Below are 144,179 nucleotides of genomic sequence, written 5' to 3'. Positions count from 1 at the left end.
TATGGTATATGACTTTTGTTTCCAAGATGTTCTTCGAAGTCTGTTCTTAGAGTGGTGTTTTTGTGCCCTTTTTTTAAAATAAAATCTTTAAAAGTATATATGTATAGCTTTTTTAATATTAATATATTGCGAGTTTGATCCTTACTCTATTTTGATCTGTTATGTCACTAATTCTGTGTGTGAATTAAGATAGTTTAATATATAACACCTGCTTCAAAGCTAACAGTAAAGTTAATTTTGTTTATTTGTCATTTAAAATTACCTACTTATTGTCTTTCGGTGCCATCTTTCTACCATCGCTGAAATTAACTATTCTTCTCCAGATTACCAGAGCTGAAATTATTTACTCTTCTCGAAGATCATTATCCCTTTTATTCTGTGTATCCGTAATAACTGTCTAAATTTTTTTTCTTTCGTTATTCATGTTGTACCCATACATTAAAAACCCCTTTCGCTTACTGTACTTCTGTCGTATTAGGAAAATCATTTGCTTTTCTATCGACTGCAGTCATGATTTTAGTAACAATGTAGCACATAGCTCGAGTTTAAAACAAAAAAGGCTACTTTTGAACTTTTATGTATTAAGAAACAATTTTAGATATTTCTCTTTGTGTATAATTATTCTTTAATATCAAAGTAGTTAAAATCTAATGACTCCTTTTTTCCCTTTTTGGCCTCTTCTAGTGTAATTTGTCATCATTCTTGTGCACTCTTGGAATGCAGAACATGAGATCGTGACACAAGAAGAACGGAGAAATAATGCAGAGCAAAAGGACATCTGTGGCTGGTAATTCTTGTTTTATATCAACTTTATTTCCACTAGAAATGCTTGAATGTTATAATTTGTACGTCTCTTTTCACATGTTGCTTTATATTGGAGCTTTACTAGTTATTTATTTTACATGAACGCATCAAATTATGTTTTAATGTTTAGGGTAGCATTTATGCGTTAATTTCGTAGGTTTTGAATTCCATTTTGAATTGTCTGAATTGGTGTTTTCTTTTGTAATATTCGAAGTGCGGTTGAACTGTTAATCACATTATAATTATCAGAAGTCTGAGATTTGTTAGAGTTCTGTTGCTTCGTAGTGGTTTCAAAATTACTGCTGTGGTGTAACATTTTCCCAAGTGGCCTCCTTTCGCATTACGAGAAGGAGGCTAAACATTTTCTTCTCTGTGTGGCCTAATATTTTCCCTGTCCGACGGGGTTTTCTCTTCCCAACAGGCCAATTTAATTGCACTGCCTGTGTATAAAACAATTTTGTTTCAGTTTTTTCTGAATTTAGGGTGTCTCTCTCAAGTGCTATTTCTGTTAAAACCATTGAAAGTTAAGTGTCGAACAAAAAATAAATGTAAATAAAAATTTAATGTGTACTTGTAAAGAAAGTTAGTGGAGCCAAATTATCTTCTGTTAAGGATGCTCAAAATGGGCTTTTTCTTAGTTGTTTTAAGCATACTTTATTATATTTTTTCCTTAATCTGAACAATTTTGGCATATTGTGAAGTTTTTTGAACCAATTTGCGAAGATCTATTCAAAATTGATTCGATAAATAAAAATTCATTTTGAAATCAGATCACAGATTTTTTATTATTATCGAAGTAAAATTCTGCAGATTAACTTTCAACTTTGTTTTGAAAAGCACTCTGAAAGTTTCTTTTGGACTTCTTTCCGTTCTCTTGGCAAATACATGACAGAATTATTTTTTGAAAAAGCTGATGTCTTTTGCTTATAATAACGACTGATCAAACTGTAGCCGTTCGCTGTAAAGAGCACATGTTTCCCAGTATTACTTTTAAAGTGTCCTATTTTTTCTTTAATTGGGTCAATCTCCGCTAGAAGATCAGACATTGCTTTTCTGTTATTTAACAATTCCTTCATCTTATCTTTAGTTAAAAGCTCTTCTTCGTAATGAGCGCTTTTATTATCAAGGGTTTTATAAGAACCCAATTCTTCTTTTGTAATTTTCTGATTCATTGTTTGACTTCTCTATCTTCCGTATGTGAAAATTCTTCGGCATCCTTTGCTTTTGAGGTTTGTAAGATTTTTATTTGGGCTTCATTTTCAGTCGATGTAAATTGTTTAAAGTAGCAGATAAATTCTTTTCGGTGTTGATGGCGGAATGTTGAACCACGTATGAATGAAATACTAGCAGTGGACAAATTAAATGGAATCCTTTAAGGTACTGCTATACACGAAATCATGCTTTAGAAGTCTGCGCTCAGAAAGTACCTGCTGTATTAAAAATTATAGGCTACGAAACGTGACTTGAAGAATCATATGAGGTATGTAGAATGCAGATTGAGAGTTTAGTCCTGATAAATAAACAGTCTATACAGATGATTGGAAATCATAAAAATTTAGGTGGATTTACTCTAAAGTATTTTATTCCTGGACCTTGGATTAGTTATAAACAGTACTTGTGTCAAAACACATTAAAGTATATGGATTCCCTGTTTAAGAAAGGAATTTCTCTCTGACAGTATGCAGTCTGTATCATAGCTGGAATAGCGAGGTGTTGCGTCTTCAGGAAGACAAAATCTGTTATTCTGCAATTTTTACTGAAAATGTGTGTTTAAATTTTGTTACTTAGATAACCCTATTTTTAACTCTTTTTATATGAAAATGAAACCAAATACAGACAAAGAAATAAAATTGCATTCCTTACCTTAGTGCAGTTATGCGCAACTTTAACTTACTGGGAGTCAATTTTGAGTTTATAAAATTTTGGCTAGCTACAATTACCTAGTGCACTTTTAATATTTCTGTTATAAATGCGTTACACAAAGTATAAAAATGTGTGGTATAATATGTTAAGGAAAAGGTATTCACCTTGTATTATTTACAAAAAATTCAGCAAGGTGGAAGTTAAATACAGGGAAATCATATTTTAATCTGAAATTTAACACTGCATTTCTTCTGCGAGTTTTTTCCCCTCTGGTACATGCGATGTTATGGCTAAATCCTTGCAGTCGTTGTGATGTTGATTTGTTATCTTCTATCTAAACATTGATTTTAACAAGTTCATTGTTGAAAATCCTCTTTCACATTTTTAAGTGGATCGAAAGCAGGAATTTATCTTTTTAAAAGTTTAACAGTTCATGATTTTTCTGATCTAGGACTATTCAAATGGCTTTTTGTGATATTCTTGATCTTAATTAGGATGAAAATCAGTTTTTTCCATTTCTAGATCAATAGAATTGTTATTTAACATATTCGCAATCATTTACCATTTTTCTTAAATACTAGTATTATGTAATGGGTTTGAAGTGAATGAAGTAGTTGGCCTAATTTTAAATACACTCAAAACATGTAATTTAGAAACTAATTTAAGCTCGATGAGATTTTCCAAATGATTGTTTCAGTTTTCTTATATTTCATGCTTTAGTTCTCCAGATTTTCAAAGTGGCGAAACGTGCATTACATTATGGTAAAAATGTATATTCCTTATATTTGTGTAATATTTTCACAAAATTAATTTTGATTTAAAATGAATTTATAATACCCTTTAATTCAAAGACTTTAGTTCTCCCCCCCTCCCTCAAGTTTAAGATTTAGCTATTATGTCTGTAAGAATGGCTAAATCATAGAACCAGGTATGTTCAATAATTTCTTCATAAGTTTCGTTTCTGGATTTTTAAAATTCTTCTATGAAACTTTTGTAACCGAAGCTGGGATGGAACCCTGGCAGCCAGACAGAATGTCCCTTCCGTGAGTGAAAATTTCTATCATTTCTTTGAAAGTGACCTTATAATATTTCAGAATAAACCCTCGTAACACTAATAAATGTATATAGAATTTTTAATGTTTATATAATGCGTATTTGGTTCATACAATATTTTGAGCTTTTATATTACTAATTCTGTATGTGAATTAACACAGTTTTATATACAACACCTGCTTCAAGGCTAAAAGTAAAGCATTTGAATTATGTTTTACCTTTCGTCTGTTTTCAGACGCAGATTCTATTCTACAATTTACGGAATTTCTCGGTATTGGACATCTCGCATAGCTGACAAAATTTCATTCCTATGTTTAGGTTTTATAGTACAATAAGTCGAGCATCCCTACATTAGTATATGACTTTGATTCCTTCGAAAGAAAAAGGAGTATCTTAGTTTTCTTGAATTTTTGGTCATAATTTTAGTTTGTAGGTAACTGCAATAGCTCTTCCACGAAATTGCATTTAAATTTTTTGCTACATCTCAAAATGCTGTATCTTTCAATGGCATTTGATGTGTTTTGGTTACCTATTAAAGCTGGGCTCAAACCCGGGCAGTTAGACAATGTGTTCTTTCCCTGAGTGAAATATTGCTATAATTTCATTAAAGTGACCTGGTAATATTTCATTATTATTTCTTGTACATTGGACTAAGCTGTCCTCTCTCTTGGATGAGAGTACCTAAGTAAAGAACTCAAAATTAGAAACGGTTCTTACGCTAAAATTCGGAATGAAATATTTCTTTTATGGTATATGACTTTTGTTTCCAAGATGTTCTTCGAAGTCTGTTTTTAGAGTGGTGTTTTTGTGCCCTTTTTTTTAAAAATAAAATCTTTAAAAGTATATATGTATAGCTTTTTTAATGTTAATATATTGCGAGTTTGATTCTTACTCTATTTTGATCTGTTATGTCACTAATTCTGTGTGTGAATTAAGATAGTTTAATATATAACACCTGCTTCAAAGCTAACAGTAAAGTTTATTTTGTTTATTTGTGATTTAAAATTACCGACTTATTGTCTTTTGGTGCCATCTTTCTACCAGTGCTGAAATTATTTACTCTTCTCGAAGATCATTATCCCTTTTATTCTGTGTATCTGTAATAACTGTCTAAATTTTTTTTCTTTCGTTATTCATGTTGTACCCATACATTAAAAACCCCTTTCGCTTACTGTACTTCTGTCATATTAGGAAAATCATTTGCTTTTCTATCGACTGCAGTCATGATTTTAGTAACAATGTAGCACATTGCTGGAGTTTAAAACAAAAAAGGCTACTTTTGAACTTTTATGTATTAAGAAACAATATTACATATTTCTCTTTGTGTATAATTATTCTTTAATATCAAAGTAGTTAAAATCTAATGATTCCTTTTTGGCCTCTTGTAGTGTAATTTGTCATCACTTTTGTGCACTCTTGGAATGCAGAACATGAGATCGTGACAGAAAAAGAACGGAGAAATAATGCAGAGCAAAAGGACATCTGTGGCTTTACTGAAAATGTGTGTTTAAATTTTGTTACTTAGATAACTCTATTTTTAACTCTTTTTATATGAAAATGAAACCAAATACAGACAAAGAAATAAAATTGCATTCCTTTACCTTAGTGCAGTTATGCGCAACTTTAACTTACTGGGAGTCAATTTTGAGTTTATAAAATTTTGGCTAGCTACAATTACCTAGTGCACTTTTAATATTTTAGTTATAAATGCGTTACACAAAGTATAAAAATGTGTGGTATAACATGTTAAGGAAAAGGTATACTCCTTGTATTATTTACAAAAAATTCAGCAAGATGGAAGTTAAATACAGGGAAATCATATTTTAATCTGAAATTTAACACTGCATTTCTTCTGCGAGGTTTTTGTCCCTCTTGTACATGTTATGGCTAAATCCATGCAGTCGTTGGGATGTTGATTTGTTATCCTGTATCTAAACATATATATTAACAAGTTCATTGTTGAAAATCCTCTTTCACATTTTTAAGCAGATCGGAATCAGAAATTTATCTTTTTAAAAGTTTAACAGTTCATGATTTTTCTGATCTAGGACTATTCAAATGGCTTTTTGTGATATTCTTGATCTTAATTGGGATGAAAATCAGTTTTTTCCATTTCTAGATCAATAGAATTGTTATTTAACATATTCGCAATCATTTACCATTTTTCTTAAATACTAGTATTATGTAATGGGTTTGAAGTGAATGAAGTAGTTGGCCTAATTTTAAATACACTCAAAACATCTAATTTAGAAACTAATTTAAGTTCGATGAGATTTTCCAAATGATTGTTTCAGTTTTCTTATATTTCATGCTTTAGTTCTCCAGATTTTCAAAGTGGCGAAACGTGCATTACATTATGGTAAAAATGTATATTCCTTATATTTGTGTAATATTTTCACAAAATTAATTTTGATTTAAAATGAATTTATAATACCCTTTAATTCAGAGACTTTAGTTCTCCCCCCCTCCCTCAAGTTTAAGATTTAGCTATTATGTCTGTAAGAATGGCTAAATCATAGAACCAGGTATGTTCAATAATTTCTTCATAAGTTTCGTTTCTGGATTTTTAAAATTCTTCTATGAAACTTTTGTAACAGAAGCTGGGATTCGAACCCTGGCAGCCAGACAGAATATCCCTTCCCTGAGTGAAAATTTCTATCATTTCTTTGAAAGTGACCTTATAATATTTCAGAATAAACCCTCGTAACACTAATAAATGTATATAGAATTTTTAATGTTTATATAATGCGTGTTTGGTTCATACAATATTTTGAGCTTTTATATTACTATTTCTGTATGTGAATTAACACACTTTAATATAGAACACCTGCTTCAAGGCTAAAAGTAAAGCATTTGAATTATGTTTTACCTTTCGTCTGTTTTTGAGACGCAGATTCTTTTCTACAATTTACGGAATTTCTCGGTATTGGACATCTCGCATAGCTGACAAAATTTCATTCCTATGTTTAGGTTTTATAGTACAATAAGTCGAGCATCCCTACATTAGTATATGACTTTGATTCCTTCGAAAGAAAAAGGAGTATCTTAGTTTTCTTGAATTTTTGGTCATAATTTTAGTTTGTAGGTAATTGCAATAGCTCTTCCACGAAATTGCATTTAAATTTTTTGCTACATCTCTAAATGCTGTGTCTTTCAATGGCATATATGTGTTTTGGTTACCTGTATTAAAGCTGGGCTCGAACCCGGGCTGTTAGACAATGTGTTCTTTCCCTGAGTGAAATATTGCTATAATTTCATTCAAGTGACCTGGTAATATTTCATTATAATTTCTTGTACATTGGACTAAGCTGTCCTCTCTCTTGGATGAGAGTACCTAAGTAAAGAACTCAAAATTAGAAACGGTTCTTACGTTAAAATTCGGAATGAAGTATTTCTTTTATGGTATATGACTTTTGTTTCCAAGATGTTCTTTGAAGTCTGTTCTTAGAGTGGTGTTTTTGTGCCCTTTTTTTAAAATAAAATCTTTAAAAGTATATATGTATAGCTTTTTTAATATTAATATATTGCGAGTTTGATCCTTACTCTATTTTGATCTGTTATGTCACTAATTCTGTGTGTGAATTAAGATAGTTTAATATATAACACCTGCTTCAAAGCTAACAGTAAAGTTAATTTTGTTTATTTGTCATTTAAAATTACCTACTTATTGTCTTTCGGTGCCATCTTTCTACCATCGCTGAAATTAACTATTCTTCTCCAGATTACCAGAGCTGAAATTATTTACTCTTCTCGAAGATCATTATCCCTTTTATTCTGTGTATCCGTAATAACTGTCTAAATTTTTTTTCTTTCGTTATTCATGTTGTACCCATACATTAAAAACCCCTTTCGCTTACTGTACTTCTGTCGTATTAGGAAAATCATTTGCTTTTCTATCGACTGCAGTCATGATTTTAGTAACAATGTAGCACATAGCTCGAGTTTAAAACAAAAAAGGCTACTTTTGAACTTTTATGTATTAAGAAACAATTTTAGATATTTCTCTTTGTGTATAATTATTCTTTAATATCAAAGTAGTTAAAATCTAATGACTCCTTTTTTCCCTTTTTGGCCTCTTCTAGTGTAATTTGTCATCATTCTTGTGCACTCTTGGAATGCAGAACATGAGATCGTGACACAAGAAGAACGGAGAAATAATGCAGAGCAAAAGGACATCTGTGGCTGGTAATTCTTGTTTTATATCAACTTTATTTCCACTAGAAATGCTTGAATGTTATAATTTGTACGTCTCTTTTCACATGTTGCTTTATATTGGAGCTTTACTAGTTATTTATTTTACATGAACGCATCAAATTATGTTTTAATGTTTAGGGTAGCATTTATGCGTTAATTTCGTAGGTTTTGAATTCCATTTTGAATTGTCTGAATTGGTGTTTTCTTTTGTAATATTCGAAGTGCGGTTGAACTGTTAATCACATTATAATTATCAGAAGTCTGAGATTTGTTAGAGTTCTGTTGCTTCGTAGTGGTTTCAAAATTACTGCTGTGGTGTAACATTTTCCCAAGTGGCCTCCTTTCGCATTACGAGAAGGAGGCTAAACATTTTCTTCTCTGTGTGGCCTAATATTTTCCCTGTCCGACGGGGTTTTCTCTTCCCAACAGGCCAATTTAATTGCACTGCCTGTGTATAAAACAATTTTGTTTCAGTTTTTTCTGAATTTAGGGTGTCTCTCTCAAGTGCTATTTCTGTTAAAACCATTGAAAGTTAAGTGTCGAACAAAAAATAAATGTAAATAAAAATTTAATGTGTACTTGTAAAGAAAGTTAGTGGAGCCAAATTATCTTCTGTTAAGGATGCTCAAAATGGGCTTTTTCTTAGTTGTTTTAAGCATACTTTATTATATTTTTTCCTTAATCTGAACAATTTTGGCATATTGTGAAGTTTTTTGAACCAATTTGCGAAGATCTATTCAAAATTGATTCGATAAATAAAAATTCATTTTGAAATCAGATCACAGATTTTTTATTATTATCGAAGTAAAATTCTGCAGATTAACTTTCAACTTTGTTTTGAAAAGCACTCTGAAAGTTTCTTTTGGACTTCTTTCCGTTCTCTTGGCAAATACATGACAGAATTATTTTTTGAAAAAGCTGATGTCTTTTGCTTATAATAACGACTGATCAAACTGTAGCCGTTCGCTGTAAAGAGCACATGTTTCCCAGTATTACTTTTAAAGTGTCCTATTTTTTCTTTAATTGGGTCAATCTCCGCTAGAAGATCAGACATTGCTTTTCTGTTATTTAACAATTCCTTCATCTTATCTTTAGTTAAAAGCTCTTCTTCGTAATGAGCGCTTTTATTATCAAGGGTTTTATAAGAACCCAATTCTTCTTTTGTAATTTTCTGATTCATTGTTTGACTTCTCTATCTTCCGTATGTGAAAATTCTTCGGCATCCTTTGCTTTTGAGGTTTGTAAGATTTTTATTTGGGCTTCATTTTCAGTCGATGTAAATTGTTTAAAGTAGCAGATAAATTCTTTTCGGTGTTGATGGCTGAATGTTGAACCACGTATGAATGAAATACTAGCAGTGGACAAATTAAATGGAATCCTTTAAGGTACTGCTATACACGAAATCATGCTTTAGAAGTCTGCGCTCAGAAAGTACCTGCTGTATTAAAAATTATAGGCTACGAAACGTGACTTGAAGAATCATATGAGGTATGTAGAATGCAGATTGAGAGTTTAGTCCTGATAAATAAACAGTCTATACAGATGATTGGAAATCATAAAAATTTAGGTGGATTTACTCTAAAGTATTTTATTCCTGGACCTTGGATTAGTTATAAACAGTACTTGTGTCAAAACACATTAAAGTATATGGATTCCCTGTTTAAGAAAGGAATTTCTCTCTGACAGTATGCAGTCTGTATCATAGCTGGAATAGCGAGGTGTTGCGTCTTCAGGAAGACAAAATCTGTTATTCTGCAATTTTTACTGAAAATGTGTGTTTAAATTTTGTTACTTAGATAACCCTATTTTTAACTCTTTTTATATGAAAATGAAACCAAATACAGACAAAGAAATAAAATTGCATTCCTTACCTTAGTGCAGTTATGCGCAACTTTAACTTACTGGGAGTCAATTTTGAGTTTATAAAATTTTGGCTAGCTACAATTACCTAGTGCACTTTTAATATTTCTGTTATAAATGCGTTACACAAAGTATAAAAATGTGTGGTATAATATGTTAAGGAAAAGGTATACACCTTGTATTATTTACAAAAAATTCAGCAAGGTGGAAGTTAAATACAGGGAAATCATATTTTAATCTGAAATTTAACACTGCATTTCTTCTGCGAGTTTTTTCCCCTCTGGTACATGCGATGTTATGGCTAAATCCTTGCAGTCGTTGTGATGTTGATTTGTTATCTTCTATCTAAACATTGATTTTAACAAGTTCATTGTTGAAAATCCTCTTTCACATTTTTAAGTGGATCGAAAGCAGGAATTTATCTTTTTAAAAGTTTAACAGTTCATGATTTTTCTGATCTAGGACTATTCAAATGGCTTTTTGTGATATTCTTGATCTTAATTAGGATGAAAATCAGTTTTTTCCATTTCTAGATCAATAGAATTGTTATTTAACATATTCGCAATCATTTACCATTTTTCTTAAATACTAGTATTATGTAATGGGTTTGAAGTGAATGAAGTAGTTGGCCTAATTTTAAATACACTCAAAACATGTAATTTAGAAACTAATTTAAGCTCGATGAGATTTTCCAAATGATTGTTTCAGTTTTCTTATATTTCATGCTTTAGTTCTCCAGATTTTCAAAGTGGCGAAACGTGCATTACATTATGGTAAAAATGTATATTCCTTATATTTGTGTAATATTTTCACAAAATTAATTTTGATTTAAAATGAATTTATAATACCCTTTAATTCAAAGACTTTAGTTCTCCCCCCCTCCCTCAAGTTTAAGATTTAGCTATTATGTCTGTAAGAATGGCTAAATCATAGAACCAGGTATGTTCAATAATTTCTTCATAAGTTTCGTTTCTGGATTTTTAAAATTCTTCTATGAAACTTTTGTAACCGAAGCTGGGATGGAACCCTGGCAGCCAGACAGAATGTCCCTTCCGTGAGTGAAAATTTCTATCATTTCTTTGAAAGTGACCTTATAATATTTCAGAATAAACCCTCGTAACACTAATAAATGTATATAGAATTTTTAATGTTTATATAATGCGTATTTGGTTCATACAATATTTTGAGCTTTTATATTACTAATTCTGTATGTGAATTAACACAGTTTTATATACAACACCTGCTTCAAGGCTAAAAGTAAAGCATTTGAATTATGTTTTACCTTTCGTCTGTTTTCAGACGCAGATTCTATTCTACAATTTACGGAATTTCTCGGTATTGGACATCTCGCATAGCTGACAAAATTTCATTCCTATGTTTAGGTTTTATAGTACAATAAGTCGAGCATCCCTACATTAGTATATGACTTTGATTCCTTCGAAAGAAAAAGGAGTATCTTAGTTTTCTTGAATTTTTGGTCATAATTTTAGTTTGTAGGTAACTGCAATAGCTCTTCCACGAAATTGCATTTAAATTTTTTGCTACATCTCAAAATGCTGTATCTTTCAATGGCATTTGATGTGTTTTGGTTACCTATTAAAGCTGGGCTCAAACCCGGGCAGTTAGACAATGTGTTCTTTCCCTGAGTGAAATATTGCTATAATTTCATTAAAGTGACCTGGTAATATTTCATTATTATTTCTTGTACATTGGACTAAGCTGTCCTCTCTCTTGGATGAGAGTACCTAAGTAAAGAACTCAAAATTAGAAACGGTTCTTACGCTAAAATTCGGAATGAAATATTTCTTTTATGGTATATGACTTTTGTTTCCAAGATGTTCTTCGAAGTCTGTTTTTAGAGTGGTGTTTTTGTGCCCTTTTTTTTAAAAATAAAATCTTTAAAAGTATATATGTATAGCTTTTTTAATGTTAATATATTGCGAGTTTGATTCTTACTCTATTTTGATCTGTTATGTCACTAATTCTGTGTGTGAATTAAGATAGTTTAATATATAACACCTGCTTCAAAGCTAACAGTAAAGTTTATTTTGTTTATTTGTGATTTAAAATTACCGACTTATTGTCTTTTGGTGCCATCTTTCTACCAGTGCTGAAATTATTTACTCTTCTCGAAGATCATTATCCCTTTTATTCTGTGTATCTGTAATAACTGTCTAAATTTTTTTTCTTTCGTTATTCATGTTGTACCCATACATTAAAAACCCCTTTCGCTTACTGTACTTCTGTCATATTAGGAAAATCATTTGCTTTTCTATCGACTGCAGTCATGATTTTAGTAACAATGTAGCACATTGCTGGAGTTTAAAACAAAAAAGGCTACTTTTGAACTTTTATGTATTAAGAAACAATATTACATATTTCTCTTTGTGTATAATTATTCTTTAATATCAAAGTAGTTAAAATCTAATGATTCCTTTTTGGCCTCTTGTAGTGTAATTTGTCATCACTTTTGTGCACTCTTGGAATGCAGAACATGAGATCGTGACAGAAAAAGAACGGAGAAATAATGCAGAGCAAAAGGACATCTGTGGCTTTACTGAAAATGTGTGTTTAAATTTTGTTACTTAGATAACTCTATTTTTAACTCTTTTTATATGAAAATGAAACCAAATACAGACAAAGAAATAAAATTGCATTCCTTTACCTTAGTGCAGTTATGCGCAACTTTAACTTACTGGGAGTCAATTTTGAGTTTATAAAATTTTGGCTAGCTACAATTACCTAGTGCACTTTTAATATTTTAGTTATAAATGCGTTACACAAAGTATAAAAATGTGTGGTATAACATGTTAAGGAAAAGGTATACTCCTTGTATTATTTACAAAAAATTCAGCAAGATGGAAGTTAAATACAGGGAAATCATATTTTAATCTGAAATTTAACACTGCATTTCTTCTGCGAGGTTTTTGTCCCTCTTGTACATGTTATGGCTAAATCCATGCAGTCGTTGGGATGTTGATTTGTTATCCTGTATCTAAACATATATATTAACAAGTTCATCGTTGAAAATCCTCTTTCACATTTTTAAGCAGATCGGAATCAGAAATTTATCCTTTTAAAAGTTTAACAGTTCATGATTTTTCTGATCTAGGACTATTCAAATGGCTTTTTGTGATATTCTTGATCTTAATTGGGATGAAAATCAGTTTTTTCCATTTCTAGATCAATAGAATTGTTATTTAACATATTCGCAATCATTTACCATTTTTCTTAAATACTAGTATTATGTAATGGGTTTGAAGTGAATGAAGTAGTTGGCCTAATTTTAAATACACTCAAAACATCTAATTTAGAAACTAATTTAAGTTCGATGAGATTTTCCAAATGATTGTTTCAGTTTTCTTATATTTCATGCTTTAGTTCTCCAGATTTTCAAAGGGGCGAAACGTGCATTACATTATGGTAAAAATGTATATTCCTTATATTTGTGTAATATTTTCACAAAATTAATTTTGATTTAAAATGAATTTATAATACCCTTTAATTCAGAGACTTTAGTTCTCCCGTCCTCCCTCAAGTTTAAGATTTAGCTATTATGTCTGTAAGAATGGCTAAATCATAGAACCAGGTATGTTCAATAATTTCTTCATAAGTTTCGTTTCTGGATTTTTAAAATTCTTCTATGAAACTTTTGTAACAGAAGCTGGGATTCGAACCCTGGCAGCCAGACAGAATATCCCTTCCCTGAGTGAAAATTTCTATCATTTCTTTGAAAGTGACCTTATAATATTTCAGAATAAACCCTCGTAACACTAATAAATGTATATAGAATTTTTAATGTTTATATAATGCGTGTTTGGTTCATACAATATTTTGAGCTTTTATATTACTATTTCTGTATGTGAATTAACACACTTTAATATAGAACACCTGCTTCAAGGCTAAAAGTAAAGCATTTGAATTATGTTTTACCTTTCGTCTGTTTTTGAGACGCAGATTCTTTTCTACAATTTACGGAATTTCTCGGTATTGGACATCTCGCATAGCTGACAAAATTTCATTCCTATGTTTAGGTTTTATAGTACAATAAGTCGAGCATCCCTACATTAGTATATGACTTTGATTCCTTCGAAAGAAAAAGGAGTATCTTAGTTTTCTTGAATTTTTGGTCATAATTTTAGTTTGTAGGTAATTGCAATAGCTCTTCCACGAAATTGCATTTAAATTTTTTGCTACATCTCTAAATGCTGTGTCTTTCAATGGCATATATGTGTTTTGGTTACCTGTATTAAAGCTGGGCTCGAACCCGGGCTGTTAGACAATGTGTTCTTTCCCTGAGTGAAATATTGCTATAATTTCATTCAAGTGACCTGGTAATATTTCATTATAATTTCTTGTACATTGGACTAAGCTGTCCTCTCTCTTGGATGAGAGTACCTAAGTAAAGAACTCAAAATTAGAAACGGTTCTTACGTTAAAATTCGGAATGAAGTATTTCTTTTATGGTATATGACTTTTGTTTCCAAGATGTTCTTTGAAGTCTGTTCTTAGAGTGGTGTTTTTGTGCCCTTTTTTTAAAATAAAATCTTTAAAAGTATATATGTATAGCTTTTTTAATATTAATATATTGCGAGTTTGATCCTTACTCTATTTTGATCTGTTATGTCACTAATTCTGTGTGTGAATTAAGATAGTTTAATATATAACACCTGCTTCAAAGCTAACAGTAAAGTTAATTTTGTTTATTTGTCATTTAAAATTACCTACTTATTGTCTTTCGGTGCCATCTTTCTACCATCGCTGAAATTAACTATTCTTCTCCAGATTACCAGAGCTGAAATTATTTACTCTTCTCGAAGATCATTATCCCTTTTATTCTGTGTATCCGTAATAACTGTCTAAATTTTTTTTCTTTCGTTATTCATGTTGTACCCATACATTAAAAACCCCTTTCGCTTACTGTACTTCTGTCGTATTAGGAAAATCATTTGCTTTTCTATCGACTGCAGTCATGATTTTAGTAACAATGTAGCACATAGCTCGAGTTTAAAACAAAAAAGGCTACTTTTGAACTTTTATGTATTAAGAAACAATTTTAGATATTTCTCTTTGTGTATAATTATTCTTTAATATCAAAGTAGTTAAAATCTAATGACTCCTTTTTTCCCTTTTTGGCCTCTTCTAGTGTAATTTGTCATCATTCTTGTGCACTCTTGGAATGCAGAACATGAGATCGTGACACAAGAAGAACGGAGAAATAATGCAGAGCAAAAGGACATCTGTGGCTGGTAATTCTTGTTTTATATCAACTTTATTTCCACTAGAAATGCTTGAATGTTATAATTTGTACGTCTCTTTTCACATGTTGCTTTATATTGGAGCTTTACTAGTTATTTATTTTACATGAACGCATCAAATTATGTTTTAATGTTTAGGGTAGCATTTATGCGTTAATTTCGTAGGTTTTGAATTCCATTTTGAATTGTCTGAATTGGTGTTTTCTTTTGTAATATTCGAAGTGCGGTTGAACTGTTAATCACATTATAATTATCAGAAGTCTGAGATTTGTTAGAGTTCTGTTGCTTCGTAGTGGTTTCAAAATTACTGCTGTGGTGTAACATTTTCCCAAGTGGCCTCCTTTCGCATTACGAGAAGGAGGCTAAACATTTTCTTCTCTGTGTGGCCTAATATTTTCCCTGTCCGACGGGGTTTTCTCTTCCCAACAGGCCAATTTAATTGCACTGCCTGTGTATAAAACAATTTTGTTTCAGTTTTTTCTGAATTTAGGGTGTCTCTCTCAAGTGCTATTTCTGTTAAAACCATTGAAAGTTAAGTGTCGAACAAAAAATAAATGTAAATAAAAATTTAATGTGTACTTGTAAAGAAAGTTAGTGGAGCCAAATTATCTTCTGTTAAGGATGCTCAAAATGGGCTTTTTCTTAGTTGTTTTAAGCATACTTTATTATATTTTTTCCTTAATCTGAACAATTTTGGCATATTGTGAAGTTTTTTGAACCAATTTGCGAAGATCTATTCAAAATTGATTCGATAAATAAAAATTCATTTTGAAATCAGATCACAGATTTTTTATTATTATCGAAGTAAAATTCTGCAGATTAACTTTCAACTTTGTTTTGAAAAGCACTCTGAAAGTTTCTTTTGGACTTCTTTCCGTTCTCTTGGCAAATACATGACAGAATTATTTTTTGAAAAAGCTGATGTCTTTTGCTTATAATAACGACTGATCAAACTGTAGCCGTTCGCTGTAAAGAGCACATGTTTCCCAGTATTACTTTTAAAGTGTCCTATTTTTTCTTTAATTGGGTCAATCTCCGCTAGAAGATCAGACATTGCTTTTCTGTTATTTAACAATTCCTTCATCTTATCTTTAGTTAAAAGCTCTTCTTCGTAATGAGCGCTTTTATTATCAAGGGTTTTATAAGAACCCAATTCTTCTTTTGTAATTTTCTGATTCATTGTTTGACTTCTCTATCTTCCGTATGTGAAAATTCTTCGGCATCCTTTGCTTTTGAGGTTTGTAAGATTTTTATTTGGGCTTCATTTTCAGTCGATGTAAATTGTTTAAAGTAGCAGATAAATTCTTTTCGGTGTTGATGGCGGAATGTTGAACCACGTATGAATGAAATACTAGCAGTGGACAAATTAAATGGAATCCTTTAAGGTACTGCTATACACGAAATCATGCTTTAGAAGTCTGCGCTCAGAAAGTACCTGCTGTATTAAAAATTATAGGCTACGAAACGTGACTTGAAGAATCATATGAGGTATGTAGAATGCAGATTGAGAGTTTAGTCCTGATAAATAAACAGTCTATACAGATGATTGGAAATCATAAAAATTTAGGTGGATTTACTCTAAAGTATTTTATTCCTGGACCTTGGATTAGTTATAAACAGTACTTGTGTCAAAACACATTAAAGTATATGGATTCCCTGTTTAAGAAAGGAATTTCTCTCTGACAGTATGCAGTCTGTATCATAGCTGGAATAGCGAGGTGTTGCGTCTTCAGGAAGACAAAATCTGTTATTCTGCAATTTTTACTGAAAATGTGTGTTTAAATTTTGTTACTTAGATAACCCTATTTTTAACTCTTTTTATATGAAAATGAAACCAAATACAGACAAAGAAATAAAATTGCATTCCTTACCTTAGTGCAGTTATGCGCAACTTTAACTTACTGGGAGTCAATTTTGAGTTTATAAAATTTTGGCTAGCTACAATTACCTAGTGCACTTTTAATATTTCTGTTATAAATGCGTTACACAAAGTATAAAAATGTGTGGTATAATATGTTAAGGAAAAGGTATACACCTTGTATTATTTACAAAAAATTCAGCAAGGTGGAAGTTAAATACAGGGAAATCATATTTTAATCTGAAATTTAACACTGCATTTCTTCTGCGAGTTTTTTCCCCTCTGGTACATGCGATGTTATGGCTAAATCCTTGCAGTCGTTGTGATGTTGATTTGTTATCTTCTATCTAAACATTGATTTTAACAAGTTCATTGTTGAAAATCCTCTTTCACATTTTTAAGTGGATCGAAAGCAGGAATTTATCTTTTTAAAAGTTTAACAGTTCATGATTTTTCTGATCTAGGACTATTCAAATGGCTTTTTGTGATATTCTTGATCTTAATTAGGATGAAAATCAGTTTTTTCCATTTCTAGATCAATAGAATTGTTATTTAACATATTCGCAATCATTTACCATTTTTCTTAAATACTAGTATTATGTAATGGGTTTGAAGTGAATGAAGTAGTTGGCCTAATTTTAAATACACTCAAAACATCTAATTTAGAAACTAATTTAAGTTCGATGAGATTTTCCAAATGATTGTTTCAGTTTTCTTATATTTCATGCTTTAGTTCTCCAGATTTTCAAAGTGGCGAAACGTGCATTACATTATGGTAAAAATGTATATTCCTTATATTTGTGTAATATTTTCACAAAATTAATTTTGATTTAAAATGAATTTATAATACCCTTTAATTCAGAGACTTTAGTTCTCCCCCCCTCCCTCAAGTTTAAGATTTAGCTATTATGTCTGTAAGAATGGCTAAATCATAGAACCAGGTATGTTCAATAATTTCTTCATAAGTTTCGTTTCTGGATTTTTAAAATTCTTCTATGAAACTTTTGTAACAGAAGCTGGGATTCGAACCCTGGCAGCCAGACAGAATATCCCTTCCCTGAGTGAAAATTTCTATCATTTCTTTGAAAGTGACCTTATAATATTTCAGAATAAACCCTCGTAACACTAATAAATGTATATAGAATTTTTAATGTTTATATAATGCGTGTTTGGTTCATACAATATTTTGAGCTTTTATATTACTATTTCTGTATGTGAATTAACACACTTTAATATAGAACACCTGCTTCAAGGCTAAAAGTAAAGCATTTGAATTATGTTTTACCTTTCGTCTGTTTTTGAGACGCAGATTCTTTTCTACAATTTACGGAATTTCTCGGTATTGGACATCTCGCATAGCTGACAAAATTTCATTCCTATGTTTAGGTTTTATAGTACAATAAGTCGAGCATCCCTACATTAGTATATGACTTTGATTCCTTCGAAAGAAAAAGGAGTATCTTAGTTTTCTTGAATTTTTGGTCATAATTTTAGTTTGTAGGTAATTGCAATAGCTCTTCCACGAAATTGCATTTAAATTTTTTGCTACATCTCTAAATGCTGTGTCTTTCAATGGCATATATGTGTTTTGGTTACCTGTATTAAAGCTGGGCTCGAACCCGGGCTGTTAGACAATGTGTTCTTTCCCTGAGTGAAATATTGCTATCATTTCATTCAAGTGACCTGGTAATATTTCATTATAATTTCTTGTACATTGGACTAAGCTGTCCTCTCTCTTGGATGAGAGTACCTAAGTAAAGAACTCAAAATTAGAAACGGTTCTTACGTTAAAATTCGGAATGAAGTATTTCTTTTATGGTATATGACTTTTGTTTCCAAGATGTTCTTCGAAGTCTGTTCTTAGAGTGGTGTTTTTGTGCCCTTTTTTTAAAATAAAATCTTTAAAAGTATATATGTATAGCTTTTTTAATATTAATATATTGCGAGTTTGATCCTTACTCTATTTTGATCTGTTATGTCACTAATTCTGTGTGTGAATTAAGATAGTTTAATATATAACACCTGCTTCAAAGCTAACAGTAAAGTTAATTTTGTTTATTTGTCATTTAAAATTACCTACTTATTGTCTTTCGGTGCCATCTTTCTACCATCGCTGAAATTAACTATTCTTCTCCAGATTACCAGAGCTGAAATTATTTACTCTTCTCGAAGATCATTATCCCTTTTATTCTGTGTATCCGTAATAACTGTCTAAATTTTTTTTCTTTCGTTATTCATGTTGTACCCATACATTAAAAACCCCTTTCGCTTACTGTACTTCTGTCGTATTAGGAAAATCATTTGCTTTTCTATCGACTGCAGTCATGATTTTAGTAACAATGTAGCACATAGCTCGAGTTTAAAACAAAAAAGGCTACTTTTGAACTTTTATGTATTAAGAAACAATTTTAGATATTTCTCTTTGTGTATAATTATTCTTTAATATCAAAGTAGTTAAAATCTAATGACTCCTTTTTTCCCTTTTTGGCCTCTTCTAGTGTAATTTGTCATCATTCTTGTGCACTCTTGGAATGCAGAACATGAGATCGTGACACAAGAAGAACGGAGAAATAATGCAGAGCAAAAGGACATCTGTGGCTGGTAATTCTTGTTTTATATCAACTTTATTTCCACTAGAAATGCTTGAATGTTATAATTTGTACGTCTCTTTTCACATGTTGCTTTATATTGGAGCTTTACTAGTTATTTATTTTACATGAACGCATCAAATTATGTTTTAATGTTTAGGGTAGCATTTATGCGTTAATTTCGTAGGTTTTGAATTCCATTTTGAATTGTCTGAATTGGTGTTTTCTTTTGTAATATTCGAAGTGCGGTTGAACTGTTAATCACATTATAATTATCAGAAGTCTGAGATTTGTTAGAGTTCTGTTGCTTCGTAGTGGTTTCAAAATTACTGCTGTGGTGTAACATTTTCCCAAGTGGCCTCCTTTCGCATTACGAGAAGGAGGCTAAACATTTTCTTCTCTGTGTGGCCTAATATTTTCCCTGTCCGACGGGGTTTTCTCTTCCCAACAGGCCAATTTAATTGCACTGCCTGTGTATAAAACAATTTTGTTTCAGTTTTTTCTGAATTTAGGGTGTCTCTCTCAAGTGCTATTTCTGTTAAAACCATTGAAAGTTAAGTGTCGAACAAAAAATAAATGTAAATAAAAATTTAATGTGTACTTGTAAAGAAAGTTAGTGGAGCCAAATTATCTTCTGTTAAGGATGCTCAAAATGGGCTTTTTCTTAGTTGTTTTAAGCATACTTTATTATATTTTTTCCTTAATCTGAACAATTTTGGCATATTGTGAAGTTTTTTGAACCAATTTGCGAAGATCTATTCAAAATTGATTCGATAAATAAAAATTCATTTTGAAATCAGATCACAGATTTTTTATTATTATCGAAGTAAAATTCTGCAGATTAACTTTCAACTTTGTTTTGAAAAGCACTCTGAAAGTTTCTTTTGGACTTCTTTCCGTTCTCTTGGCAAATACATGACAGAATTATTTTTTGAAAAAGCTGATGTCTTTTGCTTATAATAACGACTGATCAAACTGTAGCCGTTCGCTGTAAAGAGCACATGTTTCCCAGTATTACTTTTAAAGTGTCCTATTTTTTCTTTAATTGGGTCAATCTCCGCTAGAAGATCAGACATTGCTTTTCTGTTATTTAACAATTCCTTCATCTTATCTTTAGTTAAAAGCTCTTCTTCGTAATGAGCGCTTTTATTATCAAGGGTTTTATAAGAACCCAATTCTTCTTTTGTAATTTTCTGATTCATTGTTTGACTTCTCTATCTTCCGTATGTGAAAATTCTTCGGCATCCTTTGCTTTTGAGGTTTGTAAGATTTTTATTTGGGCTTCATTTTCAGTCGATGTAAATTGTTTAAAGTAGCAGATAAATTCTTTTCGGTGTTGATGGCTGAATGTTGAACCACGTATGAATGAAATACTAGCAGTGGACAAATTAAATGGAATCCTTTAAGGTACTGCTATACACGAAATCATGCTTTAGAAGTCTGCGCTCAGAAAGTACCTGCTGTATTAAAAATTATAGGCTACGAAACGTGACTTGAAGAATCATATGAGGTATGTAGAATGCAGATTGAGAGTTTAGTCCTGATAAATAAACAGTCTATACAGATGATTGGAAATCATAAAAATTTAGGTGGATTTACTCTAAAGTATTTTATTCCTGGACCTTGGATTAGTTATAAACAGTACTTGTGTCAAAACACATTAAAGTATATGGATTCCCTGTTTAAGAAAGGAATTTCTCTCTGACAGTATGCAGTCTGTATCATAGCTGGAATAGCGAGGTGTTGCGTCTTCAGGAAGACAAAATCTGTTATTCTGCAATTTTTACTGAAAATGTGTGTTTAAATTTTGTTACTTAGATAACCCTATTTTTAACTCTTTTTATATGAAAATGAAACCAAATACAGACAAAGAAATAAAATTGCATTCCTTACCTTAGTGCAGTTATGCGCAACTTTAACTTACTGGGAGTCAATTTTGAGTTTATAAAATTTTGGCTAGCTACAATTACCTAGTGCACTTTTAATATTTCTGTTATAAATGCGTTACACAAAGTATAAAAATGTGTGGTATAATATGTTAAGGAAAAGGTATACACCTTGTATTATTTACAAAAAATTCAGCAAGGTGGAAGTTAAATACAGGGAAATCATATTTTAATCTGAAATTTAACACTGCATTTCTTCTGCGAGTTTTTTCCCCTCTGGTACATGCGATGTTATGGCTAAATCCTTGCAGTCGTTGTGATGTTGAATTGTTATCTTCTATCTAAACATTGATTTTAACAAGTTCATTGTTGAAAATCCTCTTTCACATTTTTAAGTGGATCGAAAGCAGGAATTTATCTTTTTAAAAGTTTAACAGTTCATGATTTTTCTGATCTAGGACTATTCAAATGGCTTTTTGTGATATTCTTGATCTTAATTAGGATGAAAATCAGTTTTTTCCATTTCTAGATCAATAGAATTGTTATTTAACATATTCGCAATCATTTACCATTTTTCTTAAATACTAGTATTATGTAATGGGTTTGAAGTGAATGAAGTAGTTGGCCTAATTTTAAATACACTCAAAACATGTAATTTAGAAACTAATTTAAGCTCGATGAGATTTTCCAAATGATTGTTTCAGTTTTCTTATATTTCATGCTTTAGTTCTCCAGATTTTCAAAGTGGCGAAACGTGCATTACATTATGGTAAAAATGTATATTCCTTATATTTGTGTAATATTTTCACAAAATTAATTTTGATTTAAAATGAATTTATAATACCCTTTAATTCAGAGACTTTAGTTCTCCCCCCCTCCCTCAAGTTTAAGATTTAGCTATTATGTCTGTAAGAATGGCTAAATCATAGAACCAGGTATGTTCAATAATTTCTTCATAAGTTTCGTTTCTGGATTTTTAAAATTCTTCTATGAAACTTTTGTAACAGAAGCTGGGATTCGAACCCTGGCAGCCAGACAGAATATCCCTTCCCTGAGTGAAAATTTCTATCATTTCTTTGAAAGTGACCTTATAATATTTCAGAATAAACCCTCGTAACACTAATAAATGTATATAGAATTTTTAATGTTTATATAATGCGTGTTTGGTTCATACAATATTTTGAGCTTTTATATTACTATTTCTGTATGTGAATTAACACACTTTAATATAGAACACCTGCTTCAAGGCTAAAAGTAAAGCATTTGAATTATGTTTTACCTTTCGTCTGTTTTTGAGACGCAGATTCTTTTCTACAATTTACGGAATTTCTCGGTATTGGACATCTCGCATAGCTGACAAAATTTCATTCCTATGTTTAGGTTTTATAGTACAATAAGTCGAGCATCCCTACATTAATATATGACTTTGATTCCTTCGAAAGAAAAAGGAGTATCTTAGTTTTCTTGAATTTTTGGTCATAATTTTAGTTTGTAGGTAATTGCAATAGCTCTTCCACGAAATTGCATTTAAATTTTTTGCTACATCTCTAAATGCTGTGTCTTTCAATGGCATTTGATGTGTTTTGGTTACCTGTATTAAAGCTGGGCTCGAACCCGGGCTGTTAGACAATGTGTTCTTTCCCTGAGTGAAATATTGCTATAATTTCATTCAAGTGACCTGGTAATATTTCATTATAATTTCTTGTACATTGGACTAAGCTGTCCTCTCTCTTGGATGAGAGTACCTAAGTAAAGAACTCAAAATTAGAAACGGTTCTTACGTTAAAATTCGGAATGAAGTATTTCTTTTATGGTATATGACTTTTGTTTCCAAGATGTTCTTCGAAGTCTGTTCTTAGAGTGGTGTTTTTGTGCCCTTTTTTTAAAATAAAATCTTTAAAAGTATATATGTATAGCTTTTTTAATATTAATATATTGCGAGTTTGATCCTTACTCTATTTTGATCTGTTATGTCACTAATTCTGTGTGTGAATTAAGATAGTTTAATATATAACACCTGCTTCAAAGCTAACAGTAAAGTTAATTTTGTTTATTTGTCATTTAAAATTACCTACTTATTGTCTTTCGGTGCCATCTTTCTACCATCGCTGAAATTAACTATTCTTCTCCAGATTACCAGAGCTGAAATTATTTACTCTTCTCGAAGATCATTATCCCTTTTATTCTGTGTATCCGTAATAACTGTCTAAATTTTTTTTCTTTCGTTATTCATGTTGTACCCATACATTAAAAACCCCTTTCGCTTACTGTACTTCTGTCGTATTAGGAAAATCATTTGCTTTTCTATCGACTGCAGTCATGATTTTAGTAACAATGTAGCACATAGCTCGAGTTTAAAACAAAAAAGGCTACTTTTGAACTTTTATGTATTAAGAAACAATTTTAGATATTTCTCTTTGTGTATAATTATTCTTTAATATCAAAGTAGTTAAAATCTAATGACTCCTTTTTTCCCTTTTTGGCCTCTTCTAGTGTAATTTGTCATCATTCTTGTGCACTCTTGGAATGCAGAACATGAGATCGTGACACAAGAAGAACGGAGAAATAATGCAGAGCAAAAGGACATCTGTGGCTGGTAATTCTTGTTTTATATCAACTTTATTTCCACTAGAAATGCTTGAATGTTATAATTTGTACGTCTCTTTTCACATGTTGCTTTATATTGGAGCTTTACTAGTTATTTATTTTACATGAACGCATCAAATTATGTTTTAATGTTTAGGGTAGCATTTATGCGTTAATTTCGTAGGTTTTGAATTCCATTTTGAATTGTCTGAATTGGTGTTTTCTTTTGTAATATTCGAAGTGCGGTTGAACTGTTAATCACATTATAATTATCAGAAGTCTGAGATTTGTTAGAGTTCTGTTGCTTCGTAGTGGTTTCAAAATTACTGCTGTGGTGTAACATTTTCCCAAGTGGCCTCCTTTCGCATTACGAGAAGGAGGCTAAACATTTTCTTCTCTGTGTGGCCTAATATTTTCCCTGTCCGACGGGGTTTTCTCTTCCCAACAGGCCAATTTAATTGCACTGCCTGTGTATAAAACAATTTTGTTTCAGTTTTTTCTGAATTTAGGGTGTCTCTCTCAAGTGCTATTTCTGTTAAAACCATTGAAAGTTAAGTGTCGAACAAAAAATAAATGTAAATAAAAATTTAATGTGTACTTGTAAAGAAAGTTAGTGGAGCCAAATTATCTTCTGTTAAGGATGCTCAAAATGGGCTTTTTCTTAGTTGTTTTAAGCATACTTTATTATATTTTTTCCTTAATCTGAACAATTTTGGCATATTGTGAAGTTTTTTGAACCAATTTGCGAAGATCTATTCAAAATTGATTCGATAAATAAAAATTCATTTTGAAATCAGATCACAGATTTTTTATTATTATCGAAGTAAAATTCTGCAGATTAACTTTCAACTTTGTTTTGAAAAGCACTCTGAAAGTTTCTTTTGGACTTCTTTCCGTTCTCTTGGCAAATACATGACAGAATTATTTTTTGAAAAAGCTGATGTCTTTTGCTTATAATAACGACTGATCAAACTGTAGCCGTTCGCTGTAAAAAGCACATGTTTCCCAGTATTACTTTTAAAGTGTCCTATTTTTTCTTTAATTGGGTCAATCTCCGCTAGAAGATCAGACATTGCTTTTCTGTTATTTAACAATTCCTTCATCTTATCTTTAGTTAAAAGCTCTTCTTCGTAATGAGCGCTTTTATTATCAAGGGTTTTATAAGAACCCAATTCTTCTTTTGTAATTTTCTGATTCATTGTTTGACTTCTCTATCTTCCGTATGTGAAAATTCTTCGGCATCCTTTGCTTTTGAGGTTTGTAAGATTTTTATTTGGGCTTCATTTTCAGTCGATGTAAATTGTTTAAAGTAGCAGATAAATTCTTTTCAGTGTTGATGGCTGAATGTTGAACCACGTATGAATGAAATACTAGCAGTGGACAAATTAAATGGAATCCTTTAAGGTACTGCTATACACGAAATCATGCTTTAGAAGTCTGCGCTCAGAAAGTACCTGCTGTATTAAAAATTATAGGCTACGAAACGTGACTTGAAGAATCATATGAGGTATGTAGAATGCAGATTGAGAGTTTAGTCCTGATAAATAAACAGTCTATACAGATGATTGGAAATCATAAAAATTTAGGTGGATTTACTCTAAAGTATTTTATTCCTGGACCTTGGATTAGTTATAAACAGTACTTGTGTCAAAACACATTAAAGTATATGGATTCCCTGTTTAAGAAAGGAATTTCTCTCTGACAGTATGCAGTCTGTATCATAGCTGGAATAGCGAGGTGTTGCGTCTTCAGGAAGACAAAATCTGTTATTCTGCAATTTTTACTGAAAATGTGTGTTTAAATTTTGTTACTTAGATAACCCTATTTTTAACTCTTTTTATATGAAAATGAAACCAAATACAGACAAAGAAATAAAATTGCATTCCTTACCTTAGTGCAGTTATGCGCAACTTTAACTTACTGGGAGTCAATTTTGAGTTTATAAAATTTTGGCTAGCTACAATTACCTAGTGCACTTTTAATATTTCTGTTATAAATGCGTTACACAAAGTATAAAAATGTGTGGTATAATATGTTAAGGAAAAGGTATACACCTTGTATTATTTACAAAAAATTCAGCAAGGTGGAAGTTAAATACAGGGAAATCATATTTTAATCTGAAATTTAACACTGCATTTCTTCTGCGAGTTTTTTCCCCTCTGGTACATGCGATGTTATGGCTAAATCCTTGCAGTCGTTGTGATGTTGATTTGTTATCTTCTATCTAAACATTGATTTTAACAAGTTCATTGTTGAAAATCCTCTTTCACATTTTTAAGTGGATCGAAAGCAGGAATTTATCTTTTTAAAAGTTTAACAGTTCATGATTTTTCTGATCTAGGACTATTCAAATGGCTTTTTGTGATATTCTTGATCTTAATTACGATGAAAATCAGTTTTTTCCATTTCTAGATCAATAGAATTGTTATTTAACATATTCGCAATCATTTACCATTTTTCTTAAATACTAGTATTATGTAATGGGTTTGAAGTGAATGAAGTAGTTGGCCTAATTTTAAATACACTCAAAACATGTAATTTAGAAACTAATTTAAGCTCGATGAGATTTTCCAAATGATTGTTTCAGTTTTCTTATATTTCATGCTTTAGTTCTCCAGATTTTCAAAGTGGCGAAACGTGCATTACATTATGGTAAAAATGTATATTCCTTATATTTGTGTAATATTTTCACAAAATTAATTTTGATTTAAAATGAATTTATAATACCCTTTAATTCAAAGACTTTAGTTCTCCCCCCCTCCCTCAAGTTTAAGATTTAGCTATTATGTCTGTAAGAATGGCTAAATCATAGAACCAGGTATGTTCAATAATTTCTTCATAAGTTTCGTTTCTGGATTTTTAAAATTCTTCTATGAAACTTTTGTAACCGAAGCTGGGATGGAACCCTGGCAGCCAGACAGAATGTCCCTTCCGTGAGTGAAAATTTCTATCATTTCTTTGAAAGTGACCTTATAATATTTCAGAATAAACCCTCGTAACACTAATAAATGTATATAGAATTTTTAATGTTTATATAATGCGTATTTGGTTCATACAATATTTTGAGCTTTTATATTACTAATTCTGTATGTGAATTAACACAGTTTTATATACAACACCTGCTTCAAGGCTAAAAGTAAAGCATTTGAATTATGTTTTACCTTTCGTCTGTTTTCAGACGCAGATTCTATTCTACAATTTACGGAATTTCTCGGTATTGGACATCTCGCATAGCTGACAAAATTTCATTCCTATGTTTAGGTTTTATAGTACAATAAGTCGAGCATCCCTACATTAGTATATGACTTTGATTCCTTCGAAAGAAAAAGGAGTATCTTAGTTTTCTTGAATTTTTGGTCATAATTTTAGTTTGTAGGTAACTGCAATAGCTCTTCCACGAAATTGCATTTAAATTTTTTGCTACATTTCAAAATGCTGTATCTTTGAATGGCATTTGATGTGTTTTGGTTACCTGTATTAAAGCTGGGCTCAAACCCGGGCAGTTAGACAATGTGTTCTTTCCCTGAGTGAAATATTGCTATAATTTCATTAAAGTGACCTGGTAATATTTCATTATTATTTCTTGTACATTGGACTAAGCTGTCCTCTCTCTTGGATGAGAGTACCTAAGTAAAGAACTCAAAATTAGAAACGGTTCTTACGCTAAAATTTGGAATGAAATATTTCTTTTATGGTATATGACTTTTGTTTCCAAGATGTTCTTCGAAGTCTGTTTTTAGAGTGGTGTTTTTGTGCCCTTTTTTTTAAAAATAAAATCTTTAAAAGTATATATGTATAGCTTTTTTAATGTTAATATATTGCGAGTTTGATTCTTACTCTATTTTGATCTGTTATGTCACTAATTCTGTGTGTGAATTAAGATAGTTTAATATATAACACCTGCTTCAAAGCTAACAGTAAAGTTTATTTTGTTTATTTGTGATTTAAAATTACCGACTTATTGTCTTTTGGTGCCATCTTTCTACCAGTGCTGAAATTATTTACTCTTCTCGAAGATCATTATCCCTTTTATTCTGTGTATCTGTAATAACTGTCTAAATTTTTTTTCTTTCGTTATTCATGTTGTACCCATACATTAAAAACCCCTTTCGCTTACTGTACTTCTGTCATATTAGGAAAATCATTTGCTTTTCTATCGACTGCAGTCATGATTTTAGTAACAATGTAGCACATTGCTGGAGTTTAAAACAAAAAAGGCTACTTTTGAACTTTTATGTATTAAGAAACAATATTACATATTTCTCTTTGTGTATAATTATTCTTTAATATCAAAGTAGTTAAAATCTAATGATTCGTTTTTGGCCTCTTGTAGTGTAATTTGTCATCACTTTTGTGCACTCTTGGAATGCAGAACATGAGATCGTGACAGAAAAAGAACGGAGAAATAATGCAGAGCAAAAGGACATCTCTGGCTTTACTGAAAATGTGTGTTTAAATTTTGTTACTTAGATAACTCTATTTTTAACTCTTTTTATATGAAAATGAAACCAAATACAGACAAAGAAATAAAATTGCATTCCTTTACCTTAGTGCAGTTATGCGCAACTTTAACTTACTGGGAGTCAATTTTGAGTTTATAAAATTTTGGCTAGCTACAATTACCTAGTGCACTTTTAATATTTTAGTTATAAATGCGTTACACAAAGTATAAAAATGTGTGGTATAACATGTTAAGGAAAAGGTATACTCCTTGTATTATTTACAAAAAATTCAGCAAGATGGAAGTTAAATACAGGGAAATCATATTTTAATCTGAAATTTAACACTGCATTTCTTCTGCGAGGTTTCTGTCCCTCTGGTACATGTTATGGCTAAATCCATGCAGTCGTTGGGATGTTGATTTGTTATCCTGTATCTAAACATATATATTAAGAAGTTCATTGTTGAAAATCCTCTTTCACATTTTTAAGTAAATCGGAAGCAGAAATTTATCTTTTTAAAAGTTTAACAGTTCATGATTTTTCTGATCTAGGACTATTCAAATGGCTTTTTGTGATATTCTTGATCTTAATTAGGATGAAAATGAGTTTTTTCCATTTCTAGATCAATAGAATTGTTATTTAACATATTCGCAATCATTTACCATTTTTCTTAAATACTAGTATTATGTAATGGGTTTGAAGTGAATGAAGTAGTTGGCCTAATTTTAAATACACTCAAAACATCTAATTTAGAAACTAATTTAAGTTCGATGAGATTTTCCAAATGATTGTTTCAGTTTTCTTATATTTCATGCTTTAGTTCTCCAGATTTTCAAAGTGGCGAAACGTGCATTACATTATGGTAAAAATGTATATTCCTTATATTTGTGTAATATTTTCACAAAATTAATTTTGATTTAAAATGAATTTATAATACCCTTTAATTCAAAGACTTTAGTTCTCCCCCCCTCCCTCAAGTTTAAGATTTAGCTATTATGTCTGTAAGAATGGCTAAATCATAGAACCAGGTATGTTCAATAATTTCTTCATAAGTTTCGTTTCTGGATTTTTAAAATTCTTCTATGAAACTTTTGTAACAGAAGCTGGGATGGAACCCTGGCAGCTAGACAGAATATCCCTTCCCTGAGTGAAAATTTCTATCATTTCTTTGAAAGTGACCTTATAATATTTCAGAATAAACCCTCGTAACACTAATAAATGTATATAGAATTTTTAATGTTTATATAATGCGTGTTTGGTTCATACAATATTTTGAGCTTTTATATTACTAATTCTGTATGTGAATTAACACACTTTAATATAGAACACCTGCTTCAAGGCTAAAAGTAAAGCATTTGAATTATGTTTTACCTTTCGTCTGTTTTTGAGACGCAGATTCTTTTCTACAATTTACGGAATTTCTCGGTATTGGACATCTCGCATAGCTGACAAAATTTCATTCCTATGTTTAGGTTTTATAGTACAATAAGTCGAGCATCCCTACATTAGTATATGACTTTGATTCCTTCGAAAGAAAAAGGAGTATCTTAGTTTTCTTGAATTTTTGGTCATAATTTTAGTTTGTAGGTAACTGCAATAGCTCTTCCACGAAATTGCATTTAAATTTTTTGCTACATCTCAAAATGCTGTATCTTTCAATGGCATTTGATGTGTTTTGGTTACCTGTATTAAAGCTGGGCTCAAACCCGGGCAGTTAGACAATGTGTTCTTTCCCTGAGTGAAATATTGCTATAATTTCATTAAAGTGACCTGGTAATATTTCATTATTATTTCTTGTACATTGGACTAAGCTGTCCTCTCTCTTGGATGAGAGTACCTAAGTAAAGAACTCAAAATTAGAAACGGTTCTTACGCTAAAATTCGGAATGAAATATTTCTTTTATGGTATATGACTTTTGTTTCCAAGATGTTCTTCGAAGTCTGTTTTTAGAGTGGTGTTTTTGTGCCCTTTTTTTTAAAAATAAAATCTTTAAAAGTATATATGTATAGCTTTTTTAATGTTAATATATTGCGAGTTTGATTCTTACTCTATTTTGATCTGTTATGTCACTAATTCTGTGTGTGAATTAAGATAGTTTAATATATAACACCTGCTTCAAAGCTAACAGTAAAGTTTATTTTGTTTATTTGTGATTTAAAATTACCGACTTATTGTCTTTTGGTGCCATCTTTCTACCAGTGCTGAAATTATTTACTCTTCTCGAAGATCATTATCCCTTTTATTCTGTGTATCTGTAATAACTGTCTAAATTTTTTTTCTTTCGTTATTCATGTTGTACCCATACATTAAAAACCCCTTTCGCTTACTGTACTTCTGTCATATTAGGAAAATCATTTGCTTTTCTATCGACTGCAGTCATGATTTTAGTAACAATGTAGCACATTGCTGGAGTTTAAAACAAAAAAGGCTACTTTTGAACTTTTATGTATTATGAAACAATATTACATATTTCTCTTTGTGTATAATTATTCTTTAATATCAAAGTAGTTAAAATCTAATGATTCCTTTTTGGCCTCTTGTAGTGTAATTTGTCATCACTTTTGTGCACTCTTGGAATGCAGAACATGAGATCGTGACAGAAAAAGAACGGAGAAATAATGCAGAGCAAAAGGACATCTGTGGCTTTACTGAAAATGTGTGTTTAAATTTTGTTACTTAGATAACTCTATTTTTAACTCTTTTTATATGAAAATGAAACCAAATACAGACAAAGAAATAAAATTGCATTCCTTTACCTTAGTGCAGTTATGCGCAACTTTAACTTACTGGGAGTCAATTTTGAGTTTATAAAATTTTGGCTAGCTACAATTACCTAGTGCACTTTTAATATTTTAGTTATAAATGCGTTACACAAAGTATAAAAATGTGTGGTATAACATGTTAAGGAAAAGGTATACTCCTTGTATTATTTACAAAAAATTCAGCAAGATGGAAGTTAAATACAGGGAAATCATATTTTAATCTGAAATTTAACACTGCATTTCTTCTGCGAGGTTTTTGTCCCTCTGGTACATGTTATGGCTAAATCCATGCAGTCGTTGGGATGTTCATTTGTTATCCTGTATCTAAACATATATATTAACAAGTTCATTGTTGAAAATCCTCTTTCACATTTTTAAGCAGATCGGAATCAGAAATTTATCTTTTTAAAAGTTTAACAGTTCATGATTTTTCTGATCTAGGACTATTCAAAGGGCTTTTTGTGATATTCTTGATCTTAATTAGGATGAAAATCAGTTTTTTCCATTTCTAGATCAATAGAATTGTTATTTAACATATTCGCAATCATTTACCATTTTTCTTAAATACTAGTATTATGTAATGGGTTTGAAGTGAATGAAGTAGTTGGCCTAATTTTAAATACACTCAAAACATCTAATTTAGAAACTAATTTAAGTTCGATGAGATTTTCCAAATGATTGTTTCAGTTTTCTTATATTTCATGCTTTAGTTCTCCAGATTTTCAAAGTGGCGAAACGTGCATTACATTATGGTAAAAATGTATATTCCTTATATTTGTGTAATATTTTCACAAAATTAATTTTGATTTAAAATGAATTTATAATACCCTTTAATTCAGAGACTTTAGTTCTCCCCCCCTCCCTCAAGTTTAAGATTTAGCTATTATGTCTGTAAGAATGGCTAAATCATAGAACCAGGTATGTTCAATAATTTCTTCATAAGTTTCGTTTCTGGATTTTTAAAATTCTTCTATGAAACTTTTGTAACAGAAGCTGGGATTCGAACCCTGGCAGCCAGACAGAATATCCCTTCCCTGAGTGAAAATTTCTATCATTTCTTTGAAAGTGACCTTATAATATTTCAGAATAAACCCTCGTAACACTAATAAATGTATATAGAATTTTTAATGTTTATATAATGCGTGTTTGGTTCATACAATATTTTGAGCTTTTATATTACTATTTCTGTATGTGAATTAACACACTTTAATATAGAACACCTGCTTCAAGGCTAAAAGTAAAGCATTTGAATTATGTTTTACCTTTCGTCTGTTTTTGAGACGCAGATTCTTTTCTACAATTTACGGAATTTCTCGGTATTGGACATCTCGCATAGCTGACAAAATTTCATTCCTATGTTTAGGTTTTATAGTACAATAAGTCGAGCATCCCTACATTAGTATATGACTTTGATTCCTTCGAAAGAAAAAGGAGTATCTTAGTTTTCTTGAATTTTTGGTCATAATTTTAGTTTGTAGGTAATTGCAATAGCTCTTCCACGAAATTGCATTTAAATTTTTTGCTACATCTCTAAATGCTGTGTCTTTCAATGGCATATATGTGTTTTGGTTACCTGTATTAAAGCTGGGCTCGAACCCGGGCTGTTAGACAATGTGTTCTTTCCCTGAGTGAAATATTGCTATAATTTCATTCAAGTGACCTGGTAATATTTCATTATAATTTCTTGTACATTGGACTAAGCTGTCCTCTCTCTTGGATGAGAGTACCTAAGTAAAGAACTCAAAATTAGAAACGGTTCTTACGTTAAAATTCGGAATGAAGTATTTCTTTTATGGTATATGACTTTTGTTTCCAAGATGTTCTTCGAAGTCTGTTCTTAGAGTGGTGTTTTTGTGCCCTTTTTTTAAAATAAAATCTTTAAAAGTATATATGTATAGCTTTTTTAATATTAATATATTGCGAGTTTGATCCTTACTCTATTTTGATCTGTTATGTCACTAATTCTGTGTGTGAATTAAGATAGTTTAATATATAACACCTGCTTCAAAGCTAACAGTAAAGTTAATTTTGTTTATTTGTCATTTAAAATTACCTACTTATTGTCTTTCGGTGCCATCTTTCTACCATCGCTGAAATTAACTATTCTTCTCCAGATTACCAGAGCTGAAATTATTTACTCTTCTCGAAGATCATTATCCCTTTTATTCTGTGTATCCGTAATAACTGTCTAAATTTTTTTTCTTTCGTTATTCATGTTGTACCCATACATTAAAAACCCCTTTCGCTTACTGTACTTCTGTCGTATTAGGAAAATCATTTGCTTTTCTATCGACTGCAGTCATGATTTTAGTAACAATGTAGCACATAGCTCGAGTTTAAAACAAAAAAGGCTACTTTTGAACTTTTATGTATTAAGAAACAATTTTAGATATTTCTCTTTGTGTATAATTATTCTTTAATATCAAAGTAGTTAAAATCTAATGACTCCTTTTTTCCCTTTTTGGCCTCTTCTAGTGTAATTTGTCATCATTCTTGTGCACTCTTGGAATGCAGAACATGAGATCGTGACACAAGAAGAACGGAGAAATAATGCAGAGCAAAAGGACATCTGTGGCTGGTAATTCTTGTTTTATATCAACTTTATTTCCACTAGAAATGCTTGAATGTTATAATTTGTACGTCTCTTTTCACATGTTGCTTTATATTGGAGCTTTACTAGTTATTTATTTTACATGAACGCATCAAATTATGTTTTAATGTTTAGGGTAGCATTTATGCGTTAATTTCGTAGGTTTTGAATTCCATTTTGAATTGTCTGAATTGGTGTTTTCTTTTGTAATATTCGAAGTGCGGTTGAACTGTTAATCACATTATAATTATCAGAAGTCTGAGATTTGTTAGAGTTCTGTTGCTTCGTAGTGGTTTCAAAATTACTGCTGTGGTGTAACATTTTCCCAAGTGGCCTCCTTTCGCATTACGAGAAGGAGGCTAAACATTTTCTTCTCTGTGTGGCCTAATATTTTCCCTGTCCGACGGGGTTTTCTCTTCCCAACAGGCCAATTTAATTGCACTGCCTGTGTATAAAACAATTTTGTTTCAGTTTTTTCTGAATTTAGGGTGTCTCTCTCAAGTGCTATTTCTGTTAAAACCATTGAAAGTTAAGTGTCGAACAAAAAATAAATGTAAATAAAAATTTAATGTGTACTTGTAAAGAAAGTTAGTGGAGCCAAATTATCTTCTGTTAAGGATGCTCAAAATGGGCTTTTTCTTAGTTGTTTTAAGCATACTTTATTATATTTTTTCCTTAATCTGAACAATTTTGGCATATTGTGAAGTTTTTTGAACCAATTTGCGAAGATCTATTCAAAATTGATTCGATAAATAAAAATTCATTTTGAAATCAGATCACAGATTTTTTATTATTATCGAAGTAAAATTCTGCAGATTAACTTTCAACTTTGTTTTGAAAAGCACTCTGAAAGTTTCTTTTGGACTTCTTTCCGTTCTCTTGGCAAATACATGACAGAATTATTTTTTGAAAAAGCTGATGTCTTTTGCTTATAATAACGACTGATCAAACTGTAGCCGTTCGCTGTAAAGAGCACATGTTTCCCAGTATTACTTTTAAAGTGTCCTATTTTTTCTTTAATTGGGTCAATCTCCGCTAGAAGATCAGACATTGCTTTTCTGTTATTTAACAATTCCTTCATCTTATCTTTAGTTAAAAGCTCTTCTTCGTAATGAGCGCTTTTATTATCAAGGGTTTTATAAGAACCCAATTCTTCTTTTGTAATTTTCTGATTCATTGTTTGACTTCTCTATCTTCCGTATGTGAAAATTCTTCGGCATCCTTTGCTTTTGAGGTTTGTAAGATTTTTATTTGGGCTTCATTTTCAGTCGATGTAAATTGTTTAAAGTAGCAGATAAATTCTTTTCGGTGTTGATGGCTGAATGTTGAACCACGTATGAATGAAATACTAGCAGTGGACAAATTAAATGGAATCCTTTAAGGTACTGCTATACACGAAATCATGCTTTAGAAGTCTGCGCTCAGAAAGTACCTGCTGTATTAAAAATTATAGGCTACGAAACGTGACTTGAAGAATCATATGAGGTATGTAGAATGCAGATTGAGAGTTTAGTCCTGATAAATAAACAGTGTATACAGATGATTGGAAATCATAAAAATTTAGGTGGATTTACTCTAAAGTATTTTATTCCTGGACCTTGGATTAGTTATAAACAGTACTTGTGTCAAAACACATTAAAGTATATGGATTCCCTGTTTAAGAAAGGAATTTCTCTCTGACAGTATGCAGTCTGTATCATAGCTGGAATAGCGAGGTGTTGCGTCTTCAGGAAGACAAAATCTGTTATTCTGCAATTTTTACTGAAAATGTGTGTTTAAATTTTGTTACTTAGATAACCCTATTTTTAACTCTTTTTATATGAAAATGAAACCAAATACAGACAAAGAAATAAAATTGCATTCCTTACCTTAGTGCAGTTATGCGCAACTTTAACTTACTGGGAGTCAATTTTGAGTTTATAAAATTTTGGCTAGCTACAATTACCTAGTGCACTTTTAATATTTCTGTTATAAATGCGTTACACAAAGTATAAAAATGTGTGGTATAATATGTTAAGGAAAAGGTATACACCTTGTATTATTTACAAAAAATTCAGCAAGGTGGAAGTTAAATACAGGGAAATCATATTTTAATCTGAAATTTAACACTGCATTTCTTCTGCGAGTTTTTTCCCCTCTGGTACATGCGATGTTATGGCTAAATCCTTGCAGTCGTTGTGATGTTGATTTGTTATCTTCTATCTAAACATTGATTTTAACAAGTTCATTGTTGAAAATCCTCTTTCACATTTTTAAGTGGATCGAAAGCAGGAATTTATCTTTTTAAAAGTTTAACAGTTCATGATTTTTCTGATCTAGGACTATTCAAATGGCTTTTTGTGATATTCTTGATCTTAATTAGGATGAAAATCAGTTTTTTCCATTTCTAGATCAATAGAATTGTTATTTAACATATTCGCAATCATTTACCATTTTTCTTAAATACTAGTATTATGTAATGGGTTTGAAGTGAATGAAGTAGTTGGCCTAATTTTAAATACACTCAAAACATCTAATTTAGAAACTAATTTAAGTTCGATGAGATTTTCCAAATGATTGTTTCAGTTTTCTTATATTTCATGCTTTAGTTCTCCAGATTTTCAAAGTGGCGAAACGTGCATTACATTATGGTAAAAATGTATATTCCTTATATTTGTGTAATATTTTCACAAAATTAATTTTGATTTAAAATGAATTTATAATACCCTTTAATTCAGAGACTTTAGTTCTCCCCCCCTCCCTCAAGTTTAAGATTTAGCTATTATGTCTGTAAGAATGGCTAAATCATAGAACCAGGTATGTTCAATAATTTCTTCATAAGTTTCGTTTCTGGATTTTTAAAATTCTTCTATGAAACTTTTGTAACAGAAGCTGGGATTCGAACCCTGGCAGCCAGACAGAATATCCCTTCCCTGAGTGAAAATTTCTATCATTTCTTTGAAAGTGACCTTATAATATTTCAGAATAAACCCTCGTAACACTAATAAATGTATATAGAATTTTTAATGTTTATATAATGCGTGTTTGGTTCATACAATATTTTGAGCTTTTATATTACTATTTCTGTATGTGAATTAACACACTTTAATATAGAACACCTGCTTCAAGGCTAAAAGTAAAGCATTTGAATTATGTTTTACCTTTCGTCTGTTTTTGAGACGCAGATTCTTTTCTACAATTTACGGAATTTCTCGGTATTGGACATCTCGCATAGCTGACAAAATTTCATTCCTATGTTTAGGTTTTATAGTACAATAAGTCGAGCATCCCTACATTAGTATATGACTTTGATTCCTTCGAAAGAAAAAGGAGTATCTTAGTTTTCTTGAATTTTTGGTCATAATTTTAGTTTGTAGGTAATTGCAATAGCTCTTCCACGAAATTGCATTTAAATTTTTTGCTACATCTCTAAATGCTGTGTCTTTCAATGGCATATATGTGTTTTGGTTACCTGTATTAAAGCTGGGCTCGAACCCGGGCTGTTAGACAATGTGTTCTTTCCCTGAGTGAAATATTGCTATCATTTCATTCAAGTGACCTGGTAATATTTCATTATAATTTCTTGTACATTGGACTAAGCTGTCCTCTCTCTTGGATGAGAGTACCTAAGTAAAGAACTCAAAATTAGAAACGGTTCTTACGTTAAAATTCGGAATGAAGTATTTCTTTTATGGTATATGACTTTTGTTTCCAAGATGTTCTTCGAAGTCTGTTCTTAGAGTGGTGTTTTTGTGCCCTTTTTTTAAAATAAAATCTTTAAAAGTATATATGTATAGCTTTTTTAATATTAATATATTGCGAGTTTGATCCTTACTCTATTTTGATCTGTTATGTCACTAATTCTGTGTGTGAATTAAGATAGTTTAATATATAACACCTGCTTCAAAGCTAACAGTAAAGTTAATTTTGTTTATTTGTCATTTAAAATTACCTACTTATTGTCTTTCGGTGCCATCTTTCTACCATCGCTGAAATTAACTATTCTTCTCCAGATTACCAGAGCTGAAATTATTTACTCTTCTCGAAGATCATTATCCCTTTTATTCTGTGTATCCGTAATAACTGTCTAAATTTTTTTTCTTTCATTATTCATGTTGTACCCATACATTAAAAACCCCTTTCGCTTACTGTACTTCTGTCGTATTAGGAAAATCATTTGCTTTTCTATCGACTGCAGTCATGATTTTAGTAACAATGTAGCACATAGCTCGAGTTTAAAACAAAAAAGGCTACTTTTGAACTTTTATGTATTAAGAAACAATTTTAGATATTTCTCTTTGTGTATAATTATTCTTTAATATCAAAGTAGTTAAAATCTAATGACTCCTTTTTTCCCTTTTTGGCCTCTTCTAGTGTAATTTGTCATCATTCTTGTGCACTCTTGGAATGCAGAACATGAGATCGTGACACAAGAAGAACGGAGAAATAATGCAGAGCAAAAGGACATCTGTGGCTGGTAATTCTTGTTTTATATCAACTTTATTTCCACTAGAAATGCTTGAATGTTATAATTTGTACGTCTCTTTTCACATGTTGCTTTATATTGGAGCTTTACTAGTTATTTATTTTACATGAACGCATCAAATTATGTTTTAATGTTTAGGGTAGCATTTATGCGTTAATTTCGTAGGTTTTGAATTCCATTTTGAATTGTCTGAATTGGTGTTTTCTTTTGTAATATTCGAAGTGCGGTTGAACTGTTAATCACATTATAATTATCAGAAGTCTGAGATTTGTTAGAGTTCTGTTGCTTCGTAGTGGTTTCAAAATTACTGCTGTGGTGTAACATTTTCCCAAGTGGCCTCCTTTCGCATTACGAGAAGGAGGCTAAACATTTTCTTCTCTGTGTGGCCTAATATTTTCCCTGTCCGACGGGGTTTTCTCTTCCCAACAGGCCAATTTAATTGCACTGCCTGTGTATAAAACAATTTTGTTTCAGTTTTTTCTGAATTTAGGGTGTCTCTCTCAAGTGCTATTTCTGTTAAAACCATTGAAAGTTAAGTGTCGAACAAAAAATAAATGTAAATAAAAATTTAATGTGTACTTGTAAAGAAAGTTAGTGGAGCCAAATTATCTTCTGTTAAGGATGCTCAAAATGGGCTTTTTCTTAGTTGTTTTAAGCATACTTTATTATATTTTTTCCTTAATCTGAACAATTTTGGCATATTGTGAAGTTTTTTGAACCAATTTGCGAAGATCTATTCAAAATTGATTCGATAAATAAAAATTCATTTTGAAATCAGATCACAGATTTTTTATTATTATCGAAGTAAAATTCTGCAGATTAACTTTCAACTTTGTTTTGAAAAGCACTCTGAAAGTTTCTTTTGGACTTCTTTCCGTTCTCTTGGCAAATACATGACAGAATTATTTTTTGAAAAAGCTGATGTCTTTTGCTTATAATAACGACTGATCAAACTGTAGCCGTTCGCTGTAAAGAGCACATGTTTCCCAGTATTACTTTTAAAGTGTCCTATTTTTTCTTTAATTGGGTCAATCTCCGCTAGAAGATCAGACATTGCTTTTCTGTTATTTAACAATTCCTTCATCTTATCTTTAGTTAAAAGCTCTTCTTCGTAATGAGCGCTTTTATTATCAAGGGTTTTATAAGAACCCAATTCTTCTTTTGTAATTTTCTGATTCATTGTTTGACTTCTCTATCTTCCGTATGTGAAAATTCTTCGGCATCCTTTGCTTTTGAGGTTTGTAAGATTTTTATTTGGGCTTCATTTTCAGTCGATGTAAATTGTTTAAAGTAGCAGATAAATTCTTTTCGGTGTTGATGGCTGAATGTTGAACCACGTATGAATGAAATACTAGCAGTGGACAAATTAAATGGAATCCTTTAAGGTACTGCTATACACGAAATCATGCTTTAGAAGTCTGCGCTCAGAAAGTACCTGCTGTATTAAAAATTATAGGCTACGAAACGTGACTTGAAGAATCATATGAGGTATGTAGAATGCAGATTGAGAGTTTAGTCCTGATAAATAAACAGTCTATACAGATGATTGGAAATCATAAAAATTTAGGTGGATTTACTCTAAAGTATTTTATTCCTGGACCTTGGATTAGTTATAAACAGTACTTGTGTCAAAACACATTAAAGTATATGGATTCCCTGTTTAAGAAAGGAATTTCTCTCTGACAGTATGCAGTCTGTATCATAGCTGGAATAGCGAGGTGTTGCGTCTTCAGGAAGACAAAATCTGTTATTCTGCAATTTTTACTGAAAATGTGTGTTTAAATTTTGTTACTTAGATAACCCTATTTTTAACTCTTTTTATATGAAAATGAAACCAAATACAGACAAAGAAATAAAATTGCATTCCTTACCTTAGTGCAGTTATGCGCAACTTTAACTTACTGGGAGTCAATTTTGAGTTTATAAAATTTTGGCTAGCTACAATTACCTAGTGCACTTTTAATATTTCTGTTATAAATGCGTTACACAAAGTATAAAAATGTGTGGTATAATATGTTAAGGAAAAGGTATACACCTTGTATTATTTACAAAAAATTCAGCAAGGTGGAAGTTAAATACAGGGAAATCATATTTTAATCTGAAATTTAACACTGCATTTCTTCTGCGAGTTTTTTCCCCTCTGGTACATGCGATGTTATGGCTAAATCCTTGCAGTCGTTGTGATGTTGATTTGTTATCCTGTATCTAAACATTGATTTTAACAAGTTCATTGTTGAAAATCCTCTTTCACATTTTTAAGTGGATCGAAAGCAGGAATTTATCTTTTTAAAAGTTTAACAGTTCATGATTTTTCTGATCTAGGACTATTCAAATGGCTTTTTGTGATATTCTTGATCTTAATTAGGATGAAAATCAGTTTTTTCCATTTCTAGATCAGTAGAATTGTTATTTAACATATTCGCAATCATTTACCATTTTTCTTAAATACTAGTATTATGTAATGGGTTTGAAGTGAATGAAGTAGTTGGCCTAATTTTAAATACACTCAAAACATGTAATTTAGAAACTAATTTAAGCTCGATGAGATTTTCCAAATGATTGTTTCAGTTTTCTTATATTTCATGCTTTAGTTCTCCAGATTTTCAAAGTGGCGAAACGTGCATTACATTATGGTAAAAATGTATATTCCTTATATTTGTGTAATATTTTCACAAAATTAATTTTGATTTAAAATGAATTTATAATACCCTTTAATTCAAAGACTTTAGTTCTCCCCCCCTCCCTCAAGTTTAAGATTTAGTTATTATGTCTGTAAGAATGGCTAAATAATAGAACCAGGTATGTTCAATAATTTCTTCATAAGTTTCGTTTCTGGATTTTTAAAATTCTTCTATGAAACTTTTGTAACCGAAGCTGGGATGGAACCCTGGCAGCCAGACAGAATGTCCCTTCCGTGAGTGAAAATTTCTATCATTTCTTTGAAAGTGACCTTATAATATTTCAGAATAAACCCTCGTAACACTAATAAATGTATATAGAATTTTTAATGTTTATATAATGCGTATTTGGTTCATACAATATTTTGAGCTTTTATATTACTAATTCTGTATGTGAATTAACACAGTTTTATATACAACACCTGCTTCAAGGCTAAAAGTAAAGCATTTGAATTATGTTTTACCTTTCGTCTGTTTTCAGACGCAGATTCTATTCTACAATTTACGGAATTTCTCGGTATTGGACATCTCGCATAGCTGACAAAATTTCATTCCTATGTTTAGGTTTTATAGTACAATAAGTCGAGCATCCCTACATTAGTATATGACTTTGATTCCTTCGAAAGAAAAAGGAGTATCTTAGTTTTCTTGAATTTTTGGTCATAATTTTAGTTTGTAGGTAACTGCAATAGCTCTTCCACGAAATTGCATTTAAATTTTTTGCTACATCTCAAAATGCTGTATCTTTCAATGGCATTTGATGTGTTTTGGTTACCTATTAAAGCTGGGCTCAAACCCGGGCAGTTAGACAATGTGTTCTTTCCCTGAGTGAAATATTGCTATAATTTCATTAAAGTGACCTGGTAATATTTCATTATTATTTCTTGTACATTGGACTAAGCTGTCCTCTCTCTTGGATGAGAGTACCTAAGTAAAGAACTCAAAATTAGAAACGGTTCTTACGCTAAAATTCGGAATGAAATATTTCTTTTATGGTATATGACTTTTGTTTCCAAGATGTTCTTCGAAGTCTGTTTTTAGAGTGGTGTTTTTGTGCCCTTTTTTTTAAAAATAAAATCTTTAAAAGTATATATGTATAGCTTTTTTAATGTTAATATATTGCGAGTTTGATTCTTACTCTATTTTGATCTGTTATGTCACTAATTCTGTGTGTGAATTAAGATAGTTTAATATATAACACCTGCTTCAAAGCTAACAGTAAAGTTTATTTTGTTTATTTGTGATTTAAAATTACCGACTTATTGTCTTTTGGTGCCATCTTTCTACCAGTGCTGAAATTATTTACTCTTCTCGAAGATCATTATCCCTTTTATTCTGTGTATCTGTAATAACTGTCTAAATTTTTTTTCTTTCGTTATTCATGTTGTACCCATACATTAAAAACCCCTTTCGCTTACTGTACTTCTGTCATATTAGGAAAATCATTTGCTTTTCTATCGACTGCAGTCATGATTTTAGTAACAATGTAGCACATTGCTGGAGTTTAAAACAAAAAAGGCTACTTTTGAACTTTTATGTATTAAGAAACAATATTACATATTTCTCTTTGTGTATAATTATTCTTTAATATCAAAGTAGTTAAAATCTAATGATTCCTTTTTGGCCTCTTGTAGTGTAATTTGTCATCACTTTTGTGCACTCTTGGAATGCAGAACATGAGATCGTGACAGAAAAAGAACGGAGAAATAATGCAGAGCAAAAGGACATCTGTGGCTTTACTGAAAATGTGTGTTTAAATTTTGTTACTTAGATAACTCTATTTTTAACTCTTTTTATATGAAAATGAAACCAAATACAGACAAAGAAATAAAATTGCATTCCTTTACCTTAGTGCAGTTATGCGCAACTTTAACTTACTGGGAGTCAATTTTGAGTTTATAAAATTTTGGCTAGCTACAATTACCTAGTGCACTTTTAATATTTTAGTTATAAATGCGTTACACAAAGTATAAAAATGTGTGGTATAACATGTTAAGGAAAAGGTATACTCCTTGTATTATTTACAAAAAATTCAGCAAGATGGAAGTTAAATACAGGGAAATCATATTTTAATCTGAAATTTAACACTGCATTTCTTCTGCGAGGTTTTTGTCCCTCTTGTACATGTTATGGCTAAATCCATGCAGTCGTTGGGATGTTGATTTGTTATCCTGTATCTAAACATATATATTAACAAGTTCATTGTTGAAAATCCTCTTTCACATTTTTAAGCAGATCGGAATCAGAAATTTATCTTTTTAAAAGTTTAACAGTTCATGATTTTTCTGATCTAGGACTATTCAAATGGCTTTTTGTGATATTCTTGATCTTAATTAGGATGAAAATCAGTTTTTTCCATTTCTAGATCAATAGAATTGTTATTTAACATATTCGCAATCATTTACCATTTTTCTTAAATACTAGTATTATGTAATGGGTTTGAAGTGAATGAAGTAGTTGGCCTAATTTTAAATACACTCAAAACATCTAATTTAGAAACTAATTTAAGTTCGATGAGATTTTCCAAATGATTGTTTCAGTTTTCTTATATTTCATGCTTTAGTTCTCCAGATTTTCAAAGTGGCGAAACGTGCATTACATTATGGTAAAAATGTATATTCCTTATATTTGTGTAATATTTTCACAAAATTAATTTTGATTTAAAATGAATTTATAATACCCTTTAATTCAGAGACTTTAGTTCTCCCCCCCTCCCTCAAGTTTAAGATTTAGCTATTATGTCTGTAAGAATGGCTAAATCATAGAACCAGGTATGTTCAATAATTTCTTCATAAGTTTCGTTTCTGGATTTTTAAAATTCTTCTATGAAACTTTTGTAACAGAAGCTGGGATTCGAACCCTGGCAGCCAGACAGAATATCCCTTCCCTGAGTGAAAATTTCTATCATTTCTTTGAAAGTGACCTTATAATATTTCAGAATAAACCCTCGTAACACTAATAAATGTATATAGAATTTTTAATGTTTATATAATGCGTGTTTGGTTCATACAATATTTTGAGCTTTTATATTACTATTTCTGTATGTGAATTAACACACTTTAATATAGAACACCTGCTTCAAGGCTAAAAGTAAAGCATTTGAATTATGTTTTACCTTTCGTCTGTTTTTGAGACGCAGATTCTTTTCTACAATTTACGGAATTTCTCGGTATTGGACATCTCGCATAGCTGACAAAATTTCATTCCTATGTTTAGGTTTTATAGTACAATAAGTCGAGCATCCCTACATTAATATATGACTTTGATTCCTTCGAAAGAAAAAGGAGTATCTTAGTTTTCTTGAATTTTTGGTCATAATTTTAGTTTGTAGGTAATTGCAATAGCTCTTCCACGAAATTGCATTTAAATTTTTTGCTACATCTCTAAATGCTGTGTCTTTCAATGGCATTTGATGTGTTTTGGTTACCTGTATTAAAGCTGGGCTCGAACCCGGGCTGTTAGACAATGTGTTCTTTCCCTGAGTGAAATATTGCTATAATTTCATTCAAGTGACCTGGTAATATTTCATTATAATTTCTTGTACATTGGACTAAGCTGTCCTCTCTCTTGGATGAGAGTACCTAAGTAAAGAACTCAAAATTAGAAACGGTTCTTACGTTAAAATTCGGAATGAAGTATTTCTTTTATGGTATATGACTTTTGTTTCCAAGATGTTCTTCGAAGTCTGTTCTTAGAGTGGTGTTTTTGTGCCCTTTTTTTAAAATAAAATCTTTAAAAGTATATATGTATAGCTTTTTTAATATTAATATATTGCGAGTTTGATCCTTACTCTATTTTGATCTGTTATGTCACTAATTCTGTGTGTGAATTAAGATAGTTTAATATATAACACCTGCTTCAAAGCTAACAGTAAAGTTAATTTTGTTTATTTGTCATTTAAAATTACCTACTTATTGTCTTTCGGTGCCATCTTTCTACCATCGCTGAAATTAACTATTCTTCTCCAGATTACCAGAGCTGAAATTATTTACTCTTCTCGAAGATCATTATCCCTTTTATTCTGTGTATCCGTAATAACTGTCTAAATTTTTTTTCTTTCGTTATTCATGTTGTACCCATACATTAAAAACCCCTTTCGCTTACTGTACTTCTGTCGTATTAGGAAAATCATTTGCTTTTCTATCGACTGCAGTCATGATTTTAGTAACAATGTAGCACATAGCTCGAGTTTAAAACAAAAAAGGCTACTTTTGAACTTTTATGTATTAAGAAACAATTTTAGATATTTCTCTTTGTGTATAATTATTCTTTAATATCAAAGTAGTTAAAATCTAATGACTCCTTTTTTCCCTTTTTGGCCTCTTCTAGTGTAATTTGTCATCATTCTTGTGCACTCTTGGAATGCAGAACATGAGATCGTGACACAAGAAGAACGGAGAAATAATGCAGAGCAAAAGGACATCTGTGGCTGGTAATTCTTGTTTTATATCAACTTTATTTCCACTAGAAATGCTTGAATGTTATAATTTGTACGTCTCTTTTCACATGTTGCTTTATATTGGAGCTTTACTAGTTATTTATTTTACATGAACGCATCAAATTATGTTTTAATGTTTAGGGTAGCATTTATGCGTTAATTTCGTAGGTTTTGAATTCCATTTTGAATTGTCTGAATTGGTGTTTTCTTTTGTAATATTCGAAGTGCGGTTGAACTGTTAATCACATTATAATTATCAGAAGTCTGAGATTTGTTAGAGTTCTGTTGCTTCGTAGTGGTTTCAAAATTACTGCTGTGGTGTAACATTTTCCCAAGTGGCCTCCTTTCGCATTACGAGAAGGAGGCTAAACATTTTCTTCTCTGTGTGGCCTAATATTTTCCCTGTCCGACGGGGTTTTCTCTTCCCAACAGGCCAATTTAATTGCACTGCCTGTGTATAAAACAATTTTGTTTCAGTTTTTTCTGAATTTAGGGTGTCTCTCTCAAGTGCTATTTCTGTTAAAACCATTGAAAGTTAAGTGTCGAACAAAAAATAAATGTAAATAAAAATTTAATGTGTACTTGTAAAGAAAGTTAGTGGAGCCAAATTATCTTCTGTTAAGGATGCTCAAAATGGGCTTTTTCTTAGTTGTTTTAAGCATACTTTATTATATTTTTTCCTTAATCTGAACAATTTTGGCATATTGTGAAGTTTTTTGAACCAATTTGCGAAGATCTATTCAAAATTGATTCGATAAATAAAAATTCATTTTGAAATCAGATCACAGATTTTTTATTATTATCGAAGTAAAATTCTGCAGATTAACTTTCAACTTTGTTTTGAAAAGCACTCTGAAAGTTTCTTTTGGACTTCTTTCCGTTCTCTTGGCAAATACATGACAGAATTATTTTTTGAAAAAGCTGATGTCTTTTGCTTATAATAACGACTGATCAAACTGTAGCCGTTCGCTGTAAAAAGCACATGTTTCCCAGTATTACTTTTAAAGTGTCCTATTTTTTCTTTAATTGGGTCAATCTCCGCTAGAAGATCAGACATTGCTTTTCTGTTATTTAACAATTCCTTCATCTTATCTTTAGTTAAAAGCTCTTCTTCGTAATGAGCGCTTTTATTATCAAGGGTTTTATAAGAACCCAATTCTTCTTTTGTAATTTTCTGATTCATTGTTTGACTTCTCTATCTTCCGTATCTGAAAATTCTTCGGCATCCTTTGCTTTTGAGGTTTGTAAGATTTTTATTTGGGCTTCATTTTCAGTCGATGTAAATTGTTTAAAGTAGCAGATAAATTCTTTTCAGTGTTGATGGCTGAATGTTGAACCACGTATGAATGAAATACTAGCAGTGGACAAATTAAATGGAATCCTTTAAGGTACTGCTATACACGAAATCATGCTTTAGAAGTCTGCGCTCAGAAAGTACCTGCTGTATTAAAAATTATAGGCTACGAAACGTGACTTGAAGAATCATATGAGGTATGTAGAATGCAGATTGAGAGTTTAGTCCTGATAAATAAACAGTCTATACAGATGATTGGAAATCATAAAAATTTAGGTGGATTTACTCTAAAGTATTTTATTCCTGGACCTTGGATTAGTTATAAACAGTACTTGTGTCAAAACACATTAAAGTATATGGATTCCCTGTTTAAGAAAGGAATTTCTCTCTGACAGTATGCAGTCTGTATCATAGCTGGAATAGCGAGGTGTTGCGTCTTCAGGAAGACAAAATCTGTTATTCTGCAATTTTTACTGAAAATGTGTGTTTAAATTTTGTTACTTAGATAACCCTATTTTTAACTCTTTTTATATGAAAATGAAACCAAATACAGACAAAGAAATAAAATTGCATTCCTTACCTTAGTGCAGTTATGCGCAACTTTAACTTACTGGGAGTCAATTTTGAGTTTATAAAATTTTGGCTAGCTACAATTACCTAGTGCACTTTTAATATTTCTGTTATAAATGCGTTACACAAAGTATAAAAATGTGTGGTATAATATGTTAAGGAAAAGGTATACACCTTGTATTATTTACAAAAAATTCAGCAAGGTGGAAGTTAAATACAGGGAAATCATATTTTAATCTGAAATTTAACACTGCATTTCTTCTGCGAGTTTTTTCCCCTCTGGTACATGCGATGTTATGGCTAAATCCTTGCAGTCGTTGTGATGTTGATTTGTTATCTTCTATCTAAACATTGATTTTAACAAGTTCATTGTTGAAAATCCTCTTTCACATTTTTAAGTGGATCGAAAGCAGGAATTTATCTTTTTAAAAGTTTAACAGTTCATGATTTTTCTGATCTAGGACTATTCAAATGGCTTTTTGTGATATTCTTGATCTTAATTACGATGAAAATCAGTTTTTTCCATTTCTAGATCAATAGAATTGTTATTTAACATATTCGCAATCATTTACCATTTTTCTTAAATACTAGTATTATGTAATGGGTTTGAAGTGAATGAAGTAGTTGGCCTAATTTTAAATACACTCAAAACATGTAATTTAGAAACTAATTTAAGCTCGATGAGATTTTCCAAATGATTGTTTCAGTTTTCTTATATTTCATGCTTTAGTTCTCCAGATTTTCAAAGTGGCGAAACGTGCATTACATTATGGTAAAAATGTATATTCCTTATATTTGTGTAATATTTTCACAAAATTAATTTTGATTTAAAATGAATTTATAATACCCTTTAATTCAAAGACTTTAGTTCTCCCCCCCTCCCTCAAGTTTAAGATTTAGCTATTATGTCTGTAAGAATGGCTAAATCATAGAACCAGGTATGTTCAATAATTTCTTCATAAGTTTCGTTTCTGGATTTTTAAAATTCTTCTATGAAACTTTTGTAACCGAAGCTGGGATGGAACCCTGGCAGCCAGACAGAATGTCCCTTCCGTGAGTGAAAATTTCTATCATTTCTTTGAAAGTGACCTTATAATATTTCAGAATAAACCCTCGTAACACTAATAAATGTATATAGAATTTTTAATGTTTATATAATGCGTATTTGGTTCATACAATATTTTGAGCTTTTATATTACTAATTCTGTATGTGAATTAACACAGTTTTATATACAACACCTGCTTCAAGGCTAAAAGTAAAGCATTTGAATTATGTTTTACCTTTCGTCTGTTTTCAGACGCAGATTCTATTCTACAATTTACGGAATTTCTCGGTATTGGACATCTCGCATAGCTGACAAAATTTCATTCCTATGTTTAGGTTTTATAGTACAATAAGTCGAGCATCCCTACATTAGTATATGACTTTGATTCCTTCGAAAGAAAAAGGAGTATCTTAGTTTTCTTGAATTTTTGGTCATAATTTTAGTTTGTAGGTAACTGCAATAGCTCTTCCACGAAATTGCATTTAAATTTTTTGCTACATTTCAAAATGCTGTATCTTTGAATGGCATTTGATGTGTTTTGGTTACCTGTATTAAAGCTGGGCTCAAACCCGGGCAGTTAGACAATGTGTTCTTTCCCTGAGTGAAATATTGCTATAATTTCATTAAAGTGACCTGGTAATATTTCATTATTATTTCTTGTACATTGGACTAAGCTGTCCTCTCTCTTGGATGAGAGTACCTAAGTAAAGAACTCAAAATTAGAAACGGTTCTTACGCTAAAATTTGGAATGAAATATTTCTTTTATGGTATATGACTTTTGTTTCCAAGATGTTCTTCGAAGTCTGTTTTTAGAGTGGTGTTTTTGTGCCCTTTTTTTTAAAAATAAAATCTTTAAAAGTATATATGTATAGCTTTTTTAATGTTAATATATTGCGAGTTTGATTCTTACTCTATTTTGATCTGTTATGTCACTAATTCTGTGTGTGAATTAAGATAGTTTAATATATAACACCTGCTTCAAAGCTAACAGTAAAGTTTATTTTGTTTATTTGTGATTTAAAATTACCGACTTATTGTCTTTTGGTGCCATCTTTCTACCAGTGCTGAAATTATTTACTCTTCTCGAAGATCATTATCCCTTTTATTCTGTGTATCTGTAATAACTGTCTAAATTTTTTTTCTTTCGTTATTCATGTTGTACCCATACATTAAAAACCCCTTTCGCTTACTGTACTTCTGTCATATTAGGAAAATCATTTGCTTTTCTATCGACTGCAGTCATGATTTTAGTAACAATGTAGCACATTGCTGGAGTTTAAAACAAAAAAGGCTACTTTTGAACTTTTATGTATTAAGAAACAATATTACATATTTCTCTTTGTGTATAATTATTCTTTAATATCAAAGTAGTTAAAATCTAATGATTCCTTTTTGGCCTCTTGTAGTGTAATTTGTCATCACTTTTGTGCACTCTTGGAATGCAGAACATGAGATCGTGACAGAAAAAGAACGGAGAAATAATGCAGAGCAAAAGGACATCTCTGGCTTTACTGAAAATGTGTCTTTAAATTTTGTTACTTAGATAACTCTATTTTTAACTCTTTTTATATGAAAATGAAACCAAATACAGACAAAGAAATAAAATTGCATTCCTTTACCTTAGTGCAGTTATGCGCAACTTTAACTTACTGGGAGTCAATTTTGAGTTTATAAAATTTTGGCTAGCTACAATTACCTAGTGCACTTTTAATATTTTAGTTATAAATGCGTTACACAAAGTATAAAAATGTGTGGTATAACATGTTAAGGAAAAGGTATACTCCTTGTATTATTTACAAAAAATTCAGCAAGATGGAAGTTAAATACAGGGAAATCATATTTTAATCTGAAATTTAACACTGCATTTCTTCTGCGAGGTTTCTGTCCCTCTGGTACATGTTATGGCTAAATCCATGCAGTCGTTGGGATGTTGATTTGTTATCCTGTATCTAAACATATATATTAAGAAGTTCATTGTTGAAAATCCTCTTTCACATTTTTAAGTAAATCGGAAGCAGAAATTTATCTTTTTAAAAGTTTAACAGTTCATGATTTTTCTGATCTAGGACTATTCAAATGGCTTTTTGTGATATTCTTGATCTTAATTAGGATGAAAATGAGTTTTTTCCATTTCTAGATCAATAGAATTGTTATTTAACATATTCGCAATCATTTACCATTTTTCTTAAATACTAGTATTATGTAATGGGTTTGAAGTGAATGAAGTAGTTGGCCTAATTTTAAATACACTCAAAACATCTAATTTAGAAACTAATTTAAGTTCGATGAGATTTTCCAAATGATTGTTTCAGTTTTCTTATATTTCATGCTTTAGTTCTCCAGATTTTCAAAGTGGCGAAACGTGCATTACATTATGGTAAAAATGTATATTCCTTATATTTGTGTAATATTTTCACAAAATTAATTTTGATTTAAAATGAATTTATAATACCCTTTAATTCAAAGACTTTAGTTCTCCCCCCCTCCCTCAAGTTTAAGATTTAGCTATTATGTCTGTAAGAATGGCTAAATCATAGAACCAGGTATGTTCAATAATTTCTTCATAAGTTTCGTTTCTGGATTTTTAAAATTCTTCTATGAAACTTTTGTAACAGAAGCTGGGATGGAACCCTGGCAGCTAGACAGAATATCCCTTCCCTGAGTGAAAATTTCTATCATTTCTTTGAAAGTGACCTTATAATATTTCAGAATAAACCCTCGTAACACTAATAAATGTATATAGAATTTTTAATGTTTATATAATGCGTGTTTGGTTCATACAATATTTTGAGCTTTTATATTACTAATTCTGTATGTGAATTAACACACTTTAATATAGAACACCTGCTTCAAGGCTAAAAGTAAAGCATTTGAATTATGTTTTACCTTTCGTCTGTTTTTGAGACGCAGATTCTTTTCTACAATTTACGGAATTTCTCGGTATTGGACATCTCGCATAGCTGACAAAATTTCATTCCTATGTTTAGGTTTTATAGTACAATAAGTCGAGCATCCCTACATTAGTATATGACTTTGATTCCTTCGAAAGAAAAAGGAGTATCTTAGTTTTCTTGAATTTTTGGTCATAATTTTAGTTTGTAGGTAACTGCAATAGCTCTTCCACGAAATTGCATTTAAATTTTTTGCTACATCTCAAAATGCTGTATCTTTCAATGGCATTTGATGTGTTTTGGTTACCTGTATTAAAGCTGGGCTCAAACCCGGGCAGTTAGACAATGTGTTCTTTCCCTGAGTGAAATATTGCTATAATTTCATTAAAGTGACCTGGTAATATTTCATTATTATTTCTTGTACATTGGACTAAGCTGTCCTCTCTCTTGGATGAGAGTACCTAAGTAAAGAACTCAAAATTAGAAACGGTTCTTACGCTAAAATTCGGAATGAAATATTTCTTTTATGGTATATGACTTTTGTTTCCAAGATGTTCTTCGAAGTCTGTTTTTAGAGTGGTGTTTTTGTGCCCTTTTTTTTAAAAATAAAATCTTTAAAAGTATATATGTATAGCTTTTTTAATGTTAATATATTGCGAGTTTGATTCTTACTCTATTTTGATCTGTTATGTCACTAATTCTGTGTGTGAATTAAGATAGTTTAATATATAACACCTGCTTCAAAGCTAACAGTAAAGTTTATTTTGTTTATTTGTGATTTAAAATTACCGACTTATTGTCTTTTGGTGCCATCTTTCTACCAGTGCTGAAATTATTTACTCTTCTCGAAGATCATTATCCCTTTTATTCTGTGTATCTGTAATAACTGTCTAAATTTTTTTTCTTTCGTTATTCATGTTGTACCCATACATTAAAAACCCCTTTCGCTTACTGTACTTCTGTCATATTAGGAAAATCATTTGCTTTTCTATCGACTGCAGTCATGATTTTAGTAACAATGTAGCACATTGCTGGAGTTTAAAACAAAAAAGGCTACTTTTGAACTTTTATGTATTATGAAACAATATTACATATTTCTCTTTGTGTATAATTATTCTTTAATATCAAAGTAGTTAAAATCTAATGATTCCTTTTTGGCCTCTTGTAGTGTAATTTGTCATCACTTTTGTGCACTCTTGGAATGCAGAACATGAGATCGTGACAGAAAAAGAACAGAGAAATAATGCAGAGCAAAAGGACATCTGTGGCTTTACTGAAAATGTGTGTTTAAATTTTGTTACTTAGATAACTCTATTTTTAACTCTTTTTATATGAAAATGAAACCAAATACAGACAAAGAAATAAAATTGCATTCCTTTACCTTAGTGCAGTTATGCGCAACTTTAACTTACTGGGAGTCAATTTTGAGTTTATAAAATTTTGGCTAGCTACAATTACCTAGTGCACTTTTAATATTTTAGTTATAAATGCGTTACACAAAGTATAAAAATGTGTGGTATAACATGTTAAGGAAAAGGTATACTCCTTGTATTATTTACAAAAAATTCAGCAAGATGGAAGTTAAATACAGGGAAATCATATTTTAATCTGAAATTTAACACTGCATTTCTTCTGCGAGGTTTTTGTCCCTCTGGTACATGTTATGGCTAAATCCATGCAGTCGTTGGGATGTTGATTTGTTATCCTGTATCTAAACATATATATTAACAAGTTCATTGTTGAAAATCCTCTTTCACATTTTTAAGCAGATCGGAATCAGAAATTTATCTTTTTAAAAGTTTAACAGTTCATGATTTTTCTGATCTAGGACTATTCAAAGGGCTTTTTGTGATATTCTTGATCTTAATTAGGATGAAAATCAGTTTTTTCCATTTCTAGATCAATAGAATTGTTATTTAACATATTCGCAATCATTTACCATTTTTCTTAAATACTAGTATTATGTAATGGGTTTGAAGTGAATGAAGTAGTTGGCCTAATTTTAAATACACTCAAAACATCTAATTTAGAAACTAATTTAAGTTCGATGAGATTTTCCAAATGATTGTTTCAGTTTTCTTATATTTCATGCTTTAGTTCTCCAGATTTTCAAAGTGGCGAAACGTGCATTACATTATGGTAAAAATGTATATTCCTTATATTTGTGTAATATTTTCACAAAATTAATTTTGATTTAAAATGAATTTATAATACCCTTTAATTCAAAGACTTTAGTTCTCCCCCCCTCCCTCAAGTTTAAGATTTAGTTATTATGTCTGTAAGAATGGCTAAATAATAGAACCAGGTATGTTCAATAATTTCTTCATAAGTTTCGTTTCTGGATTTTTAAAATTCTTCTATGAAACTTTTGTAACCGAAGCTGGGATGGAACCCTGGCAGCCAGACAGAATGTCCCTTCCGTGAGTGAAAATTTCTATCATTTCTTTGAAAGTGACCTTATAATATTTCAGAATAAACCCTCGTAACACTAATAAATGTATATAGAATTTTTAATGTTTATATAATGCGTGTTTGGTTCATACAATATTTTGAGCTTTTATATTACTAATTCTGTATGTGAATTAACACAGTTTTATATACAACACCTGCTTCAAGGCTAAAAGTAAAGCATTTGAATTATGTTTTACCTTTCGTCTGTTTTCAGACGCAGATTCTATTCTACAATTTACGGAATTTCTCGGTATTGGACATCTCGCATAGCTGACAAAATTTCTTTCATTCCTATGTTTAGGTTTTATAGTACAATAAGTCGAGCATCCCTACATTAGTATATGACTTTGATTCCTTCGAAAGAAAAAGGAGTATCTTAGTTTTCTTGAATTTTTGGTCATAATTTTAGTTTGTAGGTAACTGCAATAGCTCTTCCACGAAATTGCATTTAAATTTTTTGCTACATCTCAAAATGCTGTATCTTTCAATGGCATTTGATGTGTTTTGGTTACCTGTATTAAAGCTGGGCTCAAACCCGGGCAGTTAGACAATGTGTTCTTTCCCTGAGTGAAATATTGCTATAATTTCATTAAAGTGACCTGGTAATATTTCATTATTATTTCTTGTACATTGGACTAAGCTGTCCTCTCTCTTGGATGAGAGTACCTAAGTAAAGAACTCAAAATTAGAAACGGTTCTTACGCTAAAATTCGGAATGAAATATTTCTTTTATGGTATATGACTTTTGTTTCCAAGATGTTCTTCGAAGTCTGTTTTTAGAGTGGTGTTTTTGTGCCCTTTTTTTTAAAAATAAAATCTTTAAAAGTATATATGTATAGCTTTTTTAATGTTAATATATTGCGAGTTTGATCCTTACTCTATTTTGATCTGTTATGTCACTAATTCTGTGTGTGAATTAAGATAGTTTAATATATAACACCTGCTTCAAAGCTAACAGTAAAGTTTATTTTGTTTATTTGTGATTTATGTTTTATTTTTGTTTAGAATTCTTGTAATTTATACTAAAGCTTGCCAAAATGTTATACAAAAGATTTATTCTGGAAAACATTTTTCTGTACGCATTTGTTCTGCTATTTCATTAGAACCACCAATGGCTGAGTAGCTAAATTTTTGAACACTGATAGTTGAACATGAAATCAATTCTAGGCTAACGGACTGATTATATGGACGTTACCATGGTTTACATCCATAATATGTGTACGAATTAGTTTCCCTGTGAAGGTTGTCGAGAAAGGCATCTCTTCCCTTGGGCAGATGTCCTTTGTGTGCTTTGCCATATCCAAATAAATCAAACTAGCTGTTTGAATAAAAGTTTTGATCGCAGTTTCAGTTAATAGACATTGTAAAGCATTTTATCCCCTGTTTATGCCCCTTTATGTTGGGCAAGAGAACACGTCTCCTGGATCAATCAACAAATGGCGTCTTTTCTCTTCGCAGACTAGTCCACAGCTCACCAGATACAACTAATCCCACATTCCAGAAAGACACATATACAGAGGTGGTGGAATAATGATTTGGGCTGTGATCTCTCTTTGTTGGTCACACTGGACCTGCATGTGTTTCACGGAGGAACTTTGACCGGTGTGAGATATCGAGACGAGATTCTTGATGAATATGTCCGCCCACATACTGCTACCATTGGTCATGGATTTCTTCTTGTGGATGACAATGCGCTACCGCACCGAGCTCGGGTTGCTGAAGAATATCTCGAGGGTCACGGTATGGAACGGATGGAATGGACACCTCAGTCTCCAGACCTGAATAGGATAGATCAACTTTGGGACTAACTTGGGAGACAGGTTGCTGATTTAAGTCTTCCTCCAAGGTCGTTAGATGAGCTTGAAAAAGATTGCTCCATGTCTGGTTTTTGCTTCCCATGTCACTCACTCACAACTTAATTGACAGCATGGAACGTCGCTGCCACCACAGTATTTCAGCTAGGGGTGTACACATTCCTTATTAGAACCCATTTTTCTAATGGTACCACCCCATTTTTTCTCAAAAAGCTGTAATATACTGTTTCTTTAAGACTGAATTTCTCTGCCAAGAGTGCAGTTTTTTGTTGTAATTCATGTTTGTGTTGAACTTCAGAAACATTCTATGTCGCATTCATTAAAGAACTGTTTAGTGAACATTTCCTTTAAATTTCTCGTTTCTATGTTGCTTCATTCTCAAATTAGACACCAAAAACATGCTGTTCCTTAACTTTTGGAGGGCAGTGCATTTTAATAATGGGCAATACTTATTTTTTGATTTTAAATGAAAATTCTCAGCACGGCTCAGATGTCTTGCCATATACTGAGCGTTTTTGCCCACTCTTAAAATCAATACAGTATAAACGCGGAATATTACGAAATATTAAATAACTTGAGGGTATCATTACTTAGATCTGATTCTCAAGTTCATCTTCATCTATACTACACACCAGATTTGACATTATGACTTTAAAAAGTTGTGTGAAAAATAAATAGGCAGACAAAATAAATTATAAGTATTGCTACCCCAAAAGTGAAAATTTATTTTGAAGCATTTTAATAAACTTTGCGGCACAAATTAAAAAATAATTAAATGCCCTCTTATGTAGAAACTTAATAGCTTTGATTAGTTGCGTTAAAGGATAATTTAATTTAAAAGATATTTGCTTTTACAAGTAGCAATGGATATCTCAGGTAAATTTATTAGCTTCCATGAACTGTGGTTTTAGTTAAAATTAAGTAAATATTTTAAGAAGGGAATGCAAAATAATCTTTCATTTAAATTGTGAACACCTTTCCTAAATTATAACGCCCATCTATAGCAGCCTTTTTATTCTTTAAGAAGAGTACGTATTCATAAACATTAAGATTGTAATGATTTTACTGTACATCAAATAGAAAAACTTGTTCTTTCCTAGCTCTTAAGCATTCATTGTTTTATGATTCAAAATAGATATGATCCCAAACTACTAAAAAAATTTTCGATTAAATTTAATGATAGTAGTTATTGCAGATGATCAGCGCATAATATGAACTGTCGGTATACTGTCTACCTATAACTACTTCAAGCTCAACTCCTGCCCGCTAATTGTTACGTAAAAGCTATCTGGTAAGTTGTCACAGCTAGCTTATTTAAGTGCTGAAATAATACAAATACAAATGTCAAAATTTTGCTCGAGTTTACTCTGCCTCACTCAGAATACACGGAGCATTCACAATACACAGAAGTCCTCTCGACTGGTTGGTGTTAGGGAAAGAGTGGTCGGAAACGCTCGAACCACAAGTTTGCAACAGGCCACGAGGCACGGGTTCCTGAGCCGAAGCTCTATCTTAGTGCACTGTAAAAAAAATCTGTAAGTTTGCTAAGAAACTGGGATGCCATGGGTTATTTGAGTAACAGTAACAGGTGTATTCTTTGTAACTTTACATGAATTTTGCCTGTAATGGTTACAGATCTTTTTCTTGTAATATCACAGCATATAGTTATGTAAGTAGAACATATTTTTCTCATGTAAAATCTCAAACGATATATCTGTAATGGTTACAGATTATTTGCGTGTATTATTACAGCAAATAATTATGTAAAAAGAACATGTTTTTCTCATGTAAAATCTCAAGAGATATATCTGTAACCGTTACAGGTTATTTGCTTGTATTATTATAGCAAGTTATTATGTGAGTAGAAGATACTTTTCTTACGTAAAATTCCAATGGTTGTATCTGTTTCTGTTATATCTATAGGTTTCAGATTATTTCCTTTTAATATCCCATTAAGTAATTATGTGTGTAGAATATATTTTTCATAGATGAAACACTAAAGGATATGTCTATAAAAGTAATAGACTTTTTGTCTAAAATGATGCTTATTATAATAAAACATATTGAAATCAATATGTTTTGAGTAAAACAATTATATCTGTATGTGTATATATATATACATACAGATATCATTGTACAGATATATGCAAGTGAAGCATAATAGTTTGGCTTTTTAAGTTAGCCAATTTGACCTCAGAATAGCAATAATTTAAAAGATGTTCTTTCAACAGCATTTAGTGTTCTTTTTCAAAAAGTAACATTATTCGGTTGCAGAGCACTTTTGTTCTATGAAGAGAAACTTATGTCTGATATTATTGAAAGGCCTTTCATATTATCATTTTGATTACTAATTCAGAAGTCAAACAACAAAAATCAGCGTTAATTTACAAAATTTTCACAGGACTAGTTTCGATGGTTTTACCGAACCATCATCTTCAGCTGCAAAACCGCAAATCATTTGCGGTTTTGCAGCTGAAGATGATGGTTCGGTAAAACCATCGAAACTAGTCCTGTGAAAATTTTGTAAATTAACGCTGATTTTTGTTGTTTGACTTCTGAATTAGTATTTATTCGGCGTGTTATTGTGTCTTAATCATTTTGATTAATTTAAAAGTTCAAATTGATATGCTACTCCTTACATTAAATCACATGTATATCCTTTACATAAAATAATGGAAAGCATCTGGAATTTATATTTGCCCTGTAAAATAGCTGAAAAAAAAACAGTATGTATTTGCATGTTTTAGTGTCAATTAATAAGATATGTTCTAGAACTTTCTTTTTAGTAATTTTAGCTAAAATAGACACGTTGCTTTAGATTTAACTTATATGAGTAAACGTGTTGCATGTTCATGTGATCATATTATTACAGTAAAAGACATTTTGTGAAATATTTCTATGAAGAACTCAGAACAGCTGTTCTTCATGTTTCAAAAATATTATATTCTCTCCTTTTAATAAATGACATTTTCAGTAAATTAAAGAATTCAACATAGCAATGAACTTCATTTTGTTACTACAAGGATTTCAAAATTGTGTTCATATGCTTGAATTTCAAAGTCTAACTAATCTTTTTATTCTTATCTGCACTCAGTGTTTGTCCACAGTCTGCTATTGTTTGAAATAATAGATGGTAACTGCATAACGTTTTTACCTTACCTTCAAATAATTTCCTTTGAATAAACAGATAGAAGTTTTTCATTAAAACCCTAATATGCTTTTTGAATAAGCATAAAACTTCACCAACTAACCTTAATTTTTAAAGCCTTGATTCCATTAAAATTCTTCATGCTTAATACAATTATGCCTTTAACAAATTTGTTTCAAAAATTAATACTTCAGTTTAGCTTAAAATTTAATGCATTTTAATTTTACCTATAATTTTTTACAAACATGATATGTAATAAACCTAAGCTTAATATTTACCATTTAGAAAGTGATACTAAAAAGTATTCCTAGTTATTATAAATTTCGAGATTTGCATACAAAATTGTGAAATATACATGTGACAACAGAAAACAAACTTTATGCTCTCTGTATATATATTACAGCATGTTAATTAAGAAATTTATTGAATTTATAATTTTATTGTGAAACATTATGAATCAAATAATATGCTAATTAAAATACAGAAGTAAAAATAATTTATTACTTAATTCATAAACTTTACATAAAACCTAAAAAAGAATTAATTAAAAAATAACACAATATAACATTTCATAAAAATTCGTTTCGACTGCTTAGAAAAAATGAATGGATTTTCCCCTTTCTGTAAACCATATCTCCTAAATAAAGAAAAAAAAAACATTTCTTTTAAAATCATAATCATGCTCTTAAAAAGCTTATAAAATTATTTTAATAGATGTTTTAAACATGTGCTTATATAACACTTTTAATCATTTATAATTTATAAAATATTAATGAAATGATATTTTTGGAAATAATGTACAAAATTTTAGTTTTCCTTTATAACTAGTTTAACGAATTTTTAGAAAAATATTTTAGGTCATTTCCATCTTTTCCCTGTTGATATTGGTATATTAAAATATATATGGAATAATTAAGTTGCATCTAGTTAGTAAAACAAAAAATTACGAAAAGTATGATGCGACATATTTTTAATCAATATAATTACTTCATTTTGGAATTATAACATTTTCGTAAGAAATTAATACCATTGAAAAAAATAATATTATTACACTAAAGAATAAACAAGATTCTCGACCGCGTTGTTCAAGTTTTTGTAATTTTACATCATAACACACTCGTACATAAACATATTAGACTGAATTATAAACCAAGTATAATTAATTAGGTAATCCTAGAAAAAGAATAAACTAAACCTAGTAAGCAAAAAATATATACATTGCATTCAGAATTCTATATGTTTACATAAACGTTTCTCGCAAGGCCTGCCGGGAAAAAGATGTCAAACGTTCTTTGGTCAGACGATTGCAAACGAACGCTCACATGATTAATTTTGTTTTCAACACATTACCGTTTCAATTAAATACCACAACAGTGATTAAATTTTGGAATAATTAGTTATAAATAATAATACGGGCAATTTAAGGCGTAATTTATCGGATGCACAATGACAAAATACTACTATTCGATCTGCATTTGGAATAAATATTTTGCACTCTTTCAACTCATTAGACATTACGAAAACTGATATTAATTAATCACAAAGCTTAAACGTTTAAATACTTACTCACTACATATAACAGTGCAAAGTACATGAGAATAATCTGCATAAAATGAAAAAAAAATATTTCAAACAGTAATTGTAAACATTTTCTTACTTACCTGCGCTATACAACCAACATGCGTTCAGCCATGTTTTTTCTGCAACTAGCTTTCAAACACTTTTCTCCTGATTGGCTAATTTCCAGTCTGTCACGTGATTCTTCCGCGCGGCTTCTGAAACATTATCTGTAATGCTACAGGCAAGTCAGCTGTACCCGCCACAGTTTGCTTTCAACCTGTTACTATTACAATAAATTCTTGTGTAACTTCTTGATTTCTGTAACTTTACAAAACTTTTGCCTGTAAAGAGCGAACTTTTTTTTTACAATGTGTAGCAATATTACGTATAGAGCATAGCATGATTATCATGTATGGTGGCGGCCTCCGAGTGTTCTCCACCAAACTTAGGACGGAATTTAACAGGGACAAGTACAGGTGGAAGTGGGCGGGACACCGGAATTTCACGATTGGTCGTACAGTTATAGTTCCACCGTACTAACTATGCAGTTCCGCTCCAGTTTTCAGAGAGAACAACAGGAACTACAGCTAAAGGTTAAAGCAAGGTCAGCATCTGTGCAACCATCTATGCATATTAGGAACCTTGATAACTACACTGGTTATCATAAATTAAGGAAAAATCACAAAAATAGCGATAACTCCCTCAAAAATAAGCCAAACCGTGTAAAATTTCAATATAATGCCAAGTAAGAGTAGCTGAGTAGAACTGAAATATGCAAATTAGTCGCGCTGCACTCGGAATACGTCATCTGCGAGGAGAATAAAAGTCCATGCTTGAGAGCAAGCCTACATATTTTACTGTGATAGTGACATCAGAAATCTGAGATAGCCAATTCGTAACAATGACCTCCAGGCATCATTTGCCTGCAGAACTACGATGGAGAGCCATTGGGAGACTAGAGGCAGGATAAAGTCAAACAGAAGTGGCCAGATGGCTAAATGTGAGTCTTTCTGTGGTTCATAGACTTTGGAGGCGATTTCAAGCCACAGATTCGGCCTCTAGGACGGATCGCCGATGACCAATATTTGACATTATGTGCACGCAGGAATAGAACCGCTACTCCGACTCTTCTTAGATCCTCCCTTGCTGCAGCCACCGGAAGGTTGGTGTCAAAGTCAACTGTGCGCAGAAGGCTTCACGAAGGTGGTCTGTATGGGGAGAAGACCAGCCATTTGCGTGCCGCTCACGTCACGCCATAGAAGGGACCGTTTGCAGTAGGCACAACAACATGTCCACTGGACACTCGATCAGTGGAGGGCTGTTCTCTTTACGGATGAGTCCAGGTTTAGTCTAGAAAGCGATAGTAGGCGTTATTTGATATGGAGAGAACCTGGAACCCGTTATCATCCGTCAAACATCCGTTAAAGAGATGCATACGGAAGAGACAGTGTCTGTGTTTGGGGTGGCATCTCTTTGGGTGGACGCACAGACCTCCATGTCTTTCCAACGGAAACCGTGAATGCTCCGGTTTATAGAGATGACATCCTTAATGCTTATGTGTGCCCATGTGCCGGAGCAATAGGTGATGCTTTCCTGTTACAGGACGATAACTCAAGACCACACAGGGTTCACATCGTAGATGATTATCTTCAACGGGAAACAATTATGCGCATGGAGTGGCCAGCTCGATCCCCGGACTTGAATCCTATCGAGCACGTTTGGGATGATTTAGAGAGACATCTAGCTGCTCTCAGTCTGCCCCCTCAGACCCTTGCCGCGCTTGTAACAGCTTTGCAAGAGCAATGGCTCTCGCTTCCTATGGAACTGATAGACCACATAATTGAAAGCATCATGCATCACTGTATGTACTGTATTGCTCCTAGAGGCGACCATATTCCTTATTGAAGGTACTTTTCCTATAGCAAACTGATACCTTCGATTTGTTCATTTTATACATGTGTTAATTTCTATCCTACCATAATTGTCTGGTGATTTATTTTTATGTTATTTGATACCTTATTATGTGTTGTATATTGTGAATAAGTTTCATAAAATTCTACATGTAACTTTTTCAGTAATCATGATTTTTGTGATTTTTCCTTAATTTATGATAACCAGTGTACTAAGTTTCCGCCTCAGTTGGAATTTCGAAGGAGAACAGCCCGAGGGGGGGAGGGATCCAAAAGTCTCTCACCCCTCTTTTCCTGCCACCTATAACTCGGGAAAACTTTTGTCTCATCGTTTATTTTGAGTGCTCCCTCTCCACAGAGCCTATATATGCTTACAAACATCCATGCCTTCTCCGGAATTTGGACTAGGGTTTATCGGTTTGGCAGTCAGCGTCACTAACCATTATACGGGATGGGCGGCAGTTTAACAGTTAGCAAGTTGACAACAGTTTATCTGTTTTGAGCTACCTGTAACTCATATAGCAAGAAAAAGCTTATGTTTTTCAGTAATTAAATACGACACGCGTAGAATTTCGGCCGAAAATTTTGAAGCATGCATGAAAAACAGCAATTTACAGGGATAGCCCGAAGAAAAAAGGAAAATAAAATTAAAATATTAGAATAAGAATAAAAAATAATGAAACCGAGCATTATTGAAATACATTTTAATATTTCTCTGGTCACAAATTATTACAGGGATGCATGATTAATTATTCTTTTCATTCCTTTCCTTTTGTAAGCTTACTTCCTGCTTATTTTTTGTGGGTTTTATAGACAATATTTTTCTTCTCCCCATAAGACATAAATTGAGATTTTGATAACATCTACAAGAAGTGGAACATTTATCCCCGTATAGCGCTTAGCGTTATTTTTCTGTGGAGCAGCAAACAATGAAGTCTCAGCTTTGTGAATCAGACTTAGTGAATTTTGGTGCTGGATATGCTCTCACATTAACTCAGGTTGATTAAAAACAAATTCCATAACTTACTGTAAAAACATCTTTCAGATTTCGATGTGATAAATAATAGCGAATTTTAGTCATACCTATTAAAAAGATCGTGAAAGCAACCATTCACGAAGTTTGTATAATTTCATTTAACTGGCATTTTATCTGCATTACGCTTCCCGATACTATGTTTTCGCCAATTCGTACCATGTGCTATTTGGTATATTACGCAATGGTTATCGATGTTACTCATGCGTACAAACGCTAGATAATTCCCATTGCATGATCATTCTCGCGTGCATAGAGCTCTGAGCAAAAAGCTATGTAGCTGAAAACACAGTGATAGAAGTATCACGAATGGTAATATTGTAGAGGTTAACTAATACAACAATTTAATCACTGTTGGTACAAAACCGCATAGTAGGCGAACCGAATTAACCGTCCAGTTTCAAAACCTCCGTTGTTTGGGGGGGGGGGGTTGTTTGGAATCAAATCTGCGCCGCATAAGTAGTTGGAGTAGTGTGATTGCATTTAGCATTTCCGTGCTGGAACTAGCAATTTAAAACTCTCTCAGCGTTGTGGATGGAAAATTCCATTTAGATGGGTGGTTTTCGAATTCATTACGCATGAAAATTTCTGCAGTTTTAATGTATCCGATTCCGGGTTGTATGCATATTGGAGAAAAAAAGGAGTCAAGGTACAAAAGTGAGAGAGTTGTTTTTTTAATTATAATCAAGAAAATACCATTTATTCATGATATTTCGAGGAAATTCGAAATTTCAGGGCTGAACCCGGAACGCTCGGAGGGTTAAGAAAATTACATTCTAGGAAATATCTAGTATCAACTTTAGATTTTAAACAACTTCCTGATAAACTGTCGAGTTCAAGTTTTATACATTGAGCGTTTGTGGATGTCAACACAATGTGGTGAAGCGATTTTCTTTTTTTAAAAAAAATTTGATTTAGATCTTTTTGAATTTAATACTGAAACGATTTTTCGCACAGATCAGCATTTATCAAACAAACTAAAAATCTCAGAAATCAGAAATTTACTGTTTGCACCATCCATTGAGAGTGAAAAAATCTTTTAAATAAAATTTGCATAGAATTTTTAGCTTAATTCCTAATTTTTTGGCGAATTTTTGAAAATATCATTGGTATTTTTCCGACTATGTTAGGTCTATGATTTTAAAATTTCAACAATTAAAAATGTATCGGTTAGACAGTTTTGAAATGTTCGCCGATTGTAAAACAAACTCTTCGCTCTCTTCTAAAACAAGAATCAGATAAAAGATATTAGCTGAAAGATTTTGTTTTTAAAACATATGTTACCATATGAAATAGAAGGGGAATTATCGGTTCTTCAGTTTCAAGGATATAATGTCATTACATCATTCTCTGGTGAGCTATCCAATTTAAATTTTGCAAGCTTACTCAAAGTGGATGACAATTTGGTGCAGCTATGTTTCCAAAATTTGATTTAGATTTTTAAATATTTAATCTTAAAATGACTTTGCGTACTTACCTAACCAACTAAATCTCTCAGAATTTACTATTTGCGCCATCAAATGCAGAACAGAGAAACTTTAAAGCGAAGTTTATATAAGACTTTTAAATAATTTCCTATTTTTTGAAAAAAATTGCTTAATTTTTGTAACCATTTCAGATGGTTTTCAGTTGAATAATTTGATTGAAAACGTGTCATTGAAAGTAAAAAGATGAAAATAAAAAATGTATAAAAGCTTTAGAAAATAAGCTTTTATCTTAAGCACATAAATTCATGAATGGACTAAAATGAGAAAAATATAATTTATCATGTAGCTCTATGGGAAAAAAGACTAAATAATTCTCTTTGCAAAAATCATCTACAATTTTATATCGCGATTCTAAGCGTGGGGTCCTAAATAATAAAATGAAAGAATCGAATTTCTTTGTCAAAAGTATAAGCTATTATCTTCTAGCGTCATTAGATTATTTTGAAGCAGGAGACGTGAGAAATGTGCAGTGACCTCACCGAGACTCGAACCCTGGACCTCTCGAAAACGTGGCGAGTAACTTCCAATTACACCACGAAGGCATGCGGAAAGGAGGAAGAAAATACCTTATATAATTCCCCTTTTAAACAGTGACTGGGGATGAGAGAAACCAATAGCCAAGTCCTGGTAATGATGCATTATCGTCCATCAGAAAATAATGAACGGGATGGAATGTCGCACTGCCAGTAGGGAAGCGTAGAGACGGTTTTATGTTTATCTGCGGCAGTATATCGGCGAAAGGTTTTGTCCGATTAATTTTATTACAGCAAAGCACTCGAAAGCTATCTGCCTAAAGGGAGGAATGCCTTCATAGATGACTTTCTAAAGGAATATATAGCTCATGCCCACGTTACAGATGTTAAAAACCACGAAAATGCCCCATGCAACTATCCCTTTCTCCTGAAATCGAAGCCAGGTCGAATTACCAATGTTCAGCGACTTTACAACTCGGCCTCTAGTGGGCCTGGTGAGAGGTGTAGGTCACTTAGAGTTTGTAGGGATTTAATTATCTATTATCTTATAATTTTTTATCTTAATGTCACTTCTACTTTCCTTGGCTCCCAAGAGGATTCAAATTAGTTAATGTATATAATTTTTAGAGCTCTTCAAGATACAAGTTCAGGGATATCATTTCCAGGCTATTTTCGCCCAGCTTTTGGATTTATCTGAACCGGCTTTAGCCTTTGCCAGCCATGTTTTTGCTCCCGTAACTAAGAGAGCTTGACCCAAAGCTTGTACTAGGATTTTGCTTTGTGAATTGTATACCTCAGTTGCTTATATTCCGTTAAATCCCTCAATAACCGGGAACTTTCTTCTGTTAGTCACACGTGACGTATGAGTTGTTAAGTTGAAGTTCTAATAACATTTATTTTAAACCTCCTTTTGAGTTCGCAGTTGATTTCACTGGAAGACTAAGACGCGGATGATAGTCGTAAACAGATTTTCAGCACTAAGGTTGTAAGGTTCCGTACAAATTTGCCAACAGCATCATGAATAAGCATGTTATAAAAACTTTGATTAGGCAATAAGCAAGAAATAAGGTAAGGAATAAACACTAAAATGACACTTTATAAGGTATTTTCTCCCTTCTTTCCGCATACCTTCGTGGTGTATTCGAGAGGTCCAGGTTCGTGTCCCGGCAAGGGCACTGCACATTTTTCACGTCTCCAGCTTTCAAAGAAAAAAAAAAAAAAAAAAAACTTAATGACTCTACAACCTCTAACAGTGCACCTGAAAGTTAAATCTGAAACTAAATTTCTTCCTCCCAGACTACCATGTCATCAAATGTAAAGCAAAAACATTCAAGTTGCAATTGCTTTACTATTTTTGTAGCAAAAAATAATTTGGATTATCAGTGGCATCGCTGGAGAATTATTTGATTGAAAACCCGTGGTCATTGATTTCTTTCTATCAATGACCACTGTCCTAAAGCACTTATATTGTGAGCACAGAAGGCTTAAAAGAATGGAATAAAATATAGCAGAAAATTCAAAAACATACTCAATAAAATACTGAACACGTGATTTTATTTTAAAGGTGTGGTGTATTTAATTATGGCAAAGCACACTAGGGCTATCTGCCTAAGGGGAGGGATGCCTTCGTGGAGGACTTTCTAAGGGAAACTGGCTCGTATACACGTTACACATGGGGAAAACCACGAAAACACCCATGCAGCCAGCCCGTTCGCGGGATTCGAACCTCGGACCGAACTACCAGAGTTCAGCGACTTTACCGCTCTGCCGCTGGTGGGCCATTTTTTTTTTTATTTTAAAATAAAGAATGTTATGTAAAGTAGCTCTTGATTTTTGTGATTTGCATGTTCAATAACAAAGGCTCTTTTCGGATAAAATTAGCACTGTAATTATGAGCAAAGAAGACTTTAAAGAAAAGTTGCGCAAAAAATGGAATGAAATATAACAGAAAACTAATAAAAAACCCTTGCACAATTGGTTTCAAAGAATCAGTTCCAAAGGACATACAATAAAATAATTTTAAACATGTGTTTTTTTTTTTAAAACAAAGAATATGATGCAAAGCGGTTCTCGATTTTGCATTTTCAGTTCGTAATTAATTCAGCTACATCTAAAATTTTAAATATTTAGATATCTTACTAAATGAAATTATACATATCGATGAAACATTAAATCCTGGCTGAAAGGGTATGCGGTAGTTTTGAAGCTTTTGCTGTCTTGCGCACCTTTATTTATTGTTTAAACTTGTATTGTTATTATTATTAGTTTATATATTCTTGCGTTAGTATGTTTTATGTGTCATCGTATTATTTTTATATTTATCTACGTATGATTACGTTACGTATTAATGTAGTGCATTATTGCTGCGTCATTTCTTCTTTGTAGTAGCATTATTTTTTATGCAGTATATTGTTATTATTGTATTATTATTATCATGATTTATTTTCTTTTCAGTAGTAGTAGTACAGTCTTATTACTTATAGTACATTTAAAGCTTTCTTATTATGGTAGGCTTTGCATTATTACTTATTCTCCCCCCCAGATCTAGATATCATTTATTATTGTTTTATTGTATGTCCTTTGTATTAATGAGTTTTACTATTTACTACTATAAGACTTGTGGCATACTTTATGGAACACGAGAAGTTTAGCATTTATTTTCTTAAATAAAAAAAAAAAAAGAGGGGGTGCGGTAAAGATGGTCGCTTAATTTTGAAGAACACTGTATCAACTCTGAAGTCCTTTTTCGGGTTGATTTGAAAATATCAAAGCTCTCGAAGTCTACGTGCCTAAGGGAAGGGATGCCTTCGTGGAGGAATTTCTAATGGAAATTGGCTCTTATACACCTAGCACACGGGGAAAACCATAATACCGACCATGCAGCCGAACCGTTCGCCGGGAATCGAACTTCGGACCGAACCAGTGTTTAGCGACTTTTCCACTTGGCCACTGTTTTCCGCTTCGCCACTTTAGCCACTGTTGGGCTGCGCATTGCAGCAGAAATCGTCACTTTGATATGCGAACTTTCAGTATGCCTCAACTTTCGATATATGTAAAATTTCAAAATTTCAGCTTTTGCAAAATTGCAAAATATTTGTGCATTTGTAAAATTAAAAAAAAATGTAAGAATGAATACAGTCAATTAAGACTAGACGATATATTTATAAGATACTGTATACTGTTGGGAGATATTTTTTATATATTTTTTTTCGATCACAGCTACTGTTTTCTTATCAATGTTTGCATAGAAGCGTAATTTCTTCCTTGTTGTTAAAAAAGCTGAAAGCAAGAATTGACACAAGAAAAGCTGGACATTATTGTTAATGATTTTCAAAGAATGACAGTAATCGATATGAAATACATACTTCTACAATTTCATCGATTTCTCTTTCTATGACATTTTAACAACATAGGGTAGCATCAAACTTGCGTGTTAAGGTTATTATTCATTTGTAAATATGCAGCTATTATTGTTCAATTGTCTATTAGATGAGTCAAAATTAAAAAAAAAAAAAAAAAAGAAAGAAAATAGAAGTTGCGGTAGCAACCAATTTCATTCGTATAAAATACAGGAAAACAGATATCCCAAATAAGGGTTGCCGAGACTACGAAAATTATGCACAAAATTTGAATTTCTGTGTGAGAATAATGTAATTCTTTATATTTCGAATCTCTGTTTTATGAACGAAAATCAATACTTCTGAAATTTTTTTTTATAAAAAAGAAAAAAATAGGTAATTAACTTTCATGTGATAAATTTGTGGTTTGGAAAATCTGTCCGTCGCTATAACGGTTGCATCTTAAGGATTCGTATATAAAACGGATAATTAGTTTTTCATAGAAATTAGTAACAATTTTTTAATAAAAGATGCAATCAATGTTTAATGTAATGCTCCTCCATTTTGACACTAACTGACTTGTTTTGGGGCCACTTCGTTACAATTAATTACTAACCAATTATAGATTAGCTGTACTTGTACATATCAAACTTGGTATAAATACCAGATAATTACGCAGCTAACGACGTCATTCTTTTCCAGGCTTCCGCTACTGCTAAAATATCACCGCTGATTTGCTTCTCCCTCTAAAAGGATGTCACCCCCGAACGAAGAGACAACGTTTTTTTCTGTTTCAACGTTAACCCGTGTATATGAGAAATTATCGTAATTTTTATTATCGAAACGTATATTGTCTACGAAGAATGATTCTAATGTGCCGAGAAATAAAGATGGTAATTAGCTGAACTTGGACTGCGTCAACATCTTCTTCCGTCTTTCCACTCGACTATCGAAAGCTGCTAAAAGTACCGGTGTTAACTGCGCACAAAATATCCATCCTCGATCATGACGACTGCAAGCTGATTCCTCTTCCATGCTTCGAAATTATGACTTATATATTCATCCCCTTACCTGGCTTAAAATTTTTACTCGGCCTTTATTTCCACTAGCATTGGTCGTAGACATACACTTCCAATTACAAAAGTGTTTTAAATAACAAAAATATTCAAATTTTGGCAATATCAAATTAAAAAAAAATTAATTTTCGGCAAATAGCGAAATCTAACTTTTAGCGCGATCTCCCTTTCCCTGTATTTATATTTGGGAAAGTTTTATACTCGTTATGGAAAAATAGAATTCTAAGAACTTTGACTTCAGTCCGAAGAAAACTGACCGGGATATTTAATTTCGAAACTTCCAGTTTTTGGTGTCATTTTCAACTTGCCTTGAGAGAACTGTTCAATAAGTTAGAATAATTCGAGGAAATAAGTTTAAACGAAGTGCAGTAAAACATACGTACAATTTAATAAGCCGTACAAGGAAATAACGTGGAGTCCGCATTAGAATTTTTCATTCTTTCAAAACTGAAATATAGTTTAAAATTTACGAATTAGAATGGGGTGTGGATCTGCCTTTCAGCCACATATATCTGGGAAATAATCAAAGATTATTACTCAATGTATTGAAGAGTATTTTTCAAATTTATCACAATTATTAATTTTGAATGCTGTTTTGGAATTCATAAAACAGAGTCCGTTCCAATGACGACAGGAATTTAAAAGTGAATGGAGGTAAATAATGCGATAAACAAAGCCAGTACTCGCATAGCAGAAAATTTGCAATGGAGTGAATGAAACGGCAATGAACAGTCAAACAATTATGTCGGATTTAATTAATAATGTTCAGGGTAAAGACATAACGTATAACAAAGGATTAAATCGATCGAATTGCTTCCGGGTCAGTTTTTCTTGGAAAGAAACATCTAGTGCCTCCACAGAGGCATCTGAACTAAAATGTTGTGGACAATAATACCAAACCACCACCTTTTTGTCAATTTGCTTTCCAAGTTTTACCAGTCACCCTTTAACTGGTCAGAATGTAAGGAATTATCGCATTTCTCCGTGCGTGGTAAAAGTACATTCGCTTAGCAATCAAGAGATTTTGGGCTCGAATCCAGGGAAGGGAATAGCTGATTTATCGTGTTTTTTGCTCAGAGAAAAACGTTGTCTCTTCGTTACATTTTTCTCTTACTTGCAAATTTGAATTGTATATTCAAATTTGGAGAAGCTTCTTTTTACTTTTTTAATTCATTTTTAACAGTATTTTAAATTTGTATAAACTATTTATGAAATAATAGTATTTTCTTTCCTGTCAAAGTAATTGTGAATGGTGTCGATATCAAGTCAAAAGGTAATAAAGAATGATCGATATTGATGATCTTTTGATTTCCAGTCGTTAAATCACAAAAATAGATATATTTAAAAACGAAACTCAAATATTATAATTTTGTCTTTAACTTAATCAATTCTCAATTCAATCTGTACTCTGTGTGCATCGTACAAAAATAATTCAATAACAAGATGATTCAAAATAAGTAATACTTACTATAATTTTCTTATTATTCCTAAAAACAGCACATACTAGTGAATTTTTGATACTGATATTACATTGCTCTGCTGTCCAATTTCCTGGTAGATCATAAACGAAAAATGTCTTATCTTAACCTTAGTTAAAAATGCGTGCTTAGATTCCGTTCGCGAAACTACCGCGAAGAAGTGATACCTGCTGAGAACCATTTATTCGCAAAGAAGCAAGAAATACTAATTTCTTTTAGTACCGTTTTTATGCAACACCGTATGTTTATAAATACACTATGTATTTAAAGTGAAACTTTGATTTAAAATTTTTTTGCATTAAACTTCCTTTCATGTCATCAAATAATTCAATGACGAATTTTAACACTTCTAACGATCGTAAAGACGTCAAGCTTTAAAGACATGCGTATCTTGGATGACAGTATACATGACAATGCAGTAATTAAAAGCACTAAATGTCTCCTCGTACCACACTTGCAAGGATATGTTTAAAAAATAATATTCAGAACCATTGCTTTTTTTGATTTAAAACTTTGCACTCGCCGTTCGTTGACCGTTGTCGACCAACTTCTAAGAAAATCCTGCAATAAAGGAAGAAAACGAACGGAACATGTTACTACTGGAGACGTCAGTTAGAAAAGATGTGTTTCTGGAAAGGCAGACGGAAAGAAGACCCGAATAATGTCATATGAACACTTTTTTTAAACACATCAACTGACTGGTATATGACGCCCCTCAAAATCTCTTGGAACTTCAGTCGCATTCTTGGACCACTGACTGATGCATTGAAAAACCCTGGGCCACTTCATTGCCTGCTGGAAGCGGTATCTTCCACTTTGACAGCCGATGCTTTAAATTAAACACCAAACTTTGTTACAACAAAAATAAAATCCAGTTAAGTTGTAGAGACATTAGGTATTTTTAAAGCAGGAGTGATGGAAAATGAGCAACGCCCTCGCCGGGAATCGAACCATGGACCTCTGAAATACGCGCCCACTACCACTACACTACGAAGGCATGCTAAAAAGGCGGGAGAAATACCTTATATACTCCCCTTTTTTTAAAGAGCGACTGGGATTTTTAGGGGAACCTATCGCCAAATTCTGGGTGTGGAGAATCATCCACCACTTTTTTAGTTCGGACGCCACTGTAGAGACATTAGGATATTTTATAGCAGGAGTGATGAAAAATGAGCAACGCCTTCGCCGGAAATCGAACCACGGACCTCTGAGATACGCGCCCTGCATGCTGGCCACTACACTACGAAGGCATGCTAACAAGGCGGGCGAAATACCTTATCAAATGTTTATTGGTTCTACAGTTTGTAGGTTACTGCTAAAAATATTACAACTCTTAAACATCAATCTTCACAAGTCTGAAAATACAAGTTCCGAATACCTAGTAAACAGGCTCGTAAAACGTAAGTATGATCTCTAAACACAGATACCAGCAAAATGCCTAAAAGCGCTTGCTAAAACCAGAAAATACTTCAGGAAAGCCAAAACACAAGCTAGCACCATGACTGGTTAACGTTATCAAAACTCACTTTTAACTTACGCTCTCGCTCTCTGCTTAAATCCCAACTAATTTAAATTTCTGATGGAGCTGGCGGAAGAAAATAGAGGCACAAGATAAATTTAATGTAAAAATAACATGTGAATCAAAATACATCTTAAACATTTTGGGACAACAGCATTCTTAAAGTAGGTATTCTTAAAGTAGAGGGTCTTTTGCTTAACTTTAAAATTGCAGGCGTAACTTTCAAATTGAACAATAAAACTAAATTTCTGCTAGTTGCGGTCTGATAACACAGTTGTAGCTCGATATTCACAAATCAAATATTAAAGACTACACTGGCTCCTAAGGTAATGCGTTTTATCATGTAACTAAAAGAGAAAATTGACTCACTGACAGGTAACACACTAGCAGGGAAAAACAGGATCACCAAATTTCGGTCTGTACAGTAGTAGATTATTTAGATCTAAGTAATTAAAAATTTCAGTTATAATTTTACTGAAATTTTTAGACAGCTTTCTACTAAATTGCGTTATTTGAGCTATGTCGATGTTCTTCTCAAGCAGAAATTTATACAGCCGTTTAAGTTTTACTTTATACGTCTGTTATAAATTCTTTATATTATGTGAATATAAATTTGTTTCCCTTCTAAAGTATCATTATTTTCATTTATTTCTAATGAAATAATTACTTCGAGTAGCATGAAATACAGAAAGTTTAGTTCATATTCTATTTTAATTGTGTACTGGCTTCCAAACGTTAAGTATGCAAAGAAAATTGAGAAAAAGAAAATTAAATGCATAAGTGTCCTTTTAATAATTTGAAAAATAAAGATAATAAGGAAAGAAATAATTAATAAATTAATAAAAGAAAACAGTCCTTTTAATAATTTTTGAATAAATATATGTATAAAATAAAGGCACTTAACTGGGTATAAATGTTATGAATGACAATCTCCCCATATTTTGGTGACACTATACCATGCTATACGTTGCAAATATCTAATTTATCACTTGCATCTAGCTAAAGTACCCAAATAACTGATAAATTTAAGATATCTGAATTTAAGTATAAATAATATTTTATTATAAAAAGACATTTCTACAAAATCTATTCTGATCACAGTACAATAACTTATTAAAAAATTACATTATCTTAGCTAGAAAGGTATCAATGTAACAGATTTAGGTACTTTTCTATTATGCATCTGCTATGCATTTTGATGTGTGTGTGAATAACAGAAAAGTGCCGTATGTGTGTGCACATATACCACCCCGCACACACACGTACGAAAATGCATGGCAGAAATATAATGGAAAAGTTCTCTCATTTATTTGGCATTCTTTTGTTGAACTATTTAAATACTTATGTAATATATAAAATTTTCGGTACTTCCTTATTATAGGGGATCTCAAGACTGAATCGCTAATCAACCGAAACATCTCATCGAAATCTTTCCACGTATTTCTCATACTTTGTTACATTTTGGTTGATAACTAATTAAATTTATGGGACATTTTACTAAATTTTCAAATTTTTTTGCGAAACTTTTACATGCAAACAAACATAAGGCATACAAAACAGAGGACGAACTAACAATAAAAATTATACTTAAATAAGCAATACTGAAGCATTTAGAAGCTTAAAATTTCTATGTAGTAAGCTATATGCAAGGATAAACTTAAGCCTAGCATATAATATGGTACCTGACAATGTGATGCTAGTAATCAGAAATGAAGAAATAAGTATAGAAAGTACCATATTATAGAAATAAGTATTGAAATTAGGAGGAAACCTCGCAATCTTCTTCTGGAACTGGAACCTGATGTAATTCTTATACAGAAAACGCATTTGAAACCTGCGCTAAAAGTGCTTTACGCAAATTATTCTATTTACCGTACGGATCGAGAAACTGGACGCGGAGGTGGAATTATAACTTTTGTTAAAAGGAGCATCCAACATCAACTCAAACAAAACTTTTCTACCTTTTTTGAAAGTAATACTTTTGAAATTCAAATTGAGCACAAAAAATTCATTATCTCTAATATCTATATACCTCCTAATAATAGTCCGATCATTTCTGAAATTGAACAGCTACTGGATTTTAACTCTCCTGCTTTAATTGGAGGAGATTTTAAAGCTAAGCATCAATGCTGGAATCAAGGAGCTAGCAATAGCTCCTTGATTCCAGCATCAAATAGCTCCTTGATTCCAGCATCAGACGAGAAATTTTTGGCATGATTCAAAATAAAAAATATACCATTCATGCCTCTGATGAACCTACGCTATAATAGTTCTTCTATTATTGACTTTTTCCTATCTAACAAACTCGACTATAATTGCGAAATTTCTGTTATTCCAGCTCTCTCATCTGACCATAATCCCATTCTTCTTGAAATCAGCTTTAATAGTTACTTACCTTCACTGGGCAAGAGTATTGGCGTTACGGACTGGAAAAAATTCTCACAAATCATTTCAGATACCATTCCTGGAAATCCCAAAATTACCAATGAAGGCGATATTGAGTCTGAAATCAAGAAATTTACCACCTTTATTCAACATGCTATCAATTTTTCAACCAAAAATTCATTAGTTTCCATCCTTTCCTTCCTTTTCCAGCCAGCATAAGGCAAAAAATCAAATGCAAAAATCGTATTAGAGAAAACTGGCAAAATACAAGAGACCCAAGGCTAAAAACTCAACTGAACGCTCTTCAACGTAAGATCACAAAGGACATTAGTAACTTCAAGACGCAACGCTGGCGTAACTTCCTCAACTCTCTCGCAACTGAAGGTAATTCTCTTTTTGACATTGCAAAGAAATTTAAGAAACCTTTCAAGAAAATTCCGCCACTCAATGGTATTCATTGAATGATTTATTCAGACTAAGATAAAGCTAACACCTTTGCAGATATTCCAGAAGATACGTTTACTCCCAATACTCCCTACGACAACATTCATATCTCCAAAGTTAATGATACTGTTAATACCTTCCTAAAATCCTAGGTCCTTTGAACTTTACATTCCTTGCCACGCCTAAGCTGGTTGCCGATTGTATTAGCTCCTTAAAACCCAGAAAAGCTCCTGGTGTTGATGGTATTTCTACCAAAGCGTTGAAACATCTTCCTATCAATGCCATCATTTGTCTTACTAAGATAATCAACTCTATCATCAAATTCTCTTACTTTCCTAATATATGGAAATATGCCATCATCGTCGTCTTCCCAAAACCGCATCAAAATTCAACGTTTCCCCAGAACTACCGCCCAATCAGCCTTCTCAGTCAACTTTCTAAAATAGTTGAAAAAGTTATTCTTTATCATCTTAATCAAATTATTCCACAGAGCTCCTACATTCCAGACGAACAGTTTGGCTTCTATCATCTTCACAGTACTAATCACCAGCTGCTTCGTGTCATCAACTATATTACTGACGGTTTCAATTGTAAGTTCCCTACCGGAGCCATTTTCCTTGATATTGCGAAAGCTTTTGATATGGTACGGCACAGGGGACTTATATACAAACTTATCAAGTTAAACTTCCCCGATCATTGTATTAGACTTATTGCTTCCTATCTCCAAGACATAATCTTTGCAGTGAAAACTGGCAGTTCTGTTTCTTCCACGAGAAAATTTCCGCTGGAGTGCCTCAAGGATCTGTACTTTCTCTATATTTATATAACATTTACATTTACGATATTCCGAAGGACCTACAAATTACCATTTGCTCTTTTCGCTGATGATAGTGCAATTATGACCCAAGCTTCTACTGTTACTGATGTCCAGATCCTTCTTCAACATTACCTCAATCATCTAAAAAATTGGCTCACTCTTTGGAGGATTGCAGTTAATACCGAAAAATCAAAAGCAATAATTTTTCGCAAAGGTCAAACAAATTTCATTCCACCTAGACCTCTTCTGTTTGATGAAGAAATTGACTGGGTTGACGAAGTTAAATATCTAGGAGTCATTCTTGATAAAAAATTGACTTTTCAGAAACATCTCAGGGAAACTGTGAAAAAAAATCAATATCACGCTTGCAACTATGCGCCCACTTCTTGGCAGAAGAAGTCATATGTCCGTTTCTAATAAACTCCTCTTATTTAAATCTATACTTCGACTAGCATTACTCTATACTAATCCTGTTTGGGGCCACGCTGCCAAAACTCACCTTCAACACATCCAAGTTCTTCACTCAGAGACTCCGAGTTCAAGCACTCAGAGAGATCATCAACGCGCCATGGTTCATTCCAAATTCTTATATTCACCGTGATCTCAAAGTATATACAATTCAAAATTATATTCAAAAACTTGCCAAAAATTTCTTCTATTCAGTTCTCACTCATCCTAACAACTGCATCAACTCTCTTAGATGTTCTCTATTTCCCAGAGAAAGGCACAAATATCCATATGACATTCTCCGCCCTTAACATTTTTTTCTTATACTAGATTCTTCAGTTCACTGATTTGGATCTTCAACTAGACACTCACCTTTTTCGTCGACTGATGGCGGCCACCTGACATTTACTTTCGTCTTTTGGTTTTACTAATGTTCTTCACGTGATACAGAGTAAAAGGAGGCGCTGCTTTCTGAAACTCAAATTCACTATATGTTCTTAGTATAAACAAAAACATTAAAATGTGTTTAAAATATTTCGATTATTATTAAGTCCTTTTTTCACATCTGGAATGAAAGCAACATGACATTGTGAAATTTTTTAACATATTTATGAAATTACATAAAAAAAGAAAATTAATACTTATGTGTGAAAATTAATCCAGGAATATTTTTCAAAAATCTATTTGTGCATCCATATGCAATATAAGCTGACATGCTTCAAAAAGAAAAGGGAAAAAAAAATGTTACAATTACAGACTTCCTTGCACAAGTCACAGCGATAATAGTAACATGGCCGCCAAGCTTCACCGTTTGAGTTGAACCTTCCTTGTCATTTTCGAAAGCGTAGTTCAATTTGAAGGTTTGAAAATTCCTGTGGATGCAAATGGCAATATTCAAATATCCTACATTGCAGCCATTTACGATTGACTGCCCGAACGTATGATAACCAAGCAGACGAAGACGACAGCATTCTGAAGCTTGAAATGTTTATTTAAATGTTTATGAATTTCTTAAAAGATAATTTTTTATCATATTCGCGTTTCTGTGGCTAAAAGAAGACTAACATGGACAATGACGCGCTATCAGACCTATTGAAGAAAGACTCTTAATCAAAGATTTGGCTCTTTTCTTTAGTGCTGATCATTCGTTAACTTTTTAAATGTGGAAACAATTCCAAATAAGTCAAACAGTTGTTCAGAGACCTGTGCCTGTTCGATTAAGGGTTGCCATTCCTTCTGAAAATCGGTATATTGTTATAGTAGCCAAGCGGAATCGACGGGTGACTTCCATAACCGTTACATCCATTGTTACAGCGTTACTTGGTAAGACAATTATGCATCAAAGACTTCATCTGAAAGGACTCTACTTCCGAGTACGAAACATTTGTGTAAACCTCCAGTCCAAAAATAGTGTCGTCAGTATTTCAAATGGATTGCCTCATATTGATGAAACATTCCATTCCCGGACGAGTTCAGATTTACCCTAAAATCAGATAATAAGCGTGTAAGGATTTGAAGGGAATGAGGAATATGGAATCAGCTCCAAAACATCACCAAGCATGACGAATTCAGAGATGCGAGCATCATAGAGAGGACTGGAATTTCAATGGGATATTGCATCCAGCAGCACATCTTTAAAAATGTTTCTGTGACGACTGCGAGGTACAGGGATGAAATCCTACACCCCATTAACTTAACGCTGCAGCAGTTGGACTCTATTTTCTCCATATGAATGATACTGCCTTTCACCATCGAGCCAACATTATTAACTAGTGCCTGAAGAGTAAAGGTATTTCTCGTATGGAGTAGCCGCCATATTCCTGCGATTTTAATGTCATTGAAAGTCTTTGAGATTCCCTTGAGCATGCTGTCCCTGCGTGTTTATTCCCTCCAACCAGTCTCAGACAACTGAAAACTTTCCTAATGGAGGAATGACCGTTACTAGCATCTGGAATGGTTATTTAACTCATCTAAAGTATGGGTAATCGCTCTAAAATTTGTGTGAAGGGCCAGATGGTCAGATACTTTATTAATGTAAATTTTATTTCTTTAGTTTTAGCTTAAAACATTATTAATAACCCGAATGTGATATCATCATGTGACTTATAAAAATGAAATATTGTTTCCATCTTTTTACATAATGTTTGTTTTCTCTCATGCATAAACATGTTTGCTACGTTCACTTGCAATCTGATGTTAATCAAAGCTTTACTTTTCCATTTTTGTTGATTTTACGATCGCGTGCTTCACTTTTGGAAACCAGTGTACTAGCAAACAAAGCGTCCTGCATTCTATGATATTTTCATGAAAAACATTGTAATGTTGCGCGCTTCCAACCTGCACGCAACAATAGTGGTGACTGCTATGAACTGGAAAGTATACAAAGTCTTGAGAAGGGTTTAAATCCCTTTTTATTCAACTTTAGAAATTACAGATGCGTGCTCTTGACGCTCACAAACTACGCCGACCCGGCGGTAAAATAAAAATAAGAAACTAAAAATGAATAATAACAAGTGACTACCTACGAGGCTCTCTAAACGTAACTAACCTAACCGCGTTCTAAGATACCGCTGATAATTCAGCAAACTTCTGAATATTACGTTGAAAGATTTAACTATCTGCCGAGGCAAACACACAGGCCGAAACGCGTGGTTCTTCAATTTCTAACTAGCCACCTCCACGCTCGTGAAGCAAGAAAGCACACTTTAGAACTCGTTTCCCTTCTATTTAACTCAGAATACTTCCGCTGACTATTTTGAATACTTTGCGGGTTCTACTAAAATTTACATACTCTGGCATTGGTAATTCCAGGGGAAAGTAAGGCTTGACAGGAAAGATAGTTTAAACTTAAAATAAATGTTAGTTAAAATAAATATAAACCGTACATTTGCCGCTGTCAGAATTTGGTAAACTTGGAAGCAAGTCCTACAAACGACCTGTTGAAAAGTTTCTACAATTCTGAACTAAATTTTAAGTCTCGTTTACATAAAAAAAAATCTTATCTCACAAAAGGTATAATAAATTTCTGTGTATACTTATTTAAATCTCTCTTCTTACAGCAACTTTTCCAGGACTTCAGCAATCAATCTTGTTCTTTTCCTTCCAGCATCTGGAAGGAATAAGTATCAGTATCTTTCTAAATACATTATAATTTACACTTTCTTGACAATGAATAAATTTTTGTTTTTAAACGATTTATTTTCCTTAGTTACTGCTTAATTCACATTCATTCAAGTATTCAAACATGAATTTAACTTTACCCTGGCTCTCCACCATGTGTGGTGTCAAACGGGAATATTCGTGTTTTAGTATTGCAACACTTCCCCTAACCACAATGATTTCTTAGAAGTCAACGACCAAATAGACGCACCTTACTCGACATTCTACAACTCGATGAGCTACTTTAACATTCTTAAAAATTCAAGTGTAGGTGGAGAACCCTACAAAACACATTCATTCAAACTTCCCCCTCATTCATCTTTAGACATGCAGGCTTTCGCTCTAAAGCATGATTTTATCTACAGTTTAATACTTAAATTTGAATTCATTTCTTTTGAGCATTTACTTTTAGCATCTAAAATTTTATGCTTCTAGACTAAATTCTACTTTTACATAACTTTCAAGTATTTACGCATGTTTACAAAATTCTAATCCATATGATTTTTACAATTTACCATAAAATGAATAAGAGAAAAATAAATTTTTACTTTACGCATTCTTCGCCAAGCTGGCGGCACTGAAACTAAATTTCTTATTAATACAAGAATACGAAGTTATTTTTATCTTCGGCCAAATTTTGGCTTTAACATAACAGAATTAGTCTTTCGACCAACAGAAACTGCTTGTTCTTAGATTTTATACTTACAGAAAATAATACTTTTGCCTTAGCTAAATAAAGTAAAACAAAACTAAGTCTCAACCGAGACCAATTGACGTCCGTCAAAACATAGAACTTCGTATTTACGCATAACATTTCGGAACAAAAGAAAAAAATTTTATAGAAGATTTTAACTTATCTTTGAGTTTTCGATGATTGGAACTCCGACATCCTCTTCTGGCAGAACTGCTCCCACGATATGGAATTCATCGACGTCAGTCGTCTCCTTTGTGTCCTTCGAATGTCGTCCATGTTGATATTTCTTTTTCGCCCTCTGTATGCTGGCCTCTTGGAGTGGTAGACGTCAGGTTGCTGTCTTTTCCGTTTTTTCCCTGGACGGCTGGTCTTGGCGTCCTCCGGTCTGGAGTCATGCTTGAATTTCTTCTGTTGGTGGTGGTCTTTTCGTTCCTCCTGCTGTCTTTTTATTTTCGGGAACGGCGGCCTTGTTTGCACCTGACACTCTGGCCCTGGAAGCGTTTTCCTCGATGCAGAATTTCTACTGCGATACGTTGTAAGTGGTCTTTTCCTCTTTACCAAAGCTTCTTTACGCGGCGGCGGTGCTTTCTTGTATTTCTTAAATGCTGGAGTCTGAACGTTTTCATTTCTTCTTTACGGTACCGTCGCATGAATTGTAGAAGGGCTAGGTTTCTCTTCAGTTCTCTGCTTCTTGGGTGGTGGAGCGGGTGACGTTACTTCTTGACCTTCCACTTCTTTTACGCTTGAGTTCTGCAAGAAACTTTTAAGGATTTCAAAATCATTTTGATTATAATATTTTTTCACCTGGTCGGGACTTGCTTTACAAATTTCCCCTCTCTCGTTCTTAAGGTACAATACGACTCCCTTTATTTCCTGAATTACATAGGGGCCTTCAAATTTTGGAGCTAACTTTGCAGTAAAATTGTTTGGGGCACTTGATAAAGAAAATTTCCGCTTCAACACTTTATCCCCAACTTTAAAATCTGCTTCACGGCGTTTTCTATCATAGTAAAATTTTTGTCTATTTCTTGCCGTATTCGAGCTTTTAACCTCCTGGTCAATGAGTTTTTGCACATCTTTTTGTTTAAATTCTTGCTCTCTTTGTTGCACAAACAATAATTTATCTAATGGCGTAATTAACTTCCGTCCTAAAAATAATTCTGCTGGAGTTTTTCCCGTAGTATCGTGATTTGCCGTTCTTAAAGCATAAGCTAACTCATTTATGTAGCCATCCCAGCGCTTGTGATGTGTGCTAACATAAATTCGAATTATTTTTACAATATTTTTATTAACTCTTTCTGCTATGTTTGCCTGTGGTCTATATGGAACCATTTTGATATGGCGTATGCCAAGTCCAAGGCAAATGTTTTCAAATATTTGGCTAACGAATTGTTTACAGTTATCGCTAATGGCTTTTATCGGTGCACCGTATTTTAAAATGTATCTGCGTAAGAATGCATCTGCGACTGTTTTGGCTGACGCGCGTTTAAGTGGAACAATTTCTGTCCATTTTGAAAAATGATCTACTATTACTAAAAGGAAACGATTTTTATTTAACTTGCTCTAGGGGAAGGGACCAAGAAGATCTATGCCTAAAATTTCATTCGGAAATATAGCGCAAATGCTATTTAAGTACCCGGCCGGGCTGTAATTAATATCATTTATTAACTGACATTGATTGCAGGACCTGACATACGCAGTTACTATTTTGTATAATTGCGGGAAATATACCACCTCGCGTACCCTTTTTTAAGACTTTCTGACCCCTAAATGACCCGCTGTTTTCGCGTCGTGTAATTCCTTCAAAATGCTTAATCGAAGCGAGGCTGGGATGACTGGATTGTACTCGAGATATTCGTTTGTGGTTTTCGTATAAAATAATAATTATCTATTATTTCATAGTTTTCTGCTCTATTTCTTATCGCATCGATGTCTGTGTGCTCAAAGCTTTCGGGGTCTTTCAAATATGCATAGATACTTCCAAATTCAGGATCAGCTTTCAATTCAGAAATAATTGTCTCTCTAGAATCTAAAATTTTTGAAGTCAACACAGCGCATTTGAGTTCATTTCCTTCATCGTCCAGTTTTATACGAGAAAGTGCGTCAGCTACATTGTTTTCCTTACCCGGTTTATATTTTATCATTAGATTATATTCTTGGAGTTTTAAAGCCCATCTTATTAACCTGGGCGTTAGGTTTTACCCCGAGTAAAGTCTACCAACAGCCGCATGATCCGAAAAGACTGTTACTGGCGCTTTGCCGAAATAAACTCGAAATTTATGTACAGCCATTAATACGGCTGATATTTCTCTCTCTGTAGCTGTATAATTCCTTTGTGTAGGGTTCAACGTTTTACTAAAAAATGCCAAAGGATGGCCATTTTGCATGAGAACAGCACCTACAGCATAGTCCGACGCATCTGCTGCAATTTCCAGGTTTTCGTTCCCCTCCGGGAATTTCGAAACAGGGGCATTGATGAGCGCTTCATTTAACCTTTCAAATGCGGTATTTGCTTCTGCTGTCCATGTGAATTTACTTTTCTTTCTTTTAATTACTAACAAGGGTTCAACAATATTAGCAAAATCTTTTGTGAATGACCGATAATAAGAACATAACCCAAGGAAAGAAGAAAGTTTCTTCACGGTGTTGGGAGGTGGGAAATTCTTGATGGCTTTTATTTTTAAATCTTGAGTTTCTATCCCCTTTTGCGAAATTTTATAACCCAGATATTTAAGTTCTTTAGTTGCGAACTTGCATTTTGAGGCGTTAATTGTAAGACCGGCCTCTTTTAGTAATTTAAAATCTTCTTCCAGGTCTTTAATATGTTGTTCCAACGTACTACTCGTTATAATTATATCATCTAGATAGATTAAAGTCGATTTTCCTAGGACAGGCTTTAGAACAATGTCCATAGCTCTCTGGAATGTTGACGGGGCCGCACACAACCCAAAGGGCATGCGTAAAATGCATAAGTGCCCGATTTTGTTATAAACGCGGTTTTATGTATGTCTTCGGGTCTCATAGCTATTTGGTAGTAGCCAGACGTTAAGTCCAACGTAGTCATGTATCTTGTAGATTTAATCTTTCTAATAATTTCCTCTATACCGGCAAAGGGTAAACTGGGAATTTAGTAACACTATTAAGTTTTCTGTAATCGATAGCAAACCTCCAAGCCCTTTTATCCGAAGGAGGAAACTCGTTCTTTTTCCTACATAGTACGACTGGAATCGCGTACTCACTATTTATGGGCGTTATTATTTGGTTCTTTAACATTTCCTGAATATGTTCTTCTATGATTTGCTCTTTCTGTTTATCATAGCGGTAAGGTTTAGTCCTACAGGGTTTGTCGGCAGTTAACTGTATCTCATGCGTAACTATTTGACAACTACCAGGACGTTCTGAAAACAGGTTTGAAAAAGTACTCACCGCTTGCTGGATGGCTTGGCTTTCATGGTCATTCAAATGGCTAAGGTCGACTTGCGATTGTTCCACTGGTTCCACCACCCTCCGATCCATCTCCAGCACAATAGAACTTTCCTGAAAATTCAGTTTGGCCTTCGCGGCTTTTAAAAACTCCATACCTAAAATAAGTGGACTTTGCAAGTTTTTTACTACAAAAATTAATACTTTAAGGCTTTCGTTTTGAACCTGAATTTTTAAAGATAATTTTCCAATACAGTGACAAGTTTGTCCTTGCGCTGCTATGATTTCTGTGTTTTTATTTTTAAATAATCGTAAAAAAAATATCACTCATAAAATTACCTTCTGCTCCTGTATCAATGAGGGCTTCTACTGGTACATCGCCAACCAGGACTTGTATAATTGGTAATTGTGAGTTTTTTACGATGACCGTATTTAAGTATCTTCTTGAGGGTTTTTTCAAAACTTCCGGGGTCTGGACCCTCGCTTTTACAGGCCCCTCTACTCGTTTAAAGCTTTCCTTTCAACTTCTGCCTTCTGGATACGCGAACGGTTGTTTTCAAATTTCCTTTTTGGGCCTTGACCTTCGAGCTTCGATGAGTTAGCTTGATAGCTCTTTCCCCCATAAGAGCGATTTGCGTTTCTGGTTTGCTCATTTGAAGATTGCCTTCGGATACTTTGAGAATACGATGCCCCTCTAGCTTTTTCCGCTATTCTGCGATTTTGGAACTTGACCGCCAATTCGAAGAGTTCCTGTAATGTGCTTGGGTTTCTAATTTCGAAGTAATCTTGAACAGCAGGTAGCAATCTTGGTAATATTATTTCAATAGTCTCGTCGTCGGGTTTCTTCCCATACAGAATATCCGTCAGCTTAATTTTTCGCAGAATAAAGTCCGTTAACTCTTCTATATTCCGTTGATAAAAACTATATAGTTCGGCTTCTAGCCTTGCTCGGTCTTTCACTATGGGGAAGGCCTTTAATAACGATTTTTTGAAATTTTCAAATGTATATGTCTGGCCTCCGAATTCCCCTAATAAAAATTTGCCTATATTCTTCCACCATAGCGCTGCCTGTCCTCTTAGTGCAGATGTGGCGATGGCAACTTTTTGCCTTTCAGGCACAGGTTAGAGCTGGAAGTGATTTTCGAGGCCTTCTAGAAATATCGCCACCGAATTTTTTCCGTCGAAATTGACGTTTGGCTTGATTCACGCTCTCATCGTCTGGACCAGGTATCCAAATCCTTCCAATTGGCTTGCCATTTCTTGTTGTTGTCCAGCAGCTTCCATCCAGTTTTCGGCCGTTTCACTTCGACAAGTGTTCGGGCGCCAATGTAATGTTGCGCGCTTCCAACCTGCACGCAACAATAGTGGTGACTGCTATGAACTGGAAAGTATACAAAGTCTTGAGAAGGGTTTAAATCCCTTTTTATTCAACTTTAGAAATTACAGATGCGTGCTCTTGACGCTCACAAACTACGCCGACCCGGCGGTAAAATAAAAATAAGAAACTAAAAATGAATAATAACAAGTGACGTGACTACCTACGAGGCTCTCTAAACGTAACTAACCTAACCGCGTTCTAAGATACCGCTGATAATTCAGCAAACTTCTGATTATTACGTTGAAAGATTTAACTATCTGCCGAGGCAAGCACACAGGCCGAAACGCGTGGTTCTTCAATTTCTAACTAGCCACCTCCATGCTCGTGAAGCAAGAAAGCACACTTTCGAACTTGTTTGCCTTTTATTTAACTCAGAATACTTCCGCTGACTATTTTGAATACTTTGCGCGTTCTACTAAAATTTACATACTCTGGCATTGGCAATTCCAGGGGAAAGTAAGGCTTGACAGGAAAGATAGTTTAAACTTAAAATAAATATAAACCCTACAACATAATTGCGGTATTGTCTCCTGCTAAAAATGCCCCGTAAAAACCGATAAAATATTTTACTGTTACCCGTAAAATCTTATGGGTTTTTATTGACCTCTGCTGGTTTCTACAAATCTATACGGGGTTGTTTTACGGGTACTAGTAAAATCCTAAAGTGCCCAACAGAAACCCGTAAACATTTTTATGGATTCTATAGGTTTCTATTGCTCTTTACTGGTTTTTCTTACGGGTACCAATAGAATTCTAAGAATGCTCCGTAGAAACCTGCAAACATTTTTATGGAGTTTATGGGTTTCTTCCAACTTCACTGGTTTCTGTTGATCTCTGTTAGTTTTTCTTATGGGTATCAACAGAATCCTAAGAATGCCCCGTAGAAACCCATAAAAGTTTACTGGTCTGTACAGACCTCTGATGTTTCATATAGATCTTTACTGGTTTCTCTTACGGGTATCATAGGAAATCTGAAAGTGCTCCACAGAAACCAGTAAGAGAGTTTACAGGCTTATTACTCGTTTTTTTACTGTTATAAATGAAATCATAGTATTAAAATACAACCGAAAAGTCAATACCAAGAGTACTTTCTAATGTTTTACATTAGTTTATATTGACTATAAGTTTTTTTTTTTTTTTTACCTGATATCAACAAAAGCCTGATACAATCAAACCGATGCAAGTATACTCTTTCTGCTGATTTATTGACTTCGTGCTTTTTCGGGAGGGGATGTACTTGCACCAAGAGAAACCTACTGATAATCAAATTTGATATCACTAAACTTTGATAATATGGTTTTCTAAGATTTTATTACTGACATTAGTACAAAAGAAACTAATACAAATTTATTTATGTTTGTGTTGCAAATATTCAGGTTGTTTCATTAACGTAGTCTTTTTATTACAAATGTTAAAATTGTTCAGTTTGAACACCCGAAATAGAAATATAAAGTTAATAAATGTATGTGCTATATTATTTTTTAAATTGTTTTTAGTCAAAAACAGGCTACTAAATTACTTTACATACTGTAGTTTTTCCTGGGATTTGACCTATTGTTACCCATACAATTATGGTTTTTTTTAATGGAGATTTGGCCTATGGATATGCATAAAGTTCTACTGGTTTCTGGCTATGGGTGTTTACAGTGATTTGAGCTACATGTACCCGTACAGCTGTATGGGTTTCTTTATATAGGTTTTTACAGGAATTTGTCATACGGTACCCGTACAGCTGTACGGGTTTCTTTCTATGTGTTTTTATGGGGATTTGGCCTACAGGTACCCGTACAGGTATACGGGTTTTTATAGGAATTTGGCATACAGGTTTTAGTCTGTGGGTTTTTACGGGGATTTGGCCTACGGGTACCCGCAGATCTGTATGGGTACCAGTAGTCCAATTCCCCATAAAGTATTTTTATGGGTTTCTATGGGGCATTTTATCATTTTTAACGAATTCTTTGCGCTGAGTTAATACACATAGCGCGTGATAAAGGATACAAAAAATTTTAAGGATGTTACGACCAGTTTGCATTTGGTAGAAAATATACAAATGCCGTCGAAATGTTGAATTTCGGTACATTAACCAACCTTTTTTTGAAGAATTCATACTTTCATTCAGTTTTTCGATATAAGCACTGAATATTTTAGTAAAAACTGATAACATTTTGAATATTTTAACATGCATGCTCTGAGAAATAACATTAAACTACCTAACGAAATATTTCTCATAATCCACTGTAACATGGTTATGTGTCAGTTTTTTTTTTTTTTTTTTTTTATTTTATTTTACATTTACAGTACATTTTTTTGTTTTATACACTTTTATCTTACTTTCCTAAATTCTGTGCGAATATTGCAACTCATAAGTGGTCGAGTGGCTAAGATGGTTGAAAGGTAGTAAATTGACCCTCGTTCATATACCGACGTCGTAGGAGCTGGATGCATAGGCGTTTTTATGGCTTTTCCCATGCTTAATAAGTGCATAATCAAATACTTAATTTTGTCCAATACTGCACATTCTTCTAGCCTAAAACCTGCAGTTCTCGCGATTCCTTTTCCACTTATGACGTAAAGGACGAGAAGGATTTGTTTCACTATAAATTCTATCCTTTCAATGATTTTTTGGAGGGGATAATGGTTTCTCTGTATCGTTTCAAAATTTATGATTATTTGCACTCAGGGGTTTAACATTCGGAAGAATTACGTTTTTTTTTTTTTTTTCGTATTTCGACATGCATGACATTAGCCAAGCCATGCATTCGATCATGAGATACGTGTAAGAATACACGTGGATTTACAAGCTTCACATTTAATCGTCATTTTGCTGAATAGTGTGTAAAAATGTAAATATTGTCTACAGAGATCTTTGTTTCCCCTCCATAAAATTCATAAAATTTCTTATTTTTATTTTCATTTTTTTAAATAAAGGGTGTAGGGTTTATATTTATTTTAACTAACATTTATTTTAAGTTTAAGCTATCTTTCCTGTCAAGCCTTTACTTTCCCCTACAATTGCCAATGCCAGAGTATGTAAATTTTAGTAGAACGCGCAGAGTATTCAAATTTTTAGCAGAATTTTTAGCAAAAGTAATTTGAGTTAAATAGAAGGGAAACGAGATTTGTAAGTGTGCTTCTTGAATCACGAGCGTGAAGGTTGCTTGGTAGAAAGTTTAAGAACCGCGCGTTTCGGCCTGTGGGCCTACTTCGGCAGTTAGTTGAATCTTTCAACTTCTTAATCAGAAAGTTTGCTGAATCTCAGCTGTATCTTAGAACGCGGTTAAGATAGTCACGTTTATAGAGCCTCGTAGGTAGTGACCTCGTTATTTATTCATCCTGTAATTTATTTTTAGTTGTACTTTTCTATTTTTGTTACACCGCCGGGTCGGCGTAGTATGTGAGTGTCAAGTGAACGCAACTGTAATTTCTAAAGTGAAATAAAAAGGGATTAAACCCTTCTTACGAGTTTGTGTAATTCCCAGTTCATAGCAGTCACTACTACTGTTGCGAACAAGTTGGGGGCCACGCAACATCACAAGGGCTTCTTCTTATTATTATTCGTTAACACTGCAAATCAATCTGCTCCACAAGCATTGCACAGTATTCCTGTGATGTAGATTAATTTTTGAAATGACGCACTTTAGAGATGTTTATTATAAGCAATTATTACTTTTAGAAAGGAGAAATGCCCAAATTAAAATGAAGAGTTTAGACACTCTTGCAAACTTAAGTTAGAATTTTTGTGTTATATATTTTTAATCTTGCATACATATTCACATTTTTGGATGATTTTAAGTCCGGCTTTAAGCCGCAATGGAAGTACCACTATATCACTGAAAACTATCAGATGCAGTTTTTTTTATTGCTTTCATTCTGATGGATGAAGGAAACAAAAACCTGCTTTTCATAATTTTGGTGAATTTGTTATGTAACACTGAAGATCAAAGTTTAGTTTTTTTAATATTTTTAGTACCTTTACTTTCAAACTGAAGTACAAAAGGATTTTTTTGTTGTTGTTGTTTTTCATATAATTGTAATTACTTAGTATTTTGGTACTGACGGTTAACGGAGGAAAGATATTTCATCCAGCAGACTGAAAACGTTAGACTAGTGTTTAAAGTAAGTCAAATTCAGTTAATCTTATAACATTCGTTTAGCTTTGATTTCTATCTTTCCAACTTTGATTTCGAATGAAAAGTCATTGACTTTGGAAAAGCAAACTGTTGTGGTTTCTGTTCTCAGTAGCAAAGTTTTCTGAGTGTGAAGACTGAGATACTATCACCACAAACATAGTCTACATGTAATTACTAACATTCTTTTTAAATATAACTGCCACGTATCTATCATTTTAAGGGACGAAATTTTTATTTTCTAGTTTTTCTACAACAGGAAGCATTAAAAAAAAAAACTGTCTTGCTGTCCTTTGGATTCCTTCTATTCTTTGGGGGGAATTTATTTTATTTACTTAACAGTTAATTTTATTTTGAAGTAACCTTTCCTATCGCTCTTGCTTTCAACTCAAGCTTTCTTGTCAGAATGTAAATGAGTTAGCGCGCATGTTTTCAAATCAGGTAGAAAGAAGTTTGTATTTAAGAGAAAGATTTGGAAGGAAGGTGAATTTAGAGCGTGTTCTGCCTGCCTGAGGGCCACATTGCTATATTTGATTTACTAGAAATTAGATTTCTCTGGCGTTGAGCGCTTCTTGCTCTTGCGGCTTGTTTACGCCGACTTTTACAAGTCACAGCCAGCCCGCGCGTTAAGTAACCTGTGAAGCCGTTAAACTACATTTAATTTTAAATTACTCATTACCTTTAGCCAAAAGTGTATGCTTTTGAAAGTACGATTCGGGGCCATCTGTAGAGATAATTTCCTAAACAGACTTTTAAAGTCTAGCTAATTCATGCTACCTAAGTATACGAGACGTTATACTTTATTTCGGGTTTTTTTTTTTTTTTTTTTTTTTTTTTTTTAATTCACATTTTCTAACTACACACTCATTATATTAACACTTAACCAACTTATCCACAGAATAAATGAATAATAGTAATAATTATAAATAAAGTAACTTTTTTTCTTTGTTTTTGTTAATTTAGAATAATTGTACTTACCTTGTAGAGTCATTAGGTTATTTCGAAGCAGGAGATGAAAAACGGGCAATGCCCTCGCCAGGACCAGAACCACGGACCTCTCGAATATGCGTCGAGCATGCTGACCACTACACCATGAAGGCGGGAGCAATATCTTATATACCCCCTTTTTAAAGGGCGACTGGGAATTAGAGAACCTAATCACCAAATCCTGGTGGTGGAGCATCATCATCCACCACCCTTTTAGTTCGGGCGGCACTGTAGAGTCATTAAGTTGTTTCGAAGTAGGAGATGAAAAACAAGCTATGTCCTCGCCAGGACCCGAACCACGGACCTCTCGAATATGCGTCGAGCGTGCTGACCACTACACCACGAAGGCATGCTAAGAAGGCGGGAGAAATACCTTATAACCTATTATTCCGTCGAACGTGAAAATTGTCTATTATCGAACACCATGAATTTTGGCTTAGATGTCGCCAAACTTGCGCCAGTCGTTTCTAAAGAGTTATGAGCCGCCTTTCTGTCTGCAAATCGTACAGTAAAATATTCGTCACTCTCTCTGCACAATTCATCAACTAGCCAGTGCAGTTGAAGTATTCGACCTGCTTCGTTTTTGCGCTTCGTAAAAAGGTTTTCGTCAATATCTATCATTTTCCAAGAAACGCCGACATTATAGGAAGCTCTGTTTAGAACTCTGTGAGTACAAACTTCCCACAGGCAGTTGTTTCAGTCTATCACTATTTTGTCGGCCGTATCCAGCTGTCTTTTCCACATTCAGCAGCTATTAAGTCCCTCGACTAGTATTACGTCTTCAAAATTTGTATCTAAAGAAGCCATGAATTTTTGGCCTTTTTTTCAATATTTCTGCATTCTTCAAAATTGTAATTTTCTGTTGAACTCTTCCCAATTATTTTCTTCAATAAATTTCCAAAAATTTAAAGCATGTAACGTTGCACTGCGAAAAAATTTGATTTACACATTTTAAAATTCAAAATTGCTAAACCTTTGAGCACAAAAAATCTAAATTTATGTAGTCCGAAAACAATACAGGTTTAATATAGTGATAAAACTTTATTCTCAAAGTACTCCATGGCCCTTTTTGAAATCTAACTCTTATTTAAACTCATTTTAAAAGTGCCAGATGTATGTTTTCTATAGATAGGTTCAGCTGACTGTGGTTCACAAACTAACAATCATCGGGTTGTTATTTTGACATAACTTCTCATTTGGTTTATCTTTAATATATTAAAATGTCATAAATTTTGTCATGTTAATTTTTATTTTATCTTCTTCTGATGAATTTAGAAAGCGAAGCGATATTCATTGTTTTCGCAAAGCAAAATTATATTAATATCTGTGTTATGTTGAGACTTATCTCACTTGTCTGAAAGTAACAGCAGAAAAAACCCACGAGATTCATCGCGGCAAGGAGTGCAAGAATGCGCCTGTCGTTGGCAAGAGCCTTGAGCATCATAGAGGTGACAATACGACTTTACTCAGTTAATTACTGCTGGTAGATATAATGCGGAAAAGGAAAGAGTATGCTTTAATTATACATATATATATTTACATGCACATATACATATATATATATATATATATATATATAAATGTATATGTAATATACTATATATACATTTAAGAATTTTGTAATGCAGTTAAAGCTGATTTGGTTTCAAAATGAAGTATATGTCCAGCTTTGTTGCTGTAATTTTTATTATTCGGAAATAAGAAAGTATTACATCTGCAGTGAATCGTAGTAAACCACTAGAGATTTATAAAATATTCTAGATGCAACATGAAACAACTAGTACTGTCACCATAGTTCAAAAAGTCTGCGTAGGAAACTTATATTTTTTACAATTATTTCTCATTCATTCACTTTTCTTCGTTTTAAACTTTTACACTAAAATTAAATTGCTTAAAATTAGCTGAATGCGATTTTCCCTAATAGCACTCTGCATAGTTAGAGGAATGAAAAAAACCTTGTAAGATACCTTTGATGTAATTTTTGAGATCATTCATGAAACAGCTCGTTGTTAATTTTCATGTATTCTTAAGTGCTACCTAAGATGCTGAAATAGGCTATTTTAAAGTTTCCTCCTGATTTCCTTGATCAAGGAAACCTTAAACTACTATATAATGTACTGAAATCCAGTCACCATTATTATTTCACCCATACCAGTCTGATACTTCGTAGTTGGGAGCAAAGTAAAGTAAAACGTTTCTATGTCCCACAGTCAGAAAGATATTAATAGACCTTTCAGACTGAGAATGTCATGGTTTGGAGCGCTGTATACATGTATTCCTTTCCGGCTTGACTTTGAATAACACAAAAGCGTAGTCAGTATCGCTTCATTGCACAAGCGCTCACTCGTGTCAGAATTAATGGTCCTAGGACGAAGGCAAAACAAGTCCTTACTATCAGTTTTATTCAAACCAAATCTCTTTCATCTAATTTGTTATAATACTTTCAATGTCAGGAAACGGCCTTAACTGATTTGATTTAGTTACAAAGGTATTCAAAGCGCTCAGTATGCAACAGCTTATGAACAAAAGTCCTTCGTATCTGCAATCAGTAATTTATTTATTTTCTGCGTTCTTTTCCTCAACACAAATTTGTAAAAAATTATACAATTTTTAGTTAAAAATTTTTACTTAATATTCATAATATTCATAATAAGTTACAGTAAGTAAATTCACCACGGAGAAGTATCTCGAATTATGTGGAAAAAGATTTTTATAATTAAAAAATAAATCATCAAATCTAATGGACGGTCGGTGTATTTAAGCCACTATATCTCTACTTGTCAGCTTTCATAGCTTAAATAGATAAAGTAAGCTTGTCACCTTGACCTTAACCTAAAGACCTGGTTTGAGCTACACATTTCTATAAATTATCACCAGCACAAGAATAAACAGCTTGCAGCACAACTAAACAGCTAAGTTGCTCGAACCATAACTTATAGTTTATCTTAAAAGGATATACGGCATAAGGAATAGAAGATTCGCTAGCTAATGATAAATACCAAATTGTTGATTTAATAAGATTAACTGTTTTTAATTCCATTTTACACCTCTGGAAGTGTTTTAATTTTCTCCAATTTCAAATTCCGTTCCCTCTAAAAAAAATCCTCAAAGTCACTCTCAAGTGGCAGAACAGAAGCAACCTCCAAAACGTGATGAGCATTCAAACATAAACCAGTCTATGTAAGATTTATCATAAAAAAAACACAAATATTTAAACTTGGTGCTGCGTAACTGAAATTTTCATAAAACTTCTGAATTGGGATCAATTACGGAAACCGACGCAAAGAGAGATAATGCCGTGCAAAATCTTAAAACTTAACTGTAAGCAAACTAATATAAATCTCACAAGCTATCAAGCTATTTATGAATTTTATAGGCTTACCTAGTGCTCAACTAGACTAATTCAGTTATCCAAGTAAGATAATTATTATAATGACGTTAAAGCATGTTTTAGAACAAGTTATGACTGCAATAACAGACCGGAACTTTAACAGAGCATATTAGCATGGAAAAGATTATTTGAACCTACCGACAACCTAGTTAGAATACCAAATATAACCTATTTTCCGCTGTGCGTAACAAAATTCAAATTCAAACTGGATGCAAATGGAACGAAAGTAACATAAATTTGAAACTTAACAAACCAGGGGAATAATTCGGATGACTGTCGTGCAAAAACCTAATCGACTATCATATGTAATTATTTTCTCCGATTCCATTGGTTCGGATTCCACGTTTCTAGGATAAAGCAATCCATTAGTAATTGTGATATCTCTATTGCTATTTACATGCAGATCCTTTACTTCGAGTTAAGTCCATTTCCTTTGAGGATTTGTTATTTTTAAGTGACCTAGATATATAGTCTTTTCCATTGAAAATCATAACTGCTTAGCTGTACTCGGAAAAAAAAAAAAATCAGAATAGGAAATTAGAGCTTTAAACAGAAATTTAAGTAACAAATCAATTAACTAACACCTCTATGGATAAAGAAAGAATGCCGTATATTTCCGAATATGTTATTGCTTCAAACAACCCGAATCTTGCTGCCTAATGCATTCATCTGGAATGATTTATTAGATAAATTTTAAAAGAAAAAGAATTATCTGAGGAAAGATACTTCTGAAGATCTGAGGTTTTGGTAACAAAGCAATCTTACAGCAGCTTCAACGCAGAGCAAAGAGTATAAGGTATTAAGGCTTTAAAATTTAAGACAACAACAGGGAATAAGAAAGCATGGTCAAGATTCTTAGGGTAATAAAAATGTACGTACATAAAAAACTATAAAAAAAGAAAACAGAAAGAAAGACACCGATATAACTATGTAAAAAAAAATATCATTTTTAAAAGCACCGAGGGGAAACTCTTCTGGAATACGATGGAGTTTTCTTCATACTCCCAAGAAATTTTCTGGAGTTTCTTTAAATGAAAATGAAGTTATATTCAGTCATACAGTTGGAGAGGCATCATGATATAGAGTCTCAGTTTTGTGAAACGCTAATTATTACATATTCATTGCGTAATTTAGCAAACTCCGGAAAAACCGTAAGCAGAGCAACAGAATTGCGAATAGTCGTCCACCACATTTTTTTTTTTACTTCGAGCGCCACTTATAGAGTCATTTACAATTTGTTTAAACCAGGAAACGTGAAAAAATGGCCATTGCCCTGGCCGGAACTCGAGTTCTGATCTTTCCGATGCTAGGAAATGCATTTTCCAATTACCTAACGAAGGCATGCGATAAGGAACAAGAATATACCTTAAACTGGTTAAATAAAAAGTATGTTTGTTTATTGAAGAACGGGTGGAAATATTTCTGCTATATACCAGCAGTGTAAAAACAAAACTGTACTTCAAAAATAAAAAGAAAGAACAATGCAGGGAATAATCACAGTGATAGCAGGTGAAGCATTAAGGAGTTGTTTTTATCTCGCATATATAAACATCATTAAATCAGCCTTTAAAAGAACAGTAGGCTCTGGATTAACTGGGATAATTTTGGGGTCGATGTCCATGGTTAACCCAAATTATGGTTAATTTGACAGCAGTTAACACAAGAAATAGAAATAACATTACCTGCATTGATACCTGTTTGTGAGAATAATTTTTCTATCGTTCTGCGATAAACAAACTGAAAATATTTTCAGACAAATAATCTGGCTAATCCTTCCTCGGTTAATCAAGAGTTGTGTGTAAATTGATTAATCATAAAAATAGGGCAAGTATGCAGTCATTAATCTTCCTTATTGTATTGATTCTTATCCAAATTTTAAAGTTGTAGAGTCATTAGGTTAATTGGTAGCAGAAAAGATGACAAATATGCAACCGCCTTCGCCGGGAACTGAACCACGGACCTCTGGAATACCGGCCTAGCGTGCTACCGTTACACCACGAAGGCACATTAGGAAAGTGGGAGAATTACCTTATATACTTCCCTTTTTAAAGGACGACTAGGGTTTTAGGGGACCTAGTCGCCAAATCCTGGGTGCGGAGAATCATCATCCACAACCCTTTTAGTTCGGGAGCCACTTGTAGAGTCATTAGGTTAATTAGAAGCAGAAAAGATGAAAAATATGCAACCGCCTTCGCCGGGAATCGAACCATGGACCTCTGGAATACCAGCCCAGCGTGCTACCGTTACACCACGAAGGCACGCTAGGGAAGTGGGAGAAATACCTTATAAAGTAAAGTAAGAAAAACAAATTTCTTTTCCTTCTGAATGCTGATTTAATTTACTTCAAACCAAAGGAAATTATTCTTCAGATTAAACTGCTTGAAAGTACAGATAAACTGTTTATAGTGTTTTTCAGATAATTACAATATGTAGTATTCCTCTTTCCCGTGCCTTTTTAACTCCCCTCTGATAAATCATGATTTGGGGTTAGCCGTGAACGTGGTCTGTGTTACCCCGGTTAATCAAGAGGTGACTGTATGTAGTTCTAACATCAGAAACGTCAAACAGAAGAAGCATTTAAACATATTAAATGCAAATAAGAAACTCTGTGGAAATCCTTTTTAAGAAATATATGCTTGATTATGGTAAAACACACGAGGGCTATCTGCCTAAGGGAAGAGATGCCTCAGGGAAGGACTTTCTAAGAAAAAAAGACTTGTACCCACGTTACCCATGGCGAAATCACGAAAACGCTCATACAGGCAGCACGTTCGCGGGCGCAGACTTTATCACTCAGCCATTGCGGGAAATTCTCTGTAAGGAGACTCTTAGAAGTTACTGAGACGTTAACAAGAATAAAAGTAAACGATGCTAAATAAATTTCCTTAAAGTTTAAGACCAAGATCACTTCTTTGCAACATTTTCAAATAGCGTGCTTGTGAATAACAGTCACTTCTTAAAACCGAATTTCGAAATTTAACCACAAAGCAATAAAATCCTTTACTTACAATTACTTACAAAATGGCTCATATCACTAAAATTCTCTTTATTTGGACAGCTGAGCTGCTTCTACAAAGAAATAGTCGTGCCTGTATTTTTTTTTTTTTTTTAAATTTTATTTTCTCGTAGCAGGTTTAATCAGAATTGTGTGACTATTGCAGAGACAGAGAGCAAACAGAGCGTGATTGTATTATTTGTCTGAAAACATTCATTTCGTTCCACAAATAATTCTCCTGACTCATTTATTGTTTTTTTGCAAGTGCTAATTTGAGAAGAAAAATCGAAATAATTCCAAAATCGGGATTTTTACTTTTCTTTCTCATGAAATTAATTTTTTTCCATGAGAGAATCCCTCAAAACGATATAAATATTCGGACTCTAGAGATAGTAATTTTGTCAGGTTCAAACAAAAGAAATCTGTTTAAACTTATTTGCCAACGGTGTGATATCTTCTATTGTTTATAAACGATTGTACAATGATCAGTTACATTGTGTTTAAAAATATTACATCTAGAGAAAAATACATTTCTTAATCACTGTCAATCTTTCCATACCAGTTCAACATAATTTTTGAAATAAAAAAAATTGGACAGAAAGGATTGGACACCATTTTATTTTACTTTACAATTATATTGGATACCATTTTTTGGTGCTGTAATTATAATATAATTGAAAAAAAAAAAAAACTGGACGCCATTTTTTTTTACAATTATACTGAGATCTGGATTAAGGTTCCTCACAAAAATGCTAGAAAAGTAGCTATTTTATTTTATTAATCTTGCGGTGCTTTAATGCAATAATTAATTCTATCTACAATTTTGCTTTGCTTATTTAGACGATAGAAGAATATACATAGGCATTTACCAATATCACTCTTCAACCTTCGTTTCTTATATACCTGTTTAAACTACTGGAATTTCACACTATGTTATAAATCTATTTAAGTGTCAATATGTTAAGTGCAAAATTATTTCAATCTTCTCCCCACGTGAAAAATAGTTGCATTCAAATAATGGCTTCAAAAAGTAACAAATATCCATTTTTCGCACAAAAAAAACTGATCCTAGGTTTAATACACATGGGTTACGAGCAACATTCCATCTAAGCTGCGCAGTAATTCTCGTATACCGGGCAGGCAACCAGCTGAAAGATATCTGCATGTGTAAATATTATATATGTATACATAACATACATATAGATATTGTAGAAAATTTTTAATTTCGTCTGCGAACATTTTTTGAGCAGAGGAATTTCTTCGCTCCGCAACTAAAAGAAAATTTGAATGAAATATTGTTAATGTGCATGGCTTCCCACCTTCTGATCACAGAAAGACTGTAAGAGCATTGTATTGTAATACCTGTTGTGAGTTTCAAATAACTTAGCGACGCCTGTTACCATAAAAATAAGGTGTTGCGTTTGTTGTTGTGTGAGGTTAATTATCACCACCAGAATAGCCAACCATCAAACAAAAGACATAGAATTTAAACACTTTTAAGTTTATTCTACCTCACCACTTGTGAGTGATTAAATTAAAATTGACAAAACACAAGTTTACCAGCCAACCTGGACCTGGTGTTTAAAACTCAAAGCCTCCCTTCACAAAGGATATAAATTCACCAATTTAAAGCTAACTTAGGCAGAGGCTACAATATTACTTAGGCCTCGAGAGAATATCGAACACACATACTTAACAAATAGGGTCTAATCTCAGTTTACAATATTCCCAACAAGAACAGTCTCTTTTTCGATGAGCAAGGCCTTGGAAACAGGCGAAACTCTCACATTTATATACTTAAAATTCTACTCTTTGTTATAAAACTGCTTGCTCTTCAAAATCTACATAATTTCTGAAATGAGCGAGCCCTTTATCGAAAAGAAATTAAATTAAATATGATTTTGTTAATAAAACTGAAACAGAAATGCCCCACTTTATCTTCAAAAGGGCAAACATTCATGCATTTTAGTTGCATGATGCCTCTTTAGCTGCATGTTGCGTTTGCATAGTAACTTCTTGTTGTATGGTGCTCAGGACTTCTCAAACTTTTCCGTTGGGCAATCCTTTTTTATAAGCCTAAAATTTTCGAGTTCATATAGAGGCATAAAATCTAAGACTACGAATTCGAACACACGAATTTATACAAGAATATAATTTTTCCATATATTAATGGGGTCAACCAGCGGCCGAGCGGTAAAGTCGCTGAACACTGGTAGTTCGGTCCAAGGTTCGAATCCCGCGAACGGGCCGGCTGCATGGGTGCTTTCGTGGCTTTCCCCATGTGCAACGTGCATACAAGCCAGTTTTCCTTAGAAAGTCCTCTACGAAGGCATCCCTCCCCTTAAGCAGATAGCCCTAGTGTGAGTTGCCATAATTAAATAGACCAAACAATATATTAATGCAAATAATCATACTAATGAACTTGTAAAGCCTTAAAACTTGAAAGAATAGTTGATACTGTTGGAAGTAGTGTTTCTTCAATATTTTGTAGAGCTAAATGATTTTTTTAAATTTTGAAAACATTAACGCTAAATATGCCGCTTCAGTGCAAAACGTTAGAAATATGTGTAGGATCATTTAAAAACGTTTTGAAAATTCTCTCCTAATCCCCAAATTCATATAACAACTTTTTTGGAAAATTCAGGTTTGAAACCTTATGTTGTTCGATAACACTGCGAATTCATTATGAGAGAATAATGGTAAATTATTGACATTAAACCTTTCAATTTAGTATAGTTTATAAGCGAGAAGTTCCTTTTTGAGCACCGAAATTTGAAGGGAAGTATTTTTCAAATTGTGTCTCTAGCACTTAAAATAATCAATTGAAACTTTTAGCGTTAAATCTTCAGAAAGGTTATTTTCAATTATAAAAGCATCTGTATCTCTATTTTTTGATATATTCACTTTTTTAACAAAGCTTTTAAATTTATATGTCATAATTAATTTCCTTGAAGTGAAATGTTTAAATCATTCAATTTTTCAAAAATAAATATCTCAGCAATAATACAGTTTTAAAAGCTACAATTGGATATGGGAAAAAACAAACTAGCTTTCTGCTGAATTAAAATATTTCATATTTCAACTACAAAATTCCACACAAGTTTCATCTTCTGAGAACCACTGTACATGTAGTGATTTGTTTTTAATAATCGGAATTCTTAAACAGTACCCGCCGCTTATTAAAACCACTTTTGTTCCAAACGTAATTGAGTTTATTAAGCGGCTGAGTTTTACAGCGATTTTTGTATTGCTGATCGTGACATCACTATTAAAGTTTTCAAGTAAAATAATAACTAACAACTGATTTAATAGCTAATCCTAAAATAATAATTAAAAATTAAACTATTTATGCAGTTTTTAAATTCATTTTGTAATATGTTTATAAAAATATTTTTATCTTGAAGAAATTTTATCAGAAAGTCACTCTTTCTAAACGTTGACTCAACGTATTTACGAACTCGAACATATTCTAAAAATTAATCTTCATAATTTCCCTTATTGGCATCTCAGTCATTAGTTAATAATTTGCAACTTCTCTGGGGCTATTTTATATAAAAACCTCATTTCGAAAACAGTTTTCAATTGATTTTAAGAGATAGTATTGATAGTAATATGCATGACCTCTAGCAGAAATACCGACTTATTTATCTCCTTCGAAATCCTTGCATTTTTTAGGAAAATTCAATTCTGCTGATAATTTTCTGAATATTTTTTCCGTAATGATATATGCAAGTATTTATAATACCCTAGAATGTTACAAATTATATTTTCAGGAAGAGAAATTTATTACACTTACCTAAACACTAAGTTATTTTTTTATTTTTCAGTTCGCTGTCCCATTTCAAAAGAAAATAGTAAACATACTACTTGTCATCTGCGAGTTCATATTACTATGGTAAATTAAATGTAAGTTCTCGACTCTTTTCAAACACTGAAGTTTTTATGCTTTTGTCAATAACCGATGCTGTTTTCTTAATTGGTCGGTCCATATTGCACATCAGTAACGCAATAATTTATTCCTTTAGATTTTAAACGACTTGAGTTTCAATCTAAAACATTAATGTGTGTTCTTGTAAAGTTCTGTAGCAGTCCAGTTTGGTCTGTGTTATAAATTTCATGTGTCTTGTATTTAGCTTAGCAGCCAAAATAAAATGTCCTTTATCCAGTTATCAACTGCATGATCCTTCATTTCTTCTTCTTCATCATGGAATTTTTGATGAACAGTATTGGATTTCTCTTTCCCAAACGTAGGAGCATTTAGTTGATTTAAAATCCTTTCCTAGCACTTAGTGAATAAGTGAAAAAGTTCTAGAAATAGGATTCTAGTTCTAGAAAAATATTTTTTAGTTTTATACCTTGAAAACATTCTAGAAAATCGGTTTCATAGTCTTCCAGTTTTCTATCTTTTTTGAGCTTCCTTTGGGTTTTTAGTTTTTTTTATTAGTTCTTCATTAATTATAATTCCTTGTTAATGTAAATTGCAGAGTTCTGTTTTGGGAAATTCCCAGTTTAAATATAGCTTTTCTCTGGCTGCAATTACCAAGAATATCAAAATCTCATAATAATTAATTATTTTCTTGCAAGTTAAAGTCTTTTCGCACTGCATGCTCGGCAAGTTATAAGTTGAGCCCACAACATTTTTTTAATAAAATGCTTTTCTAATGATCTATTCAAATTTCAAAACTTACTTTTCTGGCTAGCAGAAAGATTGCCCTAAGTCTAGTTAGTCGATCTGTCACTTCATGATTACAAGCATGATCTGCTTTTTCTTCAGCCTACAGTTATAACTTTCTTTGAATTCAAAGACTATTAACTTGTTAAAATCCCTCCCGTTCCAAACATAATTTGAGTTTATAAGGTGGCTGAGTTTAGTAGACGCAGTTTATGTATTACTAATCGTGATGTCAGTTTTAAGCCTTCAAGTAAAACAATAGCTAACAACTAATTTAATAATTAATCTTAAAATAATACTAAAACTGAAGTATAAATGCAATTTTGGAATTCATTTTTTAATTTTTTATAAAAACATTTTTAGAATTATGTTCTCAATGAAATCTTCTCTCTGACAAACAACTGTTCTGTCTGTGGGATTTTCATATTGTTCTACAACAATTTTTCAGTTTTATTTTCAATTTTGTAAAACTGCTGATAGCTTCTTGCAGTGTTTTTCTAGATTTGATTGCTTTCGGCATATTATCACAGTCTCTGTGTCACGTTCGCTGTCAGTTTCTGCAGTCCTTTTAACACTTTCATAGTCAATTTTTACACGCAACTTTTTTTCCAATAATTTTGCGAGTTGACACATTCTAAAAACGAATTTTCATAACTTCCCACACTAATGTCTGAAACATTGGCCATGGTTTGAAATTCTTCTAAGGCATCTTCTACATAAAAGCCACATTTTCCAAAACAGTTTTAACTGATTTTAAGCGATTATTCCCTCCATGACTAAAATATGCATTCAATTTTCACAAATGTTTGAAAACAGACGACTATTGAGGGCTCGACCATTTTATGAACTTAATAATTTTTATTGTATCGCAAAGCCCGACATATTCTCGCCAGAAGTACTCTGCGATGGCTCATACAGTGAGTAAACAAATGTTCGTTGTCATTATCTGTAATATTTGACATAAGTCCAGTACTGTCACTCATTAATGCTCCAACACTGTCTATACAGACGCAACTCCTGCATAGTAGTCCTTCACTGACGGAAATTTCATAAGATAAATACCATCCCCTCTTCTGCTCTCTTCCAAAGGATCATTCAAATTTATTTATTTCCTTCATTGAAAAATCAGAAAGCGAGTGAAAAAGCAACTATTATCTTGTTTCATTCTAAAATTTATAAAAAGAACTGGACAAAATCTTTCTACTGTGAGTACTGGAAAGTGATCGAATTTGGTAAATTTTTTTCAGAAACATCTCTGCGAATCCCCCATGCTAAGATATGGACTAGGAAGTTCCTTACGGGGCAGGTGCCATATAAGAATTTGCATCTTATATTTCCAAAATTCTTCCAACCCCCAACGCTGAAACTGTTTTCATAAAATTACGTATCTTATTTTGTGAAGCTTTGCAGCTTTAAGCATAAGTCTAGAATCAGTATATAACAGGGGTGGTCAAGCTCCTTGATAGTCCGAGCCATTTTTCAAAATTCGAAATTTTTCGCGAGCCGCAATTAAATACCTATTTAAAAGGTATGCAAAAAAGGTATTAAAAATTTTTTTTACAGAAATTATATTTATTGAAAACATATAAATAAATGTACAAAATATGTGTATTTAAATGTTAAAAATTAAATACATTTATTTTACTTCTCTTGATAACTCTTTAAAATTTGGTGAATAATTGGTGGCAGCACTTCTCAGTAATTCTTTGAGATGCTGGTTAGTTAATAATAATCGGTGTTTGGATTTCACGAATTTTAAAGTGGAATAAAATGATTCACATAAGTAAGTTGTTCCGAATATTGAAATAATTCGACAAGCAGCCTTTTTTAATTCAGGATACTTCGATTCTGGTACAAATTTCCAAAATTCAGTAATCGGCGTCGATTTATATTTTAATTGTAGAGCTTGATCTTCTCGCATCTATATTAATTCTATTTCTCCAGATGCTTTTTGGGTCATAATTATATACTGGAAATGGAAAACTCAGCTTGAATTATGTTAATTTCAAATGGATTCAGGGAAAAAAAATCAAGAGACGATGGACGGGAATGAAATTTGTTACAATGTTGCACTTAGTCTTTCATATTTGTTGTCTGTAATTTAAGAGACATTTTGAAACACATACGGAACGATAATAATTTTTTAAAATATAATAACACAAAAATGAAAAAGGAACTGGGGTACATTTATCGAAAGCCATAAATAATTCTTCAAAGAGCCGCATATGGCTCGCGAGCCACAGGTTCGCCACCCCTGGTATATAATGTAACGAAGCTTATAGCCACGTTTTCATTAATTATACTAATTAATTACTAATTAATTATGACTAATGAAAATCTAAAAAGAGATCTTTTACACAAAAATATACCTTTTATTTTCGAGTTTCTTCTAAAATTTACCTGCCTTCATTTTTAGCCAAATCTAAAAGACTAAATGAATTTTACCGAGGAAGATAGTATTTTGCTTTTCAAAGTTTAAAATTTAAAAAATATGTATTCAAATAACCTTATTTTTCATTCTGTCGAGTAATGATAGAATAATTGTTTATATTAAGCCCTTCAAAGTAGATCTTCACTAGGCAACGTTGCTATGAAACCCTACTATTTCTGTAAACGGTTAATAAAATAAATTCGTGATTTATGATTGTGTGTTCTTTTCCGATGTGATTCGATCGTACCTGGGAACAATTTATCACTAAAGGATCGATTTTTGCTTAAATCCGGATCGATTCCATTTAGTTAGGCTTACTAGAGAACTAAAATATCAGTCAAAAATCAGTCGACAGAAACCACAATAATATTTTTTAAAAAAAATCAGTTTTTAAAAGAAAATGCTGAAAAATGCATATACTCTTAGAAAATGGGAAAATTTAAAAATGGTATGGCAGATTTCATTGCAGATATTTTAAGCACTAATCAGACTTTAAATTCTTTCGGTTTAGAGATCAATGAAATTAAATTAAATGCAATATCTATCTATAGCAAGAGAAAATATCACTTATAAATTGGGAAAAAACTCTTATAGTAAACTTAATTTGTTTGTAAAAATTTGTTTCTAGCTTGGATGGGAGATTAATAAATAAGGAATAAAATCAACATTAGAGAAATCTATGCAGAAATAAGAAAACCTGTGTGACGTAAATGACATCATAGCTTCGAAACTGTGTTCCCGAGGAATCACGTGACGCCTAAAGAAGGATTGATTCTTCCCCTTCTCCTTAAAAGGATATGGTAGCATATCTTTTTCATAAAAATGTAGAAAATCATCCAATCTCTTCTTATCACTCTTGTTTTAAAAGGCAGCGAAGAGTTTGTTTTATAATCTCTTAAAATTTCAAAACTTTATAATAGATACATTTTTAACGAATATACGAGCGAAAAATTGTTTCAATATTAAATTTTAAAATCTATAAATCGAATTTGGAAAACGTGGCATTACCCGAATGTATTGCCATCCACAAACAGTATGTGGACAAAATTTGACCTTGATAGTTTATCTGGAAATAATTTGAAATCAATACAAAATTTTTCCCATTGCCACAAACACCATGCATGAGTTAAATGAAAACTTATAATAAAAACATGAAATGTACCCGCAGCTTCAAAATTTCATCCAAGCGCTGATTTTTATTTGAGTGGTCGTTATTGCTGTGATTTTAGTGCAACATTTTCATAAGAAGAAAAACAATACGTGTTTCTGCAAGTTCTACTTATAAAACTTCATATAAAATGCCTAATAATGTTTAAACCAATAGCATGAAGAATTATGAAATCTATAAATGTGATATATCGGGATAAAAATACTTATAACGTGAAAGTAACGCTTAAATGTAAATTTTTCAGAAAATGTAAATTTCAAAATTAATTTACATTTCAGAAAATGTAAATTAAATGTAAATAATGTAATTTTTTTCAAATCTGAAAAATGTGTCGATTTTTCAGAAATTTATAAGCTTTACTCGTTAAGGAAAATGAATAAAGTTTCTAATAATAAATAATGGGGAAAGCATTTAACGAAAGTTGTTATAAAAAACCTTTTACCAATATATTTATCCATTAATCCTTTTTAAATGAAATTCTTTCTTTTTTTCATCGTCATTAATTTCATTACCCATGATTTTTTTTTCGATCATTTAGAATCGCTAAATAATTATAATATTGTTGTTATAAATTTTCCTAGAAATAAGAAAATTGTAAATTAAATATTTGGTATTAGATAGGTTTGCGTATTTCACGAAACTCCAAACAAATGCTTGCTGTCTAGCACTCACCACCTGAATGACTAATGTATTGGAAAACAGCTTTCAACTCTACTTATCTAATTAAACTGCTTAGAGCTTTGAAACTTCTTTGTAATTGTATCCCTACCGTAGTCTCACAGGAGTCTAACTCATACGAGATCCCCATTCACCGTTTATTACAGGACGTGACTCCGCCAGAAGCGACCCCGCCCTCGGTATGAGTTGTGCGAGGATTTGTAACAACTCTAGAAAAAGTATCCATGCCAGTTATGGTCATGCTGCAAGCCGCTTAATTTAATTGTGCTTAACTTTTATCATATACATTGCACGGAATTGCATGTTTTATAATTTCCGCCATTACTATAACTTTTCATTTCCGTATTCGTCACCAGAATGCAAATGAATAGCGAATATTTAAACTGAGGTTTTGGGATTTTAAGACAGATCATGTTTCTGGCAACATTATCAGGACTTGTGTTCCTCTTTACTTGCCTTGGAAACATGAACTGTCCTGACTCGGAACAGGGAGCTTACTCAAGCTATGTTCAATAAATTGTGAAGTAGACAGCACACACAGGAAGGGTATACAAAACCCTTTATTTTTCTATCTTTACAGCGATTTCCGGAGCTTCGGAATACAGAGACAAACCACTTGTGGTCTGAACGTAAGAATATAAAAATATTAACTAAAACTCTAACTAAACTAACTTTGGATTAATATACAAGTGCCTAACTTTAAGATTGGCCGTTATTTAACAAAATCCGTATGTAGTACAGAGAGCTGCTAAAACTACGATACGTTTGAGATTATCAAGAGGACTAAACCTCTGGCCTTGAAGGCATCTAGCAAACGAGTAAAACTACTATGACCAGCGGCCTGCTTCTAATAACTCCTCCCTCTCTCTTGCTTGGCAAAAAGCCACAACTTAAGTACTTGGCGTTAGCAAGACAAATTTGCATAAATAAGTTAAAGCTTTTAATTCTGGCCGGAAGTAGAAAATAAGAAGTGATAGTAAAGATTTAAAACAAAATAAACGTTAGTAAAACTTAGGATCCTTACATACTTCCCGCCAGAGTTAATTAGTTTGAAACTGAGGTCTAAAACGACCTTGTTGAAAACTTTTAGCTCTAGAATCTAACGCGAGGCCAATCTTTAACAAGCATTTCTCACTAGAAACTAGAAATTAAAAAGTCGCTTTTACATTATCAACTCCATGGACAAGTCATTTTCATCTGTACTGCATCTATAAACAGGAGTTTCTTAGTTAAAATCTGGTTCCTTCCAGAGATCTGGAAGGAAAACTAGTTTAATGAAATGTTACACAATCAAATGGCAAGTAACATGAATATTTATATTTCTCCTTTTAAAATTCTTATTTCATTCATGACGTTATTTAATTATCTCCCCGTGCTCTCTGACATGTGTTGTAAAGGAAAACACTAAACACAAGCGTGTCTATGTACAAGTGTTCAACACTACCGCCTGCAATCAAAACACTAACGTGTGAAAATTCAACATAACAAGACCTCAGAACACACCTTATATTCATTTCTAAACCCTGAGGTACTATTCTGAAAAGTGGCTAACTCTGAAGTGTAGCGTCAGAGAGCCTAACTACATTCATTCAACCTTTAACACATATTCACAATAATTTGCTCTTTTTACAGTCACACCAATAAGTTAAAATTTTTTTTTTTTTTTTTTTTTTTTTTGCATAACTCTAATATTTTCACTTTTAACATATCACAGTATTTCTTAACTTTTAAGATAACAGTTCACATTGTATATAAGAACATATTAACATGCCGTTAATTTTACGCATTTTAAAACATACATTAGTAGTTCATTGTTAACTTCTATTCTTTTCCAAGCAAGTGCCAATTCTTCTACATTGAAATACTACATTTCAAAAGTCTTTCAGATTAAAACTTCTTTCTTGCCAGAATCTTTCAAATAATATTTTATACAATAATTTTTACAATTTTCTTAAGGTACCTTTCTCAAAGATTATCAATGCTTTTACAATATTCAAGTATTTACACATTCCTATTATACATTAATTTTAGTTTTACTCGCGAGTAATTGAAAAACAATATCAAAATAGGTAACAACTCATTTCTCGCCTTTTTGGCGATAAAGGTAGGCCTCACATGAGGGAAAACTTCTTGAATTCTGCCACTTGCAGTAAGAATGAAAAATTAACTTAAGGTTTCAAAGTAACATAAAGTTTTACTTATCTTTGTGATATTCAGACATCCTTTTTTCTGCCCAGTTCTGGAAAGTAGCGAAGACTACCGTTTGGTTTATCTTCCTTCTTGTGCGGGTTCGCCCTTCAAGTCCTTCCTCCATGAGCTTTCTTTTCCTTCCAGTTCGGTCATCCTTGAAGACCTTCTTATTAGCCTCTGCCTGTGGTCTCGGCCGTTTGATGGCAGTTGGTCTTGGCGGAACCGGGACAACTCTCTCTCGTTCCTGCTTGGATCTCATTGCTGGCTGTTCAAATTTTTCTTGCTTCTTTGCATCTGCAGCTGGTCTTCCTTCATCCATTCGTCGACATTTGCTGCGTAGACTCCTATCCGATGGGTAGATCTTCCGTTTTGGAGCCGGGTTATAGTTGCTGTCATTTCTCCTGGCTCTCTTTGCATTAGTCGTACTTCTCCCTTCTTCATTCTGGGTGTGGTCGTGCCCTCTCTTTTCTGGTCGGTGGAACGGCTTCTTTTTCTTGTTACCTTCAGTTTTCCAACGGGGGAACTTTTTTTTCAATTGCTCCTGTCTACTCATGGCTTGCCCTTGTGATTGTCGTCGTTCCACCTCTGGAGCTTGTGCCTGCCGTGCCGGATCCTGCAAAAGATCTTGAAATATTGGCATTTTATTACGATTATAAAATAGTTTTATCTGGTCAACGTTTGCGGTGAAGGTTTCATCATTCCTGGCTTTTAACACCACTACAGCCTGAGTTACTTCTTCTATGACATATGGTCCTCCAAATCGTGGATAAAATTTGGCGGTTTTATCTTCTGGTGCTGAAGAAAGTGAATGCTTAATTTTAACACTTCATCCCCTACTTTATAAGTTACTCCCCGTCGTTTCATATCGTAATAGAGCTTCTGTTTTCTTTGTGCTACTTCAGTGTTGTTTTTTGCTTCTTTAATTAATTTTTCTATATCGCCCATTTTAAATTCTGGGGCTCTTTGTTGAACATAAAATAATTTATCTAACGGCGTTATAATCTTTCTGCCTAAAAATAACTCAGCAGGAGTTTTGCCCGTCGTACCATGTTTTGCGGTTCTAAGGGCGAAAGCTAATTCATTGACATAGATATCCCAGCTTTTATGAAAATTTGCAACATAACTACGGATAATTTTCACTATATTTCTATTGACCCGTTCCGCTATATTTGATTGCGGCCGATACGGGACCATTTTTAAATGACGTATGCCCAGTTTTTGGCACATGTCTTCAAATATATTACTTACAAATTGAGGACCATTATCCGATATAACTTTTAGGGGCGCACCGTATTTTAAAATATATTTATTTAAAATAGAACCAGTAACTAATTTCGCGGAGGCTCGTTTTAAGGGAACAATTTCGGTCCACTTACTAAAATGATCAACCATAACAAGGAGATAGCGACTTTTATTTAACTGACTTTTTGGGAAAGGGCCCTATAAATCGATGCCAATTATTTCATTTGGAAATTCCGATTTAATACTATTTAGAAACCCGGCCGGGCGGAAATTAATATAATTAACTGCTTGACATGTTGGGCAGGATTGGACATACGCCCTTGTTAACTTTTGCAGCTCAGGAAAATAAACTGCTTCGCGGACGCGTTGGATGGTTTTTCGAATACCAGCATGAGAAGCTAAAGGGGAGTCGTGTAACTCCTGCAGTATATTTAATCTAAGACTAGCTGAGATAACAGGTCGAAATTCGTTGTTGGAATTCGTAGTTTTTGTATAAAATAATAGACCATCTATTAGTTCGTAATGGGCCACCCTATTTCTTATCGCCACAATATCTTGGTGGCTAATATTTTCAGGATCCTTTAAATAATCATAAATATTTTTTAAATTCAGGCTCCTTACCCAGTTCGGTTATTAGAGTTTCTCGGGAATGTATCGTACATGCTGCGAACATTGCCACCTTTACAGTATTACCTTCTTCATCTATTTATATTCTGGATAGGGCATCTGCTACGATATTTTCATTTCCGGAGAAGTGCTTAATTACCAGATTATATTCTTGTAACTTGAGTGCCCATCTTATTAACCTTGGGGATAAGTTTTTCCCTGAGTACAATCTAGTTACCGCCGCATGATCAGAATACACTGTTATTGGCGCCCTTCCAAAATAGACTCGGAACTTTTGCACTGCTAACAGAACTGCAAGTGCCTCTCTCTCAGTCGCGGAATAATTTCTTTGTGTTTGATTTAAAGTTCTACTAAAAAATGCCACGGGCTGCTGATTTTGCGAAAGTACCGCTCCTACCGCATAATCCGAAGCATCCGCTGAAATTTCTAAATTCTCATCGTTTTCAGGAAATTTCAAAACAGGGGCTTGCGTTAATGCTTGTTTAATTTTTCGAAAGCACTATTGGCTTCGGCAGTCCACGAGAATCTTGCTTTTTTCCTTTTTAATTTTAACAATAGTTCAGTAATAGCTGCAAAATCTTTTATAAAGGACCTATAATATGAACAAAGTCCTAGAAAAGAAGAGAGCTTCTTCGCCGTATTTGGCGGCGGATACTTTTGCACAGCGATTATTTTTGATTCGTCTGTCTCGGTTCCCTTCTGAGATATTTTGTAACCTAAGTATTTTAATTCAGGGGCTGCAAATTTGGACTTTTCGACATTAACTTTTAGACCGGCCTCATTTAATAATGAAAACACCTGTCTTAAATCCTGTACATGTTGGTCCAGATTATCACTAGTAATAATGATATCGTCTAAATAGATAAATGTGGTCTTTCCTAGAACAGGTCTTAGCACAATGTCCATACATCGCTGAAATGTTGCCGGTGCCCCTGAAAGGCCAAATGGCACACGCAAGAATGCATAAGTGCCAGACGTGGTTATAAAAGCAGTCTTAGGCACATCTTCCGGTTTAACCCCTATTTGAAAATAACCATTCGTTAAGTCTAACGTAGTCATATATTTGGTAGAAGTTATGTTCCTTAGAATTTCTTCAATAATAGGTAACGGATATACCGGATATTTATTCATGGAGTTTAATTTACGATAGTCAATTTAAAACGCCACCTTTTCGGATGTGTTACCGGATAGTCATTATTTTTCTTACATAACACAACCGGGCTAGCATAACTACTTGAGATGGGCGTTATGAACTTTTTACGTAACATAACTCGAATGTGCCACTCTGTAATTTTTTCTTTATTCTTATCATACCGATATGGTTTGTGGCGAACTGGCAGTGAATCTCCGGTGTCGATATTATGGTTAGTAACTTGAGTAAATCCGGGAATATCACTAAATAACGAAGCAAATTCACTTACCACTTGTCGAATTTTTTGTTGCTCTCCCGTAAGCAGGTGGTTGAGATTTAACGTCGGTGGTTCTCTTTTTTCTTCTCGAACTGGTTTCATCGTCAGCTTAAGGGACGCTTCGTTAAAATCCAGCGTTGCTTCTGCCTCTGAAAGAAAATCTATCCCTAAAATGACATGTGCTTGTAAATTTTTTACGATAAAAAACATGATCTTTACTTGCTCGTCCTTGATACGAATATATAATGGTATTTTACCTATGCATTTGAATCTTTCTCCCTGCGCAGCTAACACTGTCGTATTATTCGAATTATATATGCGGTATCTACGGAAATACTTCCTAAAAAAATCTTCTGCCACACAGGAACACTGCGCGCCTGTATCCAGGAGTGCGGTGGCTGGGTTGTTGTTCACCGGAACTTCAATCTTTGGAAGAGTCAAATTTTTTACAATAGCTGTATTTAACTTGAAGGAAGAGGGGTTTTCTTGGCCTTCGGATTTCCGCACCCTCCTGTCAGCAGAAATCCGTTTTAGTTTAAATTTTCTTTCTTCCTTTCCATGCCTTCCTTCTTTTTCCGCTGGCCTTCAGACTTTTTTCTGGCTTACTATTGAATTGTCGACGTTCGCCGGTAGTTTTTGGATACTCAGGTTTCCTTGCCCACTGATTCGATTTGCTTCCGTAGCCATGTTCTTGCCTTTGCTGTGGTCTTGGCGCACTAAATTGGCTTCGTTGCTCATACTGGCGTCTTCTTTCAATGTCCGCCGTTCTTCTACTTTCAAACTGGATTGCTATCTCAAATAACTTTTCCAGTGTAGTCGGATTCCTTAATTCAATAAAGTCTTGTACTTGGGGAAGTAACCTCGCCAAAATCACTTGGATTATCTCAGGATCTGGACGGCTTGCATACAAGAGTTTAAAGACGTGAATTTTTCTTAAAATAAAGGTGGAAAGATTTTCGATTCGCTGCTGGTATATGCTGAAGAGTTCCGCTTCTAACTTTGAACGATTTCTTACGGTAGGGAAGGCTTTTACTAAGGCAGTCTTGAAATTTTCGTAAGTATAGGTGGGACTTCCCGCTTGACCCAAGAGGCTTCTGCCTATACATTTGAACCAATTAAGCGCTTGGCCCCTCAAAGCGCTGGTAGCTAAGGTGACTTTCTGGAACTCATGGACTGGATACAGCATGAAGTGGTCATCCAATTTTTCCAAAAAACTGGTTACCGGTGAGTTTCCATTAAATGTTGCTTCTGGTTTCATCGATGCACGCATGGTCTGTACGATGTACCCAAATCCTTCCAGGGCGGCAGCTGGCATTTCTGGATTCTGAGCCGCTTCTGCAGGCACCACAGGTTCTTCTTGAAACTCGGCCATGGTTATTCTTCTTCGTCGGGCGCCACTATCAGGACTTGTGTTCCTCTTTACTTGCCTTGGAAACATGAACTGTCCTGACTCGGAACAGGGAGCTTACTCAAGCTATGTTCAATAAATTGTGAAGTAGACAATACAGACAGGAAGGGTATACAAAACCCTTTATTTTTCTATCTTTACAGCGATTTCCGGAACTTCGGAATACAGAGACCAACCACTTGTGGTCTGAACGTAAGAATATAAAAATATTAACTAAAACTCTAACTAAACTAACTTTGGATTAATATACAAGTGCTTGACTTTAAGATTGGCCGTTATTTAATAAAATCCGTATGTAGTACAGAGAGCTGCTAAAATTACGATACGTTTGAGATTATCAAGAGAACTAAACCTCTGGCCTTGAAGGCAACCAGCAAACGAGTAAAACTACTATGGCCAGCGGCCTGCTTCTAATAACTCCTTCCTCTCTCTTGCTTGGCAAAAAGCCACAACTTAAGTACTTGCAAGACAAGCAAGACAAATTTGCATAAATAAGTTAAAGCTTTTAATTCTGGCCGGAAGTAGAAAATAAGAAGTGATAGTAAAGATTTAAAACAAAGTAAACGTTAGTAAAACTTAGGATCCTTACAACACGTGCGCGCTACGTTGTTAACCTCCTCTCAGCGCTCAATAGATGTACTTATTTGGCTTGCGTACTGTTGCTGCAGACTCTTTAATTCTGACGCTTCAGGAGAATTAGTGAGCTGGCTTCTAGTAGTATTTAATTGCGTAGCCCTTGAGAGCTGTTCAACGTTTGATTCAATTTGGACTCTTCTATTTTATGTTGCATCACCACGAGTTGGGGAAATAGTAGCACAACAAGTGTTTTTATGTTCAAAACTTTGTTTAAATAAAAAGGTTAGTTTAATCTTCTTAAGGCTTTATCTTTGTTTTCAGAGATAGCGATAATTCGTTTCACCTCTGTTAGGGTTATTAGACTAAAGCAACATTGCCAGATCAAGTGTAACCCTATAGCATTGTACGTGGTAGTTTTAGAATACACTATTCCTAATTAATACATATTAGTCACATTATTACTTGAGATACAATTGTTATTGAATAAGTTCCCAGTTTACATGATGTCGATACGTTGTAAATTCACAGTTTTATACAACATGCATAATATAATATAACACAATGTGTTGTTAAATATGCAATATTACTGTGAATTTATTACACAAGTTTTATTATGAAAGTACTCAAGCTTATGATTAACGAATATCGTACCCCATGCCCGCTCATTCAAACGTTTCCCAGTTTCGCAGCACATTCATATTACGTCTTCTTAATACAGTAGCACTCCAATTATCCGAATCAATTGGGACCGGATCCCATTCGGATAATTGGATTTTTCCCGAAGAAAGGGGCTACGTACACTTTAATTAATTATTGCATGTACTGTAAGTTGAAACTAGGAGCAAAAAACTAGTTTTAAAGAAAAAGAAATTTTAATTAATTGAAATGAAAAGACAACACTTTTACGTAATGTTATATAGCGTACTATACAGTACTTACCAGTGCTGAATGTCATAGCATGCTGAACATCTCAGTCAAAGTAAGCTGTCTGACTGTTTTCATCCGTTTTCGGGCAGCCAAGTCGCGCGTGCGCTTGACAATGAGAAGTTTCATGTGGTCACTCACGGGCTGACGCTCCATTCACTTCAACGCAGTTTCAAGGCCGGCAAACGCTTCACTAGCTGATGGTCCCATGTCTGCTTCATCTTCGACATTAAGGTCACCCCCTTCCTCGACACGTTCTTCTCTCACACTTTCAATAAGTTCATCAACATTTAGAATTTGAAGCCCAGGGTCTGGCGAATCACACATCATCATATGCTATTTGCTCCTTAATGTCTGAAATCGTTGAGTGACCAACACCGTAAAGCTCAGCCAACTGTTTACCCTTTACTCCTTTATCTGATTGCTCCGTAGTTTATAGTTTGTCTGCTAACGATAACACGTTTTCTTTTAGAAGGCGTGGTGAATGACGAAACGTACTCACAAACAAAACTACGCGCGGATACGACAGCGTACCGTATTCTGAAAGCGATTCGGATAACCAGCGATTCGGATAGTCGGAGTTCGGATAATTGAAGTTGTACTGTATAATATAACTTATAAAATACTAATATTTTATTTACTGAGGGTATTACTAAGATTCGTTTTCATTTGCATTGTGACCAAGATGCGTAGGGATATAATATACGCATATGGTATGTTGTACTGGTACATTATAACATATGCACAGTTGTTAACATGCTCAATACATAATGCGTGAAAATATTGTTACGAATTTTATACATAGATAGACGATTTTAGTGCAGTTATATGTGAAAGTGTTGTATTTTTCTGCGTAATGTAACGCGAAACAAATTTTTAATAGAAAGCTATGCTGGAAAAGTAAGAATACAGGGGCAAGTACATTTAAATTGAGTAAATTTGGTATCTTGGTAATTTGGCGAGATGTCGCCAAGCTAACAATGGTTCTTTCGACTTCTTTAGTCGCTAAAATTGGCCGCCAAAAATCGGCAGATTTGGGAACCATTTGGCGGCATTTTTGTCTAGTCCCCGTATAACTGTAATATATGTATAATAATAAATGTAATTGACCGCTATGTTAGCCTAACCGTATCCAACACTCTTATTGCTTTTCAGTAATTTCGAGAATCAGAAAATACTAGAAATATTTAGGCGGCAGGTTGAAAACTATAAAAGCCCGGAGAGCGAGCATCTGCTCTCAGTTGCTTAGTTATTGTTGTTGCGAGTTGTAGTTCCGCTTGAACTGAGGTAAGTCCGAGTTAGCTTTCTCTTTAGATGCGTTGTGTTTAACGTTCTTAGTAGTTTGAAGAATAACCACTGATTATACTGTAAACACTCTTGTACGAATATTTCTCTAGAAAATTCCAGAATTCTGAATTTTTTTTTTTTTTTTTTTTTTTTTGATAAAAATCAATTTTATTAACCTATTATCGGACTTGTGCATTCAACCTATTACGAACCCGCATGCAAGCAACAATATTATTAGTACGCATTACAACCTATATCATACAGTTATTTATAATTACACATATAATTTATAATTACACTGCTTATCGTTAAATTGCTATACCATGAAGGAAAGCAGTAGCAGAATTATATTTACTTCACAAATACTATCAGGACTGCTTGATCTTCTAATCTGTTTAGGGAACATCTAATGTCCTGAATGGAAACAGGGAGCTTACTCAAGCTATGTTTGTGTATATGTGGAATGGACAAGTAAGAAGGGTTGACTTTACCTTTATTCTCCACGATATTACAGGTACTCCCGCACTTCGGGATACAAAGACCAACCACTTGTGGTCTGAACGTAAAAATATAAGAACTACTAACTAATTAAATTTAAATAAGAGCTAACTTTGAATACTTTACACAGATGACTAACACTAAAGTTGGCCTTTCAGATTATTACGTATATAGAACGCAAACTGCGGAAAACTACAATACGTCTTAGATATCAAGAGGACTAAACCTCTGGCCTTAAGTGCGGAGAGCAATTGATTGAAAGCTCGCGTGAAATACAGTGGCACGAAGGCTCACTTTCTCTCCATCTAACTCTCTAACCCTGTTCTTGGGGAAAATCCACAACTTAAATACTTAAACATTAGCAAGTACAATTTGCATAAACAGATTAACGAGTTTATTCTGGACGGAAGTCGAAAATTAGAGAGGACAGTAAAGTTTTAAAACAAAATAAACGTTAGTCAAACTTAAGATCCTTACAATACATTATAAGAGAAGAATGAAATAATTAAAATTTCAGAAAATTTTGAGATACAAAAATCAGTACTCAGTACCCACCTCTGTCAAAACTAGCAGTTGTTATCTAGTAGGCATGGAGTCGAATAGACGTTGGATGGCATTTTATATACATTGTGTTCCATGTGGCTTCAGTTTTATACCAGAGTTTATCCGTAATAGTAGCTGATGTATGTTGTCATGCCAGTCTTTCTACAACCAATGACCAAATGTTTTCAGCTGGTGAGAGTAACATGGAAATATTTCAGTACTCTAATCAAAAACATGCTACCGGAGCCGAAATTCTGTGTACTGAGAAAACGTTCTGTAACATGCAGTATCGTAACCGTCCTGTTAAAATGTGGGGTGATGAAAGCCCCGAAATATGGCACAGCCACGGTAATTTAATCCACGTCAATGTAACAGGTGATTGGTCAATGAACTGGATACGGCTGCTAAAGGTGAATGAGGTGAATCTAATGGCCCAAATTTATCATTTCATATGCTAGACAAGTATGAAGATCAAAATTGCAGTCTTCAAGTGTTCGTTTCCCTCAGTGCCTCCATTTACAGATTCACTTCAATTCCATTGATGGGTCCATGTGCGTTGCTGAACATACTCCTCAGAAGTTGATTCCTATACTACAACGCCAAGCAAAGTCGAATCAATGGGCACCTTGCTGACGAACCAATGGTCACCTCACCCTTGCGTTGCAGACATTATTACAGATTAAATGCGGATACTTGGTGCTGTAGATGTAGAACGCATCCAATTTTCTGACGATACGTGATGTAGCTGTTCGATCCTAACAGTGATGGCAACAAAATATCTATCATGTCGGTCATTGGTATTGAGGTCCTGCACGTCGCTCCATGTGGCCCTCTTGGACTCATTGACTGAAAATTCTCTTAAAATCACTGAATCTCAACCAACGCGAGTAGCATTTGCGCGGTTACGTAAATCCGAAGTTCGGTAGACTACGACTCTTCTACTTGTATGATCGAATTCTGAGACTTCCTTCTTACAAAGGGCATAATACGGCTCTCAGCACAGAAAGCAAAAAGTAAACTTCATTTCCCCCGAATGAACAATCAGCATTTCAGTCTGCACTTTTTATACTCCTTCGAGGTGTCATTCCTCTTGCTTGTAATATGCTTATGCCGTAAGACCCTAGTCATTTCCATATTCTCAGCATATTCCACCTTTTATGTGAGTTTCAGATTTTTTTCGTGTGCTTCTTCTTTGGTGTACCAACTATCTCCATCAATGCAGTTTAAAGGTAAAACTACATGATTTTTCCTTAAAGTACTCTGATAAGTAGCATGCAAAATTTCAGATCAATAATGCTTAGATTTGAAATTATAGGCACTTAACGATATTTACTCCGATATTTTTTTCTCGATATTCCCCTTCCCCTAGCTTTTTAGCCCCACGTTCTGAAAATTTTAAAAATATTCGAGAAATTTTCCCCTTCTTCATTGCGTTCAGAAAACGAGCTACCCTGAATTTCAAAAGGGATTCTTCCACTTATTGATTGCTTTCATTTTTCTATTAAAGACAAATCCCCGCGAACTAACTGCGAAGGTCAAGCCGAAACTTTCCTTTATAAATTTTATGAATGTCTAACTTTATAAAAGCCTAATATAAGAACCGACGCATCACAGCAAAGCAAACACGAACTGGCATTTAGTCTACGATTTCCTTGAATCAACTGCAAATTCACTTTTTGTAATTGTTTATGGATGATTTAAGGCCTAAGGAGCAGCAGAGACAACAATAAGAACGGGTGAGATTCAAGTTACAAGGAAGTTGAAAATGAAGACATCGTATTAGGTAATTCAGAAGTCAAACAACAAAAATCAGCGTTATATTTTCAAAATTTTCACAGGACTAGTTTCGATGGTTTTACCGAACCATCATCCTCAGCTGCAAAACCTCAAATAAAAAAAAAAAAAAAAAAAAAAAAAAAAAAAAAAAAAAAAGAAATTTTTCCCCCTCCTTCCTCCCATTTGCGGTTTTGCAGCTGAGGTTGGTGGTTCGATAAAACCATCGAAACTAGTCCTGTGAAAATTTTGAAAATATAACACTGATTTTTGTTGTTTGACTTCTGAATTAGCATTTGTTCGGCGTGTTATTGTGTCTTAATCGTATTAGGTGTTATAATGTTAATTATTAGATATTGTAATGCTGTGTATTCTTATTATGTTCTCACCGCAACCGCATCCTTCAGAAATTAAATTACTCGCATAATTTTCCCCTTTTCTACATTTGGACAATAAAATTAGTTAAAAAAAATGAAAAAAAAAAAAAAAGAAAGAAAGAAAATACGCAAAGAAAAACAGTACACCTCTGACCGCTCTAACACAGTACAGAAACCCAACAAAAACAGTTTTCTTTTACACTTTTCATACGTTCAGGAAAATGAAAAAAAAAAAAAATAAATGTAGTATAAATGTAGGTCTTTTAAGAGAACCGAGAACACAAATCATATTTTTAGATGAGAGTTTACGACCAGTTCAAGCAAAAAGAAGACCTAATCAAGCAAAACATTTCTTTCAACCTAATTCTTAATACTTAAATGTCTGAGAGCCAGGAGATCAACGAATCGAGTTGAAAAATGTGAGCAGAAAGGTTTTCCATGTTTAGAGGAAGATCACCTCGGGAACGGGTTTCTCATCAAAAATGTCACACAATGTTGTTCTGAAAAGTGGATATCTAAGTGTAGAAAGAAATACAGCAGTGGTTATTTCTCGAATTCTTTAAGACGTGCAGAAATTCAAAATATCTGGTACGAGCTGCAGTTGGAAAAATCATTCTCTTTTGCAAAGAGAAGAGCAGCTCCACTAAAACGTTCCGAAGTTACACTACCACAAGAAGTGAAGCAATTCATGTTGTGTGATAGTTGAAACCATCTGTTGTGTCAAAGCTAGAATTTTAATATGGAATGTCTATCATAATATAAAAAAGGCATTAATAAATATCATAATATAAAAATAGATAAATGTGTGCGCTTTTAAGTGTGTAGAGCGATTAGGTATTTATTGGAGCAAGAAAAATCAACAATGCCCTCACCGGAATTCGAATTCCTGACCTTTCCGATCGCCAGCCAGATTTGCTTCCAGTTACATCATGAAGGCACATCGTAAGGAGGGAGAAAATTCGTTACAAATATACCACTATATATTAATATCTCTATATAAATCCACATTTTTATTATTTTAAAATTTAGGGAAAATTTCTTACTCAATTTTATTATTGTATATATATATTTGCTTGAGATATGATATGGGAAAGATTTCATGTTATTATAAATAATTAAGCTTAAGATCCAAATGAGTGCTAGCTTTGTTCTAGATGTAGCAAAATTTATGTGAGTTTACTGTTAAGGCAGTTATTCCTTTGAGAATCAGGTTAAGGACTTCTAGTAGTCGTCTGTTGTATACTGTAGCAAATTGCGGCTATAGCTAACTGTCCTTTCATAAACTGTTTTGTCAACGAACTGAAGATGAAAAAGAATCGAACATCAAGAGATATAACTTCGCTTCTCAAAGCTTGGCAACATGAAAATAATTACGCCATACAGCAAGAAATTACTCTAGTCCCTCTAGTCTGGACAAATGTGAGCCTCACAGGTCTTACTAAGAGCAGTCACAAAAAGCATAAGTAAAAATAAGAAATTAATTTTAAAAGAAAATATATAATGGTAACCAAAATAATTAAAGATAGGTTAATTAATTTAAATTATTTTCTCCTTTTATAAATTATTTATTAGCTTAACTCAAAATTTTATACAGGTGTTTTTAATAGCTAGTTGTATATGAATTCCAAGACCAGGGCGGAAAAATTCTGTGTTACAAAGAATCTTTGCGAATTAATAACATCCAAATTAATTACTTCGTTCTGAAGAGTACTTCGTAGTTTATTTTCACAAATTGTAGACAGGTCCCTAAGATCCTTTAGATCCTTAAGTCCTTTCCTTAAGTTCTTAACTTTTGACTGAATTCTCCTGAAGCTGGGAAAGCAGAGTCTAACAACAAGAAAGGAGCTACTGGCTGTCGCTTTAGGAGCCGAAATGAAAATGTTAGAATACCTGTCTCAAAACTGATATTATCTACAGCAAATATATCATCTACGAAGTTTCAACAAGAACTTTTAAAGCATTTTATTAGATCAGGAAGACATATTTCGCCAGTAACATGTACATAAGTGATAAAAAGAGAGTTAAAGGAAATTCAAGAAATAAATAAATATCTCATTTATCCTTGAATCATTTATCTATCTATCATTATTTATATCAAATATCTCATTTATCTGACAGAGCACCACCAGCAGTCAAACTGTTAAGAGAGCTGAATACTGGGGATTCAGCCTTGGTTCAATTCCAGGCAAACGGACTAGCTGCGAGATTGAGTCATTCAAGGGTTTATAATGGCTCGCTGTTACGTGAACGATATTTTAAAGCTGGTTGTACTGCCTTTGCTATCAGGTCGCCCATGTGCCATTTATCAGAAAGACAACGCTCATCCAAATACTGCGCGACTCTCCCAACAATGTGTTCAACGATATGACGTATTCCAGTTGTCTGGCCAGGTCACCAGACCTCTCGCCAATATATGCTTGGAAGGCAACCGCAGCCATCCCGGAGTATTGGTGAATTAATTATCCATTTGCAAAGATTATGGCATGATCTTTCGCAGGGGGTCATCGGTGGTCTACTTGATTTGATGCCACGGCGTGTTTCGGCTTGTATAGCTGCCAGAGGTGACTATACTACTTACTGATTTGTAACCTTTATCATGCCATAACTTCTTACTGTAACGATCTTTTGTCCTGGATTCATAATCATTTATTTACATCCTCATACACTACATACATGCTAAGTTTCGGGATAGTAGTTCGTTTCCTTCTAGGTGCATATATTTTTTTGGGACAGAATGTATATTTAGTATTATAGTGGGCTGTATCACAGTATAAAATGGCAATATAGGGTGGAAAAGACCCTATCCATGCAGTGATGGCGTTGTTCGGGTGCGAGAATGCTCATAAATTCTTTTTGGATACCGTTATTTAAAAGCCGACCGCAAAATCAGTAGAATAGTTGAGTTAACATTGTAGAGTTTTATGTTAATTAACCAATCATATTATTATTTTAGTTTTATTTCTACTTTCTCAAACTCCCACCAGGATGCAAATTAGTTAACGTATATAAGCGCAGAGTTCTTGATTTAGGGAGAAAGCGTTTAGCATCTATCTGTGAGAACTTCCTAGTACTTATGATGTAATACTTTGTCTTTAATATTTTAAGTTAACTCGAGAATTAGTTTCCGACTTTTCCGTAAACTGTGGAGATTTTATTTTCTGTTATTGTGATCAGTTTTGGGAAACCACCAGACTGACGTGTTCACGAAAATTTATTTAAAGCCTTTTGTAGTTTATGAGTAGCCTTTTGTAGTTTCTCTACTTAGAAGTTACAATAAGATGATAGGTTGTTTGACTGCCTTTAAGTTTCTGTGCCCTGGCATTTAAAATAGTGCGGAACTGAGCAATATAGCCTTTGTTATTTCTTCTGGTGTTGCAGCAAAGGCCTGGTGTAAGATATAACCGTTAAAAGCGGTAAGGAACTTACAGCACGTAACTTTTTCCGGAGCCTAAAACACGGTAGACATTTTCTAAATGTACATAATTCCATGTGCCAATAATTCCAAACGTGTGTCGTAACTTTAACCACTTTCTGCGGCCTACATGCATTTCACTAATGTTTTGCCGAGTAAAAAAATTCTTTTCTTCTCTTACATGCTACTCTTTCATTTCTTGGTGCCTCTGTTACGCATAAAGAGAAACGCTTCTGACACTGCATTTCTGTACGATCTTTGTCCTTCTAGAAATTTATAAATGCTTATCTCAATAACCCTGTATGTAGCAAAATTTGCCAGTGCAATCTAAGTGCAACGAGTACCTTAAAAACCTCAAAGATTATTCAACCAATGCACGGAAGACATTTCGAATGCGATTGTAAACATAAAAATGAAATATTTTGATTTTCACATATTAATTTAGATGAAAAACGATCCTCTTGTTTCTAATAAGTTATTTTGAAACTCCAAAGCTTACAAGAATAATCACAGAGCTTATAAGAATAATTACAGGAGATATGTGTCTTACAATATTTCTCGTGTGCAGTAATTTATCTCATTACGAAGTTCTTTCTGTATCTGTTTCTAAAGTAAAGTTTATATTTGATCTGAATTCTTAATTTGACTAGAAAGGGTTGCTATGACATTATGTTTATGGTAATTTATTTTATAGTTCCGTTTCCAGTGAAAAATACACATAAAAGCGATTTTCTCATTTTTTTCGAGTTCACTCTGTACAGAGGGCAAGTAGTGCTGTGTAATTTTAATTAGCGTCATGACTAATGCAGTTTTCTTTAAATAAGCTTAGAGGTTTTTTAAAATCTCAACCAAGATGTCTCATTTCAATGAAGTGGAAATCTGTTATAAAATAGAAATAAATGTTGGGATAATTTGTGTAATTAAATACATTATCATACCTTCTATGTTAATAGTAATGATTTTGAACGTATTTAATTAACTTAATTAATGTTAAATCTAATATTTTCTATTATTCTTTGTCAGAATTAAATTAGTGTTGCAAAATATTAGTTAGTTATTGCGGAAAGTTATTGCGGTATTTTTACTGATATTTCTTTCCAAATGAATTTTCATTTTACATAATATTTACAATAATTTTTATGCCGTTGGAAATGAGGTTATAATTTTACTCATTGTCTAGCTAAGAAACTTTTTCTTTTCAAACAGCTGTATCAGATACAGAAGTATTTCCTACTTGCTACGATTCGATTCATTGCATTTTCACAGATTATTTTTCCTCCAAAATTGTCATTGAAATCGTATTCATATGCCGGATACTATTAAGGAAAAGAAAAACGTTGCTCTCTACAGAACGGAAAATACTAGTTACAATGTTGTCAAGGACTATTTTGAATAAAGCAATATCTCGTGATGTAGACAGCACTGAGATCGAAAAAGAAATAGATTTGCATGTTTACAAGAATTTTCACAGAATTCTTTTAAACTTCCAGAATGCTTCTTGCTATACTAAACGGATTAACTTCTTTTTACTATATAAAAAAAATGTGGTTTAGTTCATTATAGCAAAGCACATTAAGGCTACCTGTTTAAAGGGATGGATGCCCTCCTGGAGGACTTTTTAAGGGAAACTGACTCCTGTACACCTTACACATGAGAAAAACCACAAAAACGCCCATGAAATCAGCCTTTTCGCCTGGATTCAAAACGAGGTCGGAACTACCAGTGTTCAGGGATTTTACCGCTCGGGCGCTGATTGGTCTGACAATTATGTAAAAGGCTATCTGTTTAAAGGAAGCAGTACTTTCGTAAACGACTCTTTCATATTCACATTGTATAATCCACGAAACATCTCCTGTAGCAAGTCCATTAGCCGGGATTTGAACCTGGGTCAAAATACCAGTTTCAATGGTCTTACCGTTCGGCCATCTGCACCATGCAAAAGTGTGCACTCAGTTCTAAAAACACTTAATCTTTTTTTCCCCCTTTCCTAGACGCCAGTGTCAGGCTTTAAACACTTCTTTTAAGGCATTCGAGCTGAGGTTAAAGATTCAGCAGATTCTTTTGTTTCAAAATGTGGATAACAAAAAAAAAAAAAAAACTAATGTAGATTACAAAATTCTAAGATATCTTTTTGTCGGATTAAAAAACACACAAGCATTTTAGGTAACAAGAGAACACACTTATTAGATAAACAGGATATCTAAAATGAAAATGCCAAGTTATATAAAATGCTCACCAAAATATTGTTACGAATTTTATATTTAGTTAGATATTTTTAGTATAATTATAATTAAAATTGTTGTACTTCCCCGTGCAATGCAACACAAGACAAATATAAAGAGAATGCTATTCCGGAAAAGTAAAAACACAAGAGCACGTGCATTGAATAAATGTAATAAATGAACTTTGAATAAATGGATATATCGGTAATTTGTATTAAAATTGAATAAATGTAATTGACTTCTACGTTAGCTGTAACCGTAATTACATCCTCTTATTCCTTTCCAGAAATCTAGAGAAGCAGAAATTACTAGAAATTTCTCGCGACCGATAAAAAGCTATAAGTGTCTAGAGAAAGAGCTTCTCAGTTCTGTTGTTTAGTTATCTGCTGTTATTGTTGCGAGTTCGGCGAGAGATAAGATTAGCTTTCTCTTTGCATTGCGTTTTATTTTAACGTTTTTAGTAGTTTGAAGTACAACTACTGATTATATCGCGTGATACTGTGAACACTTGTACGAATATTTCTCAGGAAAATTCCAGCATTCTGTTATATTTCTTTTAATAAGGATAAATTTTATTAATTTATTATCGAACTTGTGTGTTCAATCTATTGCAAACCCGTACGCACGCAACAGTATCACCATTCTTAAACAATAGCAAACGAAGCTTCCTGAAATGTAAGTCAACATAATAATTCTTCCTTTTACCACCTGTTTAGCGCTTTTGCACTTTTTTAGAAATTACTAGCAACCACTGAACTTGGAGAGTTCTCAAATTACTTTAAACAATTTTATATTAAAAAAATAATACTTGGTTTTCAAGACGTAGGCTGCCTTCACATTTGTGTCCAGGATTCAAGACCTTTGGTAAAAGTTCTTTTCTAAGGTCTTGGTCAGCTACTTCTTTCTTTAAAGTCTTGGTAAATATGTCGAGCGATTCTTACGCTATTCTTCACACAATAAAAGAATATCTAAGGTTTAAAATTTTATGAAAACCATTTAAAACTTTCAAGAATTTTTTTCATTTATTATTACTCCAACTTTGTATTAATATTGGTATATGTTTTTTTTTCCCCGGAATTTCTATGGTATATAATTCCATAACGGAGAAGACAAACTCTAAGAAATGGTACAGCACAGCGGAATAATATTTTGTCATCCAATGCATGGTCAAAAATGAAACACAAAGGCGATAGAATGAGCTTTATGGTTTAGCCAAGGAAGTGGGCAACAAACCCGATAATGATACACAAGATTTAAAAAAAAAAAAAAAAAAAAAAAACACTTTAATTATGAGTATAGCTATAGCGTCAACCGAAATTCCGGCAACAAATTTCCCCATGTGATTCAAAGGAAGTCTTTTAAAGCTTTTGAGATGTCCGCATAAAATTAAATTTAGACACCCCATATTGAGCGAAAGCGGAAGTTTAAGCATGGGATCAACTTGTCGTAGCCCAGGAAAGTGACATCTAGATAATTCGTTATGTCTTGTCGATAACTTGCTGGTGCTCTATCGCGCGTAAACAAAGAGGCCGCTGGATGCCTGCCGGAATATCCTCCAGCACTTCTGGGCCTCCTCTACGAACTACGATGTTTCTTCCGTAGAGTTAGGAAGCGTTCGTAGGCCTATTTTGTAAATCATGTACTCATCTATTGTCTCAAAAGTTATAGCAGCGGCTTTTGTGGTTACATTTATGCTTATGGAACTACCACTTACCAGCAAGCAAGCGTAAAATTTTGTCCCGAAAATGTAACCAGCTGATTTGCTAAAGCAGCACTTTCTAAGACTACATCCTAATTATATTTAATTTTAATACTATGCATAATTTAATCTAAACGCTGTGTTCCTGACTATAAGACGAACTCTCCTCCTGTCTTTCCTTAGAATCCAATACCGCAAAGCAATAAAACCGTAAAGCAATTGCAATACCGTAAAGTAATTTCAATACGGTAAAGTAATTCCAATACCGTAAAAGTAATTGTAAGTAGTTGTGACGCCGAAACCTGGACCTCTCGAATACGCATCGAGTATGCTTCCAATTACACCACAAAGGCATGTGAAAAGGAGGGAGAAATAAGCATTTATTTCATTTATGAAATGCTCTGGCTGATTAGTTTCGATTTCGCTTATTCATCAAATCCACATTAAAAGATTGGTGACCGTAACATTGGATTGTGGAAGGAACATCATCGCTGGAAACTTGCAAGGTGAGTGTCAAAATTCCACCTTTTTGGCCAGGAAAGCCTGAAATTTGGTTTTTTTCAAATAGAAGCTCAATTCGAAATTAATGCCATAACTGTTGATAGTACCAAATTTAATTATGTAGTATCTCAACTAGAGCCAAAATATATTGAAATAATTTGGGATATCATTACGGATAAAACGCCTGATAATAGTAAATATGCTTTAGTTAAAGAAAGACTGTTAAACACATTCAAAGAGAACGAAAATAAGCGAATTAAGCGCTTTGTCACTGGCCTTGACCTTGGGGATATGAAACCCAGTCAGTTACTTCAAAAAATGAGATCGCTCTCTGCTGATGACGTTTTGGATAAAGTACTCAAAACATTGTGGTTAGAAAAAAATGCCTGACTCGATAAAAAATGTTTTACTGGTTTCCGATGAAGGGTTAGACAAAATAGCTTTAATGGCCGACAAAATAATGGAAATGAATTCAAAGCCTGAAATTTATTCCTCTGACAAAAATTTAAATTCGGTTGATGAGTTACTGCTAAAATTTCGTTTCTGGAAAAACAAATAGAAACTTTAAGTCTTTCTCGCCAATCTCGGTCTCGGAATCGTAGTAGCGATAGATACAGAGAGCAAAGTAGAAGTAATAAACGTAAAAGATTTAATTCAAATGGAAAATATTGTTATTACCATTACATGTTTGATTCAAAATGCATTCCTGAAAAGTGTCAACCTAACTGCTCTTGGGATCAAAAGAAGTCGAAAAACTTAAACCAGCAGCGGAATTAGCGGCTGATTTTGCTGCAGGTTATGTTCAGGATGGCCGCAAACACCGAATATTTCTGACTAACAAACACACGGGTTTTCATTTTCTAATTGATTCCGGCGCAGATGCTTGTTTATTACCTGATACAAAAAAAGATAAACTTCAAAGTGACTTCAAATTATATGCCGCCAATGCCACAGAAATTCCCACTTATGGAGTAAAATTTCTAACGCTTGATCTTGGCCTTCGTCGAGCTTTTCAGTGGCCATTCATTATTGCCAAAATTAATAAAGGCATAATGGGAGCAGACGTTTTGGATCATTTCAAGTTATTAATTGATTTAAACAACAAAAGATTAATCGATGGTGTAACTAACCTTACTACTCAATGTGACATTACATCCATCTCCAAAATGAATGATATAAGTTTAGTACAAGATAAGTTAAAATATATTGATATGTTATCCAAGTATCCGAATATTACAAAATCTAATCTTTTGATAACAAATGTTAAGCATAATGTTAAGCATAATGTTAAGCATCACATTTTGACTGAAGGTCAACCGGTGTATTCCAAGCCAAGACAGCTAGACACTAAAAAATTACAGGTTGCCAAACAAGAATTTCAGTATATGTTGGAAAACAATATAAGACAGTCTACATCTCCATGGGCTAGTCCTTTCCACTTAGTCTCTAAAAGAGATGGAAATTTTCGTCCCTGACTATCGAAGACTTAATTGCTATAACTATTCCTGACAGATACCCTATCCCTAGGATTAATAATTTTAACCACATTTCAAAAGACAAAAATGTATTTTCCAAAATTGATCTTTTCAAAGCCTATTTCCTAGATTCCTATAGCCGAAGAGGACAAACAGAAAACCGCCATAATTACGCCATTTGGCCTCTATGAATTTAATGTAATGCGATTCGGTTTGCGAAATGAACCAGCTAATTTTCAAAGATTCATACATGAAATATTTCAAGGTTTGGACTTTACTTTTCCATATCTCGATGACATATTAATTGCTTCTGCCTCAGAAGAAGAACACAGACATCACTTGAAACTTGTTTTCGATAGATTAGATAAATACAGTTTGAGAATCAACATTTTTAAGTCGATCATGGGTGTTGATAACTTAGAATTTTTAGGATATCTTATAACATCGGAAGGATCTCGTCCTCTACCTGAAAAAGTCGAAGCAATATTGAATTATAAATTACCAGAGACTATCCATGATTTGCGAACTTTCTTAGGGAATTTTTATCGACCGCTTCTGAAAGATGCTGCTAAGACACAAGCCTTAAGGGTCATGAATGCCTTAAGGGTGCTAAGAAAAAGATAGAAGAAAAATTAAATGGTCAGATGAAGCTATATTTAACTTTAAAAAATGTAAACAGGATTTGGCAAACGTAGCTCTTTTAAGTTATCCCAATTCAGATTTGTCCTTGTCACTACGCACGGATGCATCTGATTGGGCTATTGGCGCAGTTCTCCAACAGTTTGAAAATGGAGCATGGAAACCTTTAGCGTTTTATTCAAAAAAATTAACTAGCACTCAGAAAAATTACAGTACTTACGACCGCGAGTTACTGGGAATATAACTTGCAATTAAACATTTTAAACATATGTTAGACGGTCGCGATTTCAAAATTTTTACGGATCATAAACCACTAGTTTATGCTTTCAGACAAAAGAGCGAAAAGGCATCACCAAGACAAATGCGCCAATTGCAATACATATCTCAATTTTCTAGAACATGTGCCATATTAGTGAAAGTGAAAACATTGTCGCAGATCAGTTATCCATAATAGCCGATGTCTCTATTTCACTCATTGATTATGATAAAATTGCTGACAAACAAGTTAATGATAAAGAATTACAAGATTTACAAGCTCAAAATAAAACATTAAATTTCAAAAGTTATTTACTTCCATCTGGTAAAATTCTGTGGTGTGATACATCTTCTAATATTAGAACATTTATACCCAAGCAGTTTAGAATGGATATATTTCAACAAATCCATGGCCTCGCTCATCCAGGAATCAAGTCGACCGTTAAAGAAATGACGTCCAAATTTATTTGGCCAAATATCATAAAGTATATACAAACATGGAGTCGTGCCTGTATTGGTTGTCAAAAAAATAAGGTTTCACTTCATACAAAATCTGCATTAGGAACTTATCAGCAGCCTGATGAACGTTTTACTATAGTTCACATTGACTTAATAGGTCCTTATTCACCACCTGATATTTTTGTGTAATGCTTGACTTGCATTGATCGCTATACTGGTTGGATGGAAGCCATTCCTTTGTGTGACATAACAGCAGAAACCGTTGTCAGAGCTTTTTATGAACATTGGATCACTCGTTTTGGAGTGCATTACGAAGTTATTACGGATCGTGGAGCACAGTTTACTCCTGAACTATTTCGCACCTTGGCAATTATATGTGGAGTCAAAATTCAACACACAACTTTTTATCATCCACAGTGTAACGGCAAAATTGAGAGATTTCATCGAACTTTGAAAAGCTGCTATCAAATGTCATAATTCCGTTAAGTGGTTTGAATCCATTCCAACAATTCTTCTAGGTCTTAGGGCAGCCTTAAAAGAAGACTCTGGATATTCCATTGCACAAATAGTTTACGGGAAAACAATCAAACTTCCTGGAGAATTTTTTTGATAAACCGATAGTTTCTACAACATCTCAAACATTTTTGCATAAATTTCAAAAACAAATGGAATTGTTCAAGCCCTCTGCGGTACAGCTAAAAATGATTCCTAAAGTTTTTGTCCATAAAGATCTAAATGTGTGTACTCATGTTTTCCTAAGAACTGATAGAGTCAAGAAACCTTTAGAAAATCGTTATGAAGGACCTTTCAAAGTACAGTACTTTGAAAAGTATTTTTCCATTCTGTCAAGTACTTTAAGTACTTGACAGAATGGAAAAATACTTCTTGTTACAAATCAAAGGTAAGGAAATAAACATTTCGATTGACAGCCTATTGTTTAACATCAGGTGAGCAAAGGCTGGAACCAGAAACTTCTGATACCCAGCCCAAGACTCTGTTAAAATCTGAGACCAATAATGAACGACTCGAGTCTTACGAACTGGACGACTAATAAAACGTCCTTTACGTTTTAGTAACAATGTTGAATATTTTTCCTAACCTCTATTACTGAATATGTTTAATTGTAATTGTTTTTATTTATCGTATTTAGTATTTTTAATTATAATGTTAGCTTACGCTACATTACTCCACTACCAGAATCTCTTAAAACGTAACACAGTTACTGGAGGGGGAGTAATGTAGTGAAACATAATTTAATGTTTCTATATAATTATTAAGACTTCCTAAGTTGCAACATGATTTAATGTTTTGAGTAGTTATTAAGATTCGCCGTGTGGCAACAACGAGTCGAGCTAAAATAACGTAGTTACTTGGAGTGTTCCTTGATAAACGCTGAGTAAGCTTTATTTCTTAAAAATTTGTTATATTTTTATGTAAAAACTAAGTAACATGTTGCAAACAAGACTGGAAATTGTAAAAATAAAGATACTATATCTTTTAAGACCAAAATAAGCATTTATTTCATTTATGAAATGCTCTGGCTGATTAGTTTCGATTTCGCTTATTCATCAAATCCGCATGTACTTTTCCAGTTTTCTCCATCCCCGCCTCGTTCAAGCCGCATTTTCTGTGCAATAGAGCCCAAACGTGCCTATATTTTTTTCTTCCCCGAATTCATGTTCACTCGTTACCAGTTCAGCTTCATGAAAAACATATCATGAGGCCCATCGTGGAATTACTTTAAATCACACGAAAGTACTACGTATGTAATAGAAATCATCACATACGCAAGCATCTTCAAACTTGCTTTAGATTTTGCTCGAATGATTACTACTTTAAATCAGCTTAAGGCTAGTTTACATCTGTCGGAGCAGCTCGTAGCGAGCCGCTCGTTCGGGTGTCTCGAACTGAGTTTAGTTTAGTTTAGTGACGGAGGACGCGAGCACCATCTCTCTACCATAGCGGTTAATTGGTATAGCACCGCGTCCCCCTTTATCTAAAGTAACCCAAGATGGTATGGGGAAGGGAGGGGGCCGCACGAAATCCCCAGAACAGTCGCCGAGACCCAGCATATGTTTTGAATGTCATGTAATAGAAATAAATAAATAAAAAACAAGAATTAAGATCAAATTAAAATTTAAAATTAAAAAAAAATGCCAAACAAGGGCCATTGCAGATAAGTACTTTGCCAGAATTAGTGCTTTAAGTGACATACATATGCAGTATAGTATTATATGAGACATTCAATGATACATGATATGTGATATTACGTGAAATATTACTGGATGATACTCAATGGTACTGACATTGGTTAGTTGTATAAGTATAACATTTAGACTGTTGCATACCACACGATACATGAAAACTATATATAACATGAATCTTGAAGACATGACTATATACTACATAGGGACTACAGACCACATACTACATAGAGGTTAAAGGCTACATACTGCAAAAGGACTACATATTACATGATATAAGAGACTAAGAGATGCAATAATTAAAATAATAATGATTTGCACGATATAACATATTGCTGCATTATATATGGTATAAAGATATAAAGCTATATGAAAAGTAACTTTGAATGATATACATGATGCAGGATAACTTATTATGCCTGATACCATATGATGCGAATGATACCAAAAATAATATGCTGTATGACACCACGCAAGGCATAATGCAACATGGTAGATAATACTAGTGATACTATAATACAGCATGATTCTACATTATTCTACAAATACATTTATACTGTATAATTACATGATTATATGTTGCCACATACATAGAATAACTTAGTACATGATATGTACTAAATAACAGGCGATTCCGTTGAGACTATGTTACTATTTGAAACTACTTAACAGACATGATGCATTTATTACTGCATAAAAATACGCCGAAGAGAGTATAACCTAGCATAATACACAATAGACATATCATAGAACAACATAATACTACATAAAATAATGCAACATAATACCACATAATACTAAATGATACTACACAATACCACATGATACATACAGGATACTTCCATTACCACGCATTACTTTGTGTGACAACAGGATTGTATGGACGATACCATGTTCCTACACAAAACTAATGGCATAACGTTATATGATACTACATGATACATTTTGGGTGATAGAGAATACATAAAGAGATACAAATCAATAATGTGTCCAATATTAGCATCGTGATATTTATTACACTTTGTTGGAGTACCATATGTTACTACGTAAAAATAATGGCATAACATAACATTCTATGACACTGCATGATACATATGGGGTGTTAGAGAATACAGAAAGACATATAAGTATGGGTCTCGAACCGAGTGAACGAACCTGTACTCTGATAGATTGTTTACACCAAGGAGGTTAGAATAGAAGGAGGGAAGGTTCAACTCAAACGGTGAAGCTTGGCGGCCATGTTCCTGTTATCGCTGTGACTTGTGCAAGGAAGTCTGTAATTGCAACATTTTTTTTTTTTTTTTCTTTTCTTTTTGAAGCATGTCAACTTGTGTTGTATATGGATGCACAAACAGATTTTCGAAAACGATTCCTGGGATTACTTTTCACGCATAAGTATTGATTTTCTTTTTTTTATGTGATTTGATAACTATGGTAAAAAATATCACAATGTCATGTTGTTTTCTTTCCAGATGTGAAAAAAGGGGACTTAATAATAATCAAAATATGTTAAATACATTTTAATGTTTCTGTTTATAGCTGGTATCTTTGTTCCTTAAGATACAATGATGTATGCTAGGATTTAAACTGTATAATTTGAACGTTTTAGGTAATTCGTTTGATAATTTTCATGAAAAGTAAGACACCAATTGTTACTATTTTTATGAATTGTAAAGGTGTTAAATAAAGCAACGCTTTTCTTTATGTATTAATCATTATTCATTTTTACGTTTTTGGAACTATTAAGAATATAATTTGAGCATTTGATCAAGAAAAACTAACTTTTCTGTTGTTAATTTTTTTTGGCATAAGTTTACAAATTTGTGGGCAGTATAGCGATAAAAGTAAGTAAAATATTTACACAACTGAACATGTGGAAAGATGTATCCAAAAATATAGGTATGGTTCTGTAATTCAGCTTAATTCAAGGCAATTTCTTTGAGATTCATAAATATGAAACGCGCATAAACTGAAATCACTGAATTCACATAAATCTGTTTTATTTTATTAATATTTATTTTCTTGTTGTTATAAGGTTGTTGGTTGTGAAAAGAATCTATTTAAAACTTTCATTAAAAAAAATGCAACCTGTGACTATTTTTTGGATAATTATCTGCTATTAATTTCAAGTTAAATATATTTTAAATGATTCTTTAATAAATTACAATATTGTTAATAAATCCGAAATATCACTTCTTAAAGGAAAAACTGGAAAGTACACCCAACAGGTTGCTAATAAAACCTAAACAAATTCTTGAAATATGCAGAAACATTATTTCTAAAGGCTTTAATGTTATGCACATGCATTTAGATTTCGAACTATTTCTTAATGGTTTTCTGTACGTATTAAATTACGGATATCATCTTTATAACTTTAAAACAAAATTTCATTATAAATTTTACATATTTTTAGTGCAAAATACATGCACGGAACAGCTTAAAAACACATACGTTTCGTTTTGAAGTAACAAACATGGACGCCGCTTGTTCGGTGAAGTTTCATTGCCCGATAGTGCAGGAAACTGCGAACCCTCCCTCCTTATATTCTAATCTTCTTGGTTTATACCAATCAAAGTGGACTGACAACTCGCCTCCGTTTGTTTACGAAATGGATACCGACGTAACAGCTGCAGCAAAGAATATGCATTGAATATACATAGATGTTCTTTGGCTGCAAAGAGCTTAAAATATATTCTGTAAACGTAATTGAAATTTATTCACTTTCAAAATATATTCATTAATCGATTTAAAAGAAATTCAGTTTATTGAGGGAAGTTAAAAGTAAATCGATTTAAAAGAAACTCAGTTTATTGAGGGAAGTTATTTAGTCAATTGTGGTTATTGAAATTCAAATTAACAAAGTTTTGCTACTATATACAATTGTTTATTTACACCTAATTAATCATTTACAAAATAATGTAAAAGTAATAATGTGTTTTATTATTTATTAATAGAAAGAATATATTTATTCATCCAGCATCCACAGAATCAGTAGCTCTTTGTGCATGTAATTAACTATGCAGAGTTCTGACTGGAACTGTGTTATTTCTAGAGAAGAATGCAAAATTAACACGTGGAATATTTATTCAAAGCTACCATTAACACGACAGAAGTAAACTGTATAATATCTACCTAATTATTCAGAAAATCTTAAATAAATAAGAAGTAGCAAAAACCTTGGGAGCATTATCACAGGTAAAAGAATATATATATTATGACATAGTTCAAACAGGAAGATATTTATCGCAGATTGTTACTTTTGGATCCTACTGAAATTGTGTTTCTGGACAACACACAAAGTGATATCAACAAAATTAATAATGATTAAATATAGTGATTATACATTACTTTTAAAATTCTAAAACGGATAGTTTAAGAAGATTAGAATTCATCTAGCATAATTTGTATAAACCTTAATACAACTTAAGCACTTGCGCTCAGTGTTTCACATCCAAGCTGAATTGTAATGAATTATAGGCCAGAAATTTAAATATCCCCAATAAAACAGATCTACATATTTTTTAATAATTCCATTTTTATTTTTATAGTTTATAATATCATATATTATTGCATCCTCATGTAGGGATGCTTGTAGAAAAATGAATATAAGCTCACATAATTATAGAAGTATGCAACTTCTTAATGAAGCAGTGAAGTGTTCCCTAAAACACTTCATAAGATGCGTATGCATTAAAAAATGCCATGGTTTATCTATCGCTTAATATCGGCATTATAGAACTCACTGTCACGACGTCCCTGCGAACGCTGCTCGGAGTAACTGCCCAGATAGATTTTTCAACAGGTTCAAAGTAGAAACGGAAGCACTGACTCATCTCCCCTACGTTTCTACTCCGTCGAAGTGAGCGTTTACATTGTCAAAGTAATCGTAACGAGCGGCTCGCTCCGAACTGCTCTGACAGGTGTAAACTGACCTTTAGTGATCCTTGCTATAGATTTTGCTCTGTAATTCCGGTGATCTGCAATATTCCTCACATGATAAAGAGTTAACGAGTTACCTCAGTTTTTCTCCACGCGTACTACTGGTGGTACGCAAGAGAAAAATAGGTGGTACACAAAGAAGCACGATATTTTTAACTATTAAATTCAAAACTTGAAACCCCAACATCCTGATTGAGGTTTTTCTCTAACACTCGTAAATTTATGCGATCTGAGCTTTGTTCAAGAGTGGTGGTGGTAGTATTAGTACTTTGTAGTGGTGGTACTAATTTTTTTTTAGATGGTACACGTTAGTCAAAAGATTGAGAATAGCTGTAATAGGTTATTGTAGCTGCTTACTTTAATATGATATAGCGTAACCCCCTCTCCTAAAAGTGTTAAGAAATCCTGTAAAACTGGTCTGCCTATTTAAGTCTACTGATGGTTTTATTTCTAGTTTATTATGGCAAAGCAGACTAAGGCTGCTGCTTAAGTGGAGGACTTTCTAGGGGAAACTGGCTCGTACACACGTTACACATGGGGAAAACCACGAAAACGCCCATGCAGCCAGCGCGTTTGCCGGAATACGACCCCAAATCCGAACTACCAGTGTTCAGCGTTTTTACCGCTCGGCCGCTGGTGGGCCAGGCTATCGAGGGATCCGAATACGTAGCACATAGCAATACTTTAAATTATTTGTAGTTTTTGTTTTGTGGGTTATGGCTATGCAAGCTAAATTAGTAAGCGTGTTTAATTGGAAAGAATAAAATGTATCTTCACGTTATAAGATTCTGTACTGTGTACTTTAAAGTTACAGCTAAATGTGAAGAATCTTAAGAACTGATAAGTGAATAATAGCTTGAGTTCGTGGTACACAAAACAACAAGTAAGAAGGGTGAAATAACCCTTTATTATTCCAATAAAGTGTAACAGAACTCCATCTTGGATTAGTATAATAAGTCGACACTCGGGCTTGAACTTTAGAAACTATGAACTTAATTGAACTAATCTTAATTATCCGAAGCTATCAAAATTCTAACAGAGTTGCCCCCTTAACGCTAATTGACTGCGAAGCTATCAAGGGCCTAACGTACGGCCGAGCGAAATAATACCTTAAGAGACAGAAGCCTAAAAAGGCGGACGCGTGCTAGCCAGAATCTCTGGCTCTGTCTGACTAAAAGACAGTAGGACTTCGCGGTTAAATACCGCTCTTCCTCATTTGCATTCAAACGTGATTCTAAAACTACGTTCTGGCCGGAAGTTGTAAGTTGAAAGTCAGAAATGATAGGAAAGGAAGCTTAACTCAAAATTTAACTGTTAGATAAATTAATATAATCTTTACAAGGTAAATCGAATATTTTGTTGTTGTTGTTTTGTTTTGTTTATGAGGAAGGGTCTTCAAATATTATCTAATTTGTTTGTATGCACTGGTTAATATTCTTTATTTCCATGCATATTCTATTTAATATCACACTTTATTCATTTATCTGCTGGTTATAAATTAACTGAACTGCAAATTATCCGTTGAAGAATTACTTCTGTTTTGCTGTTTTAAAACTAAAAATGAACGGATAAGGAAATTACAAAAAATTGTCCGAGGATAAATTCAGATACGGAAATTTGTATCAGCAAATATGTGGATTTGCTGTACTAAAAGCAGAATAATATTTAAAGTACACATTTATGAATGTATTTAAGGTACGCATTTTGTACTGAAATAATGTAATTAGTTATAATTCCCAGGTATTAACTGAATGTTGTAATATATTGTTTTCTGTGCCCTGAATCCCATTTACTAAAATGCACGTTTTTGCTTTCAGAGAAATCAGCGGCTGCTCTGGAATCAGCAATTGGCAAGAATCCCTTTGAAGATGAGTCAAATTGTCTATCCGAGGAACCTCCAAAGAATCCATTTGAAGAGGATTCAGTTGAAGAAGCCTCGAATAATCCCTTTGAAAATGCCGAAACAAATGAAGCTAAAACAGGATTCACACAGATAACAGAAACCGAAGTTATTAAGGAGAAGAAAATAGAAGAAATAGAAGAAATTGAAAATAAAGCCGATGAAACAGAACTTTTACAAGCAGCTGAACAATATGTTGTTACTTCTCCAACGGAAAACTCAGAAGCTGACACCGATAAAGAAAATGTTGAAAATGGTTCTGAAATCAAAGTTGAAGAGATTGCTTCCGAAGATAAGGCCAGTGATGAAGAGAAAGCAGAAAGCAAGGATCCAGATAATACACCTGATCTTAATGAAGGTGACGAAGAAGCTAAAGGTGAAGAAAAGTTTGAGACTGAAAACAAAGAAAGTGAAGAACAAACAGATGTTCAAAATAATGCAGAAGAACCAAATGTCGAAACAACGGATTCACAATCTAGTCCGACACAAGAAGAAAATGAAAATGCAGAAGGAAGTGATAAATAAACGTCATTGTTCTTCATTCGTGTGTATTTATATTCAAATGTTCCAGACGAGTGAGTTTCAGAAAAGTGTTTATTCACTCACTAACTGTTTTAACTAATAGACCATATTCAGAAAGAATGCTAAAATGAACTTCCATTTTCATACCGTTCATGTATATACGAAAGGAAATATAGTTACTGGATGATGAAAACGAATACGATTACAGCGAATATTTGAGGCAATATTTTGGATTTTTCATTATAAGTCCTAAATGTTTCTACTAGAGGATTTACTTTTAAACTTTACATGTAATATAGAAATTCTTTTAACATGAGATAAATTCATTTATAACACATGAGAGGTTATATAATCTCTTTGGATAGCCAAATATTCAAAGTCAATGTTTCAAATGCACTTAAATATCACCCAAAAATATATCTTTAAGCTCTGTCACTCATTTCTATTTCAATGAATACTTGTTGCATATTCTTGTTCATCTTAATTTCTCATAATGGCTGTAAGAAAGATATATATAAGCTTATGTCTATCATTAAGATGCTCATGAAAATAAAATGTAATTAATTTTTGTTGATGTTTTTTAAGCTTACTTAGCAAAGAAGCATATTCATAAAAGACCTCGTGCCCAGCAGCAGCCGAGTGATAAAGTCCATGAACACTGGTAGCTCGGTCCGAAGTTCAAATTCCGCGAACGGGCTGGCTGCATGGGCGTTTTCGTGTTTTCTCCATTGGTAACGTGTATAAAAGCCAGTTTCCCTTCGAAAGTCCTTAACGAATGCATACCTGCCTTTAGGCAGACAGCCTCGAGTGTTTTGTCGTAATCGAATAAACCAAACCGTAAAAGACCCCAGTTAGAGTTTACTAAGAATTTTCGATATAAATATGGGAAATATGCAGAAATAGTGTCATTTAAATTCAGACAATAAGTGTTTTCTTTCGATTTTATAGATTTAACGCAAACTGAATATCTAATTCATTTCGTATTTAATACGGATTTAAATATATATAATAATTAAATAGTTATGTAGAAAATTCCGGAAGTTTTCTCTGGAAATTAATCCGATTGTTCATCTCATGCACTTATCTTTATCACTTATAAAAGAAGAACAAGACTGAGGCAATGCAAGAAAATCTGGCTGATGTCTGGTATTGTTTTATTCAACACTAAAACACATAATGCATATATACTAGAGTTGCAGTGAAAAATCAGTCATTTAGGGATAACAAATTAATTATAGAAAAATCTTCCTGTAATAACCAGATAATACAGACGACAAATAAGCAATGATTACAGAATAAAACATTACAGCTACACCAGAGGGGGGGGGGGAATTACTATACTAAAAGATATTATAGCAATAAAATATTGAATTATGATGTACAAGAAAAAAGTTTTCTTTCTTGTGCAGAAATAAACCTCGCTTACTGTCTATTAAACATGCAACAAAAGCTGTTTTAAGAACGAAAATCTAGTAACAGAAATTCTGTAAAACATTAGCACAGATAGAAGAAAATTGTTGTTGTGTCATTTGAAAATAAAGTTAAGAATATAAGCTTCTACTTTACACTAACTAATTTTATCACGTCCTCCAGTCTTCAGCATTGAATAGAAGTCTGCTTACTCACCTGTATTCACGCTATAGTCTAGAGATAGCGTTAATATGATCGAATTGGGCCACTATCCCAAAACTTACACATATTTATCACATGCCTAGTTTTTATATAAAATATGCATGTTTTCACATACTTTTTAAATATGACAGACTTTAAAAAAATTTAAGTTTTTCAAATAAAAGATAAAAATCAAATGAGACTCAAAAGATTATAATATCGCAAAGATTCATATATAAATAAACTTTATAATTTTATTTTCCAATATGTTTAGTCTGATAGCCCTTTTGTTGAACCATCATACTGCACCTTGATTTTCTAAATAAAAGACCTTTTCTTAAAACATCAAGGTTGATTTTATTCCACTTCACCTTCACAATCATCCAGAGTCCATCCAATTATTTTTGGGATGGCGCTTATAAAGAGCTTGTTTTGAAAGCCCAAATACACTATAATCCAAGGAGACACATCAGAGGACTTAGGATGCATTAAAAGGGAATAGCTTCAACTTTGGTTTCATTTATAATTTTTTTTTCAAAAAATAGAGCAGTAGATTTAAAGGTATGGCTTGGAGCCTTGTCTTGATGAAAGTTAACCCAGTGAAGATTGTTTGGATAAAGAGATGGAATTCTTCTTTTAAAAATAGGTTTAAAACATATTTCTGATAGAATTAATCTTGACATTTTTTTTCTACTTTCCTTTATTTTAAGTTTTCCGTTATAAGAGGATCCAGTAATAACCACAAAACTTTTAGAAAAACTTTCCTTGCTTTCTCTGAACCAACATATTCCTTTTCTCCTCTTTTTTCGGTAGTAAATCGATCTTTTTCTATTTCAATCAAATAAGTATATCCAAGCCTCAGCAATTGTAACTATATATTTCCATTTTTTACCTACCAAATAATTTTCATACAGCAATATGCACGTTGTTTTACGCTAAGAAACATGTTTCGACGTTAGGCGATGAAAATCATATTTGGGGGGGGGTGTTGTTTTTGTTTTGATTAGCTTTAAATCATATTTTATAATTTTGTTCACAGTTCCTAGAGAGATATTTAAACATCTTGCAATAGCACTTTTGGGGGGCCGGATTTTCCTTTAAAAGATGAGCTGCGATTTAGATTAGATTTAGATTTAATAAGAGCTATACGTGCCTTATTAAATCTAAATCTAATCTAAATTATGGTGGGTATGCATTTTTTGCCTTTTTTTTAGTCAGATGTAAACTTTGATATTTCTTTCCATTCATATTAATTCACTTATTTTACGTGTAGAAATATTAAAACCATGCTTTTCACATCTTTTTTTTTAATAATTGAGTAAGAGTACGTTTCTTCGGACAGCACAAAAATATAGCCTTCGATCCATTGTTTATTTTTCAGCGATATTTTAAAGAAAAGAATATTTTTAATGTTGCAGAAGATAATTAAATCCTATTCCAATTTGACGACAGTCACGTTTATATTTTAAAATTAATATTTAAATTCACGGAGAAAATCAATATTGTTACTAAAATGTGTGAATATCCTCTGTAGTTTTTAATTTTACTAATATCTGCTAATATATTTAATTTTTAACTTTAATAATATCTGCTTGTATTTTGAGTTGCCGCTAAAATTATTAGAGAGGCCTGAGTACACCAGAGTGCCATCTGTTCATATTATTCTTCAACTGAAATAAAAGTGGTTTTTTTTTAACCCTTGTTATATGTTGTTACTGATACAAGTTGAACTTAGAGAATAGTCACTTCACAGTTCAAGTTAAGATTTAGCCTTCCAAGTAGCTTTAATTTAGCTATAATCTTGTAAAATTATAAATTCTTATTAATTCCAATTTATAAACTAATCTAGGGTTTAGTTGAAAAGTGCTTACTATTTAATAAACATTCAAAGTTTGCGTAGATAACAAATGGAACTCTCATTGACCGATTTTAATTATTAAATTTTATAAATTCACCTTTTTTCAGGCATTTTAATTTTACAGTTTTTTACAACCTTTTTCATACTATTTTAATTTTTACATGACCGTAAATCTAATAAACATCTATCACACCAATGTACTTGAAGTTATCCTATTTGACTTCTTAGTAGTCTACACATACTTTTGATCCAAAATAATGATCTTTTACATATACGAATTTTACATGTTTTTCTAATTTATTTTTGCTACATACTAATGCAATGAGTTCTTTTTTTTCACAACCATTAAAACAGACATTAACAGATATATCATTCAGTTTTACAAATTTTTGTAATTTTATCTAAAGAAACAGGAAAATCAATTCCTTCGAAATTTAATTCATTCTCATATTCTTAATAATTTGAAACTCTTTCACAATGATTGTTTACTAGGTGAATTGCAGTGAAACATAAATCAATATAACTCGATCATTTTAAAGGATCATATTTATTTATTACCAATTCTAAATGTTTTATTTTGTATAGACTTCATCCCGAACCTTCTAATTCAAGTTCAGTGGCGTCTTCTAATAATTTATCAGCACAATAAACACAAATTTCATCTAAATCTATATACTTTACTACAATACTATCTTATGTTTTAAGTTAATGTACTTTAGTTTTTATTCAGGATGATCAAAATCTTTTTTTTTTTTTATAATTACAAAATATTTTTAAATTAACTTTTAAACACTTTTTCTTATTTTAAACTTCATTTATTAAATATTTAACAATCTCGCCTCTTCTATTTTATAAAAACTCAATAAGATCCTTGACCTCATGGATATATATAATCTAATATGTTTTTCTTTTGTCTGCAGTTCAGATTCTTTCTCGTATTTTTTTTTAAATAGCCAAATTTCTCGTATGATTCAAGTTATTTTAAAAGCTTCTAAAACATTTTCACATAGATTTCAAATTTGTATTTTTTTTAAATACCTTTTTTTTTTAATTCCTTTATTGAATTTTCAATTTTTACTTCTAAGTACAAGCATAATGTTAGGCATCTCAAAATGTATTTTTTGACAAGAGATTTCCCTCAACCATATTCTTAATTTTGGATGAGGTTATACTAGTTTTGAAATAACATTTTCATATTTATTTAACTATTTTTCTTTTATAATTTAATGTAATTTCATGTGTTATATAAAAATTATAAGCCTCTCAGTACTGTATTTGTATGATAATTCTTAATTTCTCAGCTATGACATTTCAGTATTGATTTAGTATTTTATTTCAGTATTGATGATCATATTACTTTTATTTACATTACACATTAAAATATTCAGAGTACATTAAAGCTGTGGATACAAATTGGTATGAATACAGCTTCAGTAATTTTTTTAATTTCCAAAGCTTTTCTGAATCAACAGATACTTTTCTAAAACTGTAAACAAATTTTACATGATAAATACATAAGTGCATGCTGATGCCAGTTCACATTTTAAACCTCTGAAAAATTTAATAGTTTGTCTACATGATTCTTTTTTTAATCTTTAATCTAATTCTTTTTTTATTTTTAATACGTTATTTGAAGTCATTTGGAATCAAACGTCTATTATTGTAGCAAATTTGTTAAAAAATGTTGTGTGTGTTTCCAAAAAAGGCTGCTAAACACTTCATGATTTTAAATACTGATTCAGGATATACGCCTTTAAGTTATAATATTTTTAGAATGAAGTGCAAAATGCTATAAATCTACTTCAATGCTCAGATGACTGTGGGATTCTATATTTAAAAAATCAGTTTTTATATAGATTTAGTAGAATAAAAATTCCATTAAAATTTTTTTGTTCTTTATTTAGCTAAAAACAGCATTTAAAAAATATATGCACAAAAAAATAAAAATATTACCTTTACATGCAGAATTTACAGATACTATTTAAAAATATATTTATTTGCTGTTGATGGTTACTTTTTATTATACTTAAAAAAATACTGTAAATTTATAAGAACTTACATACATATGCTCTTAATATTATACGTATCTGAATATTTAAATGATAATTCCATAACATAATAATATTCAATCTATATCACAGCAAAGACAATACTTAAATCACAGTTCCTTTATTTTAATTAATTTGCATAAGTAAAAACATCAAAATATTATTTAGCTTCAAATCTATAAAATAAGAATTCTAGTAACAAACATATGACAAATACATACGATGAAAATAAAGATGAATAAATAAAAATGTTTCGCTTTTTTGTCTAATGTAGTGCAATTCATTCTATTATATTCAAATTTTTTTGAAACATACTGTAGTAATTGAATTTTTTCCCATTATACGTCAAACAGCTTTATATAGAATGATATTATATTAGTTTTACTTTACTGAATTCTCATTTATATGTGGAGATGTCGGAATAAATGCAAAAAAACCATCTGAATAAATCTTAGCCAACACTATTCAGATAGTATTCTTATTTTCAAGGTATATCATTTTAATTTAGTTCTTTTTCCATTAAAGGAGCTAACCTAAGAGACTTATTTTATTTACATATATTTCATTGATATACTATAAATATAGTTTAAATAAGTTTTATGTGCATACTCAAAGGAAAAAAAAAGAAAGCCTTGATTCAAAACCTGTTTTAAAGCAATAAGTAAAAAAATAAAATACACTGGTTCTATTAGCATCTAAAAAATACTGTTATGTACTCTATAAAACAAATCCAAATTATCACATCATAATACATAACACTAGTACAAAAGAAGAAATGTCTGATTAGGAATATACACTATTTATTTGATAAAAAAGAAGAGTAAAACATATGCAACATCACATTATGAAAAATCCTGCAAGCCATTACAATACTATAAGACATTGATTAGTAAGGTAAACATCAGTTGATCATTCTCTCACAGAAGCAATAAATTTTTCATTCAAAATTCTAATAATATGCCAAAACAGA

General features: G+C 32.7%; 2 long non-coding RNA genes across 2 annotated transcripts; both read left to right on the top strand.

Annotated features, from left to right (window-relative positions):
- Positions 1–33,240: 33,240 nt before the first annotated feature.
- On the top strand, positions 33,241–45,346 carry LOC146992794 (uncharacterized). The gene is made up of 3 exons (XR_015039190.1): positions 33,241–33,733; positions 38,099–38,201; positions 45,218–45,346. It is a non-coding gene; the product is annotated as an uncharacterized LOC146992794 (long non-coding RNA).
- A 6,949-nt stretch (positions 45,347–52,295) lies between these two features.
- LOC146992793 (uncharacterized) lies at positions 52,296–138,261 on the top strand. The gene is made up of 2 exons (XR_015039191.1): positions 52,296–52,409; positions 137,088–138,261. It is a non-coding gene; the product is annotated as an uncharacterized LOC146992793 (long non-coding RNA).
- Positions 138,262–144,179: the final 5,918 nt, after the last annotated feature.

The sequence above is a fragment of the Stegodyphus dumicola genome, chromosome X2 (assembly GCF_044657685.1).
Source record: "Stegodyphus dumicola isolate Sdum_Otavi_A_Nest chromosome X2, ASM4465768v1".
NCBI lineage: Eukaryota > Metazoa > Arthropoda > Arachnida > Araneae > Eresidae > Stegodyphus > Stegodyphus dumicola.
The sequence above is the reverse complement of the archived record's forward strand: the minus strand, read 5'-3'. Positions and strand labels throughout refer to the sequence as shown.